The sequence below is a fragment of the Mobula birostris genome, chromosome 10, assembly GCF_030028105.1.
Source record: "Mobula birostris isolate sMobBir1 chromosome 10, sMobBir1.hap1, whole genome shotgun sequence".
NCBI classification, from domain to species: Eukaryota; Metazoa; Chordata; class Chondrichthyes; order Myliobatiformes; family Myliobatidae; genus Mobula; species Mobula birostris.
In genome coordinates, this window is record NC_092379.1 from 92,881,243 (window position 1) to 93,025,421 (window position 144,179).

General features: G+C 42.1%; 1 long non-coding RNA gene across 2 annotated transcripts; it reads left to right on the forward strand.

The window, feature by feature from the left end:
• Positions 1–17,388: 17,388 nt before the first annotated feature.
• On the forward strand, positions 17,389–113,023 carry LOC140204163 (uncharacterized). Of its 2 annotated transcripts, none has more exons than XR_011887542.1 (3): positions 17,389–17,465; positions 110,380–110,529; positions 112,538–113,023. It is a non-coding gene; the product is annotated as an uncharacterized lncRNA (long non-coding RNA). The 2 variants fall into 2 exon arrangements; XR_011887541.1 differs by lacking the exon at positions 17,389–17,465 and adding an exon at positions 110,132–110,254.
• The last annotated feature ends 31,156 nt before the right edge of the window (positions 113,024–144,179 follow it).

The window sequence follows — 144,179 nt, forward strand, 5'->3', positions numbered from 1 at the left end:
GAAAGAATGCACATTCCCACTATGGCATTCTGTTTTCAATCTTTACATGTTCTTGCTGTAACTTTACTAAATGCAGTTCCAGCCATGCTCTTTTACGTTCCTTATTGAACCAGAATTGTTCTCACGAATTGGAATGGTTCCTGTTACCTCCATTTAGACGTTACCTTAAGAAAACTCAGCATTTCAATGAAATGGTATCTGTACATTACATGGAACTTGCAGGTTACCTGGCACAGCAGGACCATGCTCCATATAAATTCTCTCCCACCCTTTTCAACTAACGCCAGGAACATATCCTATTCTGTTCTCTCTCCTGCACTGTAGCTCCCCCTTCAATGTATTGCGACAACTTGGCTGAACTACTCCTTGTGGTGATGAGTTTCACCACTCTCTGGGTAATGAAGTTTTTGCTGAATTCCCTTTTGGATTTGATGCTGACCGTTAAATATTTATGGTCATGAACCGTTGACAGATCTATCTAACCGCAGTATGGGAGTAACTTCACCACATAGTCTGCAGTGGTTCAAGAAGGCCACTCACCGCCACCTTGCCAGCAACAATTGAGGACAGGCAGATTTTGCCAGAGACGCCTACATCCCCTGAATGATTAAATGAAAATATTAGTGTGGTCTAACCAAAATGCTGCACAAGATTCACATAGATTTTCTGCTTTTCAATTCTATCTCACTAGAAATAAACCCAAATCTTATTAGTTTGTATCATTGCATTTTACAATCTGAGTTGAGTACACCCAGATGCCAATTAAACCTCATTTTTAATAAATATGTGGGCATTATATCCTTCCTACTTAAATGTACCATCTATGCTGAAGATCATGTTCCAATGACACTCCCATTCTGCAAACTTATAATATTTTCTTGAACTCTCTTGCAGTCAGTCGGTCTATATTTTGATTCCAGGTGTCCTTTTCAATTTTATATCCATTCTGGTATTCAGTCTGTTATGAGTGTGGTGAAAAGGATAGACTAATGGCAAATATAAACAAGGGCAAAAGGCAATGATGCAGAAAAAATGATGAGACACAGTAAAGGCTACTTGATACAGTTCTAAAAGGGAGTGCAAGTGTGTTTGAGCATAACATTGTAGGGCTGAACGGTGGAATTAGCAAGACGTGGGATTCTAATCTTTAGAAGTTGAGGCATAGAGTATAAAATATTATAATTATGGTGAGCCTTTATAAAACATTAGTGAGTACTGCAGCCACATTTGTCATCAGTTTGGAAAGTGCATTGGGATCTTAAGCAGTATCTTATCAAAGAATTCAAAAAACTTAGTTACAATTTATTAATCTACTGACAAGTAGTTAATTGTCCTTGTCTATTCTTCTTGTTACTTTCTTAAGGAATTCAATAAGATGTGTTAATCCTGACCTTTTTTTAATGTTAATGTTGACCATGTCTGCAGCTCGCTAACTTTCAGTAAAAAGCTAAAAAACATGACTTTCAGGGTAATAATCTCCGGATTACTGCCTGAGTCATGCACCATTGAGGGTAAGAAGAGGATGGTTTGTCAGATGAATGTGTGGCTGAGGAACTGGGGCAGTGGGCAGGGCTTTAGACTTGTGGATCACCGGGATCTCTTCTGGGGAAGGTATGACATGTTCAAAAGGGCTGGGTTACACTTGAACCCAAGGGGACCAACATCCTTGTGGCAGGTTTGCTTGAGGTATTGTGGAGGGTTTAATCTAAACTGGCAGGGGGATGGGCAGCAGACTGATAGGGCTGAGAATGGTGCAGTTGTTATACAAGTAGATGCAGAGTGCAATGAGACGATCAGGACATGGAGATGATAGGGCAAAATTGCAGTCAGTGCGATGAGTTCAGTGTAACATGGAGACAAAAACTAAAAGAGTAATGAATACAGGACTGAAGGTGTCATATTTGAATGCATGCAGTTTACAGAATCTTGTAGCACAGTTAGAGATTGGTAGGTATAATATTGTGGGCATCACTGAGTCGTGGCTGAAAGAAGATAATAGTTGAGAGCTTAACATCTAAGTTTACACATTGTACGGAAAGCACAGGCAGGCAGGCAGAGAAGGTGGGGTGACCCTGTTGGTAAAAAATGAAATCGAATCCTTAAAAAGAAGTGACATATGATCTGAAGATGTAGAATCTTGTGGGTAGAATTTAGAAATTGCAAGGGTAAAAAGACCCCTTTGGAAGCTATATCATCATCATCAATCAAGTATGATTCTTTTCCTGGTGGTTGATCTGGTCACTTGTGGGTCTGGAGATGACTGAAGAGGCTGATCTGTGATCCACAAGTGCTATTGCAGTGTTGGCAGGTGTAGGTCATTGAAGTGGTGGTGGGTGTAGCTGGTTGGGCCTTTCCCAGTCTCTCCTTACGTTGAAGCTACTTAGTCTCAGCGGCACAGTGGAGGTATTCTTCCAGCTGTGTGGTCCCCTCGTAGACAGTCTTTCTCCAACTTTTCTTATCTTGTGTTAATTTCTCCCATCCATTCAGGTTGATGTGGCGTGTGGCCAAGTGGTTAAGGTGTTGGACTAGTGATCTGAAGGTCATGAGTTCAAGCCCCAGCTGAGACAGCATGCTATGTCCTTGAGCAAGGCACTTAACCACACACTGCTCCAGTCCACGCAGCTGAAAATGGGTACCGGCAAAATGCTGGGGGTTAACCTCGCGATAGACTGGTGTCCTATCCCCGTGGGGAGGTGAAGTCTCATACTCTCAGTCGCTTCACGCCACGGAAACCGGCATAAGCACCAGCCTGATGAGCCTATAAGGCTCGGGATGGACTTTAACTTTAACTTTTATTCAGGGTGATGTGGCACTTCCTTAGGTGGGTCTTGATATTGTCCTTGAACAGCTTTTTCTGCTCTCCAGGAGTGTGGTTTGCTTCCTTGAGTTGGCCGAACAGGAGTTGTCTAGGGAGATGAGAATCAGGGATACAGGTGTTGAGGCTGACCCACTGCAACTGGTGTTGAGTCATGATTGTAGCTGTGGAGATAGTGTTAGTTGCCTCCAGGATGCTGGAGTTAGTGCGCAAACACGAGGAAATCTGCTGGAACTTCAAGCAACACACATAAAAATTGCTGGTGAACACAGCAGGCCAGGCAGCATCTCTAGGAAGAGGCACAGTCGACGTTTCGGGCCGAGACTCTTTGTCAGGACTAACTGAAAGAAGAGATAGTAAGAGATTTGAAAGTGGGAGGGGGAGGGGGAGATCTGAAATCAGTGGAGAGGGGAGTGTTGGGGTGAGAGGAAGATGGAGCCTCTGAGGGCCCAGGAGCTGACGGTGGGATCTGAGGGAGACGGGGTTGCAGAGTGGTGGTGGGGGAAGGGGAGACGGGAGTCACGATAGCAGCACGTGAAGACCCGGCCTGGAGTTCAAGGCTGGAGTCGCAGTTGTTGGTTGCGCAATCGCTTTGAAGGTGTCCATAGTCGTTGCTGGAGTCCGGGTTTTGAATATGCCCTGGGGTGCTGGAGCCAGCGAGATCAATGGCAGGGACTGCAATCTGAAGTTCATGCCTGTTAGCGTTGGGGCCAGCAGGCTCTGGGGTCTGCAGATGGAAGACCTTGCGATCCTTGCCTAACATGACAAAGTCAAATAAATGGCGATTGCAGGAATGGATCTGATGGAGGATGAAATAACTGGCAGGTCCATTACAAACGGCGAAGAAAGTGTCCCGAAGGTGTGGAAGGGTCTGGGATAGGGACATCAAATACCTCCTCATGGCGGAGAGGGTCGCCTTCCGATCTCCCCCTCCCCTTCCCACTTTCAAATCTCTTACTATCTCTTCTTTCAGTTAGTCCTGACAAAGGGTCTTAGCCTGAAACATCAACTGTACCTCTTCCAATAGATGCTGCCTGGCCTGCTGCGTTCACCAGCAACTTTTATGTGTGTTGCTGGAGTTAGTGCACTTGTTTTTCTCAGAATCTCTCTGAGGCATCTTTGATGGTAATTTTCTAGGGATTTTACGTGCCTGCTCTATGTTGTCCATGACTCTGCTCCATATAGCAAGGAGGGAGGGACTATAGCTTTACAGAGCAGAACCTTACAGTTGGTTTGATATCCCCATCTTCAAAAACCCTCTTTCTCAGCCTGTCAAAAGTTCCACTGGCACAGTCAATTCTGCGATTTATTTCAAGGTCAGTGTTGGCTCTTGAGGACAGACGACTGCCAAGATATGGGAAATGATCAGTGTTCTCCAGATGGATGTTGTCAACTTGGATGGCTGGAGTTTTAGGAGCTTGATCTTGAGCAGGTTGGTGCAGGACTTAAGTTTTCTTGATGTTTAGATCAAGTCCCAGGAGCCTGTACACTCAGGCAGAAGCATCCATTCTGCACTGCAGATCCTTCTCAGAGTGAGCCACCATGGTATTTTTGTCTGCACATTGGAGCTCCATGATGGAAGTAGTTGATACCTTGCTCTTTGCCTTGAACCTGTTAAGGTCAAAGAGCCCCCTCCCCCATCTGTCCTATAGAGAATCTGGACTCCTTGTGGGAGGTCTTGGCCTGTGAGGTGAAGAATGGTTGCAATGAAAATGGCAAACAGAGTTGGGGCAATAACGCACTCCTGTTTGACTCCAGTCTCAACCTTAAAAGGAGCTGTTTCATAGCTGCTGTTGCTGATGACTGTTGCACTGATATCATTGTGTAAGAGCTGCAGGATCTTGAGGAATTTCTCTGGGCACCCGATTTTGGACAATACCTGCCAAACGGCAGGCCAATTTACAGAGTCAAACACTTTTGTAGGGTCTGTGAAGGCCATATAAAGTGGGAGATTCTGTTCCCAGGCTTCCTCCTGCAATTGATGTGCTGTAAAAATCATGTCAGATGTCCATCTGGCTGGGCGGAAGCCACACTGAGTCTCAGGCAGGAGACCTGCCAGAGGTAACAGCTGGGCACATAAAATTTGGGTGAGTACCTTTCCTGTCGTAGAGAGGTGGGAGGTGCCTCTATAGTTTCTGCAGCCAGCTTTGTTACCCTTTTTGACGAGTGTGACAATCAGGGCTTCCAAGTGTTCAGCAGGAATCTTCCCTGGTCTCAAATCTTGACAAGCAGGTCATGAACATGATTCAAAGGTTCTGTGGAGTTATATACAGGCCTCAGACATGATGTGGACTATAAATTACAGTGGGAGATGGGTAAGGCATATCAACAAGGCAATGTTATTATAGTCATTTGGGATTTCAATAATCAGGTAGATTGGGCAAACTATTGGTGCTTGATCCCAAGAGAGAGAGAATTTGTAGAATGCCTACGAGATGAATTTTTAGAGCCCACTATGGGAAACACTATTCTGGATTGTTTGAGCCCACTATGGGAAACACTATTATGGATTGGGTGTTGTGTAATGAACCTGATTTGATTGGGGAACTTAAGGTAAAGGAACCCTTCAGAGGAAGCGATCATGATATGGTAGAATTTATCCTGCATTTTGAGAGGGAGAAGCTAAAGTCAGCTGTATCAGTATTACAGTAGGGTGAAGAGAATTATAGAGGCATGAGAGGGGAGCTGGCCAAAGTTGATTGGAAAGGGACACTAGCAGGAATGACAGCAGAGCCACAGTGGCTGTAGTTTCTAGCAAGTCGAAAGGCATAGGATAAATACGTCCTAAAGAAGAAGTATTCTAAAGGCAGGATGAGGCAACCATGGCTGACAAAGGAAGTTAAAGCTAACATAAAAGCAAAAGAGAGGACATATAATAGAGCAAGCATTAGTGGGAAGTTAAAGGATTGGGAATTCTTTAAAAAACAACTGAAGGCAACTAGAATATGAAGATAAGCTGGCTGATAATATCAACGAGGATACCAAAAGTATTTTCAGATATATAAAGAGTAAAAGAGAGGCAAGAGTAGATATCGGACCATGGAAAATGATGCTGCAGAGGTAGTAATGGGGGAGAAGGAAATGGCACATAAACTAAGTAAGTACAGTATTTTGTATCCGTCTTTACCGCGGAAGGCACTAGCAGAGTGTGGAAAGTTTGAGAGTGTCAGGGCAGAAGAGAGTGCAATTGCTATTACTTGGGAGAAGGCACCTGGGAAGCTGAAAGGTCTGAAGGTGGTTAAGTCACCAGGACCAGATGGACTACACCACAGGGTTCTGAAAAAGGTAGCTGAAGAGATTGTGGAGGCATAAGCAATGAACTTTCAAGACTCACTACATTCTGGCATGGTTCCAGAGGACTGGAAAGTTACAAATGTCACTTCACTCTTCAAGAAGAGAGGAAGCAGAAGAAAGGAAATTATGGGCCAGTTGGCCTGAACTCAGTCATTGTTAAGGTGTTGATTGTTGGAGAGGCCGAAGTCAGCATGGTTTCCTTAAAGCAAAATCTAGCCTGATAAATCTGTTGAAATTCTTTGAGGAAATAACAGGCAGGATAGTCAAAGGAGAACCAGTTGATGTTCTGCACTTGGATTCTTAGAAGACCTTTGACTAGGTGCCACACATGAGGCTGTTTAACAAGCTTAGGGCCCATTGTATTACAGGAAAGATACTAGCATGGATAGAAGATTGGCTGATTGGCAGGAGGCAAAGAGTGGGAATAAAGGGAGCCTTTTTGGGTTGGATGCTGGTGACTATTGGTGTTCTCCAGGGTCCGTTGTTGGGTCTGCTTCTTTTTCCATTACATTTCAATTATCTGGATGATGGAATTGATGGCTTTGTGGCCAAGTTTGCAGAAGATACGAAGATAGGTTGAGGGACAGCTAGTGTTGAGGAAGCAGGGAGTCTGCAGAAGGACTTAGATGGATTAGGAAAATGGACAAGGAGGTGGCAGTGTCGGGAAGTGCATGGTCATGCACTTTGGTAGAAGGAACAAGAGTGTAGGCTGTTTTCTAAACGTGCAGACAAATCAAAAATCCGAGGTGCAAAGGGACTTGGGCGGTTCTCTTAGTTTCCCTAAAGGTTGAATCAGTGGTGAGCAAGGCAAATGCAATGTTAGCATTCATTTTGAGAGGACTAGAATAAAAAGGTAAGGATATAATGTTGAGGCTTTATACGATACAGGTGAGTCCTCACCTGGAGTATTCTGAGCAGTTTTGGGCTCCTATCTAAAAAAGGATGTGCTGACATTGGAGAGGGTTCAAAGGAAGATCACACAAATGATTCTGGGAATGAATGGATTATTCTATGAGGAACGTTTGACAACTCTGGGCCTGTATTTGCTGGAGTTAATAAGAATGAAGGACAATCTCTATCGAATGCTGAGAGACCTTGATAGAAAAGATATGGAAAAATCGTTTCATATGATGACGGACTCTAGGACCAGAGGGAACAGCCTCAAAATAGAGGGATATCCATTTAGAATGGTGATGAGGAGGAATTTCTTCAGCCAAAAGGTAGTGAATCTGTGGAATTCATTGCCACAGGCAGTTGTGGAGGCCAGGTTATTGGAAGTATTTAAGGTGGAAAGTGACAGGTTGTTGGTTAGTCAGGGCTTGTAAAGTTACAAGGAGAAGGCAGGAGAATATGCTTGAGAGGGAAAATAGACCAGCCATGATGAAATGGCAGAGTGGACTCGATGGGCTGAATGGCCCTATTCTGCTCCTATATTTTATTGTCTTATGGTCTGATGGACTATTCTTAATCCTATTCCAATCTTCATTTTTCAGATTCCCTCTAATACCTCTGACAAGTGATTCTGTTTATGGTCCCCATCTTCTGAAATGAACTGATTGTACATTAGTCCCCTGGATTGGTCCAGCTTCTTTTTAAATATAGAACTCAATCTCTTTTCCGACTCTATTTCTTTTTGAAATGAATCTATATATATAATGCCTTTGCTATCACCTCCTTCATTTATTTTAGTATATACAGATAAATTCCTTCTCGACTGGGAGTTCTATCTTCTCTGTTAATTTGTTTAACAGTTATCCTTCCCTTTTGATACTGAGCTAGAACAATTATTTAATCTCTACTATTTTGCTCATGATTTGATGTTATCTTCTTACCTTTTGACCCACATAGAAACATAGAAAACCTACAGCACAATACAGGCCCTTTGCTGTGCCGAATATATCCCTACCTTAGAACTACCTAGGCATTACCCATAGCCCTCTATTTTTCTAAGCTCCATGTACCCATCCAGAAGTCTCTTAAAAGACCCTATCGTTTCCGCCTCCACCACCGCCGCTGGCAGCCCATTCCATGCACTCACCACGCTCTGTGTAAAAAACTTACCCCTGACATCTCCTCTGTACCTACTTTCAATTACCTTAAAACTATGTCCTCTCATGCTAGCCATTTTAGCCCTGGGGAAAAGCCTCTAACTATCCACATGATCAATGTCTCTCATTATCTTGTACACCTCTATCAAGTCACCTCTCATCCTCCATCGCTCCAAGGAGAAAAGGCCGAGTTCACTCAACCTATTCTCATAAGGCATGCTCCCCAATCCAGGCAACATCCTTGTAAATCTCCTCTGCACCCTTTCTATGGCTTCTAGGTCCTTCCTATAGTGAGGTGACCAGAACTGAGCACAGTACTCCTAGTGGGGTCTGACCAGGGTCCTATATAGCTGCAACATTACCTCTCGGCTTTTAAGCTCAATCTCACGGTTGATGAAGGCCAATACACCGCATGCCTTCTTCACCACAGAGTCAACTTGCGTAGCAGCTTTGAGTGTCCTATGGACACGGACCCTAAGATCCCTTTGATCCTCCACACTGCCAAGAGTCTTACCATTAATGCTATTTTCTGCTATCATCCTTATTACAATTGTACAGTTAGAAGGCAGTGGTCATCGTGATGTTTGACCAGGGCATTGTGGACAGATGAAGTGAGTTGAGCATCATCTCAGGCATGTCTGTGTAGCAGCCTACCACCAACACCACAACTCACTGCCAGATTGGTGCCAACTTGCCAATGGCTTCAGAGTATGAGCTAAGGCAGAATTAGCTGCTTTAAGTCTTTTGTTTACTCTACTAGTCGGTGAGGAGACCTTATTTACAGACTGACTGCCAAGGTAAGCACCACCGTTTGGAAATATGTGAAGTATCTGCTGACCATGCTTCTTTAACTTTAAAGCTGTCACATTAGTTAAATATACAGTTTTAGGTTAGTGCTGAGACATAACAACATATACACATTTTAAAAGTGGGTCAATAATCTAACAATGAATGATGTAAGGTTGACAGGGTGAAGTGACCATGCTGACAAAAGAGGTAGAATATTTAGCTAAGAGAAAGAAAGAAGCATACCTAAGGTTTAAGGAGGAAAAAAATCAGGCAGGTGTCTTGAGAATTATGAGGTAGTTAGGAAAGAGACTAAGAAGAGACTTCGGAGAGATAGAAGAGACATGAACAGTCCTTGGTGAGTTGAATTAAGGGAGCCCAGGACATTCTACCATACGTGAAGAGCAGGAGGATAATTAAAATGAGAGTAGGACATATGACGGATAAAGGGGGAACACGTTCTTGGAGATGGAGGAGACAAGGAGGTCTTTAATGAATATTTTGCTTTAGTATTCACCAGGGAGATGGTCCTTGACAAATGTCAAGTCAGTGCAACACTCACAACACGCTGGAGGAACTCAGCAGGTCGGGCAGCATCCGTGGAAATGATGAGTTGACGTTTCGGGCCAGAACCCTTCGTCAGGACTGTAGAGGGAAGGGGCAGAGGCCCTATAAAGAAGGTGGGGGGAGGGTGGGAAGGAGAAGGCTGGTAGGTTCCGGGTGAAAAACCAGTAAGGGGAAAGATAAAGGGGTGGGGGAGGGGAGGCAGGGAGGTGATAGGCAGGAAAGGTGAAGAAGGAATACGGGAAAACACAATGGGCAGTAGAAGGAGGCAGAACCATTAGGGAGGTGATAGGCAGCTGGGGGAGGGGGCAGAGTGAAATAGGGGTAGGGGAAAGGAGGGGGAGAGAATTACTGGAAGTTGGAGAATTCTATGTTCATACCAAGGGTCTGGAGACTACCTAGACAGTATATGAGGTGTTACTCCTCCAACCTGAGCTTATCCTCATCATGGCAGTAGAGGAGGCTATGTATGGACATACCCGAATGGGAATGTGAAGCAGAGTTGAAGTGGGTGGCAACCAGGAGATCCTGTCTGTTTCGGCGGACGGAGCGGAGGTGCTCGACGAAGCGGTCCCCCAAGCTGCGTCAGGTTTCACCGATATAGAGGAGGCCTCACCAGGAGCACCGGATGCAATAGATGACCCCAACAGACTCACAAGTGAAGTGTTGCCTCACCTGGAAGGACTGTTTGGGGCCCCTGAATGGTGGTGAGAGAGGAGGTGTAGGGACAGGTGTAGCACTTAGGCTTACAGGGTTAAGTGCCGGGTGGGAGATCTGTGAGGAGGGACGTGTGGATCAGGGAGTCGCAGAGGTACCGATCCCTGCAGAAAGCGGAGAAGGGTGGAGAGGGAAAGATGTGTTTAGTGATGGGGTCCTGTTGAAGGTGGCGGAAGTTGCGGAGGATAATGTGCTGGATCCGGAGGCTGGTGGGGTGGTAGGTGAGGACAAGGGGAACTCAGTCCCTGTTGTGGTCAGTGTACAACTGTCTAATAAACTGGAACATGTCAAGATTAAAAAAGAGATTGTGTTGGATCTTCCGAAAAACGTTAGGATAGATAAGTCACCATGGTTGGGCAAGATATACCGCAGGTTAATTTGGCAAATAATGGAAATGGTTGCTAGGGCGCTGATGATGATTTTTGCATTTTCCCTGGCAGCAGGAATGGAACCAGAGGAAACCATTGTTTAAGAAATCTAATAGGAATAATCCTGGAAATTATAGACCAATTAGTCTTAATGTTGGTGGTGGACATTGTCTAGATGTCTGTGACTAGTGTTGTCGCAGAGGGGATCTGTTCTGAGGCCCCTGCTCTTTGTAGTTTTTATAAATGACTTGGATGAGGAAGTGGAAGGGTGGGTTAGTAAGCTTGCAGATGACACAAAGCTTGGAGATGTTGTGGATAGTGTAGATAGTTGCCGTAGGTAACAACAGGACATAAACAAAATACAGAATTGAGCAGAGAAGTAGAAGATGGTTTTCAATTTGGAAATGTGTGAGATGATAGATATACTTTGGAAGATTGAACTTGAAGGTGGAGTACAATGTCAATGGCAGGGTTCTTCATAGTGTGAAGGAGGAGAGGGATCTTAGGCTCCAAGTCTACAGATCCCTCAAAGTTTGCCGTGTAAGTTGATGAGAGTACTTAAAAATATGCATGGTATTAGTCAGGGGATTGAGTTTAAAAGCCATGGGTATTGCTGCAGCTCTATAAAACTCTGGTTGTATCACATTTGGAGTGCAGTCTTCAGTTCTGCTCACCTCATTATAGGAAAGATCTGGAAGCTTTAGAGAGGGTACGGAGGAGATTTACTAGGACGCTGTCTGGAATAGAGGATCTGATTTATGACGAAAGCCTGAGTGAGCTCTGGAGCAATGAGGGATGAAAGGAGACTTGATAGTCAAGTCACTTTTTATTGTCATTTCGACCATAACTGCTGGTACAGTACACTGTAAAAATGAGACAACGTTTTTCAGGACCATGGTGCTACATGAAACAATACAAAAACTACACTGAACTATGTAAAACAACACAAGACTACACTAGACTACTGACCTACCCAGGACTGCATAAAGTGCGCAAAACAGTGCAGGCATTACAATAAATAATAAACAAGACAATAGGCACAGTAGAGGGCAGTAAGTTGGTGTCAGTCTAGGCTCTGGGTATTGAGGAGTCTGATGGCTTGGGGGAAGAAACTGTTACATAGTCTGGTTGTGAGAGCCCGAACGCTTCAGTGCCTTTTACCAGATGGCAGGAGGGAGAAGAGTTTGTATGAGGGGTGCGTGGGGTCCTTCATAATGCTGTTTGCTTTACGGATGCAGCGTGTGGTGTAAATGTCTGTAATGGCGAGAAGAGAGACCCCAATAATCTTCTCAGCTGACCTCACTATCCGCTGCAGGGTCTTGCGATCCGAGATGGTGCAATTTCTGAACCAGGCAGTGATGCAGCTGCTCAGGAGGCTCTCAATACAACCTCTGTAGAATGTGGTGAGGATGGGGGGTGGGAGATAGACTTTTCTCAGCCTTCACAGAAAGTAGAGACGCTGCTGGGCTTTCTTTGCTATAGAGCTGGTGTTGAAGGACCAGGAATGGGGAATGGGGAAGGAGAGGGGAGCAATTACCAGAAGTTCGGGAGATTGATGCTCATGTCATCAGGTTGGAGGCTACCCAGAGAGAATATAAGGTGTTGCTCCTCCAAACTGAGTGTTGTCTCATCGTGGCACTAGGAGGCTGTGGACTGACATCTCGGGAATGGGATTGGGAAGTGGAATTGAAATGGATGGCTACCGGGAAATCCTGCTTTTTCTGGCAGACAGAGCGAAATGCAGAGGCCACTCTGGGAGCACCGGATACAGTAGATGACCCCAACAGACTCAAAGGTGATGTGTCGCCTTACCTGGAAGGACTGTTTGAACCCCTGAATGGTAGAGGGACAAATGGACAAGTGAGTGGGTTAGGAAAACCCCTTTCTTTGAAGAAGGAGGATGTCTCCTTTGTTCTGGAATGAAAAGCCTCATCCTGAGAGCAGACGCAGCAGAGATGGAGGAACTGAGAGAAGGAGATGGCATTTTCACAAGTGCAGGGTGGGAAGAGGTATAGTCCAGGTAGCTGTGAGAGTCAATGGGCTTAGAGGGAAGTTTTTTACACAAAAAATGGTGGGTCCCTGGAACACACTTCTGGAGGTGGTGATAAATGCTGATATAATAGGGGCATTTAAGAAACTCTTAGATTGGCACGTGGATGAAAGAAAATGGAGGGTTATGGACAGTTCAGCAGGGAAGGGCTAGACTGATTGTGGAGCACGTCTATATAGGTTAGCACTACAGTGTGAGCTGAAGGTCCCGTGCCGAGCTGTCTGTTCTATGCTCTATGCCATACCACAAAGAGGTAGCAAGTCTCCAGGTAACTAAAATTTCCTCTTATAACGAATTCTGAAAAGTTACCACATTAATATTCAGGGCAGAAAGGGAAGATATGTCCCCTGAAGCAGTTTTTTTCATCAGTTCCAGGCAGTCGTTCTATTGGAATGGCACTTTGGGACATAGCACTACTGCCTCGGTCAAAACGCAATAAATAACTGATTTCAGAATTGCAGTGGTATTTCAAAGCAGGAGTGGATTCGTCAAGGTTCATTGCAAGTTTACATTAATGATGGTCTGGAGTCGCACACTTAACAACTCAGCAGGTCAGGCAGCATCCATGGAAATGAATACACAGTTGACGTTTCAGGATGAAACCCTGCATTAGGACACCTAATGAATTGCCTGGGCCTGGGCCTGAAACATCGACTATTTATTCATTACTATAGATGCTGCCTGACCCACTGAATCCCTCCAGCATTTTATGCATGTTGCTGTCGATTTCCAGAGTCTGCAGAATCCCTTGTGGTTATTAATGATAATCTGCCAGCTTAACAGAAAAATATCGAGTGCCTTTAAATATTTTTTTTTTAAAAGGAGCAAATAAAAATCCACCCAAACTGAGTGAATAGTCGAAATTTCTCCATTCCAAGCTGAACATGTCTTTACGGATCAAAATGCTCACACATTATTGTGCGTAAGTATCACAATTAAAGTCCAGTAATATTGATTGACTTTATCAGGTTAGAAATGGGAGTCTGCAATATCTGGAAGCAGCGATCAATTGGCTTAATTTGAATTTAGGGTTCTGTTGGGAATCATTCCTATTAGGCATTCTACTTCCTGTCTGTTTGTTATGTTCTGGAACTGATACCCAGCATTCTCTTAGAATGCTGCTTCTTTCTGTAACCTCTCTAGGTGATCGGTTTCATGAAGTGCAATTACATAAAAAGCAGTTTCACTTTGAACTGTGCTGCAGAAGATGTCTCCTAGTTTCTCACAGCTTATTAAATATTGGTCAGACAGAGTGCAGATCTATCTGTGTACAAATGCATCATTACACTATGCCAGTCAATTAGTTAGCAATTCGCAGAATTCATTCTCGAAGTAGAGCTGAAATGTTGCCTGTCTCTCAAGCAAAATCTCAGTGTTTGGCAAGCTTTATAAGATTCAGGTCAAGCCAGCAATCTGATACTCTCCAGCACCCAAAAAAACCTGCATTAAATATATGCTTGCTCTCAGTCCCAAGTAGATTCAGTTGTATAAAAGCAAGAAGTATAATGATCATCATGAACTCAAGCTCCTTCTTCGATTCTCCTGTTTACTTTGTCGGCATGTCATGATTTTGGTCTCTTTTTATTTCTCTTTTTAGTTCTACAGCTACTGAGGCCTTGACATCTTGCTGGGACTGACAGTCCCCTGTACAAAGCAGGATGGCCTGTTTTCATAGTGCCAACGGGACTGGCCTTCTCATTCTCTTAGCTTTCACAGAAGGACATTGTGCGGACACAGCAATAATATGCAGCTCGGGGTTGAGGACCATGGGTCTCCAGCTTACCTCCAGGGGGCCTGACACTCTTCACCCACAGCTCCACCTATACCCCGTGCTTAATGGACAGGGGTCAGCGGCCTACCTCAATGGAAAGGCAAAGGTGACAAACAGAAAATAGCAACCCAATCAAGATGACAACCCAGCTGCACTCTTCTTAGTCTGCCTCAGTTAAATGAGTTGTTTTTAATCCTTCGCATGTTGATAATAGTAAGTGGTGTCATGCTAGAAGAATATGGCTGTCTTTCATATCAAAGGGTATTCACACTCCCCTCTCAAATCACCATTCTATGCCTGAATTAAAGAGGCCCCTCAAGACTTAAGCATCTCATAATGATGAGGTTTAAAACTATCTCACTTCACAAGCTTTCAGTGACTAATTGTGTGGTTGATGAAGATATCGAGAAACATTTCCCACTGTGCATGGGAGTGTGCTCGAATACACACACATGCATGGACGCAGCAGCGATTTTCCAGTGTGTGTTTACATTTACATCGATGCACTTTTCTGTCATTTGCAAATGGTTCTGGTTTGCATTTGATCTTTCTGATTGACAGTGCTGCTCTGCGTAAAAAAATCCCAGCACAACCAAGAGTGTGAGCATTTTATCCACTTCAATATCAACGCTGCGCCTCTAAGACAACTGTGAGTAAATTAGTCCCGAAACATCTGACTAGCACTGCTCACTGTAAAAATCCCCCATATTCCCCAAGATAGTTTCAAAAATGTGATAAACACCAAATCAAATTATTTCTGATTTTGCTGAATCCCTGAAACACCTATTTAATATCAAATTCTAACAATGATTTTATCTGGTTAATTGTACCTTTTTGAATTTACTCTCCTGACTAGGGTTTGGGGAAAACGATGAAAGCCCTTTTCTTCTCTGTTCTGACACCGCTCAGTGTTCAATATTAACTATGTCACTGGCTTTTTGACTCTGTGATAAGTTTTGGTTGAGCAGGAAAGTATACTTCACATGTGTGCTATTGAGATATAAGTGCAAAAATGTTAGCACCTCCATTCAGTAGGGTAGGAAATACCGATAAATATCTTTAGATATGGCCCCAGAAGCCTGCAGCAGAGAATTTTCAAGTTAAGTATTTCATTGTCATTTTTCCTACAGTAAAAATTCCCATTAAACACATAGGCTTCAATACTAATAGGGAGGCATGGAGAGCAAGTTTAGTGGAAAAATATACTTCCCTGGCATCCTGCTGAATTTAGCATCAGGATCTGATTACTAGTTTCAGACTCTATTTCCCATTTGCAGTCAAATAAATTGGGAGGCTATCTTGGAATTGGAATTGGAATTGGGTTTGGAATTGGTTTATTGGTGCCACATGTATCGAGATACAATGAAAAGCTTGTCTTGCTTACTGTCCTTACATATCAGATCATTACACAGTGTATTGAGATAGATGAAGGTAAAACTATAACAAAATGCAGAATGAAGAGTAATGCTACAGAGTAAGAGAAGTTCAGGTAAATAATATGATGCAAGGTTATAACAAAGTAGATTATGAGGTCAAGAGTCCACATTATTGTACTAGGGCACCATACATATTGTCTCCTTAAAATATTTTGTAGAGTGATTAACCCCTTGTGTGCAGTTTGATTATCATGACCCATACTTCCTGCGTTAAAATCACAAGTTTTTTTTAGTTGGTTTGATTCAGGTTAAAAACTTTTTCCATCATATTTCCCCTCATAATCTTTCTCTCCTACTATGACTCTAGTTGCTGAAAATATGCTCAGTCTTGAAGAGGAACAAAGACATAGATGCTTAAATGCTTTAAAACTCTGCCTGTGCATAAAATAGATGGCCTTTCACTGATTTTGGCCACATCTCTATAATTGGAGTTCCAGGGCAAGCAAGTTTAGGGCATTGGCAATCACTTCTGAATTTAGAGTGGCAAACTATTTCCCAGTAAACAGACACTATGGGAACGAGGGGGAAGCGAGACTGAGATAAATGCCAAATCTCGAAAGTCATGCCATCCTAATCTCAATGTTCCAGAGGCCAGCTGCATGGGTCAATGAGGTAGCAAGAACACAGTGCAAAGAACATCATTAACCCAACCGCTCAGTAACTAAAATGCATAATATTTGTGCAAGCAAGTAAGCTGATCAGTGTAAATTATGGAAATGATGGAGGCCAAAAGAATTTACAAAAAAATCACTTTTGGGAGAGTGTCTCACACATTGGAATTTGAAGTAAAGAGAAGCGATAAGTGTCATTTATAGTTAACTTTTATGGTGCTGTTGGCTGACTCCTGTTTCATTTTAATGAGGCCTTAGTGTGGGAACCACATCAAAATCCTTTACCCAAGTGCACGCGAGAGCATTTTATGTGCAAGTGGAGTTTTAAAGCATTTAAGTGTGTGTCTCTCTGGACACTGAACAAAAAACCAGGAAGGAGTCAAAGTGACTGCTGGCAGGGTGGGTTTCTTTGTTTTCAGCAGTGAGCTTCTTCCTGGAAATCCTGAACTGTGCTTCCTTAACTTAACCTTATGGCAGCTGCTGCCAGCAGCATGTCGTGGGTTTCAACTTTCTCGATCCGAAAATAGCTCAGCTCCAGCCAGCAGTAAACAGGAGAAGGCTGCTGATGGTAACTGGAAACACATTTAGTATTATGAGGCAGCACTGAGCATGTGTTTTGAAATTACTTGAAACATTAAAAAATCCACTTTTAATACACTTGAATCTTAACATTCACTTTTAAATAAAAGCATATCTGAGCATAATGTATTTACATGCTGCTCTTTCAAGAATCTGATTTTGAATCGAGCCCGAATTCTTCTCATGTTCCGAATGATAGCAGGACAGTAATGTGGAACAGTGAGTTCGAAACCCATTTCCTCATCTCACAATCCTGCATTTTATTATGATTGGAGGAAGACAGTCTCCTTCCGATCTTTGTGAATCTGAATAGATTCAAAACAGATAGCAACAGTCCTGTTCCATGTTCTCTCTAAGACTACTCCAGCTCTGAGTGCATGGACTTAAATGATTGATGCTCAGAGGGAAATTGCCATTATAGCTGAGGTACGTTATCACAGAATTGTATCTTCTTCATCCAGTAATTGGCATGTGATATCTTTATCAAAGATAGATTTGTTTCTGGAAAAGAGTTGTTTTACCGGCATTTCAAGTACACTGCATTACGCTTACGTATCTGAAGATGCACTGATTCACCATGAGGGGAAACATCTCCATGGGACATGTTGCCATTAGCAGGCACAAGTGCAAATAGTCCTGCTCAGATAACAGCATTGTAAACACAATAGTCTTCACAAAGAAGAAAGGTTTGCATTCAGTGATGATGCCTCATTTCAGAAAGTTGCAAGTGGCCCTCATTATACCCTTATGGTGGGATTCTCCACCATATCCAGATGAATCACAGAAGAAGGAAAACAGTGGGTTGCTCTAAGAAAGCTAGAGCTATCATCAATATTCAATGTTAATGATCCTCTTGCAAGAACCCCTTAGTGTCAGAGGAACACTTGAGCATGACCAGGTGTTCAGCACAGGAAGACAGTGGTAGTAAATGGAGTGATCCACTGCATTGCCTTTATGAGAAGTTTTTAAGTGGCAAAATGTTTTTATACTGGTGTTTGTAAACCTAAGACAGACTGTGGATCTTTGATGTTATCCAGCTCCAGATCAGGTAGGAAATTCAGACTGATAGGATTGCCTCTGTGTTTAGATTGTGTACTCAATTCTTCCTATCTTTGCAGAAAATCCATCATTGCTTTCCTACCACCTGCACTGAGACAGGGATTGGCCATATACTGCCTACCCCATTACTTCCTACCATTCCCTTTGATTAAAGTGTTACTTCCTTATGACAGAGAAGGAGGCCACTTGGCCCATTGAGTCTATGCTGGCTTTCAAGGCAAACCTATTAGTCTCACTTGCACCCAACCAATATCGTTTCAAATAATGACTAATTCCTCATTGAATTGTGGCTGAATAACCAACAAACTAACAAGTCATGGGATGTGGGAGGAAACTGGGAAAGCGGGGGAATATCACATGGAGAACATACAAACTCCACGCCAATTGCAGCTGCGGTCAGAATCTAACCGGGGTGCTGGAGCAGTGCTGTAACTGCATTACCTGCAGCACCACTGTTCCCTATAGATTCTGGACCATGGTGAGATCCCCCCTCAGCCTCTTTCTTATCTATGTTAGTGACATTCTGTGAAAGAACAGCAACTTTCTGATCACATATAGTCAGCCAGGGAGGTAAATTGCAAAGGGGACTTATGGGAACTGTAAAGGGATTGTAGATTGGTGAAGTGAATGGGCAAAGATTGTATAATGTAGAAAATGTGAAATCATTCATTCTAACTGGAAGAATGAAAAAGAAGTATCCTGTGTAAATGGGTAAATATTTCAGGGTTGTAAAACGCCTAGAGATTTGGGTGTCTTAGTGGATGACTTACAAAAGATCAGTAAGCAACTACAGAAATTAATTAGTAATAGCTAGAAAAATGTTACCATTAATTACTAGGGTGATTAAATATTAAAGTTGTGCTACAGTTAAATAGGACATCGGTGGGACCACATCCAAAGTACTGGTATGGTATTGGCATCCTTACTTAAGGAAGGAAGTTAGTGCAACAGATATAATTCACGGAAGGTTTTTTTCTGAGGGATGTGAACTTTTGGACTCTTTTCCTAAAAGGGCATTAGAAGCCCTGCCTGGAGTCATTTTCAAGGAGGAGGTAGATAGATTATAAGCAAGAAAAAGGGTAGAGGAGACTGCAGACTTGAGGTTACAATCAGATCAACAGAGGCAGAACTGTCTGCAAAGGCTGGTAAGCTTACTCTTGCTCCTAATTTTATATTCATCTGTTTCTACCCAGCTCAACCATTTACTGCCTCTCTCAGCATTCCACATTCACTTAAATTGGTCAAAATACTCCTCCAAAATTTTGAAATTCTTAATCATAAATGACGGAGTCAAATCCATTCTTTTTGGCATCCACCATAAAATCCATTCCCCAGCCACTGACTCATTCTACCTTGGATGACTGTCTGAGGCTAAACCACTGCTGGCAACATCAGTTGTCAGATGTGACACCACGATGCGCTTCTGTTGGGATATTCTTCTTCTGTATGACTAATTGCAGTCCTTGTGAACATAGACTTTTAAGGAGTCATGATTTTTTCTTGCATTGTTGGGTGTTTAAGAGACATATTCTAATAGACAATTCCTCTGCATGATACAAGCATGGCCAACAATAGGGACGAACTGAGAGTAGGATGAAGAGTCTATATATTGGGAGAAGGCACAAGAATGGAATGGCCCATGGTAAATTAAGCATAATTTCAGAGGCTTCTGAGACTAGTAAGAAGAAAGAGACCAAGTTTTACAATGATGGAGGTCTAAGCAAATATTTTTGTCTTAATGCAGTCTATTCAGAATTGGGATTCCTGGGAGTGCTTCCTACTGACTCTGATTCCATATTCATTTGAGGTCAAAGGCAAAGGTCAGCTGAAGTTGTGATTCCTGAGTGTAGCTCTGAGTGTCTCAGGATCAATTTAGTTCTTGGAATTCTGAATAGTAAGGTGAAGTCACAGAATTGAGCTATCTTTGAAGCTTAATGCTTCACACTGTATTCGTGTAGCTTTATCAATATTGCATTTGCAGTATTTTGTCTCGAGAAATAAACACCCAGCAGTTCTGAAATCCTCTAACGTTCTAGCCAAATTCCAGAAACACTTTCCAGTGTCCACTTTGGTCTGCTCTGGTTGAGAAAAGGTTAAAGGCTAGTCCAGCTGTGCTCAGACTGGTCTGCAATAGAAAGGGAACAGCAGCACCACATTATGTTCCAGGAAGTGTGTGGTCTCGTAGCTTCTGACAGGGAAGGACTTCCTGATCACTTGGCAGTATTCTGTTTGTGCCATGCAATCAACAGCTGCATTTATGATCATCTTCTTTCCAAATCTGACTGCTTATATTTTGGCAAAAAAAATGTGAAGCATTCATGCTTGGGAGCTGATTCTTGTTAACACGCACCAGCATACCAGAATGGCAGCTGGCTGCAACAGAAAAGTCTGCACTCAGATGAGGAGCTAAGGATTCTAGAGTGAACAAAGAAAAGAAAAACAGAAGGATGATCCGGTAACTTGACCCCTTGAATTCTTAAACCCCAGGCAAAAGAAATCAAGCTCAAATCCCAGAACCATTCAAGTTACGTGCGCCTGAGCCTGAAGTTTGGCTAAATAGGACATGGTTGAGTGCCAAACGACCTGAGTTTGGGCCCTGGTCTGTCTCAATTGGATGAACATCTGGGGCTATCTGAGTCAGATGAATTCAAGTTCTTCAGCTGCCTAGTTGAAGGAATCTGAGTACTGGGACTGTTTAGATGCTGATTATTATTTCATTTCCTTACTGTTTATCTATAAGGCTTGTTCACCTTGATGGATTAGGTTTAGATTCCTTTTCACTGAACCACTAAGCAGAACTGTGAGTCCTGTTATTGCTCATTGTGCTGCACACATCCAGATGTTCGAATTTAATGGGATAAGATTTTGTTTTAAATAGCTTGATTGCATCCTGGTGCAGAGTCACTTCGAAAAGGGAATTGCCTGGAAATGTGAATCAGGCATAGTGATGATTACAGAGCTGCAGCTGCAGGCCCACCGGATGCAGAGAAATTGCCAGAGCCTCCTTGGACTTTCTGATATAGTTGTGTGCAAGGTTTAAAGGCCAGTGCCTGGAACTTCATGTCTACAAAGGCACATTAAACAACTGCTGCATGGTGGGCCAACAAAGTTTCTTTTCCTTGTGGATCTGCTGCTAAGGAATTCAATAGTGCATGAGGTCCAAGGCTTCACAGAGGAGAGAGGCCAGGAGCTGGGGAGGGGAAACTTCCAAGGATCAGACCAATCACCAGAGGAAGCAGGGTAATGGATGCCCATTCCTGTTCAGTGGTGGTGGTGAGAATTGTTTGATATGAGTATCTGTTGGGAAGGGGAACTGGAACTTGCAAGTGTTGGGTTCATTGACAGAGTCAAGGTTGGACGAGGTGTCCTGATGAAGGATCTTGGCCCGAAGCATTGACTACTTGTTCATTTCTATAGATGTTGCCTGACCTGCAGAGTTCCTCCAGCGTTTTGTGTGTTTTGCCTTGGGGGAGGAGTTTTGCTTGTTATTGGGATCAATTGGATCAAGAGAGATCTGAGTTCATTGGGGGTGGTGGGGGCAGGGGGTATGGTTGGAGAAGGGCTGTGAGCTGGTGCAAAAGATGCTGCTTTCTATGGTACGGTAAAGGGTTCAGAGGAATTAAAGAAGAGTGGGCAAATGAATTGCTTTAAGAGAACCTTTGTGAACTGAGTACCCAGAATGCGTGATGTCTGCTCAAGTGATTCCCTTTAAGTGGCAGAGAAGCAGGCTTCACGGGCACAGTAAGAGCCTGTGGTTACTTGGGTGGCCTGTGGGTGGCATGAATCACCCAAAGACCATTGAGTGGTGTCCAGGCATGGGTTGGACTTGTTGGATGCCACTGCTCCTTTGTGTGTTTCATGTCAGATATAATGAGGATTCAGGAACAAAGTTTGCAGACTTCAAAAACTTTCATGAAATTTCTGATTCTCACTGACATTTTATTTTTCACAGAAGTTGGATTGCACAGAAACACGATTCCATTTCTAGGCATCATTTGGTGTGCTTCTAAAGTGTTCCTTTCAGTTAAATCCAGTAAAAGCTGAGGCTGAAGGAACAGGGGCACATTCTTGGGTATTGTTGACATTGCTTACCTTCACTTGTACTTGACTTAGAATCAGGAACGTCCAAAAAAAGCACACACACACAGGACAAGAGATTTCACAGAATCAGATTCCTGTTGAATTTTCTTCCTATAGCCACTTGAAATTCAGCATTGACAAGGTGTTATGAACAGGATCAGGGTGAAGAGAGGAAATAGAATTATATGGTTTCATTTCCTCTCTAAATAAAGCAGGTGTATGAGTCAAAGTATCTGCAAAATTGGATGCAACCTGGCATACTTTAACTTTGTGAGTTAGTGAACTGTGTGAATTTTGAGGAATGAAATTTAACTTGTATCGATTTATTCCACTACCCAGCCAATTCTAAAACTATCAAGTGCATTGGGACTAGAAAATGAGTGAATTTTTAAGGAAAAGAAGCAAGGATATGAACAGAATTGACTAGAATGGAAGTAAGTTTCAACTTACTCATGTTGTTGTTGTTGAGTGCTCTTGAGTCGTCACTATGGATAGTGTAATTGTCCATAGGGTTTTCATGGCAAGATACAGAAGTAAATTGCCAAGCCTTTCTTCCACGCAGATACTACTGTTGTGCAGGTTGGGAACCAGCCGGATTCGAACTCAGGACCATCCGCCTCGAAGTTCAGTGCTGATGCCACTACACCACCAGCCAGCCTAACTTACTCATATAAGGGATGAAAGGATGGACATCATCTGGACTGGATGTTATACTGTAAAGAGAATAGAAGATCTTAAGAGTAAGGCATTTACGGAACTCAGTGTCAGTTATAGTGTGATAGATGAGTGCAGCAAAAGTAGGAAGTTACAGTTTGGGGAAAGAAAGAGATCTGATGACTAATTATCAATTCATCAACTGAATGGCAGTATTTGCATCCTAAAAAACATGAGAACCTTTTATAATTAATTTCTCATGTTTGTATTCATTTAAAGAATGATTGAGGAAAGCAGTTAACCCATTTCATATGAGCTGTAGTCAATTAAGGTTCAGAGATTCATGAGTTGTCCATTGCACTATTCCCAGCATGGTTGGTTGCATGACTCAACTGTATGACTGGCTTCCTAAAATTAGCCATGGCTCACGATCCTCTGAATCTGCTTCATGTTGCTTCAAGTCCCAGTCAGAACTTGAGCCTAAATCTTGGGCTGATATTCCCTCAGGTTGGTCCAAAGAGTTCAGTAACCACTGGGGCACTTCAAATGCTATAACAAACCTACAATCCTCTAATTGCTAACATTGTTGACCCAAACCTCTGTGTGAGATTTGTTGAGTTGCTTAGTAATTTTACGGACTGGATGACCTGGTTGTTCTCCAGATATAGATGGCTGTTGGCTCATAGGGAGCTCATTATCTCCTCGACAGATTTTGCTTTTAGTTCTGCTATAGGTGGGGGAGGGGGGGAGGAGGTGGTCAGATATCCTGCTCACTCCCTCTAATCAAGGAAGGAGCATTGCTCAGTTGCCAGAATCCTGATGATGGAGCAGATCAAGTTGCTTTAAATGGTACCAGATAGCACAATAGAAAAGGCCTGGGCTCACCAGGACAATGGAAAATATTAGTTCTGAAATTAGATATAAAATCTCAGATAGTATTGTTTATCTCAATTGGCGTGAGAGATACACTAAATTATTCCCGCCTAGAGATCTGATCAGTATTTATTGTTTACCTGCCTACCAAACATGTTCTGTTGTCACTCTGCTGTTTGTGAAACCTTGTTGCTGTGTTTCCTCATTAGGAATGACCACTCTTCAAAAATACTTAATTGGAGTTGGAACATAAGGAAGTTTTAAAATGTACAATATAAAAACAAGTTAATTTAACATGAAATTCTTTGAAGATACTGTATATTTGTCTAATTTTAAATTATTAAAATAAAATTATCAAACAATGATGATTGTCAATCTAATATTGAAATTCAAATAGAAAGTTTCAATGCTTTGGGTATATGATAGCATGAATAATACAGCATCTCTTTTGCATATTTCATATTGGAACATTTTATGCTGAATGTACATGGCAGTCTTTAAGAGATTTTTTGGACAAGGTCTAACATCTTACACAGGGTGTAATGACCTGGATATCACAACACATATTGCACATAGCATGCAGCAACACTGGTACCACAGCATCTCGTGCACCTGATGTATAGAATATGGGACTTTCCATAGGCTACGTTGTAAACCTGACTTAAGTATGCCCAGAACACCAGGCCAAAACTTTGCACCATGCTTCCATATCATTTGGGTGAACTGCCAATATTTGTTGCGTGTCTACTTCAAAAATACTGATGTTGGCCTGCTTGCCTCATTGCAGGAGCCCAGCGGTAAGTACAAGGAGCTCAGTAGAGAGGTACTTGTGTCCATCAAGATTCTTATGTAATCGAGGAAGTATTCCTTCTCTACCTTCATTGAAATAATATTTGAAAACATTTAATAAAACAGTCACCCTCGTTGGCGGCCTGCTAAAGGAGTATATAACAGCAAATTACTTGTTGCACAACATATAGAAACAATGGTTGTACCTTTGATTTTAATAGAAAGCTAAAAACAGCACTAGTTTGCCCCAGAAATGTGGATAAACTTATTCAACAGAAATGCATGTTGGTATTGAAGATGGAAATTCAATACAGCAGTTACATTCTTCAAACTTTTTCTGCTGGTACACGAGGCCACTCTATTCCAATCACACTCACAAAGGCTCGGTTGACCTGACATTTGTGAAGCGTTATGAGTAAATAACTTTTGCGTCTGGAAGTAGGATGTCATGCAGGCGTCGGGATGCATGTGTTCCTTTGCTAATTCCCATCACTTTGAGTTCTTGGAGGAATGTAAGTGCTGCATTAGCACAGCCAGGCTTTAAATCTCAGGTCAAGAAGCAGCAAACAGCCCAAGGACTAATAGAAAGTGCTTCTATTTTAGGACTGATGATTACGTTTGAGTTTTTTCTCTTGTATTTCCTTCCTACTTTTCATTAAAAGATCTTTGTAAATTTGAAATTGCCTCATGTTCTTGCTGTACCACAGAACATAAATCTAGCAGTGTCAAATACGGGTCTGACATAGGTTAACTTTTTGAGTTTAATATCTTCATATTCAGATTCAGATTTATTATCTCTGATTTATATGATGTGTAATTTTCTGCTTTGTGACAACTGTACAGTGCATAGATATAACATAAATATAAATTACAAAATTAAATCAATAGCTCATAACAAGAGGCCTACCAGGGTAGTGTCCGTTGGCTCATGGATAAGAATCTGATAGCAGAGGGGAAGAAGCTGTTCCTGAATCACTGAGTATGTGTCTTCAGACTCCTGTACCTCCTCCCTGATGGTAGTAAGGAGGAGGGCATGTCCTGGATTGTGAGGTCCTTAGTGACGGATGCTACCTACCTGTGAGGCAATATCACTTAAAGACGTCCTCGATGGTAGGATGGTTGTGGCGATGATGGAGGTGGTTGAGTTTATAACCCTCTGCAGCCTTTTGTAATCCTGTGCATTGAAGCCTCCATTCCAGTTGGGATGCTCTCCACTATAGGTTTATGGAAATCAGTACAATCCCATTTAGGTGAGTTTTTTATGACAAATAACTCGCATAGCCTCCATCTTTTTCTGTGGTAGTGGGATGTGGGAGTCTTACAATGAGTACATCTCAATATCTAGTGAGTCTCTGTGTCATATTCATACTGCTTCCCCAGTCTTTCAAAGAGGGATTAGTTACCTCCGCAGACGAAGCAAGATTTGGTTCATATTTAATGTTATTTTATCCCAGAGTGGAACAAAACATAAATGTTACCAGGAATAGTGTGCCATTTAGTTTAGTTATACAACTTGTATGTGGGCGATGAATGAAAAGAAAGAATTCCACTTATTTAGCTTAAACAGTTAATCTGTCTGCATTCTACCTTGCAGTGCTAGAACTAAACTGCATTCCTTGACGGTGTTGTGCTGGCTGACTTTTTGACTCTAAACCTAGCCTTTTGTGGTCCAGCCCTTCTAAGGCTCTTACCCAGACCAACAGAAACCCGAGTGGATTCTGTTATGTTTTGTAACTCCAAAACATAAAGCTGACTGGAAGCAAAACAAGGAGCCAGGAATAAATTAGTTCTTTAAGCAAGGTGTCACATGGCGGCATGATGACCTATGCCATTTACATACTTTCACACGTAACCCATAATGCATTATGTAAGCAACACCCACAAAATGCTGGAGGAACTCAGCAGGCCAGGCAGCATCTATGGAAAAGAGTACAGTTGATATTTCAGGCTGACACCCTTCAGCAGGACTCAATATATTTACAATATCACTCAAATATTACTGCAATATTAAATACACAACAGATTCCAAAGCCATAGAGTGAGTGATCGTTCCAAGACCCAGGCAAGCCAATTAATTACTAATTGTTCACTCTTCAGCAAAAAAGAGCTTGCAATTAGCATACAACAGGAACTCTGCAGATGCTGGAAATTCAAGCAACACACATCAAAGTTGCTGGTGAATGCAGCAGGCCAGGCAGCATCTCTAGGAAGAGGTGCAGTCGATGTTTCAGGCTGAGACCCTTCGTCAGGACTAACTGAAGGACTCTTCCTTCAGTTAGTCCTGACGAAGGGTCTCAGCCTGAAACGTCGACTGCACCTCTTCCTAGAGATGCTGCCTGGCCTGCTGCATTCACCAGCAACTTTGATGTGTGTTGCAATTAGCATACTGGCCATCTTTTGTCTGGCTTTGGTTTCAAAGCTAGACATAGGACTGTCTTGAGGAATCCATCCATTTAGACTAAGATTCAGTACAAAAAACATTTTAAACTATCTCATGTTTAATAGCTTTCCATGAAAAAGAAACAAAGAATTTTGAAACATGAGGATTATATATGTCAACAGTGTGGGATGAAGTCAAGGGAGCTCCTTTGAGCTGGCAATGGAGGAGATGTTGAGGAGAAAGTTGATATGATAACAGTATCAAAGACTGCAGAGAGAACAATCAGTAAGTGGGGGAATATTATCTCCAATGTCTGGCTTCTTAATTGTAAGAGATGTTTGTTACTGCCTCTTCAGAGATAATATTGGTGGAGAAAAGAAACGAAGAAATATAGGAACGTACAGAATGTAATCCTGCATCATTGAAGTATTAAAATGTAGTCACACCTTTTCTTCCGGTGCCCAACCTCATCGGCCAACCGATACTGAACATTACCCAAGCTCTGAGGATCTCCACCAGAGATTTCTTTATACGTGCATAATGGAATCAGCTGCACTGGGAAAATATACTGCAGCCTGCTTTACACTACACAACTACGTTTGTAAATCTTATTTTAGAATTTTTTTTATTAAATTCTCCTAATTTTTTTTTGCTTTATGAAAGACTTCAGTACCTGGCATCAGCATGGACTGTGGACGTTAACTATCAGGTTCCCCGAGTCCCAGGATTAGGTTTAGGGTAAATTTCAGTTAGAGAGTTCTGAATAAGGTAGAGAATTGACAAACTACATACGTAAAAAGAACCATCACATTTATAAAGCACCTTATCACATCTTTCTGGTTCCCCAGTGCAATCCATGTGCAATTAATTACCTAAAGCACTCTCAGTGTACAATAAGAGTTAATGGCTGTGTCATTACATTTCAAGAATTCAGAATGCAGAACAGAATTGTTAGACTATACAAAGGTTACAACAGAAATTATAAATGGAAATTCCCAGGATGTGTGGTAAAGGAAGAATTGCAGGGTCAGTACTTATGTATGGAAGAGGGCTGGTAGATGATATCCATTTCCTTAGGGTATTGACAACCTGTCAGACCATGTAAAAGAGCCTTTTATTACTGATCAGTTCCTCTCTGCTGCAATTACAGCGCAATCACTGTTTGATTCAACAATGACAAGGAAATCTATAAAGCTGTACAGTTTTAAGCAGATCTATTAGAAAAAAGTATATTATTGGACATGTTTGGATGTTTAAGCCATCAGTAAAACTTTAACAACATATCAGAGAATTTGACAGGACTGGCACAATTCTTCTGTCAACACAAATTGTCAAATAACTAGGTGTTGTGAATGAATGCTGTCATGATATTAATATTTCCCTTTATTTTTATGGCGGTTGAAGGGAGTTTGAGAGGATGAACTAGTCAATGGTTAGTGGGACTTCAAGTTCTGAAAATGGTTACTGATATATGACAAAATACACAAAATAATGGAGGAACTCAGCAGGTCAGGCAGCATCTATAGAAATGAATAAACATTCGATGTTTTGGTCCGAGACCCTTCATCACGTCCTGATGAGGGGTCTCAGCCCAAAGCGTCGAATGTTTATTCATCTCCACAGTTGCTGCCTGACCTGTTGAGTTCCTCCAATTTTGTCTTGGATTTCCAGCATCTCAAAGTCAAAGTCAAAGTAAAATTTATTATCAGAGGACGTACATGTCACCATATACAACCCTGAGATTCTTTTTCTGCTGACATACTTAGCAAATCTATAGAACAGTAACTGTAAACAGGATCAATGAACAACAAACTGTGCAAATGCAGATATAAATAAATATCAATAAATAATGAGCACAAAATAAGGAGATAAAAGAGTCTTTAAATGAGTGTAGTTATCCCCTTTTGTTCAAAAGCCTGATGGTTGAGGGGTAGTAACTGTTCTTGAACCTGGTGGTGCGAGTCCTGAGGCACTTGTACCTGCTACCTGATGGCAGCAGTGAGAAAAGAGCATTGCCTGGTTGGTGAGGATCTTTGATGATGGATGCTGCTTTTCTACAGCAACATTTCATGTAGATGTGCTCAAGGGTGGGGAGGGTTTTACTTGTGATGTACTGGGCCGAATCCACTACCTTTTGTAGGGTTTTCTGCTCAACGGCATTGTTGTTCCCATACCAGGCCATACTGTAACCAGTCAGCACACTTTTCACCACACACCTATAGAAGTTTGCCAAGGTTTTTAATGACATGCCAGATCTCCGCAGACTCCTGAGGAAGCAGAGGCGATGTCGTGCTTTCTTTGCAATTTTATTTGCAGACTTTCTCATGTTTGTGACTGATATATGACACCTGGTCATTGGAAGAAGGAACATATGAACATCACTTCCTCTGAGAGAAAGCAAAAAAAATTACTCATGTTGAAAATCTGTTATCGGACATCATAGGAACAGTGCAGGAGGCCATGGACATAGGTTAGAATAGGGGTGCAGAGAAGTATTAAAGTGACAATAACTGGAAGCCCAGGGCTGCCCCTGTGGACTGAGTGAAAGTGCTCTGTGTGTGGCCCAATCTGCTTTTGGTTTTGCCAGTGTAGAGACCTCAGGAGTACTGAATTCAGTACACCCTAGATTCCAACATAATTCCGAGGGACATCTCATCTTAGTGACTCAATACTCAGATTCAAATATTTCAAGTTAAATATAATAATTATTTTCTTCTAATTGCCTTGGACCTGGTAAATTAGCTGTAAGGTTATCCAGCTGTAATAACAACTTTTCTCCCCGCAGACACTGCCTGACTTGCTGGGTATTTCCAGCACTGTCTTTTTGATTTGTATGCTGCACTTCCCAGCATGACATTTGTTTGTCCTTCCTTTCTCTAAATGCCCACAATCTAGCAAGAAGATGTCTTCATGAACAATATTACACTGTTGTGACTGACTAAAACTGAGCCACACAGATACTGTAACTAGAAAATGTAAAAGTCTTCATTTACACAGCAAACCTTTGAGAGAGAGGGAGAGAGAGAGAGAAGGAGAGGGAGAGGAAGAGGGAGAGGGAGAGGGTGGGGGGAGGGAGAGTGTGAGACAGACAGAGTGTGAGAGAGAGGGAGAGAAAGAGGGAGAGGGAGGGAGAAAGAGAGAGAGAAAGTGAGAGAGAGATCATGTGTGAGCTTGTATGTGTGTGTGAGTTTGTGAGAGTGAGAGTTTGTGTGTGTGTGAGTTTGTGGGTGTGAGAGTTTGTGTGTGTGTGAGTTTGTGGGTGTGTGAGTTTGTGTGCGTGTGTGTGAGTTTGTGGGTATGAGAGTTTGTGGATGTGAGAGTTTGTGTGTGTGTGTGGGTGTGTGTGTGAGTGAGTTTGTGGGTGTGTGAGTGTGTGTGCATGTGAGTTTGTGTGTGAGAGAGTTTGTCTATGTGTGTGTGAGTTTGTGTGTGTGGAACTGTCTAGGAGAATACAAAAAAATTCTCTCTCTTGACACAGTTTTATCTACTTCAATACAAAGATAACAATAAACTGTTAACTACAGTTTCAATTTCTATAATCAACTATAACACATTGAATATAGTTGGTGTGGTAAACCATGTATATATGTTGTAACTCGGTTGCCTGTCTGGACACACCCCTCTGCTGACTGCCCCTGTGGCTCCTCCCACAGAGTCCTGTATAAAGGTGTTCGCCTTGCCCCTCCCCCTCAGTCCGGGGGCAGACACTCACTGTGGAGGTCGTATTATACAGCGAATGAAAGCCTTTCAGTATTTTACCAAACCTCAGTCTTTTGGAGTAATTGAAGGTGCTTCAGTTGGATAAATTTACAGAATTACATATTTACAATACCAGTACATCCCAACCAGGGAACCACTGTGAATATTCAGTGCTGGCATCTGTTCCAAAAGCCAGCCACCCAAAATGCACTCCTGTTGTTGCAGTGAGGGATGTCGTCATGAATATACAAGTAGCCAGAAGGTTAAGCAACAAGTACCTCTGTCTTGAGCAACACACACGAAATGCTGTGGGAACTCAGTAGGTCAGGCAGCATCCGTGAAAGTGAACCAGCAGTCAACATTTCAGGCTGAGACCCTTCTTCAGGTTCTTTATTTCACCCTTTCAGAGTTGTGCCCTTTGACGTAGTCTTTCTTCTCTGGAAACTTAAAACTAACGTAGGTTTCATTTTTCTTGTTCTGCTGAAGTGAAGGGTCTTCAACCTAGAATGCAGAATATCTTTTTTTCCCTCCATAGATGCTATCTGACCTGCCAAATGTTTTCAGTGTGTTCTGTTTTCCCTCTGTGCAATTAGTCCTTCATGTACTGTACCATGATTCTGTCTTTGTCAATGCCTGCCTTCGTTTTGTGTATTGGGCTGATCAGGCTCCTTTGTCTAAATCCACACTGTGTGAGAGCTGTTGGGTAGGGTATAAACTAGTTTGCTAGGGGAATAGGAGCGTGAGTGACAGGACTGCAGGTGGGGCAGATGGTACACAAGCAGATGCAATGTGTAGGGAGACTGTCAGAATGATAGGACAAAATTGCATGCAGTGAGATAAGTTGCAGTCTATCATAAAATTGAAAATGGTGACAAATACATAACTGAAAGTGTTATATTTGAATGCACACTGCATATGGAATATGATAACTGATCTTGTACCACAGATAGAAATTAACAGGCGTCACTGAGTCGAGGCTGAAGGAAGATCCTAGTTGGGAGCCTAACATCCGAGGACACACGTTGTATTGAAAGGACAGGCAGGTAGGTAGCAGGAGCTGGTAGGGGCTTTGTTGATAAAAAATGATATTAAATACTTAGAAAGAGGTGACATAGGATCAGAAGATGTAGAACCCTTGTGGGTAGAGTTAAGAAACTGCAAGGGTAAAAAGATCCTGATGGGATTTATATACAGTTTCTGAACAATAGCTAGGATGTTCAGTATAAATTACAATGGGAGATAGAAAAGGCATGTCAAAAGGGCAATGCTACAATAGTTGTGGGGCATTTCAATATGTAAGTAGATTGGGAAAATCATAAGAACATAAGACATAAGAGCAGAATTAGGCCATTTGACCTATCAAGCATGCTCCACCATTCAATCATGGCTGATCCTTTATTTGCCCTCCTCAGCCCCACTCACTGGCCTTGTCTCCATAACCTTTGATGCCATGGCCATTCAAGAACCTAGCAATCTCTGCCTTAAATACACCCAATGACCAGGCTTCCACAGCTGCTCTCATAACAAATTCACAGCTCTCTGGCTAAAGAAATTTTTCTGCATCTCTGTTTTAAATGAATGCCCCTCTATCCTGAGGTTGTGCCCTCTTGTCCTAGACTCTCCACCATGGGAAACGTCCTTTCCACACCTATTCTGTCTAGACTCTTCAACATTCGAAAGGTTTCAATGAGATCCCCCCCACCATCCTTCTTAATTCCAGTGAGTACAGACCCAGAGCCATCAGATATTCCTCATATGATAACCCTTTCACTCCCAGAATCATTCTTATGAAACTCCTCTGAATCCTCTCCAATGCCAGCACATCTTTTCTTAGATAAGGAGCCCCAAACTGTTCCCAATACTCATGGTGAGGCCTCGCCAGTGCCTTATAAAGCCTTAGCATCACATCCCTGCTCTTATACTTTAGACATCTTGAAATGAATGCCAACATTGCATTTGCCTTCCTCATTACTGATTCAACCTGCAAGTAAATCTTTAGGGGGTTCTGCACAAGGACCCTCAAGGCCTGTGCATCTCAGATTTTTGGATTTTCTCCCTATTTAAAAAATAGGCTGCACATTTATCTCTTTTACCAAAGTGCATGACCATGCATTTTCCAACATTTTATTTAATTTGCCGCTCTCTTGCCCATTCTCCTAACTTGTCTAAGTCCTGTAGCCTTCCTGTTTCCTCAACACTACCTGCCCCTCCATCAATCTTTGAAACATCTGCAAACTTGGCAACAAAGACTTCTATTCCATCGTCTAAATCATTGATATACAGCATAAAAAGAAGCAGTCCCAACACCGACCCCTGCGGAACACCACTAGTCACTGGCAGCCAACCAGAAAAGAAGTCTTTTTTTCCCACTTGCTGCCTCCTACTAATTAGCCAATGCTCTAACCATGCAAATAACCTTCATGTAATACCATGGGCTCTTAACTTGGTAAGCAGCCTCATGTGTGGCGCCTTGTCAAAGGCCTTCTGAAAATCCAAATATACAACATCCACTGCATCCCCTTTATCTATCCTACTTGCAATCTACTCAACGAATTCCAGTGTTTTTCAGGCAAGATTTTCCCTTAAGGAAACCATGCTAACTTTGTTCTATCTTGTCCTGTGTCACCAAGTACTCCCTAACCTCATCCTTAACAACTGACTCTAACATTGTCCCAACCACTGAGGTTAGGCTAACTGGTCTATACTATCCTTTCTGCTGCCTCCCTTCTTTCCTAAAGAGTGGCGTGACAGTTGCAATTTTCCAGTCCTCTGGCACCATGCCAGAGTCTAATGATTCTTGAAAGATCATTTCTAATGTCTCCACAATCTCTACCGCTATCTCTTTCAGAACCCTAGGGTATAGTTTTTCTGGTCCGGGTGACTTAGGTACCTTTCGGTCTTTCAGCTTTTTTATCCTTCTCCTTTGTAATAATAACTGCACTCACTTCTCTTTCCTCACACTCTTCAACACCTGGCACACTGCTAGTGTCTTCCACAGTGATGACTGATGCAAAATATTTCCTTTTCCCCTGTTATTATTTCTATGGCCTTATTTTCTAGTGGTTCTATGTCCATTCTCATCTGTCTTTTATGTCTCATATACTTGAATTTTTTTTTCTCCACCTTGATATTGCTGCTTTCATATTTCATCTTTTCCCTCCTAATGATTCTTTTAGTTGCTTTCTGTAGGTTTTTTAAAGCTTCCCAACCCTCTATCTTCCCACTAATTTTTGCTTTGTTGTATATCCATTTTTTTGCTTTTACATTACCTTTGACTTCCCTTGTCAGCAACAGTTGTACTATTTTGTCATTAGAGTATTCCTTTGCATTCGGGATACAACTATTCTGCACCTTCCTCATTTTTCCCAGAAACTCAAACCATTGCTACTCTGCTGTCATTCCTGCCAGCATCTCCTTCCAGGTTACTTTGGCCAACTCCTCTCTCATATCACTGTAACTTCCTTTACTCCAGTGAAATACTGCCACATCAGACTTTACTTTCTTCCTATCACATTTCAAGTTGAACACAATCATATTATGATCACTCTCTCCTAAGGGTTCCTTTACCTTAAACTCCCTAATCCCCTCTGGTTCATTACATTAACCTCCAATCCAGTATAGCTGATCCCCTAGTAGGCTCAATGACGAACTGTTTTAAAAAGCAATATCACAGGCATTCAACAAATTCATTCTTTTGAGATCCATTACCAACCTGATTTTCCCAAATTACCTGTATGTTAAAATCTCCCATAACTATCATAACATTGCTGTTTTGACATTTTTTTTATATATTTCCTGTTGTAATCTGTAGTCCACATCCCAGTTACTGTTTGGTGCTGGATCCCAACAGACTCAGAGAATTTATAGAAGCCTATAAATGGCTTTTTAGAATAGCCTGTTGTTGAGCACACAAGAGGAGAGGCTATTTCAGATTGGGTGTTGTGTAACAAACTGGATTTGGTTACGGTGCTTTAAGGTAAAGTAAACCTTAGGAGGCAGTGTTCAGAATATGATAGACTTCACCCTGCATTTTGAGAGGAAGAAGCTAAAGTCAGATGTATCACTATTACAATGGAGTAAAGGGAATTACAGAGGCATGAGAGAGGAGAATGTCAAAGTTGATTGGAAAGAGACTAGCAAGGATGATAGCAGAATAACAATGGCTGGAGTTTCTGGGACCAATTCAAAGGAGCAAGATAGATACATCCCAAAGAACAAGTATTCCAAAGGCAGGATGAGGCAGCTGTGGCTGACAAGGGAAGTCAAAGAAAGCATGAAGTATAAGCAAAAGAGAGGGCATATAACAGAGCAAAAATTAATGGAGAATTAAAGGATTTGGAAGCTTATAAAAACCAACAGAGGGCAACTAAAAAGCCATAAGGAGGGAAAAGATGAAATATGAAAGTCAACCTGCCAATAATATCAAAGAGGATACCAAAAGTATTTTTCAGATATATAAAGAGTAAAAGCGAGGCAAGAGTGGATATTGGACTGATGGGAAATGACACTGGAGAATTAGCAATGGGAGACAAAGAAATGGCGGACCAATGGAATGAATATTTTCCATCAGTCTTCACTGTGCAAGACACTAGCAGTATGCCAGAGGTTCAAAAGTGTCAGGGACAAAAGTGAGTGCAGTTGCTATTACTAGTGAGAAGGTGCTTGGAAAGCTGAAAGGTCTGAAGGTAGCTAAGTTATCTAGACCAGATGGACTATACCCCAAGCTTCTGAAAGCAGTAGCTGAAGTGATTGTGGAAGCATTAGTAATTATCTTTCAATAATCACCAGATTCTGGCATGGTTCTGGAGGACTGGAAAATAACAAATGTCTCTCCACTCTTCAAGAAAGAGCGAGGCAGAATAAAAGAAATTATATAGTTCAATAGTTCCATTTAATATCAGAAAATGTATACAATATACAACCTAAAGTTCTTACTCTCCTAAGACATCCTCGAAACAGAAGAAACCCCCCCCCAAAGAATGAATGACAGAAAAAATGACAGAATGAATGACAGAAAAAAACAGGAAGAACCCCAAAACCGCCTGCCCCCTCCCATGCACAGGCATCGTCAACTCTCCCTCCCTCTCCTCCACCCACAAATTATTCGAGCATACTGCATCAGCATTCCCACCGTCCACCATGCGAGCAAAAGAAAAGCCCCCGAGCAGTGACCAAGGGTCTATAGTTCATCAGAAACTAACCGTTCACTCCAATATTTTGACATCACGCAGGCTATCTCTCTTACTAACAAGGGAGAAACAGATATCACTCCTTCCTCAGCAACAGGTGAGCCAACAGGCGCTATTTTGATGTTACAGTCAGTCTGAAGCATTCGAGTTCCCCGACTCAAGAATCGGCAAAGTGATTAGTGAGTGCGGAGCCCTCCACCTGTCACTCTCGCTGTCTTCGATGTTCCGGCTCTCACTTCGCTTCAGTACGCAACACCAGAGAGGATTGGTGTTCTGCAGGGTCAGTGCTGGGACCTCTTCTTTTTCTGTTTTATGTCAATGATTTGGGTGATGGAATCGATGGCTTTGTGGCCAAGTTTGGTGATGACACAAAGATAGGTGGAAGGGTAGGTAATGTTGAGGAAGCAGAAATACTGCAGGAGGACTTAGATTAGGAGAATGGACAAAGAAATGGCAAATGGAATATAGTGTTGGGAAGTTTATGGTCATGCACTTTGGTAGAAGGAATAAAAGCATAAACTATTTTCTAAACAGGTAGAAAACTCAAAAATCTGAGGTGCAAAGGGACTTGGGATTCCTTGTGCAGGATTCCCTGAAGGCTAATTTGCAGTTTGAGTCAGTGGTGAAAAAGGCAATTGCAATGTTAGCATTCATTTTGAGAGGACTAGAATATAAAGCAAGGATGTAATGCTGAGGCTTTATGAGGCACTGGTGAGGCCACACTTGGAGTATTGTGAGCAATTTTGGGCCCGTAATCTCAGAAGGAATGTGCTGACATTGGAGAAGGTCTGAAGGAGGTCCATGAGAATGATTCCAGGAATGAAAGGGTTATCGCATGAAGAGCATTTGCTGGCTCTGGGCCTATACACCCCGGAATTGAGAAGAATGAGGGAGGATCTCATTGAAACCTATCGAATGTTGAGAAGCCCCAGATAGAGTGGATGTGGAGAGGATGTTTCCTATAGTGGGGGAATCTAGGACCAGAGGACTCAGCCTCAGAATAGAGGGATGAGCATGTAGAACAGAGAGGAGGAGGAGGAGGACTTTATTTAGCTAGAGGATGGTGAATCTATGGAATTCATTGCCGCAGGCAGCTGTGGAGACCAGGTGATTGGGTGTGTTTAAGGTTGATTGGTTATTTATTAATCAGGGCTTGAAAGGTTACGGGGAGATGTCTAGAAAGTGGATCAGCCACAATGAAATGGCAGAGAAGCAGACTTGTTGGGTCAAATGGTCTAATACTACTCCTATGTCTTATGGTCTTACAAACGCTTGTATACTCTGTGAAACATCAGCATGTCCTGTTAGAATGTGATATTGCAACCATGTATCTCCATTTTTGCGACATTAAATTACCATTGATGCCTCCACTACCAGATTGATCAATATTCAAAAACACTGGAAGAATTTAGTGGGTTAAGAAGCAAAAGCTGTGACACAACATTTCCGGTTAAGACAGCAGGCCAGGCAGCATCTGTAGGAAGAGGTGCAGTCGACGTTTCAGGCCGAGACCCTTCGTCAGGACTAACTGAAGGAAGAGTTAGTAAGGGATTTGAAAATTGGAGGGGGAGGGGGAGGGGGAGATCCAAAATGATAGGAGAAGACAGGAGGGGGAGGGATGGAGCCAAGAGCTGGACAGGTGATTGGCAAAAGGGGATACGAGAGGATCATGGGACAGGAGGTCCGGGAAGAAAGACAAGGGGGGGGGGACCCAGAGGATGGGCAAGGGGTATAGTCAGAGGGACAGAGGGAGATGTGCTTAGTGGTGGGATCCTGTTGGAGGTGGCGGAAGTTATGGAGAATAATATGTTGGACTCGAAGGCTGGTGGGTGGTAGGTGAGGACCAGGGGAACCCTATTCCTAGTGGGGTGGCGGGAGAATGGAGTGAGAGCAGATGTACGTGAAATGGGGGAGATGCGTTTAAGAGCAGAGTTGATAGTGGAGGAAGGGAAGCCCCTTTCTTTAAAAAAGGAAGACATCTCCCTTGTCCTAGAATGAAAAGCCTCATCCTGAGAGCAGATGCGGCGGAGACGGAGGAATTGCGAGAAGGTGATGTCGTTTTTGCAAGAGACAGGGTGAGAAGAGGAATAGTCCAGATAGCTGTGAGAGTCAGTAGGCTTATAGTAGACATCAGTGGATAAGCTGTCTCCAAAGACAGCGACAGAAAGATCTAGAATAGGGTTCCTCTGGTCCTCACCTACCACCCCACCAGCCTCCGGGTCCAACATATTATTCTCCGTAACTTCCGCCACTTCCAATGGGATCCCACCACTAAGCACATCTTTCCCTCCACCCTCTCTCTGCATTCCGCAGGAATCGCTCCCTACACAACTCCCTTGTCCATTCGTCCCCCCCATCCCTCCCCACTGATCTCCCTCCTGGCACTTATCCGTGTAAGCGGAACAAGTGCTACACATGCCCTTACACTTCCTCCCTTACCACCATTCAGGACCCCAAACAGTCCTTCCAGGTGAGGCAACACTTCACCTGTGAGTCGGCTGGGGTGATATATTGCGTCAGGTGCTCCCGATGTGGCCTTTTATATATTGGCGAGACCCGACGCAGACTGGGAGACCGCTTTGCTGAACACCTACGCTCTGTCCGCCAGAGAAAGCAGGATCTCCCAGTGGCCACACATTTTAATTCCATATCCCATTCCCATTCTGACATGTCTATCCACGGCCTCCTCTACTGTAAAGATGAAGCCACACTCAGGTTGGAGGAACAACACCTTATATTCCGTCTGGGTAGCCTCCAACCTGATGGCATGAACATCGACTTCTCTAACTTCCGCTAATGCCCCACCTCCCCCTCATACCCCATCTGTTACTTATTTTTATACACACATTCTTTCTCTCACTCTCCTTTTTCTCCCTCTGACCCTCTGAATATACCCCTTGCCCATCCTCTGGGTCCCCCCCCCCCTGTCTTTCTTCCCGGACCTCCTGTCCCATGATCCTCTCGTATCCCTTTTACCTATCACCTGTCCAGCTCTTGGCTCCATCCCTCCCCCTCCTGTCTTCTCCTATCATTTTGGATCTCCCCCTCCCCCTCCAACTTTCAAATCCCTTACTCACTCTTCCTTCAGTTAGTCCTGACGAAGGGTCTCGGCCTGAAACGTCGACTGCACCTCTTCCTACAGATGCTGCCTGGCCTGCTGTGTTCACCAGCAACTTTTATGTGTGTTGCTTGAATTTCCAGCATCTGCAGAATCCCTGTTGTTTGCATTTCTGGTCAAGAGCCTGTTTTCGGGCTTAGTGAGGTGAGGAAAGATTCCCAGTATATAGCAGTTCAAGGGGGGCTGGGTAGCATAGAGGCTGGTAGGTGATAGGTGAGGGCATCTGGTGAGGGGATAATGGAAAGATGGAAACATGTGGGGGAAGGGGATGGGAACAGTGAATAAAGGGAGAAGAAAACTGGACTAGTGAGTGTATGTGAGGTGAGGGCACTGGGAATATGAGTTACCTAAAACTAGAAAATTTAATATTTATACTATTGGGTTGTAAGGTATCCAAGTGGAACATGAGATGGTGTTCTTCTGTGTATTTGGCCTCTCCATAGTAATAGAGAAGGCACAGACAGTGTGGGAGCGGGAAGAAGTTAAGAAGTCATGCATCACGAAGCTTGAGATGTCCATTGAGGACAGAGCACAGGTGCCCCGAGAAGTGGTTGCATCATTAACGCTTGGAAGGGTTTTAGATCGGGGATCTGAATACAATGGTGAGGGAAGGACAGGTATTACACTTTAATTTCAGGGGAAAGCGCTGGGGACAGGGAGAGGTGGCTGGGGAAGGATGATCAGGGAGTCATTCCTGCACACACTTGAGCACATCTAATGGTTGATAGCAGCATGCAGATCAGTTGGATTACAACATTGACTAGTAAATTATACTAATTTGATGTCAGCACACCCAATGTTAAATGCACATCAAACAGTGCCCTGTCTTAATCTTGCATGGCTGAACATGATAGTGTGTGGCTTGAAAAGCCCCTTCCAACACTAGTATGTATTGCACAATGGTGGGGGTGGGGGGTGATTCTTTTAGGCTTACAGGGCTGATTTACGTGAAAAACTATCCACTATACCAAAAACCAAGAGAGACTGCGGCTAATTGATGACAAATACATACATCATGCTTAACCATTGGGTCTCAAACTTAAAAAGAAGGGCAACCTTCTTTTGAGGTATATAAAGGGCTAAATGTGAATAGTCATGGAAAGTTAAAATCCTGGAACTAAATTATATCAGCTAATATATCAAAGTTGGTGTTTTCACATACATAACTACATGGGTAACAAATAGTTCACTCTACCCACATCCTTGTATTTTGGTCGACAATTTCTGCCATAGTCACATTTCATAGTCATTAAGAAACTTCTTCAGAACAGAATAAAATACAGAGAATAAATCCTGTGCTCTACATTTATTGTCATCATGGCAGGAACCAAAACTCTCTTCTGTGAAGTCTGGCTGTTCAGAGCTGAACCAGACATGTTGGTCGACATTCAACAATTGAGTCCAAGGCCATCTGGCCAGGATGTCTATGATCAGTGAGAGGATTTAGACTCAAGGTAGTCTATGTGGCCAAATAGGAATATAGCCAGATGCAGGATACCCAAAGAAATATCCCGGTAAAACAGCAGGACATATTTAATTTTTCTGTATGACACCATTTCCTGTGAGTAAACAAGGTCATGGATAACGTGACCACAGGCTAATTCTTATCCAATTGTTAGATGGTACTGTTGTCAGCTAGGAGGTATGACTCACTGTAGTCTATAAAGAGTAAGATAACCACAACCACTGAGTGGATTTACTCCAGCCAAGCAGTGGCAGGGTCACCATTCCAAAAGAATTATGGCTAAAGAGGTTAAAAGCTACCTGCAGATCATTTGATGAATTAGTTCCTCTATCTGCTGGAGCAAGTACACTTGGCTAAGATTTCAGTAGTTTGCAGAGAGCGGTTGGGTTGCAGCTGAAGTGATTTATTGTTCATTCAAAAACATTTACAGAAAGAAATTGCTTTCAAACATGGAAGGCCTGTTAAACATTTCCCTTGGCATTAGACATTAATATGATAAGAGAAGCCACATAGCACAGGACAAGCAGAATTGGGAGACGGAAGAATATAAGAAGGACCAACAGACCCTTGATGGATCAAACCAATAACTGACATATGAGACAGCCTTGTTACACAAAATTGCCATGAAGGATATCTATGAACTGCAGCCAAAGCTGCAACCATAAAACAGGTCAGAGACAGCAATGTTAGTGGCTGTTAAAGTTTCCATTATATTTAACTTTTATGCAGCTATCTCCTAGAGATATGAACAACCCGGTGCAGAGTGTATAGATCTATGACACATGAAAGTCCCTTGGGTTCTGTACACAGTGAAACAATTGCACAACATCAACTTTTGCTGGATACAAGCAGGAAGAATGAGCATAGACATTTAAACAGATTGCAGTTTTCCCCACGGTATGTGCACCGCACGCATCTCATGTGGATTTACCCATTTTCTTGAACCAATCAATGTACAGCTAGATTGCAATCACAAGCAATATTTTCCTGGGCGTGAATGTCCTTTATCCTTGCAGCAGATCTGAAACATTCAGCCTAAACATGAAACTCACTATTCTTAACTATCCACTTGACTGTGGAAGGAAGTCTGCTGTCGCCACCCAGTCATGCATCCACGCCAACTCACTACTCTTCACTATCCCCCTGTACAAGGCAGTCATGGACAGTAAATGTTGTCAATAATATCCACTTCCTATGAGTGAATAAAATAAACAATACAGACCTCATCTGAAAATTCTGCTGCTGGACTTTGTGCACATTCTGCTTCTCTTCTCCTCTCTGTGTTTGTGTCTAATGTGCCTGATGATCAATCATGCCAGATCTACCCTTAAATGCTTGCACAATCATTTTCCGAGCTTGTGCCTGTGGGCTTAAAGGTTTAGTGAAGGAATTCCTTTATCTTAACTTCAGTTCTCCTTTTCCTTCTCTGAACAGGAGGTTCCTGTTCTTGTGTACTGAAACAGTATAAGAGTTAGAGGTGTACCAGAGAAAGAGAAGAAAGCAAGACCCATGTGATTATACCATGTGCATCTTGGGAGTCACCTCCAAGAGGACCACAACCTTGTCAGTGGGTTTGGGGTCTTGCGTGCTCCCCAATGACCCAGAGAACTATGTTGGCTGGAGTCAGGGCTTTAGGTTTTGGTTCTTGGCAGGGTAACCCATGCCAAACAGGTCAAAGAGTAGAAGCCAGGTTAAGAGTGGTCCACTCATCCTCCAGGTCTGGGGGTTCAGCTCAGGGCTAACAACTCTGACTGGTAAAATAAAACTGTTACAGAAGCAACAATGGAGAATCCCTCAACATCTACATGTGATGGTATTCCTGAGATTCCACCCAGGACCTGCATGACTGACAGTAGTGAAAACCAAGGGAAAGCTGCTGACATGATGAAGGAAGTCCTGAACACCACCAGAGATGGAGGATCTTCATCGCTGTCCTAGACACCAGTGGCATAATGGGCAGTAAAAAAAAAGTCTTGGGAGTCAAGAGAGGGATGAGGGAGCAGGGGGATAAAGAAAGCAGTCTGATCAGAGTACTTGTCTCATCAATGATTATTCCATGACTTCACTCATGCCCTTTCCTATCATCAACACGTTTCCCCAGTATGGAAGTTAAAACATGCAGGAGTATTTACTAGAACATAGAGTACATCTCTGAACAGAACATTCACCCTATGATATTGTGCTGATCCTGATGCCAATGTATAATAAAAGTTCTCTTCCTGTGTATCATCCATATCCCTCCATTCCCTGCATATCCCTATCTAAATATATTTTAAACTCCATCAAGTTACCCATTTCCACCACCCCCCGGTAGCCTTTCACAGTCAACACGACACTTATCTGGATTAAACTCCACCATAGCAATTCACACTGTCCTTAACTCTAGAATCTTGGTGTGATCTCACAACTTGCTAATCCGTCCATCTACATTTTCATTAAAGTCATTGATATATCATGAGCACACAGACGTCCAGACAGAATAACAGCTTCAAAGTCAAAGTTAAGTCAAGAACCAAATGGTTGAAGGGAAGTAGCCGTTCTTGAACCTGTAACGTGGATCTTCAGGTTTCTGTACCTCAAGTTCCTATCCTTCTCTCTATCTTCTACAGGATACTCTCCTCAAGATTTTTCCAGCTGCCTCCTTCCATTATATTCCTCATTTTCTTCAATAATGAGCGAGATGTGTCCCTGAGCATTGTGCAAATGCTTACGGTTATGTGGTTGCCATAAATGAATTGTTTGTGCACTGTGAGCTGTGTTTCCAACTGTGTTAAGTGTGTGTAAGGTGAAGCATATCATTTGAAAAGTTTAGTAAAACTTGCAAAATGTTATTGGCAGGTGGATGATGGGTTAATCCTCCAACTAACATTACCGAAACACAGGTTACCTATTCTTATACCTTATTGTTATTTTCTTGGTATAAATTGTCTGTTTCTTTCCTTACATTTCAATGGTAACAACACTTTATTTATCCAATACACTTTATTGTTCCTGAAACCCATGGGATATCCTGCGTTTGTGGAAGTTTCCATAGGAATGCAAGTCTTCCCCCATTCTTCAGTCCTCTCCACCAACACAGATGATATTTGCCTGTAAATCCTTCCTCAACATGCACAATCATATATGTCCATGTACTTGTTTGTGTTTGTGTACTTCATGGATCAGCTTATCTATTTCTATAAATGTGCTCTGCCTAATTGTCTTTGAATTTTGTCATATCATGACGTAGACTATCAGCAACTAGTGTTGACAGTGTTCAGGTGACAGACATTATATGACATCTGGGTTTGAAGTTTGACTTTAGCACAAGTTACAATTGTCAGATCATAACAGTATAACTCTAATTGTTGTCTACCTTCACTGCAACTGTGACTATCTACCGTTTATTCAAGCTGTTGAAAAAATTTATCCTGATATTTTCTCCTCTTATAGTTGTTAATTGACACTGGACTGTGGTTCAAAGTTAGCTGTTATAGTGAGCATCCATTATCTTGCATGGTGTGTATTTTATGTTCATGCACATTCCCATAGGATAATTGAAATGAAGAGGATCTCTAGCTAGTAGTTGCTCTTCAGAACACAGAAATACTGGTGATAAACAGTGAGATAAATTAACCTGGAACAAGTCAAAAATCAAACCTTCTGAACTTTTTGGGGCATTTGCCCCACTATGTTTTAAAAAATTCCAAATTGCTTTGTTTGCCTATTGATCTTTGACCTTCTTTGACTGGGATAGGTTTTCAGAATAAACATTTTCAGTAACTTTTGAAGGTATTGTAGATGAGATATAGAGATTATTGTAGCACCAATTGTCTGACCTCTGATGCCTGAGTGAGGGAGTGTGGGATTGTGGTAACCTTCATAACTTAATGGCTGCAGGGTATGTCAGTATCGATATTTAGTTCCAACATAAATGTGGGGAATTAGACCCAGGTGACTAAATGTTCAGTTTTACCAAAGTAAACAGTAGTCATCCAGGATAAATATATTGTACAAACATGTGTAATTGCATGACTCAGTGACACCCATTATTTTATGATAGTTCAGCATCATGGAGCAGAGGAATTATCTAGGCTGGTCCCTCTTTCTGGAATAATTATAATGCAGCCACAAAGCAGATTTATTCCTTCCAAGTTGGACTTCATGATTTCTGGATTAGTCGTGCCAGCATGCAGGCAGCTAAATATAGGCTGTTGTGCATATGAGCAGTTGAAGTAAAATAAGGGTAGTTGGCAGTCGATGACGGAATCTCACAGTTTCCCAACATATGTAATGATCACAGGAAGGAAGTGATACAGCAAGGGGTGAGGGTTGGTGATGTGGAGAAACCAAGAACTTCTCAATGCTGTGGAATGTTGAAAACTAAAAGGACTGTTTCACAGCATTCTTCGTAGATGATCAATAATGTGTTTTAAATCACTTACTTTTTCAGCCTGACTATTTTTGACTAATTCTGACTGATTTTTAAATTGAGGTTGCTCATTTGAATGATATTTTTTCTTTATGACTTTTTTACCCAATATTTCTTCTTTTATGATTTCATTAAATCAGTTCTGATTTCATTAACCTCGGCTGTTGAGCCACTGACTATACTGAGACCAGAGTGAGCAATTGTGACGGTGAAACAATAGTTAGCATTGCTGCCCCACGGCTCCGGTGACCTGAGTTCAATCCAGTGCTGTCTGTGTGGAGTTTGCACGTTCTCCCTGTGTTTCCTCTGGGTGCTCCAGCTTCCTCCCACATGTGTGGTTGCTGGGTTAATTGCCCCTGTTGTGTAGATGAGTGGTAGCATATGGGGGGAGATAACAGCAATGTCTGGAGAATACATTGTGCTAGTGTAGGATTTGTGTAAAATTCGTGAGTTCTTCTCTAAGTGATTAAAAATGCTGCAACTGATTTCCTGACCATGAAGCACCTGAGGAAAAGGAAAAAGTGATGAAGGATTTGCATTTGAGTATCAACAGCAAATGTCTCTGGTTTTTATTAATCCTCTCTGCACGTGTAAACTCCTGAGTTAAAAGCTAAGGATGAGATCCTCCTGAAGATCATGTACAATAGTGCGGTGCAATCATAGAGTCATCGAGCCTTACACCATGGAAACAGGCCCTTTGGCCCAAATCATCCATGCTAAGCAAGATGCTGCATCCAACCTAGTCCTATTTGCCAGTGTTTGGCCCATAACCCCTGAACATTTCTAAACTTCTTCAATTAATGCACTTGTCCAACTGTCTTTTAAATGTTGTTATTCTAACTGGCTCAACCACTTCCTCCGGCAGCTCATTACACATAGATAACACCATTTATATAAAAAAGTCATCCCTTAAGTTCTAATTTAATCTTTCCCATTGCACTTTAAACCTATGCCCTCTTTTTCTTGTTTTCCCAGTTCTGGGAAAAAGACTGAGTGCATTCATCCTCCTAATTCTATACATTTCTATAAGAGGTAGCATCCTAGTCTGTCCAGCCTCTCCCTGTAGTTCGGTTCCTCAAGTCCTGGCAATATACTTGTAAATCTGTTCTGCACTCTTTCCAGTTCAATAAAATCTTTCCTATAGTAGGACAGCAAAAACTGAACGTAATACTCCAAGTGCATCCTGTACAACCATGACATGACCTCCCATGTTTTATACACAGGAGATTAGTGTGCAAACTTAAAGCACATGGTATTGGGGGTATGGTATTGATGTGGATAGAGAATTGATTGGCAGACAGGAAGCAAAGAGTGGGAATAAACGGGACCTTTTCAGAATGGCAGGCAGTGACTAGTGGGGTACCGCAAGGCTCAGTGCTGGGACCCCAGTTGTTTACAATATATATTAATGACTTGGATGAGGGAATTAAATGTAGCATCTCCAAGTTTGCAGATGACAGGAAGCTGGGTGGCAGTGTTAGCTGTGAGGAGGATTCTAAGAGGATGCAGGGTGACTTGGATAGGTTAGGTGAGTGGGCAAATTCATGGCAGGTGCAATTTAATGTGGATAAATGTGAAGTTATCCACTTTGGTGGCAAAAACAGGAAAACAGATTATTATTTGAATGGTGGCCGATTAGGAAAAGGGGAGGTGCAACGAGACCTGGGTGTCATTATACACCAGTCATTGAAAGTGGGCATGCAGGTACAGCAGGCGGTGAAAAAGGCGAATGGTATGCTGGCATTCATAGCAAGAGGATTTGAGTACAGGAGCAGGGAGGTACTACTGCAGTTGTAGGAGGCCTTGGTGAGACCACACCTGGAGTATTGTGTGCAGTTTTGGTCCCCTAATCTGAGGAAAGACATTCTTGCCATAGAAGGAGTACAAAGAAGGTTCACCAGATTGATTCCTGGGATGACAGGACTTTCATATGATGAAAGACTGGATTGACTAGGCTTATACTCACTGGAATTTAGAAGATTGAGGGGGGATCTTATTGAAATGTATAAAATTCTAAAGGGATTGGACAGGCTAGATGCAGGAAGATTGTTCCCGATGTTGGGGAAGTCCAGAATGAGGGGTCACAGTTTGAGGATAAAGGGGAAGCCTTTTAGGACTGAGATTAGGAAAAACTTCACACAGAGAGTGGTGAATCTGTGGAATTCTCTGCCACAGGAAACAGTTGAGGCCAGTTCATTGGCTATATTTAAGAGGGAGTTAGATATGGCCCTTGTGGCTAAAGGGATCAGGGGATATGGAGAAAGGCAGGTACAGGGTTCTGAGTTGGATGATCAGCCATGATCATACTGAATGGTGGTGCAGGCTCGAAAGGCCGAATGGCCTACCCCTGCACCTATTTTCTATGTTTCTATACTCATTGCCTGGACTTATGAAGGCCAGTGTGCCAAAAGCCTTCTTCTGCCTACCTGTGGCTCCACTTTCTTTGTGCCATATCCATGTACTCCAAGTTCCTCTGTCTGCAACACTCCCCAGGTCCCTGCCATTCACTATTAAAGCCCTGCCTGGATTTGACTTTCCAAAATGCAACACTTTGCACTAATGTAAATTAAACTCCACTTGCCATCCCTTGTCCCATTTACTCAGCTGAACAAGCTCCCTCTGTCATTTTTGATAACATTCTTGTCATTGTACCACTTGCTTTAGTACAATCTACAAGTTTACTAACCATGCCCTGTTGATATAGATAACAAACAACAAAGGGCCTCATACTAACCCAGAGGCACACCATTAGTGATAAACTTCTTGTCCAAAGAACAACCCCCTACCATTACTCTCTGCTTTCTATCATCAAGCTAGCCGAGAATCCAATTAGCCAGTTTTTGCTGGATCTCATGTGATCTAACCTTCCAGAGCAGCCTGCATGAGGAACCGTCTCAAAGACCTACTGAAGTTCATATAAACTATGCCTACCACCCTGTCCTCATCAGCTTTCTTGATCACATCATCAAAAAAGCATGTGTTTTTTATGTATCTGCTGTGTGACTTACATAATGGTCATATTGCAGATTATTGAAGCTTCAGAGCTGGTCGGTTTGACGTCCATAAAAAATTCTCCCATTAGGATGATCTGAGATGCTTCTCAGTGGAATTATGAGCATTGCGTCCAATAAATATGGACAATGACTGACTAATCTGTGAGGAACATTGAGCCACATTCAGACAGAATGAGGGATAGCACTGAGTGGAACTCAGGAACACATACACGTACACACGCACTCTCAGACGTCTCCAGGGAGCATGCATGGCAAAAGCACTGCAGATGGAAGAAAATCACCGCCCAAATGCAAAACTAAAATAAATTTGATCGGCCATCTGAGATTTGGTTCCTGACTGCTTTCAGTAAATGAAGCAGTAATTCAGTCAGAAACATCCTTTTACAAAGCAGGTGAAAATGTGCTGCAGCTGAAACCTCAAAGCCAATTGCATGCCTGTGCATTCAGTCAGCATTGTGTGGAGTCTGGAATGTCCCTTTAAATAAATTGACTACTCTTCAGTCTAAACAAGCCCATTCAAAAAAATCATTTCCATTGCAGAACCATATGCACAACATCTGTGGCCCACACTACCCCTGTTCTGTCTCACTAAATAACAATTACCAGCCATTCTATTTCACAGCTTTCTGTGAAAACTGTTCTTCACTGGCGTTATTATTTTGCAAGTGAGTGAAGATGCTTTCTGCTTCCTGCCTTCTTATGCCAATGAAAAGAGGTCAAACAAGGTTGCCTCTTAGTTCGAGTTTTTTTTTCTCTCTGTCTCTCTGTGTACCCATCATAAACTATCATGCTTTTCTTGCCACTTCTCATCACATGGCAATAATATGTGAAGCACTGCAATTTCCTTTCCATTGTTAGTTCATTGAAACTGTTCACACCAGGATGCTTGGCAGCCGCTGTTCAGCTGTGAACAACCAGCCCTATGCTGCCTTGTACAGAACCAGCTAAAGAAGAGCCACTCACCGAAAAGAAAACATAAGGGCTCTTCATTCAACACCTCTGTATATTTCCTGCTATTTCTCCAATATTGAGTGTATATGGCATGCTTTCAATTAGCTGTCTGTAATTAGTTCCTGTTTACATTCAGAGTGGACAGGAATTGCGTATTTTTCTTTCCCCCTCTCTGCTTGCTTTTCAGTTATTGCTGTTATTAATCTGGATTCAGGGAGGCTGCTCTTTGGTGTGGTTGTCCCGTGACCCCAATGTTTACATGACTAAACTCAGGCTCCCTTATGGGCAGGTTTGAATATCATGTGAAAAACTGGATGTAGGGTGTTGGCAGGATAAGAGGGTCAGGATGAACAAAATCAACACCAATAGCTGGATCATAAACAAAGGACCTGTATTAAAAGTAGGACAACATAAAATTAAAAAATCCTGCATCTATCAAGATACTTTCGTGATGTCCCAAAGCACTTCTCAACCAGTAGAACGCTTCGGGTGTCTATTTAGCAAGACAGTTAGCTGGAGTGCAGTAAGATCCCAGAAACTTCAATATGCCAATGAAGTTAGTTTTTGTGAGTGTGACTGAAAGGCACATACTAGCCAAATAATCCATTCATTCTTCAAAGTCATTCACATCCAGCTGAGAGGGTGGATCAGTTCTTTGAGTAACGCCCTACCTAGAAGACCTGATGGTACTCCGCTGGAGCATCAGCCTAAGTTTTTAAATTCAGGAGGAGATGTTGACTCAGACCACAGGGGGCCTGCGTCGGGCATTTTCATGCCTTACAAGGTGCAGATTGGAAGTCTGGGTAGGGCACCACTCCTCGCACAGACACTAGAGCAATGTGTGGTTAAGTGCCTTGCTCAAGGACACAAACATGCTGCCACAGATCACTAGATGACCTTCTAGATCACTAGATGAATGCCTTAACTACTTGGCCACATGCCACACTTTTGAATTCAAGTCATCAGCAGATAGCTCAAACCTGGAAACTTCTGAATCAGAGATACAACTGCTGCCCTCCCTCTGTCGCCTTTGTCTATCATTTATCTCACTCTACTTTTCTCCATCTCTCAATCAGCTCCTTTTGACATTATGTGAATGCCGTTCCTTTTTACCTTTCGTAACTTTTGTTCAAGTGAATGTATTAGATTTGATGAGGAAATGCTTTACGTAGTTTTACACCCACAAATGTGCTTTCATCCACTCATGCACTATGCAGTTGACCTCCCCTTCATGAAATAATTATTGATAACTAGGATTAAATTCAAGTGTTCCCACACAAGTGAATATGTTTGTCTCCAACAAAATAGGAACAAGTAGAGTTCAGACAGACACTGAAGATTGATCTATCAACACTGATACAATGTGGGCTTGGGGAATTTATCTGTCCATTGATTTCTGTGTACACAGCCCAGTGTCCAACATGACACATGTAGGTCTGGAGGGGCCTATCCTGTGGACAGTCATTCCCCTACCCTCACTCTTCCGGCACTGAGCTGTGACGTCTGTCAAGGTCATGTCTCAAACTTGGTTGTTCCTGTAAGTTTTGCACAGATAGTTTTTGGGGTGGCACAGGGTCAGGGGCAGAAACTGAAGAGTCTGAGGCAGGAGCCAGAGTCCAGGTCAGTTTGCTCCCTGGTGGTGATCCCCCCGTGATCCCCATGGACGGATGTCGTATTGGCAGGTCTGTAGTCAATGACCAAGGTCTGTGGTCTCCATGGATGAGGTCTGATGACCCCTAGACCCCCAGGTCAGTGTGAGTCCCATGACTGGAGATCCATGCAGGCAGGAGACAAGAGGGCTGATGACACCGCCTCCCACCAGGTTGATGAGTCCTGGGGCTGGAGGTCCTTGCTCTTGTATTCTAGACCTCTTGAAATGAATGCTAACATGGCATTTGCCTTCCATATGACCCATACATCCTGGGAATGTGGGAGGAAATCGGAGCACCCCGAGGAACTGAGCCCTGAAAGTTAGCTGCGCATCTGGAACTAGGTTCGTCCTTTTAAAAATCACGACTAGTCTTTGCAGCTTTTCATGTTTGCACATTGGTATAATGTGTTTTCATTGGCAATTATTTATTTTTCAAGTGTAGTCATTGGTATTGGTTAAGCAGACACGAAAGCCAACGAAAAAAATTGCTTGACCAGCTAATTTTGTTTTAGTGATGTCGCTTGAGAGAAGAAAATTGGCCAGAAATGGGGAAAAGCAAAAATCAACTGAAAGAGTAACAGAAAAGGACAGAAGCAAGAAAATGTGACAGAGAGAGAGAGAGCGGTGGGGGGGGGGAGAGAGAGAGTGAGAGAGAGTATAAAGAACAACAAAGTGTATAGTTATTCACTGATAAGCACCGTTTCTGCAGCTATCTTTGGGGTAACTCTCTTGTTATCCAGCAATATGTGGAAAGATCAAACACCTCCATCTCCAGCTATTTTAGGATAGAACCTTAGAGTCATAGAACACTACAACAAAGAAACAAGTCCTTCAGCCCATCTAGGCCGTGCCAAACTATTAATCTACCTAGTCCCATTGACCTGCACCTGGATCATAGAACTCCAATTCCCTCCCATCCATGTACCTATCCAAATGAAACTGAACCCGCATCCAACACTTCCATGCTCTCACCACCCTGAGTGAAGTTCTCCATCATGTTCCCCTTAAACATTTCACCTTTCACCCTTAACCCATGCTCTCTAGTTCTAGTCTGACTCAAGCTCAGATGGAAAAAGCTGCTTACATTTGCCCTATCTATGCCCCTCATAATTTTGTATGCCTCTCAAATCTTCCCTTATTCTTCTGTGCTCCAGGGAATAAAGTTCTAACCTATTCAATCTTTCCCTATAACTCAGGTCCTCAAGTCCTGCTAACTTCCAGGATTCGACTTGTGTGGGGAGATAGCCACACTCGCTGCCCAGAATAGAAGGACAGAGCTTGCCATCTCCGAAGGATAGCATAGCGTTGTCGCTGTTGAGAACTTGCCAACAGGATTGCCCTGCATCGTTGAATTAATTGGTTGGCTGACAGAACACCCACCTCAGATTGCTGCTCTAGAAATAATGGGGGATTATAGCCAAATTGGCATCAAAAGGCAACATTCCTATGGGTGAATGTTGGAGAGTGTTATGAGTGAACTCAGCCCATAATCGAATGGTCACGCCACAACGTAGGATTCCCTGTAACTGGACAGCTTAAGGTTTTTTTTTCCAAATCCTGGTTAATCCACTCAGTCTGTCCATTAGTCTGCGGGTGGAAGCTGGAGGAAACACTTGCAGAGGCTTCAATGAGATGATAGAAAGCCTTCCAGAATTTAAATGTGAACTGGGGGCCATGCTCTGAACGAAATCCTGGGGACAACCATGCATTCTATTAACATTCTATACTGTAAAATATTGCCATCTTGAATGCTGTTGGAAATTTAGAAAGGAGTACAAAGCAACAGGCTTTAGAAAAATGACCCACAACTACCATGATGACCGTATTTCCTCAAGACTGGTATTGAAATCCATGGAAGTGTGCGACCAAGGAGGAGAGATGGGGCAGGAGATGGGTTAGGAAGAGGCTGTAATAGTCCTTGAAGCTGTGACCTTGGTTCCCTGTTCCTGGCACACACATCACATGTCAGTACATAAGACTTGGTATCCTTGTTCATACCTGGTCACCAGAATAGTCTCTTAATAAACTCCATAGTGCAAGCCACACCCGGTGATCCAGCAAGATTAGAGGAATGTCCCTAATTAAGTACCTCTGATTAAACCACCTTGGTAAAAAGACAGGACCAGGAGGACTGTTGCCCAGGTCAGCCTCATGCTGCACTAATGGAGAAGATCTCTTATCTGATAGGAACAACCAGCCTTGAATTAGGTAACGTGGTCTCTGGCACATCTGCCTCATCAGGTGATTGAAATTTCCAGTGACAGCATCGGGCTTCTGGTTATTGAACCCAGGGTGATAGGTAATACTAAAATTGAACCGATTGAAAATCAGGGACCAACATGCCTACCAGGAGTTCAATCTCTTAGTATCCTGGATATATGCCAAATTCTTGTGGTCTGTCCAAATCACAGAAGGTTGCTTAGCCCCCTCTAACCATTACCTCCACTCATTGAGGGCTAGTTTGACAACAAGTAATTTTGCACTTGAAAGATGTCTTGGAAAAAAAAGCACACTGGTGTAATTTATGATCTGAGGTGGGTCATTGAGATAAATTGGTTCCAATGTTCGAGGCATCTATTTCAACAACAAGCGGTAAGTCTGGGTCTGATGGTATAAGAGCTGGTGCTGTTGTAAATCTTTGTTTCAACTCATCAAAAATTCTCTCGGCCTCCTGGGTCCAGTGGGAAGGTCCAGCGGATCCACCAGTTAAACTGGTGAGCAGGGCCGCCGCAGAGCTGAAATTACGAACAAATCAATGATAAAAAGTAGCAAAACCCAAAAAGCGTTGGAGCTGTTTCACAGAGGCTGGCTGCAGCCAATTCTACACGGCTAGGCCGGGTCCATCTGTAGATGGCCACTAGAGATAACAAAATGAGAAAAGTAATTTTGGAAATGTGGAATTCACTAGTTTTGAGTTTGACACGTAGTTAATTCTCTAGCAATCGTTGGAGGTGCTAGTCATGCTCTTGGAGGGACTGAGAGAAGATAAATATATCATCCAAATAAATAAAATGAAATTCTTTAGCATTTCCCAGAGCATGTTGCTAATAAAACTCTGGAATTTTACTGGAGTGTTAACCAAGCCAAAGGGCATCACCAGTATTCATTATGCTTGGCGGGAGTGTTAAAGGGGGAGGGAACGTTGACTCAGACCATGAGAGGCCTGTGTAGGACATTTTCATGCCTTACAAGGCGCAGATTGGAAGTCTGTGTGGGGTGCCACTCCTCGCACAGACACTAGAGCAATGTGTGATTAAGTGCCTTGCTCAAGGACACAAACACGCTGCCACAGCTGAGGCTTAAACTAGTGACCTTCAGATCACTGGACAAACACTTTAACCACTTGGCCACATGCCCACGTGTAAAAGGCTGTCTTACATTCATACCCCTCTGGAATAAGAATAAGATTGTAAGGATTCTGGAGGTCATGCTTTGTAAAAATGGGGGCTTCCTGTAACAGCTCAAAAGCAGTGTTCATGAATGGAAGCAGGTATCGGTTCTTGATGGTGAACTTGTTTAGACCCCTATAATCGATGTACGGCTTTAAATCACCATCCTTATTAGATTTTTAAAAAGCAGCAACAGCAGGGAACGTTGGTAGTTGAATAAATCCGGACACTAGGGCCTCTGAATGTACCCCTCTTAGCTTTCTCTTGGGCTGACAATAAATAAAGTCTTCCCTGAGGGGAACAAGTACCAGGGAGCAAATCGATAGCATAATCATCATCCACATGAGGTGTAATTGTGGTGGCCCTCTACTTGCTAAATACGTCCAGCAAAAGCTTTGAGGAATCTGGAGAGGATTCAGGAGAATGAAGTAGTGACTCGGAAGATCTCGCAGGCAATTCAGGAGACTTTGTAGGCATCTTGATAGATCTAGGAAGCAATTCAAAAAGTCCTAAAGGCAACTCGGAGGTAAGCGATTGGTCAGAATGTGGTTGACCAACCCCAGATGGAACCAGAGCACCAATTGATCAAAGGGTTGTGGAAAGCCATCTAGGGATGACCAAGAATGAGTGGAATCTCAGGGGAGTGGATAAGATAAAATTGAACAGATTCCACAAGTTGGCCAACAGTAAGTTTCAGAGAAGAGGTAAGAAAACAAATTTGCCCTGGGACCAATGGTGTCCTATTCAGAGCCCTGGAAAATGTCATCTGGCCAGCCCAAGGTCTAGGAAATTGCTCACAGAAATGAGGGCTTAAAGGACATTCCTTCCAAGATAAGGGAGAAGGTAGCGCCACTCAGGAAGTATCAGGGCTGGGAGAAAAATTAAACACTATCCCAGTCTTCCTCTTCCAGGATGCTTCTGAGAGTTTTTGCGATAATTCGGGTCAAGAAGGGTGATACTGGCCAGCCTCTCCACAATAAACACAGCACTTCTCTCTTCTTCATCTGTCCTGCTCAGGTGGAGAGAGTCTAATTTTGCTCACTTGCATTGGCTCCTCAGGAGGAGCAGTTGGTGGAGGTCTGGATAGAGTCCTTGAATGTGTGGTTGAAGAAAGTGTCAAATGGGTGTGAATGAAAGGTCTCTGGGAAAATTCACCATGTCTTTCTCGTTTTCTCTTGGTTAGTCGGTTATCATTCTGGATTGCCAGGTTTATGAGTCTCTCCGGATATTCAACTGGGCCCCTGGCCACTAAAGTCATTATTAAAGAGGACTCAGCCCGAAAGGAGTGAGATGATGTAGCGTATGCCAACTTACTTCGAACTGAATGGACCTTGGAAGGCTGTAACTCAAATGCTAAAGGAGCATTGTATCAAGAAGCCCCTGCCAAGACTCAGGATTACCATCAAACTGCTCAGGGGCTGGTAGGTTTAATGGTCTTCACAGGAGTTAAGGAAATCCACGGCAGGGTGCACAGGTGAGTGAGTGTTCAGAACTACACCCAATCTTAGAAGAAGAACATAAATTTTCTCCACCAGACTTAGAGAACTTCTGCAGCGAAATTAGTATCTTCTGGAGCAGATATTCATGTCTCCCACAGCTTCTCCTTAACAGCTGTTCACATTCCACTGGGTCAATGACGGCTCAGTCATGCTGTAATGATGAATTCAGGCTAGTGAACCCAGGCGCAGAGTAACTGGAGTCTTGAGTACAAAACACCCACGAGAGTTTATTCTCAGAAGAATCAACAAAGATACACAGATCACTCAGCACGATCGTCACTATGGAAAGGCTAGTTCAAGACTGAGCGATGAGTGCTCAGTGTACATAACTTATATAGTACAAGGTTGTACGAGAAACCTGCAGTTACTAATAAGCAGCACAAAAAACTTCATGGAGCAATTAATAGGTAAACAAGCAACAATTAAGTAAATTAATGATACGCAGGAGAAGTAAAGTACTGAGGTCTTGAGTGCTCGAGGGCCTCCTGCTCATCCAAAGGGTTTGTGACATTATGATCACGAGATGCAAAGTATTCTCTTCCAGGCAAGGTGGGACCTGTACAGAATTTTTGTCACTTGCACTGTCTCTTTTCCTAATAGGAGATCTAGTATTGCACTCTCTCTAGTTGGGACCACTATGTACTGATTAAGGAAACTTTCCTGAACACATTTGACAAACTCTATCCCATCCGGTCCTTTTACATTTTGGGAGTCTCAGTCAATATATGGAAAGTTAATATCACCTACTATCACAACCTTATGTTCCTTGTCACAGTCTGTGATCTCTTCACAAGTTTGCTCCTCTAAATCCTGCGGACTGTTAGGTGGTCTATAGTATAATTCCATTAATGTGACTATCACCTTTTTAATCCTGAGTTCCACCCATGTAGCCCCAGTAGATGAGCTCTCCAGTCGTCCTGTGTGAGCATTGATGTGGCGTTTTCTCTGACTAGAAGTGCTACCCCTCTCCCCTTAATCCCTCCTTCTCTATCATATCTAAAGCAACACAACCTTACAACATTGAGCTGCCTGTCCTGCCCCTCCTGCAATCAAATCTCACAATAGTCACAATGTCATAAATCCATGCTCTCCGCTCATTTGCCTTTTCTGCAATACTCCTTGCATTGAAATATGCACAATTCAGAACATTAGTCTCACTATGCTCAATACTTCCATGCCTGACTTTGTATGTAGGCTTAACAAATCCTTTCCCCACAACCATTCCACTATCATTGTTGATGCGCTGGTTCCTATCCCCCTGCAACTCTAGTTTTATCCCATTTACAGCACTAGCAAACATTCTGCAAGGAAATTAGTCACCCTCCAGTTCCAGTGCAAACCGTCCCTTCTGTACAGGCCCCACCTTCCCTAGAAGAGAGTTTAATGCAGACATCCCACCCTGCAAAAACTCATTTCAGGGAGGTAGCACCACCACCCCGCCCCCCACAACCCCATATCCCCCCCCCAATCGACCTCCAAGGGTGTATGTATACAGGACATTTGATTATGAAATAACACAACAATTTATTTGATCACATATTGAAACTAATTACACACATATATATATATATTCCTTGTTGAGTATTTTGTTGGCAATCTCAATGCTAATAGCTAAATGCTAATACAAATAGCTTTTCTATTTCTTTAACAAACTTTCCTTGTACTGTGATGTGGTTTGCTTAGCAGATTTGAGCATTTTGCCGGAAGTCTCAACCTCATAGCAGTCTGTGTCAATGAATTTGTTAATTTTGCAAGACATCAGATTCACAAGTGTTTTGTGAGGCAGCTGACTTCTGAATTCTGACTTAATGTGATGTACCATGCTGAATGCCCTTTCTACATCACATGTAGGACATCAATAGAGTAGCTCCTTAGCAGCTAGCCTGCTAGTTTAAATAACGTTAGCTATGCTAATGAATGAATGACACCTGTTAAACTCACCTCAACATGTCTTTTACAGTCATTTAACCCACCATGGGCAATAGAAAAGTCACTGTTGCAAACAGTGCAGCAGGCAACACTGTCATTATTTTTGACCCCTATTAGGCAGGGGTACACTTTAGTGTAGTCTGGGGTGAAGTATGTTTTATATTTTCTTTTTTTGGAACACTCTGCCATGGCTGCAGGACACTAAACTGAACTGATGGACAGTGAAAGAGAGAGAGAGAGAGAGAGAGAGAGAGAGAGAGAGATCGACTGTAAAGCCCGCCCGCAGAGAAAACTGATAAGTCTACGTAGCACAAAGAGAGACCAATCAGGATGCTCTCTCTGTCACTCTCACGCTACGTCTGTCACTCGCTCTCTCTGTCTCTCTCTCTCTCCCTCTCGCTCGCTCACTCTCAAATAGTCAATTTCCGAGATATTGTATATAATTTGTGGACGTCAGGGAGCTGCTATCAATATGTGGGAGACTCCCGGAACTTCCGGGAGAGGTGGGATGTCTGTTAATGATCCAAAAATCCGAGGCCCTCCGTCCTGCACCGTCTCCTTAACCACATATTAAACTATATGATTTTCCTATATCTCGCTTCACAAGCACGTGGCATGGATAGCAATCCTGAGACACAATCCTAGTGACCCTGTCCTTTAGCTTAGCACCTAACTCCCTGAACTCACTTTTCAGGACTTTGTCACCCTCCCTGCTCACATGAACCATGACTGCTGGCTGCTCACCTTCCCACTTAAGAATGCTGTGGACTCAGTCCGAGATGTTTCTGACCCTGGCACCCAGGAGGCAGCGTACAATCTCTGAAACTCAACCTTGTCCACAGAACCTACTGCCTGTACCCCTAACCAATGAATCTCCTATCACCAAGCTCGCCTCTTCTCTCCCTTCCCTTCTGAGCCACAGATTTTCCTCAGAAGTTGTTACTGTATTTTCATGTAATATTATTTATTGCCTAGTAATAATCAAAATGGATGGTGATCAAACTTTTAACTTGATTTTGAAATTTAAAAAATCTACAGATGCTAGAAATCTGAAATAAATGAAATAAAGCTGGAGATGCTGAACGGGTCTGACAGCATCAGTGGAGAGAGATCGTTAACCTTTCACTGGTGATCTTTTGTAAGCACTGATCTTTCATCTGTTTTTAGATTAGTATAAATTGTCTGGCTAGGAGCAAAGGAGAACAATGGATATTCAGCATTATAATCCTCAAATTGTTCCATTTTTAGAGGTGTAGAGTCCTATGGCACAGAAGCAGGCTGTCTGTGTCAGCTATCAGTTTTTATCTGCTCCCACATTCCTGTCAACTTCCTGTAAACTCTATCTCTCACCCTCATATTAGGGGGAATTTACAGAGGCTAATTAACTCTCCAATCTAGAAAGCTTTGTCCACTGAAACCCTTAGAAAGAATTGAGGACAAATATGCATGCAGCCTGGATTCATTAAGAAATCTAGAGAGCTCCACTTGTAACAGATTACATCTGGTCCATAATTATTTGACAGTAGTAACAGATTACATCTGGTCCATGATTATTTGACAAATAATCAGCTGGATCTTGGTCAGAAGGTCAGAGCTAGCCACTTCACTTCAGGAAAAGCCTTGATAGGACAGTTGGCATTCAGCCCCAGTGTTTCCATTCAGTATTTAACCCCACCCCTCCCCCACCCACTGCCTGCCCATTTATAGGACCCTGTCACTCAAATCCCTGGGATGCTGGTCATAAAAGACAGAAGGCATTACAGACAGCCAGTTGGAATCTCCAGCCGGGGTAAAGGAGGGCAGACTCCTGTGCTAAGGACACACATCCCAGAGGATTTTCTGCAAAGACTATGTATGCTCAGCTGCAAATAGTTCCAACAGCACCGTGCTACCACCACCACCATGAATACTGATCTGTAATCCACAGCTGTTCTCACTGAAAGGGAATCATCATTTCAGTCGGGTTGAATAACTGTGATGTCAGCTCAGAGTAAGAACTCCCACCACTGATGCCAGTTTCAAGTTGGCTGCTGTTAAAGCAGATTTCAGTCATATTGCACTGAATGGGCTGATTCAGATCCTGGCTGGTCCCATGCCAACTCCACACACTGGCCAAGGGAAGCGGGAACTGGAATAACAAACAAGGCCAAGTGAAAATAGTCAAACGTTTCTCATTGCTTAAAGACCTTGAACTGCACTGTGGTTGCTGACTGGCCCCTGAACCAGGGATGGTAAACATAGATAACTCTTGATCACCGTCTGATGTCACCTGCTCGAAAGCATGCAGCCTTGGCTATATATCCTGCTGGACTGCTGATACACAAAGAAAAGCCACTGAGGGGAGGTATCGAAGGGCTACTGAAGGCTATTAATTTGTATCCCAGCAAGAAGCAGGAGAGCAGAGTAAATTAGGGGGTGGGTTTGGAGGGGGCGGTGGGAATTCAAGTGAAGTAGAGTCGGAATGAATTTATTAGCGTAATACATATATTGGCCTTACTGTAAACTTGCACAGAGACTGCAGCTGTTCTATTTATAATAAGATCTCAATCCTACAATGAACTACCACTTCTCTGAAACTATAATTTGAAGAAAACCCCAGTCACTCACAGAAAAATTTTGTGAAGTGTGTCATACCATCAGAAGCTCAAAAGAGCTTCTAAATAGCCCCCTGGAGGATTCCAGGATCGGGAAATTTAAGTGATGAGGCAAAGCCATTAAAATGAACCTCTTTCACTTTAGGAAAAAAATAAAAAGTTGAAAATTGCCCTGGACTTTTAAATGTTAGGGAGCATAGATTATGTCAATTAAATTAAATTATTTAACTGAGCCCTTAAGTGCAATGTTGGAGGTCTGGAAACAGACTGAGAGTTTTGACTGAGCTTGGAGATGTGCCTGCCAGAAACAGTGGTAGATATTTGCACAGACATCTCATAAGAAAAAAGTTAATATAAATTACTTAATCCAAAAAATATCTGGTTGAGAATGGGTCTATTGTTTATCATGTACTTGGGCTGGAGACAAGTCGAGGCTGCAGGGAAGTGGCTTTGGATCAAGTGGTAGAGATTTTAGAATTAGTGGGCTAGTCTTGTACTTTGCTGGATACATTTTTATTTAATCTATGGAAGGACATTAAATTGATAGGATCAAGACTATAGCAGTATAGAATAGAAATTGCTTATCAGAAGGACAGGTTTAGTGGGTTGAGTTTGGTTCCTGGCAAACTTTGCAGACAGAAAAATATTCAAAACTCTGGAGATTGAGGAATTTCACTGGGTTAAGTAAGAGTGAAAAATAAAATATATAACATATTGTTGAGAGTATTTGGTTAGATGTAGGAGAGAAAACACACATGATCCACATTTGAACTTGTAATTTATGGACTTTCTACCTCTCCCTATATGTGAAAGCTCTTTGAATGACTCATTTCTCCTGTAATTCACAAATCACAATGTTTCTGGCCTGCTTTACAAAGGTGGGGAGAATGCATGGTGCTACTAAGCTAATAGTAAATGGCCTAAATAAAAAAGTTCAAATCTGATGATCACAAGCCCCAAGGATATGCTCTCACAAAGTTATCTATGTTTACCATCCCCGGTTCAACTCATAAGGGAGAATGAGGTGGTGATAGATGAGAGCTACAGGGAGGTAGTCACACCTAGGCTGTTGGAAGCAGGTCGTTGGGTGACAGTCAGAGGGGGGAAAGCGAAGGTGAGCAGACAGGTAGTGCAGAGCACCCCTGTAGTCATTCCCCTGAATAATAAGTTTACCGTCCTGGATACAGTTGGCGGGGACGACTGACCAGGTGTGAGCCATGCTGGCAGGGCCTTGGGCACTGAGTCTGACCCTGTGGTGCAGAAGGGTGGGACGGAGAAGAGGAGAGCTGTCATCATTGGAGACTCTATAGTCAGGGGAGCAGACAGGAGATTTTGTGGATGTGAGAAGGACAACCGCATGGTTTGTTGCCTCCCGTGTGCCAGGGTCCAGGATGTCTCTGACCGGGTGCACGACATCCTGGTACGAGAGGGAAAGCAACCAGAAGTCATGATACATGTTGGGACCAACGACATAGGCAGGAAGAGGGATGAGGTCCTGAAGTATGAGTTTCAGGAACTAGGCAGAAGGCTGAAGAACAGGACCTCAAGGGTGGCGTTCTCAGGATTGCTGCCAGTGCTACGTGACAGTAATGGTAAGAATTGGAGGAGATAGCAGTTGAATGCGTGGCTGTGGAGTTGGTGCAGGGAGCAGGATTTTAGATTTTTAGATCATTGGGATCTCTTCTGGGGAAGGTGGGACCTGTACAGATTGGATGGGTTGCACCTGAACTCGAGGGGGAGCAATATCCTTGCAGGTAGGTTTGCTAGCATGGTTCGGGAGGGTTTCAACTAATTTGCTAGGGGGATAGGACCCAGAGCGATAGAGCAGTGAAAGAAGTGCATGGAGTAAAGCCAGATCTAACATACAGAGAGGCTTTGAGGAAAGAGAAGCAGAATAAATGGTGTAAAGATAGTAAGGTAGAAGGGCTGAAATGTGTGTACCTCAATGCAAGAAGCATCAGGAACAAAGGTGATGAACTGAGAGCTTGGATACGTACATGGAATTATGATGTAGTGGCCATTACAGAGACTTGGCTGGCACCAGGGCAGGAATGGATTCTCAATATTCCTGGATTTCAGTGCTTTAAAAGGGATAGAGAGGGTGGAAAAAGGGGAAGAGGGGTGGCATTACTGGTCAGGGATACTATTACAGCTACAGAAAGTGTGGGTAATGTAGCAGGATCCTCTTTTGAGTCAATATGGGTGGAAGTCAGGAACAGGAAGGGAGCAGTTACTCTATTGGGGGTATTCTATGGCCCCCCTGGTAGCAGCAGAGATACAGAGGAGCAGATTGGGAGGCAGATTTTGGAAAGGTGCAAAAATAACAGGGTTGTTATCATGGGTGACTTTAACTTCCCTAATATTGATTGGCACCTGATTAGTTCCAAGAGTTTAGATGGGGCAGAGTTTGTTAAGTGTGTCCAGGACGGATTCCTGTCACAGTATGTGGACAGGCCGACCAGGGGGAATGCCATACTAGATCTAGTACTAGGTAATGAACTGGGTCAGGTCACAGATCTCTCAGTGGGTGAGCATCTGGGGGACAGTGACCACCGCTCCCTGGCCTTTAGCATTATCATGGAAAAGGATAGAATCAGAGAGGACAGGAAAATTTTTAATTGGGGAAAGGCAAATTATGAGGCTATAAGGCTAGAACTTGTGGGTGTGAATTGGGATGATGTTTTTGCAGGGAAATGTACTATGGATATGTGGTCGATGTTTAGAGATCTCTTGCGGGATGTTAGGGATAAATTTGTCCTGGTGAGGAAGATAAAGAATGGTAGGTTGAAGGAACCATGGGTGACAAGTGAGGTGGAAAATCTAGTCAGGTGGAAGAAGGCAGCGTACATGCGGTTTAGGAAGCAAGGATCAGATGGGTCAATTGAGGAATATAGGGAAGCAAGAAAGGAGCTTAAGAAGGGGCTGAGAAGAGCAAGAAAGGGGCATGAGAAGGCCTTGGCGAGTAGGGTAAAGGAAAACGCCAAGGCATTCTTCAATTATGTGAATAAAAAAAGATGACAGGAGTGAAGGTAGGACCAATTAGAGATAAAGATGTGCCTGGAGGCTGTGGAAGTGAGCAAGGTCCTCAATGAATACTTCTCTTCGGTATTCAGCAATGAGAGGGAACTTGATGATGGTGAGGACAATATGAGTGAGGTTGATGTTCTGGAGCATGTTGATATTAAGGGAGAGGAGGTGTTGGAGTTGTTAAAATACATTAGGACGGAATATTCCCCAGGCTGCTCCACAAGGCGAGAGAAGAGATTGCTGAGCCTCTGGCTAGGATCTCTATGTCCTCGTCGTCCACGGGAATGGTACCGGAGGATTGGAGGAGGGCGAATGTTGTCCCCTTGTTCAAAAAAGGTGGTAGGGATAGTCCGGGTAATTATAGACCAGTGAGCCTTACGTCTGTGGTGGGAAAGCTGTTGGAAAAGATTCTTAGAGATAGGATCTATAGGCATTTAGAGAATCATGGTCTGATCAGGGACAGTCAGCATGGCTTTGTGAAGGGCAGATTGTGTCTAACAAGCCTGATAGAGTTCTTTGAGGAGGTGACCAGGCATATAGATGAGGGTAGTGCAGTGGATGTGATCTATATGGATTTTAGTAAGGCATTTGACAAGGTTCCACACGGTAGGCTTATTCAGAAAGTTAGAAGGCATGGGATCCAGGGAAGTTTGGCCAGGTGGATTCAGAATTGGCTTGCCTGCAGAAGGCAAAGGGTGGTGGTGGAGGGAGTACATTCATATTGGAAGATGTGACTAGTGGTGTCCCACAAGGATCTGTTCTGGGACCTCTACTTTTCGTGATTTTTATTAACGACCTGAATGTGGGGGTAGAAGGGTGGGATGGCAAATTTGCAGATGACACAATGGTTGGTGGTGTTGTAGATAATGTAGAGAATTGTCAAAGATTGCAGAGAGACATTGATAGGATGCAAAAGTGGGCTGAGAAGTGGCAGATGGAGTTCAACCCGGAGAAGTGTGAGGTGGTACACTTTGGAAGGACAAACTCCAAGGCAGAGTACAAAGTAAATGGCAGGATACTTGGTAGTGTGGAGGAGCAGAGGGATCTCGGGGTACATATCCACAGATCCCTGAAAGTTGCCTTACAGGTGGATAGGGTAGTTAAGAAAGCTTATGGAGTGTTAGCTTTCGTAAGTCGAGGGATAGAGTTTAAGAGTTGTGATGTAATGATGCAGCTCTATAAAACTCTGGTTAGGCCACACTTGGAGTACTGTGTCCATTTCTGGTCACCTCACTATAGGAAGGATGTGGAAGCATTGGAAAGGGTACAGAGGAGATTTACCAGGATGCTGCCTGGTTTAGAAAGTATGCATTATGATCAGAGATTAAGGGAGCTAGGACTTTACTCTTTGGAGAGAAGGAGGATGAGAGGAGACATAATAGAGGTGTACAAGATAATAAGAGGAATAGATAGAGTGGATAGCCAGCGTCTCTTCCCCAGGGCACCACTGCTCAATACAAGAGGACATGGCTTTAAGGTAAGGGGTGGGAAGTTCAAGGGGGACATTAGAAGAAGGTTTTTTACTCAGAGAGTGGTTGTTGCATAGAATGCACTGCCTGAGTCAGTGGTGGAGGCAGATACACTAGTGAAGTTTAAGAGACTACTAGACAGGTATATGGAGGATTTTAAGGTGGGGGCTTATATGGGAGGCAGGGTTTGAGGATCAGCACAACATTGTGGGCCGAAGGGCCTGTACTGTGCTGTACTATTCTATGTTCTATGTTCTATGTTCTATGTTCTATATGATTGAAAAACCATTGGCTTAAATTTTGTTAACATTCTTCGGTCTGATATCAGGGCAAGTGGCATTTCATGTGATATGGCATAAGATGTAAGGGAGTTACAGGAAGGTCTTTTCACTTAAATCTTCTCCCTACCCTATTATGGAATCTCCAAATGGCTTTTTGTTACCTCCTCCTGCTTTACCACTGAGATTGGGAACTCAATAACCAGTGATTGGCTATTCACAGACTAAGTATGTTAATCTGCAGTATTAAATGTAGATTGCTACTTCAGATCTGTTTAACAATGAGATGACCCTTTAATAAACTGCAACGTTCCTCACAATAATACAAAAGATCCTGCAGATGTGGAAAACTTGAACAACACTAATTGCTGGAGGAACTCAGCAAGTCAGACAACATCTAAGGAGGAGATTAAACAGTTGACTTTTCAAGCCAAGTCCCTTCATGTGTCCTGATGAAGGGTCCCGGCCTGAAACATCGACTATTTATTCTCCTCCATAGATGTTGCCTGACATGCTGAGTTCCTTCAGCATTTTGTGCATGTTACTCAACATTTCTCACAAAATCTATGGACTATTCTACTTCATTTTAGCCATGAAGAGATGAATCCTCCTGTGTTTGTGTTCTCAGTAAATAAAAGCAGAAAGTTTCTTATCCTCAGACATTGTAACTAATCCTCTGCTGTATAAGCTGTGCACTGCACGATATATTGAGCAAGGAACAAATCAATGTGATTTAGTATAGTGTATGAAACAAAGTATGTGGAATCTTGGTTTCCTTAGAGAGCTGCCACATCAAGTTCTTTGAAGTTGTGGGCTTCTGATATAAAGGAGGAATAAGACACTGAAAAGCACAAATCGAAGGAGTTTCTCAGCTATCTGTGTACAGATGACACAGTTATACATAATGTTTACACAATGAGGAAAAAGTGTTTGATTTTGTCTCAAAATGACCCAGGCACTAAGACAACAGCAGAGAATCCAACCCTTACACTTGGAACTTTTCTTAATAATAGTTGTGAGGGTAATGACAATTCGTTGTTCTCAAAGGTGAATTATTTGCCTGTATATTAATACTTGCTAAATATTTGCAGTGATTCAGTGAGTTACTAACATCTGGTATGATTATGCTCAAGGCAGGTGAGGTTTTAGTCTAATGGCGATCGAATGCTCATACCTTTGCTTCGTTGAATCTCCAATGTGGAACAATTGAACAGATAGTGAGACATGATTTACTACAAATTATTGAGTTGTTCCATTTTGCAGTAAGTTGAACAAACATAGCAACAATTTGCAAGAGGAATCAATTATTTATAACCAATATCTTATGATACCCACATTATTTCAATGAATTACCTTAATAAATGTTATACCTAATGTAACACATCATTTATATTTCGTCCTTCAGTGAGGACATTGTCCTTCTTCATGTCTTTTGCTGTACAAGGACTTCAGCAGTTCTCCCTTTTTAAGGAAGCTTTCTCCAGTGTAACTAATAATAAATCTGTTTGGCCTTCTCAAGATTCCTTCACCTATTCTGGCAATGACTGCTCGTGAAATATAAACCTATCAAATATTGAAAGGCCTAGATAGAGTGGATGTGGAGAGGATGTTTCCAGTAGTGGGAGAAGTCTAGAACCAGCAGCACAGCCCCTGAGCAGAGGGATGTCCATTTAGAACACAGATAAGGAAGAATTTCTTTAGCCAGTGGGTAGTGAATCTGTGGAATTCAATACCACATACGTCTGTGGAGGCTAAGTCTTTTGGTATATTTAAAATGGAGCTTGATAGGTTCTTGATTAGACCATAAAATGTAGGAGAAAAAATAAGCCATTTAGCCCATTGAGTCTGCTCTGCCATTCCATTATGGCTGATTTATTCTCTCTCTCAACCCTATTCCCCTGTTTTCTTCTCAAAACTTTTGACATCCTGACCAATCAAGAACCTATCTATCTCCACGTTAAATATACCCAACGATTTGGCCTCCACAGCCATCTGTGGCAATGATTACCACAGATTCACTACTCTATGGCTAAAGAAATTCTTCTTTGTCTCTGTTCTAAATAGAGGTCCCTCTGTTCTGAGGCTGTGTCCTATTGTCCTAAACTCCCCCACTACAGAAAACAATTTCTCCACATCCACTCTATTAAGGCCTTTCAATGTTCAATAGGTTACAATGAGATCTCCCTTTTTTTTTACTAAACTCAAGTAGTGTGCCTCAGGGATCTGTTCTGGGACCCTTACTCTTCGTGATTTTTATAAATGACCTGGATGAGGAAGTGGAGGGATGAGTTAGTAAGTTTGCTGATGACACAAAAGTTGTGGGTGTTGTGGATAGTATGGAGGGCTGCCAGAGGTTACAGCGGGGCATTGATAGAATGCAAAACTGGGCTGAGAAGTGGCAGATGGAGTTCAACCCAGATAAGTGTGAAGTGGTTCATTTTGGTAGGTCAAATATGATTGCAGAATATGGTAAGACTCTTGGCAGTGTGGAGGATCAGGAGGATCAGAAGGATCTTCGGGTCCGAGTCCACAGGACGCTCAAAGCAGCTGCGCAGGTTGACTCTGTGGTTAAGAAGGCATACGGTGTATTGGCCTTCATTAATCGTGGAATTGAATTTAGGAGCCGAGAGGTAATGTTGCAGCTATATAGGACCCTGGTCAGACCCCACTTGGAGTATTGTGCTCAGTTCTGGTCACCTCACCACAGGAAGGATGTGGAAACCATAGAAAGAGTACAGATGAGATTTACAAGGACGTTGCCTGGATTGGGGAACATGCCTTATGAAAACAGGTTGAGTGAACTCGGCCTTTTCTCCTTGGACTGACGGAGGATGAGAGGTGACTTGACAGAGGTGTATAAGATGATGAGAGGCATTGATTGTGCAGATAGTCGGAGGCTTTTTCCCAGGGCTGAAATGGCTGCCACAAGAGGGCACAGGTTTAAGGTGCTTGGAAGTAGGTACAGAGGTGATGTCAGGGGTAAGTTTTTTACGTAGAGAGTGGTGAGTGCATGGAATGGGCTGCCGGCAACGGTGGTGGAGGTGAATACGATAGGGTCTTTTAAGAGACTTTTGGATAGGTACATGGAGCTTAGAAAAATAGAGGGCTATGGGTAACCCTAGTAATTTCTAACGTAGGGACATGTTTGGCACAACTTTGTGGGCCGAAGGGCCTGTATTGTGCTGTAGGTTTTCTATGTTTCTAAGTGAGGCCCGGAGCCATCAAATGCTCCTCGTATGTTAACCTTTTCACTTTGCAGACCCCCTGCTTCAGCGACATAACTTGCCCTTCCACCTATTTTGTACTATACACCGACTTGATCACAAAACCATGAATTCAGTCTTCCAAACCATTGACCCATACTGTAACATGAAAAGAAGTGGTCCCAATACAGACCTTTGTGGAACACCACTAGTCACAGCCAACCAGAAAAGACCCCCTTGCGGCACCGTGTCAAAGGCCTTCTGAAAATCCAAGTGAACAAAATCCACAGACCCTCCTTTGTCTATCTTGCCTGTTATTTTCTCAAAGAATTACAATAGATTTATCAAGCACGATCTCCCTTTAAGGAAAGTATGCTGACTAGGGCCTATTTTATCATGTACCTTCAAGTACCCTGAAAACACATCTTTAATAACAGACTCCAACATCTTCCCAACCACTAAAGTCAGGTTAACTGGCCTGCAGTTTCCTTTCTTCTTCCTCCCTCCCTTCTTAAAGAGTGGAATGGCACTTGCAATTTTCTGATTCTCCAGAACCATTCCAGAATCTAGTGATTCTTGAATGATTATTACCAATGTCTCCACAATCTCTTCAGCAACCTCTTTCAGAACCCTGGGGTGTAATCCATCTGGCCCAGTTGACTTATCTATCTTCAGACCTTTCTGCTTCCCAAGCACCTTCTTCTTAGAAATAGCAACTATGTTCACTTCTTCCCCATCACACTTTCAAATTTCTGGCATACTGCCAGTGTCTTCTACAGTGAAGACTGATGAAAAATTCTTATTAAGTTGATCTGCCATTTCCTTGTCCCACATTACTATCTCTCCAGTGTCATTTTCCAGTGGTCCAAAACCAAATCTTACCTCTCTTTTACTCTTTATGTCTCAGAAAAAAACTTTTGAACATAGAACATAGAAATTTTGCAGCACATTACAGGCCCTTCAGCCCACAATGTTGTGCCAACCATGTAACCTACTCTAGAGACTGCCCTAGAATTTCCCTAGAGCATGGCCGACTATTTTTGGTATCCTCTTTCTTACTATTACCTAGCTTACTTTCATATTTCATCTTTTTTCTCCTTATGGCTTTTCCAGTTGCCTTCTGTTGGCTTTTAAAAGCTTCCCAATCCTTTAAGCTCCCAATATTTTTTGCTATATTATATACCCTCACTCTTGCTTTTATGCTGTCTTTGACTTCCCTTGTCAGCCATGGTTGTGTCATCTTCCCTTTAGATTACTTCTTCATCTATCCTGCACCTTCCAAATTGCTCCCAGAAACTTCTGCCAATGCTGTCCTGGTGTTATCCTAGCTAGAATCCCCTTCCAATCAACTTTGGCCACCTCCTCTCTCATCCCTCTTTAATTCCCCATATTCCACAGTAATACTGATACACTTGATTTTATCTTCTCCCTTTCAAGCTACAGGATGAATGCTATCTTATGGTCATTGTCTCCTAAGGGTACCTTTACCTTAAGCTTCCAATTCAAATCTGGTTCATTACACAAGACTCAATCCAGAATAGCCTTTCCCCTACTGGGCTCAACCGCAAGCTGTTCCAAAATGCCATCTCATTGCCATTCTACAAATTCCCTCTCTTGGGTTCCAGCACAACCTGATTTTCCCAATCTACGTGAATATTGAAATCCCTCAGGATTATCTTAACATTATTCTTCTTACATGTCTTTTCTATCTCTCATTATAATTTGTATTCCACATCCTGACTTCTGTATATAACTCCCATCAGGGACTTTTTACCTTTGCGGTTTCTTAACTCTGCCCACAGGAATTCCACATCCTCCGATCTTATGTCACCTCTTTTAAAGATTTCATTTATATTTTTATCAAGAGCCACTCTGCACCCCCCCCCCCCGCCTGCCAGCCTGTCCTTCCAATAAAATGTGTATCCCTGAATGTTAAGCTCCCAACTATAATCTTCTTTCAGCCATGACTCAGTGATGCCCACAATGTCATACCAGCCATTCTTGACAAGATCATCTGCCCTATTCTGTATACTGCATGTATTCAAACATAACACTTTCAGTCCTGTATTCATCTTCCTTTTCGATTTTGCCCCCATGTTACACTTCAGCTCATCCCACTGAAGACAATTTTTCCCTGTCATTTGCCTGTCCTTCCTCACAGTCATTAGTAAGGGTGCCAAATATTACGGGAAGAATACAGGAGAATGGAGTTGACAGGGATAATAAATTAGCCATGGTGGAATGCTGGAGCAGACTCAATGGGCCAAATGGCCTAATTCTGCACCTTTATTTTACGGTCTTGTGGTCTTATTGTCTCCTTTGTCTGTGGTAGCCTAATCATCTTATCATCTTTTGCTGTTTTATATGTTTATCAGTAGCAAATTCTGCATTACTGATTAAGATTGGAAAGCTAAGAGTTAAGTACTGTTTCGCTGAAATGAATAGCAAATATCAGTGAACCAGTTGATTTCGTTATTACTTTTTTCCTGGTGAACATTTTTTTCCCAGTTGGGTGGGGGGAATGTTCTGGAATCGTTAATTTAAACACTTCTGACAGATTCCAGGTATGATTATGAGGAGGGTCAAAGTGACCATTGTCCACCTTTGGTGCCTGCAATAGTGGAATCGAGCTGCTATGTACAGTCAGCCAGTGGCCCCACAAAGTAAAAGAAAAGGTCCAAATGGACAGATGTCACATGCTGACTCCAGTGGGAAAAACGAAAAGAAGGAATTTGCATTTATCTTGTGCATTCCATCACCTCACAACTTATATAACTGCTTTGCGTTTGATTAAATTGTTTGGAAGTATAGCCATGGTAATCATGTTGGCAAGTTCAGTAATTGATCTGTGCACAGGCTAAAGATGGGAAACTGAATAATTTGTGTGTGTGACGTTGATACGCAGATAAATGCTGGCTACGGCACTGACAGAGCTCCTCTGTTATTATTCAAACAGTGTATGCAAAGCACCATAGGAACAATAAGCACCAACACATATATCAGATGCACCGAAACATCCCTGGTAGTGCGTCGGATGTGTTTTGCATCATACTTGAGCAGGTGCTGCGAATGGGAAATCTGTGCATTTTTAGAGTAATGTAGGTGAAGGAATATTTGTGGAGAAACATGTGGAGGATGTAAAAAAAAAGATTATTAATGCAGTGGGCAGGTTTCCAAAGGAGAACAAGGTCTCTTCTATGAGAGACTTTGCTGAATGTCTCTCGCATTTGGCAAGGGTTCTCTTCCGCAGCCTCTTCAAGCACCTCCTAATCCATTTGTTGGTCCTGCTACTGCAGCTGCACAGTTACTTATGCCAGGATCTTCATCATGATGCTCTGTGCAGGGTATAGTAGCTCCAAACTTTAGACATACTCTATAGGAAATCCAGATATATAGCACATGTACTAATTGAACACAGATTCTATATGGCTCATGAATTATTAAATGAAACATGGACCTCAGAATGCCCTAATTAATCTGACTTCCTCAAATAAATCAGTTATCAAACTAAAGTCAAGTGTGTGGTTTTGATCAGCAAGAATCCTCTTTACTTTTAGGCTCCATTATAGTTTGGGGCACTTGATAGGCTGAAATTGGAAGCATTATAACTGTTTACTATCAACCAGGGTTTAATCATCACCAACACTTTAATTTAAAGGGTGCACTAGATGGACAAGGCAATGGGGTGCCAGTAACCTTAGGTTTGGGTCATATTTATCAGAATCAGAATCAGGTTTATTATCACCGGTATGTAATGTGAAATTTGTTAATTTAGCAGCAGCAGTTCAATGCAATACATAATCTAGAAGAAAAAAACAAAATAAAATAATAATAATAATAATAAATAAGTAAATCAATTACAGCATACGTATATTGAATAGATTAAAAATCATGCAAAAAACAGAAATAATATATATTAGAAAAGTGAGATAGTGTCCAAGAGTTCAATGTCCATTTAGGAATCAGATGGCAGAGGGAAAGAAGCTGCTCCTGAATCGCTGAGTGTGTCTTCAGGTTTCAGTACCTCCTACCTGATGGTAACAGTGAGAAAAGGGCAGGCCCTTGGTGCTGGAGGTCCTTAATAATGGACGCTGCCTTTCTGAGACACCGCTCCTTGAAGATGTCCTGGGTACTTTGTAGGCTAGTGCCCAAGATGGAGCTGATTAAATTTACAACCCTCTGCAGCTTCCTTCGGTCCTGAGCAGTAGACCCTCCATACCAGACAGTGATGCAGCCTGTCAGAATGCTCTCTACGGTACACCTATAGAAGTTTTTGAGTGTATTTGTTGACGTACCAAATCTCTCCAAACTCCTAATGAAGTCCAGCTGCTGTCTTGCCTTCTTTATAACTGCATCAATATATTGGGACCAGGTTAGATCCTCAGAGATCTTGACACCCAGGAACTTGAAACTGCTCACTCTCTCCACTTCTGATCCCTCTAAGAGGATTGGTATGTGGTATGTGAGGATTGGTATTAGTTGCTTTTGAACCCTAAGGCTATGGGCACAAGTGAATTGACATCAAACATTTTATTAATCAAGTCATGCTGCCAGTGATTGAGCCAGAGACTGGATCCATAGGAATCATAGGAAGTGTTGAGGATGGGATAAATTGTGGAGATGGGATAGAAATTGGAATGAGGAAGTTGTGGGACAATCGGCTTCTGCTGCGGCCAAATTGGGAGGAAAAGTCAAAGGTGATGTGGTTTTGGAACAGGCAAGGAAAATGTCTGGCCTTGTGGTAAGGCTGTGAAAGAAGGATCCTGGCCATGATGGAGTGAGTGATTTGGAGAAGAGTTTGGATGCTCGTCCACCTAACTCAGCTGCGAGGCTGGATCACTCCAAGTTCTGAGGTGATTTAGTGAGATTGAGAAAGGCTCCGGGCTGTGCAGCCCAAGGGTACCGTGGCGCCGGGGTCTGGATCCGAAAGCAAGGCACTACTCGGTGTTGGAACGATTTAAACGCTGGCCCAGGTAGACTCGAAGCCCAAGTGTCGGGAACGGAGGCGAGGGTCAGGCCGATTACGCTTGCTCAGTTGTGAATGTTCATTCTTTCTTTCTCTGCGGCACTGAGACTGTGATCTGATCCAGTTGCTCTACGGTTTTGCCCTACTGGCGCAATGAATTGGGATCGAGGCTTGGGCCTACTCCAGCTGCTCCAGGAACCCAGTCCGGTTCAGAACGCTGTTGGCTTGCTTCAATTGTTTGCATGATTTGTGGGTCTTTTTGCTCTCTTTCTCTGTGCAGCGAATTTTGGACTTTTTTATTAAAAATTGAGTTATTTGGGTATCTTGCTTTGTAGCTACCTGTAGGCTGAGAAATCTCAAGGTGTGTAAGACCAAAAGACCATAAGACAAAGGAGCAGAAGTCGGCCATTCGGCCCATCGTGTCTGCTCCGCCATTTTATCATGAGCTGATCCAATCTCCCATTTAGTCCCACTCCCCCACCTTCTCACCATAACCTTTGATGCCCTGGCTACTCAGATACCTATCAATCTCTGCCTTAAATGCACCCAATGACTTGGTCTCCACTGCTGCCCGTGGCAACAAATTCCATAGATTCACCACCCTCTGGCTAAAAAAAATTCTTCGCATCTCTGTTCTGAATGGGCGCCCTTCAATCCTTAAGTCATGCCCTCTCGTACTAGACTCCCCCACCATGGGAAAGAATTTTGCCACAATCCACTCTGTCCATGCCTTTCAACATTCGAAATGTTTCTATGAGTTCATTGGCCATATCCAGTTCATTGACTATATTTAAGAGGGAGTTAGATATGGCCCTTGTGGCCTAAGGGATCGGGGGTATGAAGGCAGGTATAGGTTTCTGAGTTGGATGATCATCCATGATCGTACTGAATGGCAGTGCAGGCTCAGGGGGCCAAATGGCCTACTCCTGCACCTATTTTCTATGTTTCTATGAGGTCCCCCCCATTCTTCTAAACTCCAAGGAATACAGTCCAAGAGCGGACAAACGTTCCTCATATGTAAACCCTCTCATTCCCAGAATCATTCTAGTGAATCTTCTCTGAACCCTCTCCAACGTCAGCACATCCTTCCTTAGATAAGGAGCCCCAAACTTCCCACAGTACTCCAAGTGAGGTCTCACCAGCGCCTTATAGAGCCTCAACATCACATCCCTTCTCCTATACTCTATTCCTCTAGAAATGAATGCCAACATTGCATTCACCTTCTTCACCAGCGACTCAACCTGGAGGTTAACCTTAAGGGTATCCTGCATGAGGACTCCCAAGTCCCATTGCATCTCAGAACTTTGAATTCTCTCCCTATTTAAATAATAGTCTGCCCGTTTATTTCTTCTGCCAAAGTGCATAACCATACACTTTCCAACATTGTACTTCATTTGCCACTTCTTTGCCCATTCTCCCAATCTATCCAAGTCTCTCTGCAGGCTCTCTGTTTCCTCAGCACTACTGGCCCCTCCACCTATCTCTGTATCACCAGCAAACTTAGCCACAAAGCCATCTATTCCATAATCCAAATCGTTGATGTACAGCATAAAAAGAAGCGGCCCCAACACGGACTCCTATGGAACACCACTGGTTACCGGCAGCCATCCAGAATGGAATCCCTTTATCCCCACTCACTGTTTCCTGCCAATCAGCCAACGCTCTATCCACCTATCCACGTATGTAACTTTCCCATAATTCCATGGGCCCTTATCTTGTTTAGCAGCTTCATGTGCGGCACCTTGTCAAAGGCCTTCTGAAAATTCCAAATACACAACATTCACAGCATCTCCCTTGTCTAGCCTACTTGTAATTTCCTCAAAAAATTTCAATAGGTTTGTCAGGCAGGATTTTCCTTTAAGGAAACCATGCTGAGTTCTGCCTATCTTGTCATATGCCTCCAGGTACTCCGTAACCTCATCCTTGATAATCGACTCCAACAACTTCCCAACCTCCGATGTCAAGCTAACAGGTCTATAATTTCCTTTTTGCTTCCTTGCCCCCTTCTTAAATAGTGGAGAGATATTTGCAATCTTCCAGTCCTCCGGAGCCATGCCAGAATCTACTGACTTTTGAAAGACCATTGCTAATACCTCTGCAATCTCCATAGCTACTTACTTCAGAACACGAGGGTGCATTCCATCTGGTCCGGGAGATTTATCTACCCGTAGACTATTCAGCTTCCTGAGTGCTTTCTCTGTCGTAATTGTGACTGCGCACACTTCTCTTCCCTGCCACCCTTGAGTGTCCGGTATGCTGCTGATGTCTTCCTCAGTGAAGACTGATGCAAAATACTCGTTCAGTTCCTCGGCCATCTCCTTATCTCCCATTACAATTTCTCCAGCATCATTCTCTATCCATCCTATATCTACTCTCACCTGTCTTTTACCCTTTATATACTTGAAAAAGCTTTTAGTATCCTCTTGGATATTATTTGCTAGCTTCCTTTCATAGTTCATCTTTTCCCTCTTAATGAGCACCTTAGTTTCCTTTTGTAAGCTTTTAAAAATTTCCCAATCCTCTGTCTTCCCACTAATTTTTGCTTCCTTGTATGCCCTCTCCTTTGCTTTAACTTTGGCTTTGACTTGTCAGCCACGGTTGCATCCTTTTTCCACTCGAAAATTTCTTCTTTTTTGGAATACATCTGTCTTGCACCTTCCTCACCGTGCATAAACTCCAGCCACTGCTGCTCTGCAGTCCTTTCCGCTAGTGTCCCTTTCCAGTCAACTTTGGCCAGTTCCTCTATCATGCCACTGTAATTTCCTTTACTCCACTGAAATACTGACACATCGGATTTCGACTTCTCTTTTTCAAATGTCACAGTGGACTCAATCATGTTATGATCACTGCCTCCTAAGGGTTCCTTCACCTCAATCTCTCTAATCACCTCCAGTTCATTACACAATACCCAATCCAGTACAGCCGATCCTCTAGTGGGCTCAACAACTAACTGTTCTAAAAAGCCATCTCGCAGACATTCTACAAATTCTCTCTCTCGAGATCCAGTGCTGACCTGATTTTCCCAATCCAGTCACATGTTAAAATCCCCCACAATTATCATAACACTGCCCTTCTGAAAAGCCTTTTCTATTTCCTGTTGTAATTTGTAGTCCACATCACTGCAGCTGTTAGGAGGCCTGTATATAACTGCCGTCAGGGTCCTTTTACCCCTGCGATTTCTTAGCTCAACCCATAAAGATTCTGCACCTTCCAATCCTATGTCACCTCTTTCTAATGATTTAATATAATTTCTTACCAATAAAGCCACACCACCCTCTCCGGCTACCTGCCTATCCTTCTGATACACCGTGTATCCTTGGATGTTCAGCTCCCAGAGAGATGCATCCTTTAGCCACATCTCAGTGATGGCCACAGTACCATCCCTGCTAATCCACAGCTGTACAACAAGATCATCCACCTTATTCCTTATGCTGCGTGCATTTAAATATAACACCTTAAGACCAGTATATGGTACTTTTTGCTTTGATTGTACTGCAACTTTATTGCACTGCAACTCATCCCAATGGCTGCAAATTTGCCTGTCCTTCCTGACAACTTTACTGCTCACTATCTTAGATTTATTTCTCTTTTCCCCCTCCTCTGCTCTATCATTCCAGTTCCCATCCTCCTGCCAAATTAGTTTAAACTCTCCCTAACAGCTCTATTAAACCTTGCCACCAGGACATTGGCCCCCTTCGGGTTCAGGTGTAACCCGTCCTCTTTCCCCAGAAGAGATCCCAATGATCCAAGAATCTGAAGCCCTGCCCCCTGCACCAGTCTCTCAGCCATGCATTAATCTGCCTGATCCTACTATTCTTGCCCTCGCTAGCACGTGGCACAGGTAGCAATCCCGAGATTTCTACCCTGGAGGTCCTGCTTCTCAGCTTCCTTCCTAACTCCTGGAAATCTCTCTTCAGGACCTCCTCCCTTTTCCTATCTATGTCATTGGTACCAACATGTACCAAGATAACTGGCTGCTCGCCCTCTCCCTTCAGAATATTCTGGACCCAATCCGAGACATCCCATACCCTGCCATCTGGGAGGCAACACATCATGTGGGTATCTCTATCAGGCTCACAGAATCTCCTGTCTGTTCCCCTGACTACGGAATCCCCTATGACTACCGCATTCCTCTTCTCCCTCCTTCCCTCCTGCACAACAGTGCCAGGCTCAGTGCCAGAGACCCGGTCACTGAGGCTGTCCCCTGTCAGGTCATCCCCCTCAACAGCATCCAAAACGAGACACTTGTTGCTGAGGGGGGCAGCCACAGGGGTGCTCTCCACTATCCGGGCATTTTCCCTCCCTCTCCTGTTTTTTGACCTCCGTAGCTTAGGGATGACCACCACCCTGTAGCTCCTGTCTATCACCTCTTCACTTTCCCTAATAAGCAGTAGGTCATCAAACTGCAGCTCCAGATCCCTAACATGGTCTCTGAGGAGCTGCATCTCGGTGCACCTGACCCAGATGTGGCCATCAGGGAGGCTGGAAGTCTCCCAGGATTCCGACATCTGTCACCCTGAACAAAGCATTAACCCTGCAGGCATGCTACCTAATTCTACAGGAATGAAACGAGGAAAAATAAGTCTACTCACCCACTTACCTCGCCAAACACACAAACTTTTTAAACCGTTAACTCGTACTGTTAGCTGTGTGAGCCCTGCTATTCCTCTGACTGTCCAGGCTGATTCGCCAGGGGGAAAAAAGAGTTGGTGCCTTGCTCACACCTCTTCCCGTTACCTCCTAAGCCTGTTGAGCCAAAGCCCCTCACTTGATACATTCTTTAATAATAAACGTTCTTTGAGTCTTCGAAGATCGCAGGCAAAGATAATTTGTGAGCAGGGGTATTGAGTAACTAAGAGGGTGGAAAGGGTTACAGATCAATACCTCAATTAAGGGGCCTCAAATTCACCAGGTTGAGTGGTCATAGGTCAGGTGACCAGAATAGGATGTCACTTGAATAATGGAGCAAGGTGCTCAGAGGATTGGTGGTCTGAGAAATTTAATCCTGGTGATTGGGTGTTGGCATTGATACTGAGAAGTAGTTGTGGGATTTGGTGGGTGATAATCAGTGCAGTTCAGGGGCAGCCAGGAAGATCAGAGGTAAGTAAGTGACAATGACCCCAGAGTTGTGCGATAGAATGTCGATTCTAAATAATGTGGAATTCCTTTCATTTGTAAGACTGCCCAGTGTAAGGCCCCATGGGAGCAATCTGGAACTCCTAGATTTGGGAATGCTGCTGTTCTACTGGCCTCAAAGAATGTTGCCATTTGTCTATTCGGAACAAATCTGATATGTTTCCTCATGCTGGATTGGCTGGAAAATAGCTGGAATATTGGCTCTGGACGGTGAGCATCTCAGTGAAGATGGCAGCAACAGCAAAACTGCAACAATGTACAAAATTCAGTCAGTCAAATCAAAAACCGCTGTCAGCAGCTAAGTCTAAAGAATACAGTATCCATGCTTCTTGAATTTTATGATTATGGAATTGAAACACGTACTGATTTAATCAATGACATTTATGAGACTGGAATAATACCAGAAGAGATGAAAAAATCAGTACTTATCACTCTTCCTAAGAATCTGGAGCAATAGAATGTGAATTACATCAGACCATAAGTTTAATGAGTCATATCACCAAGATACTTCTAAGAATTTTGATGACAAGAGCTAAAAGTAAGATACAAGCTGAAGTAGGTAAAGAACAATGTGGTTTTGTGAAAGACAAAGGTACAAGAAACACAATATTGATGTTAAGGATACTATCAGAACGAGATATTCAAGTGCAAAAAGATTTGTTTGTTTGTTTTATCGACTACACAAAAGCATTTGATAAAGTGAAGCAGAATAAGTTATTTGAAATATTACAGAAAACTCTAGATCTAGATTGAAAAGACCTCTGCCTGATCAGAAATCTGTACTGGGAACAAACTGCCGCTGTAAGAATAGATGGAGAAGTGAGTCAGTTTACAAAAATCAAGAGAGGTGTAAGACAAGGGTGTGTTTTCTCCCCTGATTTATTTGTGTACAGTGAAACAATATTACAAACAATAACAGACATCTTGGGAATCAAAGTTGGCGGTGAAAACATCAATAATTTCAGATATGCAGATGACACTGTGTTAATTACAAGTATGGAGGAAGAACTACAAAACTTAATTGATATAATTGTTGAAGAAAGTGCAAAAATGGGTCTATCTATCAATTGCAAAAAGACAGAATGTATGGTGATATCCAAAAAGAAGGAGAATCTTATCTGCAGGCTGAGAATAAATGGGGAAGACATAAACAAGTACAGAACTTTTGCTACTTAGGAAGCTGGGTGACATCAGAAAGCAGGTGCGACTTGGACATCAAAAGAATAGGGATGGCAAGAGACACCTTTACGAGAATGAAGAGTATACTGACCAATACTAAACTAGGCATGACAACACCCGCCTCAGAGTACTGAAATGTTACGTTTATCCAGTTATGTTATATGGCTCAGAATGTTGGACAATATCTAGTAACATGTGGAAACGAACTGAAGCAGCAGATATGTGGTTTTTTGAGGAGGATGCAAAGAATATCATGGACGAAACGAATATCTAACGAGGATATCATGAATAGAGCAAACACAAAAAGAGGAATAATGTATGAGATCATGAAAAGGCAACGTAACTTCATTGGACATGTGATTAGGAAAGAAGAGTTAGAATGCATGGTAATTATGGGAAAAATTGAAGGGAAGAAAGCAAGAGGAAGATCAAGACAAATGATGATGGAGACAGCCAGAGAACTAGAAATGAATACCAATGAATTGATCCACTTGACCTGAAACAGGAGTGTGTGGGCCATGGCAGTCAAAGCTCAAACTGGGCACGGCACCTGATGATGATCCATGCTTCTAGAGACTGTAATTCCCAAAGAAAAGCAAGAAACCTTCCATCCCCTTTTTCTTTTCCATAGCTTCAGAAAAGCAACTTCAATCCTGATCCCTGGAGCTATCCATATGAAGTTTGTATGTGCTTCCTGTAAGTGTTTGGCTTTCATTCAGGTGCTTCAGTTTCTTTCCACGTTCTCGGGATGTGCACGTTGGTAGTTTAGTTGGCCACAGTAAATTGCTCCTTATACGTAGGTGTGCGGCAGAACTTGAATCAGAATCAGGTTTATTATCACTAACAAATGTCATAAAATCTCCAGTAAAAGCAGAAGATTGATATAATCTGAAGAGAAATAAGTGTATAATATCTATTGTTTTGCAACAGCAGTACAGTGCAATCCTGAAAAATTACTCTAAGTTACTACAAGAATATTTCAAAAATAATAAGTAAGCAAACAGATAAATAAATAGATAGATAAATTATCAAATGAAAAAATAATACAAAAATTGAGATAGTGTTTATAAGGTTATGGCACATTCTGAAAGCTGATGGTGGAAGGGAAGAAGCTGTTCCTAAAACATTGCATCTTTGGGCTCCTGTACCTCCTCCTTGATGGTAGCAATGAGAAAAGGTGGTGACTTGGATGGTGACTGTCCTTCATGTTGGATGCTGCCTTCTTGAGGCATCGCCTTTTGAAGATTTCCTCAATGGTGGGGAGTCTCATGCCGATAGAGCTGGCTGAGTTTCCAGCCCTCTGTAGATTTTTCCAGACCAGGTGGTGATACACACTGCCAGAATACCCTCGATAATACATCTGTAGACATTTGCTAGTGTCTTTGGAGACTTCCTTGAAACATGCCAGATCTCCTCAAACTTCTAATGAATTATAGCTGCTGTTGTGCCTTTTTGTAATTGCATCAATATGTTGGGCCCAGGATAGATCTTCAGAAGTGTTGACACCCAGGAACTTGAAGCTGCTAACAATTTCCATTGCTGACCCTCGAGGAGAGCTGCTGTGTGCATTCAGTGATTGAAGATGTATTAGAACAGTCCAGCCAGTTGGTTGGCATGGGTTTTCAGTGCCCTGTCAGGTAAGCAATCGGGGCTTTTCAGATGTTAATCCTCTTGAAAAGATGTTCTGACGTTGGCTTCTGAGATAGATATCACAGGGTTGACAGATGCTACAGGGATTCACACAGCTATAATTTTATTCTCCCTTTGAAAAAGTGCATGAAAGGCACTTAGTTCATTGTGGAGCGAAGAATAACAGCCATTTATGATGTTAGCTTTCTAACTCGTTGCATCATGGCCTGGTATGGGGAAGCCACTGCACAGGATCATAAAACAGCTATGGAAAGTTGTAAGCTCAGGCATCTTCATCATGGGAGCTAGCCTCCCCAGTGCAGAGGACAGCAAAAAGCAGTACCTCAGAAAGACAGCATCCATCATTAGGGACCCCCATCAACTAGGATAAGCCCTCTTCTCATTGTTTCCATCAAGGAGGAGGTACAGGAGCCCGAATACACACACACTGAATGCTTTTTCCTCTGCATCACTCTGAATAGACAATGAACCCATGTACACCACCGCACTCCTTTTCTTCTTTGATCACTTCTTGCATGACTTATTTAAACTTTAAAATACATATTTCCTATTGTAATTTATAGTTTTTAAATTATTATGTACAAATTATTATTAACAAATTTCATAACATTTGCCAGTGATATTAAACCTGATTCTGTTTCTGCGGTTTTGCTTTGTAGGAAGTAATGGCCTGCAAAACCTGCCATAGATGACATCCATCCCACTTTGTCTCTAACTTCACTCAGAATTGCATTTTCACTCTTAAGGTAGACTTCCTTCGGTTGTACTTGAACTTCTTGTAAAGTTCTGGATCACCGGTATTGAGCCCCACAGGTTAAGCCTTTCAGCAAAATACGTATTTCCTGGTTCATCAATGGCTTCTGATTGGGTATATCCAGTGTGTTCTCAAAGTCACGCAGGTCCTGATGAAGTCAGTGACAACTATGGCATATCCTTTCACATCTGAAGATGAGTCCCAGAATATTGTTCACTCCACTGATTCAGAGCAGTCCTGTAAGACTCCTCCGCCTCCCTTGAACATAGCTTTGTGGTCCTTACCACTGGTGCTTTGGTCCTCAGTCTCTGCCTGTATGTGGGGAGTACGAGTACAGCCAGGCGATCAGACTTGCTTGCCAAAATGCGGTGTGGGAACACGGTAAGTATTCTTGATGATGGTATAACAGTGGTCAAGTACGTTTGCTCCTCTGGTTCCGCAGGTGACATGTTAGTGGTAGTTGGTTAGAGACTTCTTCAAGGTAGCCTGGTTGAAGTCCCCAAATGATTGGGAAAAGCTGGTAACAGTGCGCAGCTCCTCCAGTGCCAGCCTGACATTGGCCAGGGGTGGAATGTACTCCGGAACCAGGAACATAGCGGAAAACTCCTTTGGCAGACAGAATGGATGCCACTTTACTGCCACATGTTCCAGATTGCGGCAGCGGGACTGAGACAGAATTTATTAATCTGTGCACCAAGAAGAGTTAATCCAGAGGAAACGCCGTTGCCTCTGCATTTTTCTGACACTGCTGTCCTGTCCATGTGATGGAAGGTGAAGCTCTCGGGTTGAAAACTCCACAGAGCTGGGGCCGAGCCATGTTTCTGTGAAGCAAAGTACACAGCAGACCCTGATGCTACACAGGTACTGTAATCTTGCTCTAAGGTCTTCAATATTATCTTTTAGGAAGTGTACGTTAGCCAGAATATGGTAAAGAGTGAGGGCCTCAGGGCTCTGGGGGAGAGATGATGAGAATAGGGTGCGGGTGGGAGAATAAAATGAATTTAGCGTGGCATAAATATAAATGGGCGCATGATTGCTGCTGTGTACTTTGTGGGATGAAAGGACAATTTTCATGCTGCATGGATTTAAATTACTCTGCAACAATTAACTTCATATACACTATCCTTCTTTAATTGAGGTAGTGCAGGAAAAGCAGCTTTGCTTGATGTTTTGAATTCAAAATGTATATGTGATGTCAAAATAGCAGAAGGCATACACCTGAAGATGTGTATACTCCGATTCCACATTAGTGCCTCTGTACCTTGCCCCAGTAAACACATGCAAACCTGGACCGTAAGTTCATGGTCAGTAGTAACATCCCCACAACCATCCTATCTGAAATCAGTAATGTAGCACAGCCTGGAATTTTCCTGCTTTGCATTCTGTAGAAAGCAAGGGGCGTACTTACTCAAAGAATTATCAGGGAGGCTTGACCCTGGTTATTAACAAAAATAAATGTCACATATTTGTATTAGAAATTCAGTCTTTAACAAGGGCTGTCATATTTGGTTCTTTTACTAATATGGCATTGACGAATAATTGTAGTTGCAATCATTTGTTGATGCCCTGATGAAAGGGTTAAGACCCCAGTGTGAGTCAGATTGTGCACTAGCTGCTATCAGCCAGGCTTGACCTTGTCAAGATGCAGGAAAACAGGAAGCTGGAGTGCATTCTTGCCATTTTTTGGCAGTGATACAAATTGCTAAGCACAACTAATTAGATGGATCTCTGTAACTGTACCACTGACAAAAGGTCAGAACATGATAGCAAAGAATGGATAATGGAGAAGAGAAAATGGAACAGAGACAGGAGAGAATGCTGGGAACAAGAAATACAAGCCTCTGTTTTAATACTAAGTCCAGATAAGTGGAGTTGGAGGAGTACAAGGAGGGGGGTGAGTGTGGGGTGCATTCCAGATCCCATGACAATACCATAATAACAGTATTGAGCCCCTGCAATTTAATACCCAGGACTTATTTCATTATGATTTACAGGTGGAACACATAACTGAATTTTTTAAATTATGTACTTCCTCTTTATAAGAACATAAGAACATAAACATAAGAAATAGGAGCAGGAGTAGGCCATCTGGCCCATCGAACCTGGTCTGCCGTTCAATAGGATCATGGCTGATCTGGCCATGGACCCACCTCCATCTACCTGCCTTTTAATTCCACTACTATGCAAAAATCAATCTAACTTTGTCTTAAATATATTAACTGAGGTAGCCTCCACTGCTTCATTGGCAGATAATTCCACAGATTCACCACTCTCTAGGAAAAGCTGTTCCTCCTGAATCTCCTAAATTTTGTTCTAAATCTACTCCGCCAAATCTTGAGGCTATGTCTCCTAGTTCTAGTCTCACCTACCAGTGGAAACAACTTTCCTGCCTCTATTTATCTATCCCTTTCATAATTTTATGTTCCAATAAGATCTCCTCTCATTCTTCTGATTTCCATCGAGTTCAGTCCCAGGTGACTCAGTCTCTCATCAAAGTCTAAACCCCTCATCTCTGGAATCAACCTGGTGAACCTCCTCTGCACTGCCTCCAAAGCCAGTATATCCTTCCTCAAGTAAGAGATCAAAATTACACACAGTACTCCAGATGTGGCCTCATTAGTACCCTGTACAGTTGCAGCATAACCTCCTTGCTTTTAAACTCAGTCCCTCTAGCAATGAAGGCCAACATTCCATTTGCCTTCTTGATAGCCTGCTGCACCTGCAAACCAACCTTTTGTGATTCCTGCACAAGCACTCCCAAGTCCTTCTGCACAGCAGCATGCTACAATTTTTTACCATTTAAATAATAATCTGCTCTTTCATTTTTTCTTCCAAAGTGGATGATCTCACATTTAGCAACATTGTACTTCATCTGCCAGACCCTTGCTCACTCACTTAACCTATCTATATCTCTCTGTAGACTCCCCATATCTTCTGCACAATTTGGTTTTCCACTCAATTTAGTATCATCAGCAAATTTAGATATACTACACTCGGTCCCCTTTTCCAGATCGTTAATGTATATTGTGAACAGTTGCGGGCACAGCACAGACCCCTGTGGCACACCGCTCACCACTGATTGCCAACCGGAGTAACATCCATGTATCCCAACTCTCTGCTTTCTATTAGTTATCCAATCCTCTCTCCTTGCTAATGCATCAATCACAACTCTATGCATCCTTTCTTATGGATAAGTCTTTTATGTGGCACCTTATTGAATGCCTTCTCGAAATACAAGTAAGTAACTTGCATCTGTTCTCCTCTATCCACTGTGCTCATTATATCCCCAAGGAACTCCAGTAAGTTTGTCAAACAGGACCTGCCTTTGCTGAATCCATGCTGCATCTGCCTGATGAATCCACTTCTTTCCAGATGCCTTGCTATTTCTTCTTTAATGATAGTTTCAAGCATTTTCCCAACTAGAGATGTTAAACTAACTGGCCTATAGTTACCTGCCTTTTGCTACATTTGGTCTTCCAGTCTGCCGGTACCTGCCCAGAGTCAAAAGAATTTTGGTAAATTATCACCAAAGCCTCTACTATAACTTCTACCATTTCTTTCAGTACCCTGGGACGCATTCCATTGGGACCTGGGTACTTGTCTATCTTCAGGCCCACAAGTTTGCTCAGCACTACCTCTTCAGTGATAGTTCTTTACCTCCTCTCTTTGGCATGTCAGATATGTCCTCCATCGTCAAGACTGACACAAAATAGACAGTCAAAGCCTTGGGCATTTCCTCCTTACTCAATATCAATTCCTCTTTCTCGAGCTCCAAGGAATCTACATTCACTTTAGCCACCCTCTTCCACTTTATATAATTATAAAAACTTTTACTATCCATTTTTATATTTTGTGGTAGTTTATTTTCATAATCTAACATCCCTTTCTTTATTGCTAGCTTGGTGGTACCTTGTTGGTCTTCAAGGTTTTCCCAATCTTCCAGTTTCCCACTACTCCTGGTGACTTTGTCCACACAAGCTTTTAGTTTGATGCTTTCTTTTATTTCCTTAGTTATCCTTAGCTGGCTTTCCCTGCCGTTACTGCCCTTGCTTTTAATTGGAGCACCCTGAAAAATCTCTTTGAAAGTCCTCCATTGTTTCTCAACTGTCTCACCATATAGCCTGTATTCCAGTCTAAACTAGCCAAATCCTCCCTCACTCCGTTGTAGTCTCCATTGTTTAGGCATAATACACTAGTTTTCGATCGAACTGATCACTCTTTCCAAGAGAATCCCTAACTACAAGATCACTAATGGTACCTGTCTCATTGTACAGGACCAGATCTAAGATAGCACGTTCCCTTGTAGGCTCAGTAACATGCTATTCAAGAAAGCCGTCACAGATGCATTTGATGGAGTCCTCCTTAAGACTGCCTCAACCAAATTGATTCATTCAATTTATGTGCAAGTTAAATTCCCCCATGATAACTGCTGTTCCATTCTTACATGCCTCAGATATTTCTGTTTATTGCCTGTGCCACTGTAATGTTATTATTCAGTGGCTGATAGACAACTCACAACAGTGATTTTCTCCCTTTACTAATCCTAATCTCTACCCAGATGGAGTCAACATTCTACTCCTTAGATCTTACATCGACTGTCACTATCACCCTGATCTCATCTTTAGTTAAGAGCACTACTTAACCTCACTTACCTTCTTGTCTATCCTTCCATATTACCTGATAATCCTTGGATATTTAATTCCCAGTCCTCTCCACCCTGCAGCCACATCTCTGTAATGGCTACTAAATCATACCTTGTTGCACTGATTTGTGCCACAAGTTCACTGACCTTGTTTCAAATATTATGGATGTTCAAATAAAGTGCCCATACACTCACTGTGCTTTTAGAACCTTGTACTTAATCTTTTACTCTTTTGCACTTGACTTTTCTTCGCTCCACTCTTACTTTTCTCTTTATCTTTTGCTTTTTCTTTATCTTTATCTACACTTTTCTTTTTTACTTTATGCATACTTCTCCAATCTGTTGAACGCACCCCCCTACTGTTTAGTTTAAAGCCCTATACCCAGCCCTCATTATGCGATTCACTAGGATTCAGGTCCCATGTCTGTTCAGGTGAACCCTGTCCCATTGGTACAGCTCCCTCCTTCCCCAATACTGGTGCCAATTTCCCATGAACTCAAACTCACTTCTCCCACACCAATCCTTGAGCCACACATTCAACTCTCTAATCTTCTTGGCCCTATGCCAATTTGCACGTGACTCAGGTTGTAATCTAGAGATTACTACCTTTTTGTTTCTGCTTTTTAATTTAGTCCCTAGCGGCTCAAATTCCCTCGGAAGAACCTCTTTCCTTGTTCTACCTATGTCGTTGGTACCCACATGGGCCACAACAGCTGGATTTTTCCCCTCCCACTGCGAGTTCCTCCGCGGGTTGGGCACCAGGCAGGCAACACAGTCTTTGGGATGCTCTATCATCATGACAGAGAACATTGTCTATTCCCCGACTATACTATCCCCAATTAATACTAAATTTCTCTTCTTTCCCCCCTCTTGAATGGCTTCTTGAAATAAGGTGCCACAGTTACGTTTCTCATCCTTCCTACAGTCCCCACTCTCATCCAGACAGGGAGCAAGAATGTCAGACCCGTTGGACAAGTTCAAGGCTCCTCCAGCACTGTCCCTTGGTTCCCACTACCTGCCTCATTCACAGGCACACCCTCTTGTCCATAACCCCAGACCGGATTTGTGGCAGCTAATCTAATGGGTGTGATAGCCTCCTGAAACATAGAATCCAGGTAACTCTCCCCCTCCCTGATATGCCACAGTGTTTGAAGCTCAGATTCCAGGTCATCAACTTTGAGCCGGAGCTCCTTGAGCAGCCAACACTTGCTGCAGATGTGGTCACCAGGAACCACAATGGGGTCCACCAGCTCCCACATCATGCAGCTACAGCACATCATCTGATCCTGCATCATCCCTACTTTATTTAATTAGCTGTAATTTAGTGACTTTTTTATTGAACCACCACAAAAGCCTCACCTGCTACTTGCCTGTGCCTCCTCGCCAAAGCCTCAAGTTCCCACTCCTACACTGGTCCTCTCACACAATGGCCGCTCTGCTTTCACCCTGCTTTCAAAAGTAAAGACTTTTATTTGCTCCTGCTAATGAATCAAGAATGAACGTGGGAGTCAAATTTATTAAGTAAAAGATGCACAGACTATTAATGAAGAAATAGGTACATTCTTATGTTCCTGTCTCCCAGCCTGCGTCGGGTCTTGCCAATATATAGAAGACCGCATTGGGAGCACCGGACACAGTATATCACCCCAGCCGACTCACAGACGAAGTGTCACCTCACCTGGAAGGACTGTCTGGGACCCTGAATGGTGGTGAAGGAGGAAGTGTAAGGGCAAGTGTAGCACTTGTTCCATGACCGTTTCGCTGAACACCTACACTCTGACCACCAGAGAAAGCAAGATCTCCCAGTGGCCACACATTTTAAGTCCACGTCCCATTGCCATTCTGATATGTCTATCCACGGCCTCCTCTACTGTCAAGATGAAGCCACACTCAGGTTGGAGGAACAACACCTTATATTCCGTCTGGGTAGCCTCCAACCTGGTGGCATGAATATTGACTTCTCTAGCTTCCATTAATGCCCCTCCTGCCCTTCACACCCCTTCCCTTATTTATTTATTTAATATATTTTTTATTTTTCCCCCTTTTTTTCCCTCTCTCTTTTTTCTCCCTCTGTCCTTCTCACTATAACTCCTTGCCTGCTCTCCACCCTCTGGGCTCCCCTACCCCCTTCTCTTTCTCACCAGGCTTCCCATCCCATGATCCTCTCCCTTCTCCAGCTGTTAGTTCCGCCCCTCCCTCTCCTGTCTTCTCCTATCATTTCGTATCTCCCCCTCCCCCTCCCACTTTCAAATCTCTTAATAGCTCTTCTTTCAGTTAGTCCTAACGAAGGGTCCCGGCCCGAAACGTTGACTGTACCTCTTCCTATAGATGCTGCCTGGCCTGCTGTGTTCCACCAGCATTTTGTGTGTGTGTTGCTTGAATTTCCAGCATCTGCAGATGTCTGACATTTCAGTTGTCAGTAGCTTTAGTTACTGTCCATTTTGGTATTTTCTGAATTGAAGACCATAAGAATTAGGAGCAGAAGTTGGCCATTTGGCCTGTTGAGTCTGCTCTTGTTCAATCATGATTGATTTATTTTTCCTCTCAGCCCCACTCTCCTGTCTTCTCCCTGTAACCTTTGACACCCTTACTATCAAGAATTATCAACTTCTGCTTTAAATATACCCAATGACTTGACTTCCACTGCCATCTGTGATAATAAATTCCATGCACTCACCATCCTGTGGCTAAAGAAATCCTTCCTCAACTCCATTCTAAATGGATGTCCCTCTATCCTGAGGCTGTGCCCTCCGATCATGGACTCCCCCAACATAGGAAACATGCTCTCCACCTCCACTCTATCCAGGCCTTTCAATATTCAGAAAGTTTCACTGAAATCCCCCTGTCATTTTGCTAAACTCTAGCAAGTACCAAGTCCAGAGCCATCAAATGCTCCTGATACCTTAACCTGTTCATTTCTGAGATCATTCCTGTAAACTTCCTCTGTACACTCTCCGATACCAGCATATCCTTCCTTAGATATGGGGCCCAGAACTGCTAACGAAACTTCAAATGTGGGTCTGACCAATGACTTATAAAGCCTTACTTTTCTATTCTAGTCCTCTCAAAGTGAATTCTAACATTGCATTTGCCTTCCTTACTACTGAAACAACCTGCAAGTTAACCTTTAGGGAATTCCAATTCCCTTTGAACCTGCAATTTCTGAACTTGCTCTCCATTTAGAAAATAATCTGCACCTTTATTCCTTCTACCAAAGTGCACGTGGCCAAGTGGTAAAGGTGTCGATTTAGTGATCTGAAGTTCGCTAGTTTGAGCCACATCTGAGGCGGCGTGTTGCGTCCTTGAGCAAGGCACTTAACCACACATTGCTCTGCGATGACACCAGTGCCAAGCTGTATCAGCCCTAGTGCCCTTCCCTTGGACAACATTGGTGACGTGGAGAGGGAAGATTTACAGCAAGGGCAACTGCTGGTCTTCCATACAACCTTGCCCAGGCCTGCACCCTGGAAACAAATCCATGGTCTCACGAGACTAACGGATGCCTATAAAAAGTGCATTACCATACACCTATCTACATTTAATCTGCCATTTCCTTTGCCTATTCTCCTAATCTGTCCAAGACTTGCTGCAGACCTCCTGTTTCCTCAATACAATCTACTCCTCTACCTATCTTTGTATCATTTTTAAATTTAGCCACAAAGCCATCAATTCTGTCATCCACAAACAAGAGATCTCAGCCCAAAACGCCAACTGTATTCTTTTCCACAGATGTTTCCTGGCCTGCTGAGTTCCTCCAGCATTTTGTGTCGTTAATTCTGTCATCCAGATCATTAACATAAGTAAAAAGTAGCGGCCTCAACACCAACCCCTGCAGAACTCCACTAGTCACGGGCAACCAACCTTTATTCCCACTCTTTGTCTACTGCTAATCAGCCAATCTTCTGTACGTGCTAGTGTCTTTCCTTTAATACCATAGGCTCCATCTTACTTAGCAGCCTCATCAAAGGCCTTTTGAAAATCCAAGTGAACAGCATTCACTGATTCTCCTTCGTCCATCCTGCCTGGTACTTTCTCAAATAATTTGAACAAATTTGTTAGGCAAGATTTTCCCTGAAGGAAATCATGCTGACTTCAGCCTATTCTATCATCTGCCTCCAAGTACTCCAAATCTCCATCCTTAATAATGGACTCTAACATCTTACTGAATTCAAGCTTAACCGACACATAATTTCCTGTCTTTTGCTTCCCTCCCTTCATAAAGGGTGGAATGACATTTACAGTTTTCCATTCCTCGGGATACATTCCAGAATCTAGTTTTTGCCTTTCCAGACCAATCAAGCAAATAGATCTAGAATTTCATTTCTCTTTAGTTTCATTATTCTTTCTGAAATTCACTGTAATTCATCCACCGATTGAATTTATGCCTTCTAGGAAGGTGATTATTTGATTCTGTCTAGAATTCTCATAATTTTATTCACGTAAATTAAGTCTTTCTTTAGTCCTTTTTGTTCCAAGGAAAACATTCGTAGCTAGCCAATCTAAAATTATCCAGTCCTGGAACTAATTCTAAATCTCTGCTGCACTTCCCTCATGTTATCTCATCATTCCTGTGAATATAGTGACTCAACTTTTACGTAAAGTGCACTAACGTTTCTTCATTCCTCTACATTTCTCAAAATCCTGCAATTTATTGCTTATTTTAACTTCCCTAAATGTAGCATCTCACAATTAAAATCACACCCATGATTTTAATGTCCAAATACTGTAAATGCTGACCTTACGGGCCTTAAAAAGTTCTTTTCTCATTCCATTATTTTTCTTTTGTTCATGATATACATAAAGCAGCTTTAGATTTTTTGAGGGGATTTTGATGCCAATGTGTTTCCATTACTCTTTCTGTATTTTCCAAGCTGATAATATCTAAATATGGGTAGGAATCTCAGAACCAGAATCATGTTTACTGTCACAGACATAAGCTGGGAAACTTGTTGATTTGGTGCAGCAGTACAGTGCAGGCATAGCAAGTTACGATAATATAGATTTAATAGTACAGAAGAGGAACAGTGAGGTAGTGTTCATGGATTCATCTGCCTTTCGGATATCTGATGGCAGAGAGGAAGAATCTGTTCCTAAAGCATTGAGCGTGGGTCTTTAGGCTCCTGCACCTCCTCTTTGATAGTAGTGAGAAGAGAGCATGTCCCAGTGGTAGTGGTCCCATTCCTTGATGATGGTTATCAGTTTCTTGAGGCACCACCTTTGGAAGATACATTCGATGGGGGGTGGGAGGGGAGGGTAGTGCCCATGATGGAACTGGATGAGTCTACATACCTCTCAAGTCTGTTATGATTGGTGCCTCCATACCTGGTGGTGATGGATTCAGACAGAATGCTCTCCACAGTACATCTGTAGAAATCTGTAGAGTGTTTGTTGGCATACCAAATCTACTCAAACTCCTATTGAATTATATCCACTGGCTTGCCTTCATCATGATTGCATTAACGTGATGGGCCCTGGATAGATGCTCTGTTGATGCCTGGGTACTTGAAACTGCTCCCCTTTTCCACTGCAATGAGGAACGCTGTGTGTCCTCCTGACTTCCCCTTTCTGAAGTCTAACATCAATTCCTTAGTCTTGCTAGTGTAGGGTGCAAGGTTATTGTTGCAACAAGACTGGACAAACCAATCTATTTCACTTTCTTTACCTCCTCATCGCCATCTGAGATTCTGTCAACAACAGTGGTGATAATCGCTCAAAATAATTGAATGCAGAAGTTTAAAAGAAATTAACTCTGAATTCCTCTAACTACGTGGTAACTGTGGAACTTATTGTTATCAGTTCTCACTTTTAACTCTTCTAAGTACTTTTGAAAGAGATTTTAATCCAAAGAATTGTAGAGAATGGGAGTGATTTTAATTCACATAAAGAAATATTCTTGTAAGATTAATATCAGGAATTGTGCTATAATTCTCCATCTTAGCCAATGCTGTTTCGACATAATGGTTGAAATGGATCAGGAATCCCTAATTAAATGTTGACTCCACAGGTGACTAAATCCAACAGCCAAGATTTTCCATGTCTGCACTTGCCAGCCTGTGGTTTTCCACCCACCTACTTTAATGGGTGGAGAATTGTGGGTGAGTGTGTACAGAAAGGAGAAACCCAAATCAATAAACACCCTGGCAAAGAGGAACAAAGTCTCATGTAACATAAAAGGTTTCCGTTTTGATCTCTGGTCTCTCCCCGAGTTAGCTTACCTCAGGTTGGTGACAAGTGGAATACCACCAACGTCTACAGAGTCTGGCTGAGATGGAGCAAAATTCACCAGGGCTTTTCTCGTGTTAACTATCTGGAGAGCACGTATATGTTGGATGGATAGAAGGGTAAATTGAGCTGTGGCATTTCCCAGCCCTGATCAACATTATCTAAAGCTTCTCATTGGAGAAGCTGTGATGATGCCTTCAGAAAGGAGGGGAAAGCATTAGAAAGAGAATAACTGTAAAATAAGACTAAATACACTGGAATGTAGGAAGACATTAATCAGTATAATGGTTTATAACATATATGAGGAAAAAAGGTGAAACCAAGAGGTGAACAAGTTCACTAGTGGGAGTTTAAGGCTCGTTTGAAACATTTGGAATTCTCTCCACTGGTATTTTTGAAGTATTTCTATTGGCATTAAAGTAGCTGAAATTTTAATATAAAGCATATCCAGATGGAATGATTTGTCAGAATTATGAATGATAAGTTTAGAATGGATCATATGCTCCAAAGGCATGAGCACTGACTGGAGAGGGTCAACTGGGATTTCATACAGTGGACGGCAGGTGAATCACATACGAATAACCAAGAGGATTTTGGAATAACTCAGAACAGAAAATCCTTGGAATGACTAACATCCTGGTCTAACACTTTGTGTAACCAAAAGGAGTTTCTTGATCCTGCAGGCATGTTTGATCTAGGCTGAGTATAACTGGTTGAGTAGTCATCTGCATTCAGCAATATGAATCAGGCTCCTGTGGGGGTGGTGGGAATGAATGTGGAGGTTCACAGGAAATGATACTGTGATGAACTCACTTGTGTGAGATCAACGGGCTAGACAGCATCGGGGCCAAAAACTGTCAGTAGCCGATAAACTCCTGGAATCAATATGCCGACTCTCAGTAAAAAGTTGAACTGTTTCCAGCATGAAACAAAAAAATCCTGAATGAAATAAGAATGCTTGGTACTGAGCCATATACCTAGATGAGACTGCATGTCTGATCTCTGATTCCAGAGCTGGGGCACCTCACAACCATTTCTATCACATATTTCTCTGATTTGATGTCTAATTTTGACTAATAACCTTTCATGAAGCAGTTTGGGATAGTTTATATGTGTCATATACATACAAGAAACTGTACCAGTTCCATTCTACCATGACCTCTCTTGATCCCTCTATTCAGAATTGAAAATAGTTTAAATTCCTTACCAGTAGATTAATGTAATGCTTGTACTGCAAACACAGTATTGACCATTTTCTTTGTACTTGCATAGTTCCACTTCTACCTTTACTTCTAAATTGATGTATTTTTTTGACATCCACTACTGGATTGACAGAAATTTCCTCCAAATAAATATTGAAAAGAACAAAACTTTTGCATTCTCAGTCTTTCCTCAAAGCTTAAAGTTTAGAAACCATCATCTGGAAACCTGGAAACCATTTTCTTTCCTAAATGAAAATACACCTTTAAATATTACTCAGTCACCATGTTTATGCTCATATTCTCCACCTTTTTGTGCTTTGATGTCAAATTTTATTTGATAATAATGCAATAAGCACCTTAGGACATTTCTTACAGTAAATGTTCTACTTAAATCTTAGTTGTTGTAGAGGGACTGCAACTAAGGTCAGAGTCTCTAGACTAGACAGAGGGAAAACCAAACCATATTTCTGCTTCTGATTTCTATTCAGTAATCACTGTTTTTATCTTAGTTGAATGAAATATTGGAAGGCATACAATCCTTGTGAGGCCATAGTCCTTGTGCCTCAAATCCTTTAGGAGAAAAGAAAAGGAAAATATTGTCTGATCCAACTGACAGGACTTAATAGGTATATGCTAACTGCTATTTTATATATTATATGTATATACATAAAGGCTTCTCAATTTACTTTTGGCTTAGATCCAATTAGTTGCATTTTTATTTAAGCAAACTCTGAATTTTTATACTGGTCCAATGAACAATTCCCACATTGAAGAAAGGGATATTTGCAGAACAATCTTCATCTATTTAGGCTAATAGAAAGTGATGGGAAACTTCAGCCATTCCAGGTTAGGTGTAAAAGGTTGGAAGTAATATAAGTCTCCCTTTGTTTTTCCAATCCAGTGCCATTAAATCATGTAAAATGTTGATTGGATGCTGATTAAAACTGTCTCTACAATGCCATAGAATGTTCTTAGAAGGAATGCAATGAAGCAGCTCAACTGTACAGTGATGACTTCCATTTTGCACATAGAGTCTCTTTAATAACGTTTGCCAATATGGTTAGAGTAGAAGTAAAAATATTACCAAGTCAAAATATTGTAGATATTAAAAACATTAAATAAAAACAACAAGCTCTGGAAATGAGTGTCAGGTTATGGAACAACTGTTGAGTGAGGAACACAGTTGATGGCCCAGATTTTGCTTGGATTATTTTACCTCTAAAAATGCTGACAAGTTTGGCAGTCCAACTTGAAGTGGAAGTTCCAAACCTACCAGTTCTCATTTGCACTCTACTGCTCAATTTTATATGGAGCCAACTAGAATTCCCCAGTGTGAATGGTGCAGAATCTACTCTGAGGTCCTGTGGAAGGATCTGTGAGCTCATTCATTCAAGTAAAACTGTCACGACTTCTCAATTTCTTTCTGTTCGCAGCAGTTGCCAATTATTAATTTATTAATTACTACATAAGAGTTTCCAGATTTTAAAATATTTTTTCAATTTTTATATTTCTTTGACATCTTCAATCATTTTAAAATCTTTCTGAATATCAGGTGCAGGAGGCAACTATGGGGTTGGTGAAGCTTCTTCATCAATAAAAAAAATCATTATTCTTCTAATGGGGACAAATGCTTAAGTTAGCCAGCTTTAGACCCTGTCATCTCTGGTCTCCCTACTTAGATGCAGGACGGACCCAGCCAGCAACGCTGCCTCTCCGGATGCAGATGTGGTAACTGTGTGATACCAATGTATTCTAGCAGCAAGTCCAGATGGTGGAATGCACTCAAATAGATCCAGGCCAATGTTTCACATCAATAATCCCCAATAGATTATTGACTTGGAACGTTAACTCCATTTCTGTCTTCACAGATGCTGCTTGAACTGCTCAGTAATTACAACATTTTCTTTATTTTATATATATGCCAGGCTCTTGAACCAAAAGGGAGAACTCCATTCCACTTCACTTGCCCTATCATTGAAATGTTCCTACAATTAATGAATACACTTTGAAGGACTCTTCATCTCATGTTCTCAATATTTATTGCTTATTTATTTATTATTGTTGTTACTTTTTTATTTGCACAGTTTGTTGCCTTCTGCACTCTGGTTGAATGTCCTGGTTGGGCAGTCTTTCATTGATTCTGGTATGGCTATTTTCTATAGATTTATTGAGTATGCCCACAGGAAAATGAATCTCAGAGATGTACAGTGGCATGCAAAAGTTAGGGCACCCCTCGTCAAAATTTCTGTTACTGTGAATAGTTAAGTGAGTAGAAGATGAACTGATCTCCAAAAGTCATAAAGTTAAAGATGAAACATTCTTTTCAACATTTTAAGCAAGATTAGTGTGTTATTTTTGTTTCGTACAATTTTAGAGTGAAATAAAGGAAAGGAGCACCATGCAAAAGTTTGGGTACCCCTAGAAATTTGAGCTCTCAGATAACTTTTACCAAGATCTCAGACCTTAATTAGCTTGTTAGGGCTATGGCTTGTTCACAGTCATCGTTAGAAAAGGCGAGGTGATGCAAATTTCAAAGCTTTATAAATACCCTGACTCCTCAAACCTTGTCCCAACAATCAACAGCCATGGGCTCCTCTAAGCAGCTGCCTAGCACTCTGAAAATTAAAATAATTGATGCCCACAAAGCAGGAGGAGGCTATAAAAGATAGCAAGGCATTTTCAGGTAAGTGTTTTCAGGTAGCCGTTTCCTCAGTTCATAATGTAATTAAGAAATGGCAGTTAACAGGAATGGTGGAGGTCAAGCTGAGGTCTGGAAGACCAAGCAAAACTTTCTGAGAGAACTGTTCGTAGGATTGCTAGAAAGACAAATCAAAACCCCCATGTGACTGCAAAAGACCTTCAGGAAGACTTAGCACACTCTGGAATGGTGATGCACTGTTCTACTGTGCAGTAACATCTGCACAAATATGACCTTCATGGAAGAATCATCAGAAGTAAACCTTTCCTGTGTCCTCACCACAAAATTCAGTGTCAGAAGTTTGCAAAGGAACATATAAACAAGCCTGATGCATTTTGGAAACAAGTCCTGTGGACTGATGAAATTAAAATTGAACCTTTTGGCCGCAATGAGCAAAAGGGTGCAGAATTTCATGAAAAGAACACCTCTCCAGCTGTTAAGCACGGGGATGGATCAATCATGCTTTGGACTTGTGTTGCAGCCAGTGGCACGGGGAACATTTCACTGGTAGAGGGAAGAATGAATTCAATTAAATACCAGCAAATTCTGGAAGCAAACATCACACCATCTGTAAAAAAGCTGAAGATGAAAAGAGGTTGGCTTCTACAACAGGATAATGATCCTAAACACACCTCAAAATCCACAATGGACTACCTCAAGAGGCGCAAGGTGAAGCTTTTGCCATGTCCCTCACAGTCCCTCCACCTAAACATCATCGAACATCTGTGGATAGACCTCAAAAGAGCAGTGCATGCAAGGCGGCCCAAGAATCTCATAGAACTAGAAGCCTTTTGCAAGGAAGAATGGGAGAAAATCCCCCAAACAAGAATTGGAAGACTCTTAGCTGGCTACAGAAAGTGTTTACAAGCTGTGATACTTGCCAAAGGGGGTGTTATTAAGTACTGACCATGCAGGGTACCCAAACTTTTGCTTCAGGCCCTTGTCCTTTTTTGTTATTTTGAAACTGTGAAAGATGGAAATAAAAAAGTAATCCTGCTTAAAATATTAAAGAAATGTGTCATCTTTAACCTTATGCCTTTTGGAAATCAGGTCATCTTTTACTCGCTAAGCTATGCACAGAAACAAAAATTTTGGCCAGGTATGCCCAAACTTTTGCATGCCACTGTATATGATGACATATGTACTTTGATAATAAAGTTTTACTTTGAACTTTAAAGAAATGTTTCAAGTTTATGTACTGAACAAGGAGAAAAAAGGAACAATGTCATAGGGTTTTCATTTTAGCGAAATATGTCTGGTATAATTTTTTATTTCTGATATGAATGCAGACAAGGTAAATGGATGAATAATTGTCTGTTTGAATTTTTAGTGGAATCACAGTGAAGTATACAAAGACATTGACCATGTTATCATCAATATAATGAAGAGGGAGCGTGAAAGGAGAAAGATTGAATTGTTGCGGTTAATACTTAAAAATAGCAAAAACTATCAAATGACATTTTACATTGAGGGAGCAGGAGAGTTTTTCAGGAATCTTGCTAATAGAGAATTAGTAAGTGGAAGAGAAGTAGTTTACAAGGAAGAGATAAGGAAGTCCTTTGTTGGTCAGGGTTGACCATGGATGATACATTCCAGTTGACTACATACACAAGCCAGGGCAATATAATTTGGAGAGCAGGCTGTTGACCGTGCTGCAGGCTCCCCCTCTCTATTCAGCTGATGACTCCAAAGGAACAGCAGAGATTGATACAGTTTGGCACTAGCGATGCCGCAGGAATTGCCTATCAACGTAGGACTGTCTTAGGGACTCCAGCTCCAGATTTTTCTTTGGATTTGCTCCCAAAGCCTTCCCCATGTATGGGTATAGCCGCAAGGCAGTGAAGGTTTGAACTCAGAGCTTGCCTTCTGCTAGATGAACTGCCAACCATGGTTGACAAGCCCCACCTTCCTGGGGCAACAAGTTTTAACATTGTCGCTCAACATTGCCCTTTCTGTCAATAGAAATGGTTCCACTGCGCTTAGCAGTTGAGCCACACGAGAAGGCCAGGAGCTGGACTTGGTTGTCAGAGGCTATTTGAGACGCACACCTTTGGGAGCTTTTAATAGGTAGTGGAAACTCATCCCCACTGCAACCCTCCTTCCCTCCCCACACCCCTCGGCCGTGACAACCTTAAGGACCAAGAAAGAGACAAGCAACTGTGATTATCCACCTGGCATGTTGATTTATCATTTAGAAATGGAATCAGGCTCATATATAGCTGTATTTTCAACAGCGAAGGATCTTCACAATAAAACCAGTTTTTTTCATTTATATGATTAATTTGCTGAATTTACTATTCAAAGATTGAATTATTCATTTTAGTTTGTTCTATGCTCTCTTTTGTGGTGATTTCAGCTATGCCCTTGACCCAGTCCTACAGTGTCAGATGAGTAAACTGTTCTTTCATCATTCAAACACTCAGAATTTGAATACTGGCTACTCAGTAACTGAGAAGGTGAGATCTCTATGTTAAAAAGAAACCTGTATTTTGAAACAAAATGAAGCTACTGTTAAATTGAAGATATGAAGCAAACATCAAGTCCATCGTGCCAGCCCTTCCATGCATACACTACTATGCATATTTTTCCTATCGTTAACCTTTAATTTATCCATTTAATCTAGAGATTGTATATGTGGATAGTCAGAAGTTATGAATGGATGGAGGAGGATTATTTTGTTTTCTTGGATGAATACAGCAAGTGCAGGAACATTATGTGTGTATGTGCTCCTGGCTCCTCTGTATATATCTGTCACACAAAACCCAGTTTTGCCTCCAATATGTGCATAACTCCAGATTAAATTTCAAGCCTCGCTGCACTGGGAATATTAAAATAAATTAATAAAAATGATCAAGAATTGCACTGGAGCCTTGCAGAAAGAACTTAACCCCTTCATCAAACATCTGAATAAGAATTATGTGTTTTCCCTTTGTTTAAATCCTCAAGGCACTGAACATAGTTTTAGGTTTCAAGCTTAATCAGCATCCAACCATACATGACTGCATCCAAACCAAACAGTGTTCTTTCAGGGCCAAGTTACAAAACACATTACCAGCAGCGCACTGCAGTCTGCACATAGCACAAAAGCACAGATGGTTAGAATTTCAGGAAAAACATACAGTCACAAAGAGAAGAAAAAATAATTTTAAAATTATAGGCCAAGTCCCTGAATTGTCCTGATCCAGCTTGATCTTCCACTGAGCAAACACTGGAGAGCAGTACTGAGTGAACACTGGAGGGCAGTACTGAGTGAACACTGGAGGGCAGTACTGAGTGAACACTGGGGGGCAGTACTGAGCAAACACTGGAGAGCAGTACTGAGTGAAAATTGGAGGGCAGCGCTGAGCAAACACTGGAGAGCAGCACTGAGCAAACACTGGAGAGCAGAACTGAGTGAACATTGGAGGGAGTACTGAGCAAACATTGGAGGGCAGTACTGAGTGAACACTGGAGGGCAGTATTGAGTGAATATTGGAGGGCAGTACTGAGCAAACACTGGAGAGCAGTACTGATGGAAGGGTATATACTTTTGCCATGTTAATATTGTGTCAGAAGTCTAGTCAACTATAGAAGCTACTAACATCAAGCTATATATTGGTTATCAGATAAAACAGTGCTAGTAGGGATTATTGTTGGAAATCAGCAATAACAGGATATGGGTAGGAATTATGATGGTGCTGAAAACAGTCATGAAGCCACGGTGATCATGGATTAGGCCTTAACTAGATTGAGATTCAAATGTTAAAATTTTGAGAAGTCTTTAGAAAACAAATATCAACAAATTAATGGTGTGAGCTGTATTTCTTGAAAACAATAGTGCCTCAAATAGGCTTTTCTTTCAATTAACTTTATAATATGGATAGAATCCTGAGCAAATAAAGTGTTTATTTCTGCCTATATATTTGATATGTGTGCACTGTTTAATATCCAAAGCTGAAACCTGAGGGATTATCTCTCTAAGGTCATGTCATCAGGGCAAAATTAATTATGACAAGTTTAAAACATCATTCATCCATTAAACTATCAATGAAGTATCTTACAGAATATAAGTGCAGAGAAGTTGTGCCAAGATGAATCAAAACCCTAGTTTATTCCTCTGCTGGATGACTTGTTCTGGTAGCTACACTGCAGGAGAAGATGCTGCCCTTTGTCAGACAGGGCATTGAATACAGAAGCTACAGTGTCTGGTACGGCCGTACAAGATGCTGCTGAGGCTGCACTTCAGAGCATTGTGTTCAGTTTTAGTCATCCTGCTCTAGGAAAAACGTTAATAAACAATAAACAGTGCAGAGAAGATTTACAGGTATGTTGCCCAGACTTTTGATACTGAGTTATAGGGAGAGGTTAGATAGACTAGGATCTTTTTCCTTGGCGTACAGGAGACCGAAAGGTGATCTTGGACAGTTATATAAAATCTTGAGGGTCTTAGATAGTGTAATTACACTCAGTCTCTTTTGCAGGGTTGGGGCATGAGAGGGCTCAAGTTTAAGGTGTGAGGGGAAGGATTTAGTTGAAAATTAAGAGGGATCCATTTCACACAGACGGCAGTACGTATCTTGAATGAGCTGCCAGAGGAAGTGGTTAAGGCAGGTACAATAACAACTTTTAAAAGACAGTTGAGCAGGTAGATGGATAGGAAAAGTTCAGAAGGTTAAGGGTCAAACATTGGCAAAAGAGTCTAACTTGGATGGGTATTTTGGTCAGCAAGGACCAATGAGCCAAATGGTCTGGCTCCATGCTGTTTGATTCCGGGGCGCCTTGGTGCGACTCGAGTAGCAGCAGTACTCTCAATGGATATTCCCGTTTCAGCCTGTTACAGCTAAAAAGCACAACCGCTTCCAAGGGCAGTACAGTCAACAAAGATGTCTTAATGCGTTTAAACGAACTATTGCTACTTAAAACCGATGGAAAAAACACAGTCTGTGGTCGGAAGGGCCCACAGAGAAAACCTCGGAGAAAGCGTGGGCAAAGATTAGGATTACAAATGCGTTTAAGGAAACAGGGTTTTAAACTCCCTATACCGACGATCTTGCTGGAGAAAGTGCAGTCTCTGGTAAATAACACTGATGATCTCAGAGCCAGGGTGCTGAATCAGAGGGATATTAGGACCGCGTGTGTCCTTTGTTTCACGGCACCCTGGTTAACCCCTTCCATACCGGATGCAGTGATTCAGATTGACGGGTTTAGTGCACACCGTCAGGATAGGTCTATAGAGTCTCTGAAAAGCAGAGGTGGAGGAGTATGCCTCATGATCAACTCTCCATGGTGCCCGAATATATCAGTGCTGTCCCAATTCTGCTCACCAGACCTGGAATATCTAGCAGTAAAGTGTCGTCCTTTTTACTTACCACGGGAGTTCTCTGGGGTTGTTCTGGTAGCAGTTTACATTCCATCTCAGGCCAATGTCAAACAGGCTTTAGATGATCTGAGCAATGGGATCAACATGCACAAAACAGCGCATCCTAACACCTTCACCATCGCCTTGGGAGATTTTACCAAGGCCATTCTGAAAAAAAATCACTAAGCAGTTACCATCAACAGATCCCTTGCAATACCAGAGGAAACAACACACTGGACCATTGTTACACCACCATCAAGAATGCCTACTGTGCGGTTCTGCGCCCTCGCTTCGGGAAGTCTGATCACTTGGCTGTACTTCTACTCGCTGAGTATAGGCAGAGTCTGAAGACTGCAGCACCAGTAGTGAGGACCAAGAAGGTTTGGACAAGGGAAGCACAAGAACGCCTACAGGACTACTTTAAATTGGTGGACTGGACTGTATTCAGGGATTCATCTTCGAATCTAGATGAATATGTCACAGTTGTTACTGACTTCATTAAAACCTGTGTGGATGAGTGTGTGACTACAAAGACTTACTGTATATTCTCAAACCAAAAGCCGTGGGTGAACCAGGAGGTACATCGTCTCTGAAGGCTAGATCTGTGGAATTCAAGTCTGGCAACCCAGGCCTGTACCAGAAAACCAGGTATGATTTGTGGAGGGCTATATCAAAGGTGAAGGGACAATTTCGAATGAGGTTGGAGGCGATATCAGATGCACGGCAACTCTGGCAGGGACTGCAAGACATTACTTCCTACGAAGCGAAACCCAATAGTATGAATGGCAGCGATGCTTCACTACCAGATGAACTCAACACCTTCTATGCGCGCTTCGAAAGGGAGAACACAACTACAGCTGTGAAGATCCCTGCTGCACCTGATGACCTTGTGACCTCTGTCTCAGAGGCTGATGTTAGACTGTCTTTAAAGAGAGTGAACCCTCGCAAGGCAGGAGGTCCTGATGGAGTACCTGGTAAGGCTCTGAAAACCTGTGCCAACCAACTAGTGGAAGTATTCAAGGACATTTTCAACCTCTCACTGCTATGGGCAGAATTCCCACTTGCTTCAAAAAGGCAACAATTATAACAGTGCCAAAGAAGAATAATGTGGGCTGCCTTAACAACTATCTCCTGATAGCACTCACATCGACAGTGATGAAATGCTTTGAGAGGTTGGTTATGACTAGACTGAACTCCTGCCTCAACAAGGACCTGGACACATTGCAATTTGCCTATCGCCACAATAGGTCAATAGCAGATGCAATCTCCATGGCTCTTCACATGGCTTTAGACACCTAGACAACACAAACACCTACATCAGGATGCTGTTCATTGACTACAGCTCAGCATTTAATACCATCATTCTCACAATCCTGATTGAGAAGTTGCAGAACCTGGGCCTCTGTACCTCCCTCTGTAATTGGATTCTCGACCTCCTAACCAGGAGACCACAGTCTGTGCGGATTGGAGATAACATATCCCCCGCGCTGACGATCAACACTGGCGCACCTCAGGGGTGTGTGCTTAGCCCACTGCTCTACTCTCTGTATACACATGACTGTGTGGCTAGGCATAGCTCAAATACTATCTATAAATTTGCTGATGATACAACCATTGTTGGTAGAATCTCAGCTGGTGACGAGAGGGCGTACAGGAGTGAGATATGCCAATTAGTGGAGTGGTGTTGCAGCAACAACCTGGCACTCAACGTCAGTAAGATGAAAGAGCTGACTGTGGACTTCAAGAAGGGTAAGACGAAGGAACACATACCAATCCTCATAGAGGGATCAGAAGTGGGGAGAGTGATCAGCTTCAAGTTCCTGGGTGTCAAGATCTTTGTGGATCTAACCTGGTCCCAACACGTTGATGTTGTCATAAAGAAGGCAAGACAGTGGCTATACTTTATTAGGAGTTGAAGAGATTTGGCATGTCAACAAGTACACTCAAAAACTTCTACAGTTGTACCACAGAGAGCATTCTGACAGGCTGCATCACTGTCTGGTATGGAGGGGCTACTGCACAGGACCAAAAGGAGCTGCAGAAGGTTGTACATCTAGTCAGCTCCATCTTGGGCACTAGTCTACAAAGTACCCAGGACAACTTTAGGGAGCAGTGTCTCAGAAAGGCAGCATCCATTATTAAGGACCTCCAGCAGCCAGGGCATGCCCTTTTCTCACTGTTACCATCAGGTAGGAGATACAGAAGCCTGAAGGCACACACTCAACAATTCAGGAACAGCTTCTTCCCCTCTGCCATCCGATTCCTGAATGGAATTTGAAGCTTTGGACACTACCACACTTTTTTTAATATACTGTATTATACTGCTGCTGCTAAGTTAACGAATTTCACGTCACATGCTGGTGATAATAAACCTGATTCTGATTCTGATTCCATGACTCTATGAAGAATATGATGCCATTAGAGAGAGCACAGTGGAGATTTATGAAGATATTGCCAGGTAGAAAAATATAGTTATAAGCAGAGATTTCTGTTGCTTTCTGTGGAACAATGGATACACAAGGAGATTTAATTAAGCCGTGCAGTGCTACAGAAGGCTGGAATTGGGTGAACAAGAAGGACCCTGGCAAAGAGTTAATAAGCAGAGCACATAAATTTAAGTTAATTTGTAAAAATAATAAAGAAGATTTTAGATTAGATTAGATTATGAGGACACACAGTCCTCTTTTATTGTCATTTAGTAATGCATGCATTAAGAAATGATACAATATTCCTCTGGTGTGATATCACAGAAACACAGGACGTACCAACACTAAAAAACTGACAAAAACCACATAATTATAACATATAATTACAACAGCGCAAGCAATACCGTAACTTGATGAAGAACAGGCCATGGGCACGGTAAAAAAAGTTCAAGGTCTCTTGAAAGTCCCACATCTCACGCAGACGGGAGAAGGAAGAAAACTCTCCCTGCCATGCCTGACCACAGTCTGACTCTGAGTCGTCCGAAAACTTCGAGCCTCCGACACCGAGCACCATCTCTGCCGAGTGCTTCGAACCCAGCCTCGGTCGCCAGCAGCGGGCAAAGCCGGGGATTTTGGGGCCTTCCCTCCGGAGATTCTCGATCGCACAGTAGCAGCGGCAGCGAACTGGGCATTTCAGAAGTTTCTCCAGATGTTCCTCCATGGTTCTCACGGCTGTCTCCATCAAATCAGAATTGCGCACGGTACCCTACTTAAGAAATATGATATCATTTCACCGGAGAGCTGCGTGCGCTGCGTCGCACCGCCATCTTCTCCTCCTGCCAACTATTTGAAAGATAGAAAATAATCTATCAAGGTTGTAATGGGGTCCTGGAATAAACCACCTTCACTAATAAAAGATCTTTGAATGAGTACTTAAAGAATCATATCTCATAAGACAAGGAACAATGAACCAAGAGCTCAGATGTGAGTGGAATAGTTCATTTTGACTCATATCTACAAGATAAGCTGAATGACCATATGGGTCAGATCTTCAAACTATAATCAGGTTTGGTCCTTCCCTGTTTAATGCTTCTATGAACTCTTCATAATATTTTTTGTAACTACTTCCCTAAGTTATTGGAAAATTGTTAGATTCCCTGATAAAAATAGTCAAAAATTGAAATGTTTACCTGCAAATACTATTAATAGTGCTTCATAGTTCTTTAAAATGTGTCCCCAAAGTGCAGTAGGATAACAACATTTGCCTGAGATCTTTTTGTTTCCTAATAGTATTACTCACCTTATTTTCCTATTGAGATTAAAAAGCAGAGAACACTTCAAAAGACACAATTTAAAAAAAATTGTGATATTACCTTAAGAGACAATTTCTCAGAAGCAGGAAGCTAGGTCTAAATATATATCTAATTGAATGTGGTTACTAAATGGAGTACATGGGCAAAGGGAAGTTATCAGCTTCACAGATAACGCCTGGCAAAATTGCAAGAACAATCAGAAAGGTTACTGGAAGAAAGCATGGGCTAAAAATAATTTCATACTTTAAATAGATGGAAGTGTGTTCAATTTAGAATTATCTTAAAACTGTCTGAAATAAAAAATGTCAAAGGAAAAGTGGTCAATTTTTGCATATCTCAAGAGCAGTACAAAATGCTCCTGCACAGCTAAAGGTTTGGTGACACATAAAAGAATTATATTGTATAATTCAATATATAACAATATACAATTATAGAATATACTCATATTGTAAAATTCAGAGTGAGCTGTTAGCAACTCCTTACGCAGCTCACAGACGTGTGAGAGTGACTTCCAGATTCCACTATGTAAAAATGACTTGTACCTCTTTAAGTTAAAGTGTAAACTTCAAATAGTGGACACTAGCAAAGATAATTCTGTATTCTGATGACAAATTGACAGGGGCCATATTAGGAGAGCAGTATTAATGTACAGTAATTCTGTACCTAGTTAGTAACAGGAAGGAGAGAGATTTTTTTCACCAGTCATGTTACAAGTGTACAGTATAGGCAACTTTCTCATCACCAGGAAAAAGTAGCAAAACTTTGCCAAGAACTAGAAGCAACGCAGGAAATAACACCCAATCTCACCAGATGTGTCAAGAGACAGAAACACAGAACTTGCTGTTTTAATAATTTCTCATGATTTATAGAACACCTAACAGTCCTGTCCATCCTCAAATCTCTGGAAAAACGTTAACCACCATTTTAAAATCCATTTGATTATTGTAGCACAAGGAATCAGAATCTTCAACATAGCAATATTTTATTTCAAGTGTGCAGTAGATAATGCATTCTGCTGTAAGCTGAAAGGACAGCGAGGAGAGCCCAGGCCACAGACATCAAGAACCCATCCACTGAAAGAAAGATACTATCAGTATATCAGCAATCACTAACGAGTTCTTACCAAATGTTCCTCCATTGAGGCCGCACTCAGTTTTAGCTGATTTTTAGTGTTTTTTTGGGATTCATGGGGATGATACTGGGGACAGTGAGAGGAGCTGGGTCATTTTAGGGGTTAAGGATGGGGATATGGGGGAATTAAAGGACAGGCCAGAGTCTTAAGACTGCTCCTTATATGAGCCCCAACAACACTGACATGGGATATCAGTGAACCAGGCTGGGATGGTTGGACAAAGGTTGTTGCAACCACCCCCATCAAGGTCAGCAAGTTGGAGTCAGGGTTCCATGTAGTCAGGAGGAATGAGGTCTAACTTGCTGGGTTTGCAAGTTAATGAGATGAGAGTTCGAGGCCTAGTGTTTGGGGTCCCATCACTGGTGAGTCTAGATTTTGAGGCCTGATGTTTGGTGATCACCAGGTCCTGGGGACAATGCTGAGGATTGGGGCCCAAGGGCTGTCTTGGAAGTCTGTGTGTCCAAGTCCATTGGAGGCTGAAGGCCAAAGAAGTCTAGGGGTTAGGGGGTAGTGTACCTGCAAGAATAGGAGGGAGGATTGCTTTGCTGTTGATTACTTGTGTGAAACCTCTAATATATAATATTAAGCTTTGTCAACCATCAAGCATATGGCTGCCTTAGTGGATACTGAGCACTCTATGTAGGAATATTTGGCACAAGCAAAAGCATTGCTTAGAGATGCCATACTGGGAATGTTTAGTCTCTGGGAACTGCATTAGAGAATAACTTGCCAAGAGCTTAATTTAGATTTCAGAATCCCTATTGTCTGTTCTCCCACTTTCTGATACCACAAATACCTGGCAAATTATTAGGGAAATAATTTAGAAATTAAAATGAATGTATTTCTCTCACATGATTCCAATACAGGTTTCCCCCACCATCTGAAGGTACAGCGTTCCTATGAAACGGTTCGTAAGCCGAAATGTTGTAAGTGAAGAAGCAATTACCATTTATTTATATGGGAAAATTTTGTGAGCATTCGCAGACCCAAAAATAACCTACCAAATCATGCCAAATAACACATAAAACCTAAAATAACAGTAACATATAGTAAAAGCAGGAATGATATGATAAATACACAGCCAATATAAAGTAGAAATACTTCTCTACAACGATTGCCTGCACAGATCTCCGTAGCGAAAATCTCACGCAAGCGCTCTCGGCAGAAAATCTCATGCAAGCGCTGTTGGCATAAACACATGCTCTCCAGTAACCTTTAAGCTATGAAGCTGCCAAATCTACCAAATAACACGAAAAAATACACAGCCTATATAAAGTAGAAATAATGTATGTACAGGGTAGTATCACTTACGGGAATCGGGAAGACAGCTTGCCGAGCACACGGATGATGGTGTGTTAGACTGAATCGTCGCAGGTTGGGGTGGTGCAGTAGCCCCCACCCTCCAGGCCGCTGAACCGATACATTGCCACGAAGAATGCATCGGTAGCCGGGAGGCACACAGCACATCTTTAAGAAAAAAGCTGAAATAAACATGCTAATTAATTAGGTGCCGCCCGGCATGTAATCGTTGGCCCAGATCAGTGCCGATTTCCGATTGTGTCATCTCTGATTTGGGCCGACAATTACGTGTCGGCGGCACCTAATTAATTAGCATGTTTATTTTGGCTTTTTTCTTAAAGATATGCTGCGTGCCTCCCGGCTACTGCTGCATTCTCCGTGAATCAGTACAGTATCTGTCCGGGGCCCGGGGGTTGGGGTGGTGGGACACAGGGGTGTCATCTCATCGTTGATCAGGGCAGGCAGCTCATTTTCTCCTATGACTACCCGCCTCGATGTCAAAGGTCGAGGTTCATCGTCTGCTGTGGCTGATGTGGAAGGCTTGCTTGACTGCCGAACCTCACGCATTTTTCTATCACCAGTTCTTTGTAAGCACTCAAACCATCCTGCAAATATCCCCTAAACCTATGTACCCTTTCAAAATTAAAGTCGTACTTTATCATTGCTGCGAAAGTCTCATGCAGTTGCTTCACTTTCGCTACTGCATTCGGTTTCGATTGTTATCCTTTCCTCTTCCAATTGCATCAGCTCTTCATCTATCAGATCTTGGTCATGGGATGCCAAACCCTTTCAACATCATCTTCGTCAGCTTTCACAAGCCAAACTCACTTTGTCCTTGCTTCTTTCACCACGATCAAAATGCTTGATTATGCTGTGTAACACCCTTACGAGCTCTTTCAGGCTTTTCCGACACCTTAGAACTCATCTTGCTAATGGCTGCTCAATGCAAGGTGGTTAGGCAATGCAGTTCCGAATCCGGGGGAGAGCGGCTGCTCGGGGCGCACGCTGCCTTTTATTGCATGCTGATTTTTCATCGTGCGCTGCTTTTCTTTGTAACAGTGAAAACACCTTCTGAAAGCGAAAACAGGGTACTAATATAGGTCTTTCGTAACAGTGAGGTTTCGTAAAGTGAACGTTCGAAAAGCGGGGGACACCTGTAATGCTATTTCCTTGCCTCTTCTATCTGCTTTCAACTCTATTCAGAGGATATTCCTATGATTCAGATCCACTAGAACTCAAAGTGATTATTCTTGACTTCCAACCCTTTAAGGACTATAATTTCTCACAGTCCCTTATTTCATCCACACCTGTTTTGATGAATGCACCCTTCCATACTATGCCTCTGCCTCTGAAAGTCTTCCTTTTCCCCCTACTGAGGCTTACCCTTCATATTGTCAATAGTGCACTCAACCATTTCATTTCCCGCACTTCTGTTCTTATCCCTTCTCACCTTCCAGAACAAGGGATTCCCTATTCCTCACTTTCCACCCCATTTCCCCCCATATTCAAAGCATCCCCAATGTAATGCCACATTTTGGACACGTGGTTCTCTCTCTTCCCCTCTCATTGTCCTGAAAGAATAATTTCCTTTGTGATGGGCTGGTTTACTCTTCCATTTCTGCCAATACCCTCTCTCCTTCCCAAGCAATCTCAGAAGCTGCAGCACATACCCTTTCAGTCTCTCCTTCCCTATCAGTCAAAGCCTCACATAAGGTTTCTATGTAAAGCAGAGATTTACATAATGTGATGTTTTGGCTGCTCAATGTGGCCTCTGCATTGGGAAGATGAATTACATAGTAACAGGGCACCCTGTTCAGGTTACAAGTATAACGATGAGCTTTTACTTCCCTGTCATTTAAATTTTTCACTCCGCTCCTGCTGTGGCTGTTTTTCCTAAACACTATCTCAATGAAGGGTAATGGAGGTCAAATAAGAGCACCCCATCCTCCATACTAGAGCCCCCTGTATACAGGTTGGTGGCTGGACAACCAGATGTTTGATAGTTTCCAATAGCTTTTGAAAAGGTAGAGGGTTATGAGTAAGAATTCTTTGTGACCTATATGAAACAACTTGCAACAAATAGCCAAGGCACATATCAGAATATTTCACAGCAGCACAGCAGTGTCAACAGCAGCTCAGAAATATGCATAAATTTTGAAGCTGGGCTCTTTAAATTTTTTTTTGCCTTCTTTCAAGTGTCTAATATTCTTGGGCTTTCAACAAGTAAGTAAAATAACCAGTTAAAACAAGACAGAAGCTGCACAAATTAGTCTGTCTGGTTTAAATAGCATACTGCTTTTATCTGATAAGTTTGTAATCGCTCCGGAAATAAGTTACCACCTCTTGTGGTCACCAGAGGTAACTATCTGGAAAATAATCAGCCGTATTAAAGTAAAGTTAATTGAGAAAGGCCTGACCAGAAAACGCAAAGCAGTGTCCAGAGGTTAATAGAGTAATATTAACATTTTCATCAGCAGGTGAAAGGTCACATCGGAGTATGATGCCTACGAGTTTATGCTATTTTATCAAGCAAATATGTAAGAATTGTATACTTTTCCTTTACTAATGCTGCCAATGAAAGAATTTGGAAGGAGTCTAGGACTCTGAGTAGAGGATGCCATTCATAATCTGAAGGTTACTTTTTTTATTTTATGTTCTGAAGGTTGCAGGAAATCCGAAGTTCTCCCCCAGACAGTGCCAGGAAAGAATTGTTTGATGCCTAGTTTCTTCAAAGAGTGTGGAAAGAACACGGATGATGTCACAGCGAGTAGAGGAGATGGAAGATAATCTCTGGACAGGAAATGATCGATTGGCAAGTACAATGAAGCAGCCAACTATCAAAGGGCTCTAATCAGTAAATATTTACCCTATTAATTTGTGAATTCCTGCCTGTCAAGTTGCTATATACAGACATGTAGGCCTGCTGTCTGTGTAAATACAGCTGAACGCTGACATGAGTATATTGTGCAGATGATTCCTTTGTGGAATAAGTAAAATATCCCATGTGTCTAACTGTGCTCCAGAGAATTCACTGCAATGCTGCTATATTGTCTAGGGGAGTCAATCTTTTTGACCATTTCACCTCTAAATTGCTTCCTGCTTTATTTATTATTCATTTAATTTCTTTCTGAATCATTTGCTGATCTCTGAGATTCTCAGTAAAATGTATCATTTAAGTGTAGGATTGCAGATACTGTGGAATAGATTCTTTATGACCAAATCATCCTGGCCTTCAGCATGCATTTTTGAAAAAGAAAGAAAATGTTTTTTTTTGGGTCAAGTCAGCAACATTTTTTTACCATTAACTTATGCAGCCACTTTTCTAAGAATATTGTTTTAATGATCAGAATTTGCACCACCACAAATTAGATAAAAACCAGTAAGTGCTGGTCAGGCAGCATGGTTTGGGTTTCAAAGACCTCACAGACACGGGAGACAGTGAGGACTGAGAGAGATAAAACCCAGTGCAGAGAAGAGGAGGCCGCAATTGCCTTCAACTCCCACTGTTGTCTGTAAGGAGTTTGTACATACTCTCCGTGACTGTGTGGGTTTCCTCCAGGTGCTCTGATTTCCTCCCACAGTCCAAAGACGTACTGGTTGATAGGTTAATCGGTCACTATAAATTGTCCTGTGACTCAGCTAGGGTTAAATTGGATGTTGCTGTTCACCGTGGCTCAAAGAGCTCGAAGGGCCAGAGGGGCCAATTCGGTGCTATATCTCAAAAAACAAAAATAAAATCAATGAAAAGGGCGTCATCGCGTAGCCTGTTCCTACCTGGCAATGGTCTGATTTACAAGTGTTATTGACATTTGTGTCCCAATGCTTGCTGGGTTGCTTTTGATGAGGAAACTCAATAGCTGCCATTAGCAGGCTGATGAAATGTTGGGTCAAAAACTTGTTGAAATGGTATAAAACTGCAGAAGGCATGAGCAGGCTTTCTGGTGTCTCCATGCTGGGAATGACTAAACAATAAGCACCTACAACACAAACCTTAGGTAGGCTTTAGCCTGTTGGTCAGCTCATTTAGGAAGAGTAACAAGTTTTGAGATTTCTCAGTAAAACACACCTTCCTCTTTCTCTTGCTCTACCCATGCCTCCACTTAATTCATTCTCCTGATTATTTTGCTGCCTCAACACTCAGTCTCTGTAATACATTAGTCCACTCAATCTAACGTTTATTTTCTCAACTGTGACGTTTCCATTTCACAGGCATAGCTGTCTCTGTCTTAGTGGATCTGTAATATCACTGGCTAACTAGAAAATGGAGCAAGATATGCCCACATCTTAGGCTTCAATTTCAACTTCACTCTGAGTAGGTCATACTGGAGATCATTTCCAGGTGAAGCTATACCAGATGGGAAATCCATCAGGTCCTGAATGAGAAACCCCCTATTTTGACAAATTCTGGGCTGCCAGATGAAGTAGCAATTCTTCATCTACTCTGTCAAGCACTGACGCATTTTGTAAATTTCAGTGAGATCATTTCTCATTGGCTCAAACCGTAGACAGTAAGGGTTCAGCCAACTCATTTCTTCAAATCATTGAAGAAATCACACAGTGAATCTTCTTTGCTAAGATAGGGAGACCAGATCTACATGCAATATAATCTCACTAGACCTCTACATTATTGCAGCAAAGCATACTTACATGACAGAATTCCTGCTAGAATTATCAGAGAATGTTTTTTTTTTGCATTTAGTTGGAGGGCTGTTAAGGAATGGCTACCTCTGTGGCGACACCACTGACAGCATTCTATTCCTCTTTCTGTTCTGACAGAAGGTCTTAGACCTGAAATATTAACTATGTTTCTCGTTGCACAGCCTCTGCCTGACCCTCTGATTGCTGCTGACATTTTCTTTTTCTGTGACTGGAGACGTCCTTCTGGCCCAGGCTGGCCACCTTGGCTGGCTCATGGAGTTTGGGACAGCAGTCTCTGAAGAAGAATGCCTTCATAAACTCAACCCTTCTGCTGCTGACACCATGGAAGTATGTAACTTTACAAAGAAGTTCGCTGTTCACCCTGTCATGCATGGATTGATCTCCCTGCTGACGTCAAGACCCAGTACCAGAACGGCACCATGCAGTCTCACAGAGCAGTGTTCTAGGCCCAGCCATCTTCAGCTGCTCCATCGAAGAATTTTCCTTCCACCATAACATCAGAAGCGGAGATGTTTACTAATGATTGCATGATGTACCTTTCCATAGTTAATTTCTCAGCAAATGAAGCAGGCATTGCTGGGAAGTAACAAGATTTAGGCAATATTCAGACATGGGCTTACAAGTAGCAAGTAACATTCAGAATCAGAATCAGGTTTGTTATTAGTGAAATATGTCTTTAAATCTGTTGTTTTGTAGTAGAAATACGGTGTAAGACATGAAATATATTATAAGTGACAAAAATCAATAAATAGTGTGAAAGATGAATAATGAGGTAGTGTTCACGGGCCGTTCAGAATTTTCATATGAGGGGAAGAAGCTATTCTCAACATGTTGAGTGTGGCTCTTCACACTATGAAGTACTATGGAAGTGCCAGCAATGACTCTCCCCATCAAAAGGATTTAAACGCCATACCGCTTATACTTGATGGACATTCAGAACATTATATGGCACAGTCATATAAGTACCTTGGCTACAAGAGCTGGTCAGGGGCTGGGTATCTTGCAGCAAATAACTTACTTCCTGGAACCCAACTCCTTCCCCCCATCTACAGGTTACAAGTCAGGACTGTAATGGAATACACTCTACTTGATAGGTATATTCAGTGGCTCCAGCAACTATATAAGACAAAAGAACCCGTCCAATTTAAGGATGATCAACTCTTGGAAGTGCTGTGTAATAGAGTGTTGGGGGGACAAACAGAACTGGGTAAGGTCTCATTGGGAATCACACAAGTTCTGCTTACTGCTTCTGTTGAGTGCAAACTACCCCTAAGATATTTCACCTGGATTGGAGCCAATTGCATGATTTTTTTTCTGGCTTCAGAGCACAAAACCCATCCTTGTTATAGTGATGCAAAAAATAGGTGAAATCCAGCTACTAGGTAACCCTTTCTGTATCCCTGAACCTCGCTTTCTTTCTGTATGGCTTTCACTCCCAGCATGCCTTGCTTACATTTAAAGCTGCCGAAGCGTTTCCTTTGTCTCTTAGCTTGTGGAGGGGGTGAGGCTGACATTTAACTGCTTTCTTTTGCCCTCGAACTTTGTTTGCAATGCATGCTCCGGGAATTCACAGGACACATCCAGCTGTCAAACGGAAGGCTGCTTCCAGAGAATAGTCCTGACTCCGTAGAATGCTTTTGCAAATAAATTCACCCTCCGCCTCCTCAAGAGGAACGAGAGCAGCTCTGAGGGACAGTGCGCATGAAAAGCTCCTGAAAGAGTCTCACTGTGATCTGAGAAGCGAATGTATAGTTCAGAACAATCAGGGTGATGCTACACAACTCGCTTTTGCTGAGATCCGCCTCTTGCCTTTCACGGATCCGATGGGGTGAATGAGAAGCTATCGTCTGGTCAGAGCAGAGTTCAAAAGTCATTGTTCAGGCAAAGAACTGAAGGCTGTGAGTGACAGGGTACTCCTGAGCAGTTCCCAAGCTGGCCAGGCAAAATGAAATGCCTGGTTACAATGAGCTGGAAAACTGAGGAGAGGAATTTTTCTAAGTACAAGCCTTTTTCCTGCTTTTTCTCCCTGATGTCCTCCCCATCTGTCCCTCTGCCCTTCAGTTTTTCTGTTGTAATTATTCACACTGTGTCTTCTAATTTTATCTGATGATAAAGAGGAAAGTAAAAGAGGCCATTCAGTGCCTTGGGACTAGGCTATCTCCTAGTCCATTCCCTCACACCTTGTTTCCCTGTGCCTCTCCAATTTACTGTATTCCCTCTAACACATCTATCAACTTGTTTATGATTACCCTACACTAAGGGATCCTGATGAAGGGTCTTGGCCCAAAACGTTGACTGTTGATTTCCTTCCGTAGATGCTGCCTGACTTGCTGAGTACCTCCAGCATTTTGTGTTAGTTACTAAGTCTAGACAGTTAGACTTACTTCAGTCTCTCAGGTACTGAGGAACAATATTTCACTTATATTTATTTAGAGATACAGCGCAGAATAGGCCCTTATGTGCCACCCAGCAACCCACCAATTTAACCCTCGCCTAATCACACAACAATTTATAGTGACCAATTAACCTGTAAGTCTTTAGAATGTGGGAGGAGGCCCACAGGGTCATGGGGAGAACGTATGAACACCTTACAGAGGATGCTGGGGTTGGACTCTGAGCTCCAACGCCCTGAGCTGTAAAAACGTTGCGCTAACCACTCCGCTACTGTGGCACCATGACATGATGTTACAGACGTTGTTAGTGCCATGACTCCATCAATCCCATTCCAGAAAAGTTGACAAATGGATATGATTGCCAATCAGATTGGATGTTGCTCCCTGCTTCTCTTCATAATGCTGTAAACTATTAGAATAGTAATGATCAAATGGTTTAAACCTGCTGGATCATATTACATACCATGGCCACATTAACAGCAACTCAGATTTTGCAAACGTAATGAAAACAAAGTTATCATTTTCTGTCATCACTAGATTGTGACACTGATTGCAACTTTAGGATTTCCATATATGCATGGTTAAACACAGAAATCCCGGATACTGTATGTGCGTATACCCCTTGGGTTTCTCCACCTCATACATAGGAAATCATTAAAAAAATTAAAATCTTAGATATTTATGAATAAGTCTTATGATAGACTATCCTGAAAATGTTGCTTGTGGGACTTTGAAAGCATATAAATCCACTATTCATCATCATCATTATGTGCCATGTTGTATGATGGGGGTAACCATGGCCTCCCTCTCTCTATCCATAACCATGATTGTTCTTGTCAAGTTTTTCTACAGAAGTGGTTTGCCATTGCCTTCGTCTGGGCAGCATCTTTACAAAATGGGTGACTCTAGCCATTATCAGTGGTCTTCAGACATTTTCTGCCTGGCACCAGGGATCGCATAACCAGGACTTATGATATGCACCAGCTGCTCGTACGACCTGCTCCGTAGTTTCACATGACCCTGATCGTGGGGCTAAGCAAGTACTACACATTGCCCAAAGGTGTCCTGTAGGCTAGCAGTGGGATCCTACACCTCCTTTGGTAGAGATGTATCTCCTCCCTGCCACCCATTATTACAGCTTACTAATGAATGTAATTATCCTAATACAAATATTCTTAAATTCAATGGATTTTAAAATAATATTTTTCAAAGATGTTTATTTGTAATATTTCAGCAATCAGCTCATTTTTAAATAAATGATTAATCTTTTGTAGATGCTGACATCAGCTAAAAATTTAGCTTTTTTTCCTTCCCTGTCTGCCATTGTGGTTTTCTTTACTGAGACTGGTTGCTCAGCTTGCTTGACATTGCACATCTGAGATCCCTAGATCTCAAGTGAAAATGGAAAAAGAGATGCTTTCAGCTGAGCATTCTTCAAGGTCAGTGGCAAACTCCATCCTCTCCTGCTGACACGAAATCCAAGTCTATGCAACTGTTATACATTTAAATTCTATTACACAGTTCAACTAACTTATGCTACCGAACTATGCAGAAAGAATTCCTGTGGTGTGTACATAATGTTTTCTTTAGATCAATGCATTGAGGAGCTAACTAAAGAACATGGATTTTATCAATGAGAAAGGGCTAGTTGGTCTTTTCCACCTGAATCGGTAGTTTGCTTACACTTTTCCAAACCAAGTGTACTGCTTTCGGTGGTCACAATGTGGCCTCCTCTAGACGGAAGAGTCTGAGTACAACGATGAGTCCTCTGCAATCAGAAACAGAGGACATGAGAAAAACAAAGAATTTACGGAAAAAAAGAGGGCTACAAATAACAAGTAATGGGATTGAATAAAATTGGTATGGGCTTATGAAAGGAAAACCTGCTTCACAAATCTACCGGCAATTTTTGAAGATGTAAAATCCTCAAAAACTGGTGTATGTGGCATACTTGGACGTTCAGATAGCATAAGGGAGAAGTGAGCAAAATTAAAACTAATTAGATTAGGGGTAATACACTGGCATTATAGTGAGAGGCAGATAACAGAGTGAGGAATTCAGGTGGCAGATGGAGATTAATGAAATGATAAAAGTTTCACTGCTTCGGGCCACAGCTATTTACAGTAGACATAATTCCTGAGATGACAATACTAATGTGTAAGGAGCGATTGGGTCAATTGAGGCCCATAGTAAGGGAATGTGGGGCAGTGAGAGGGGATTGCATACGACCTAATGTAATTCTAAGGGAAAGCTACCTGTCCACGCACCAGTGAGGGGAGAAACAGGATGTTTTGGCAGATAAAGGCGTGGCTGAGAAGCTGGTGCAGGGGACAGGGCTTCAGGTTCTTGGATAACTGGGGTCTCTTCTGGGAGAAGAATGACCTGTTCAAAAGTGATGGGTGGCACCTGAACCCAAGGGGGACCAATATTCTCACGAGCAGGTTTGTTAGAACTGTAGGGGAGGGTTTAAACTAACTTAGCAGGGGGTGGGACCGGAGTGAAGGGACTCAGGAAAGGACAGATGGTAAAAAGGTAAAGGTAGTGTGCAGTCAGACTGTCAGGAAGGGCGGGCAGGTGATGGGACTTAGTTGCAGTCAACAGGCTGAGTATCAAATCATTAGGGATATGGAATCAGAAAAGATAGCAAATACGGTACTCAAGGAGTTGTACCTAAATGCGTGCAGTATAAGAAATAAGGTGGGTGATCTTGTTGCAGTGTTACAGATTGCCAGGTATGATGTCGTGGCCATTACTGAATCGTGGCTGAAGGGTGGTTGTAGTTGGGAGCTGAATGTCCAAGGTTACACATTATATCGGAGGGATAGGAAGGTAGGCAGAGGAGCTGGTGTGGCTCTACTGGTAAAGAATGGCATCAGATCAGTAGAAAGATGTGACATAAGATCAGAAGATGTTGAATATTTGTGGGTTGGGTTGAGGAACTGCAAGGGTAAAAGGACGTTGATGGCAGTTATATACAGGCCTCCTAACAGTGACTGGGTGGTGGACTACAGATTACAATTGGAAATAGAAAATGCGTATCAAAAGGGAAATGTTATGATTGTCGCGGGAGATTTTAACATGCAGGTCGATTGGGAAAATCAGGTCGGTAATGGATCTTAAGAGAGTGAGTTTGTTGAATGCCTATGAGATAGCTTTTTAGAGCAGTCTGTCACTGAGCCTACTAGGGGATCAACTATACTGGATTGGGTGTTATGTAATGAACTGGAGGCAATTAGGGAGCTTAAGATAAAAGAACCCTTAGGAATCAGTGATCACAATATGATTGTGTTCAACTTGAAATTTGAAGGGAGAAAGTAAATCTGATGTAGCAGTATTTCAGTAGAGTAAGGGAAATTAAAGTGGTATGAGAGAGGAGTTGGCCAAGGTAAATTGGAAGTAGCTGCTGGCAGGGATATCAGCAGAGCAGCAATGGTGTGCATTTCTGGGAAAAATGAGGAAGGTGCAGGACATGTGTGTTCCAAAAATGAAGAAATACTCAAATGGTAAAAAAGTACAACTGTGGCTGACAAGGGAAGTCAAAGGTATTGTAAAAGCAAAAGAAAGGGCGTACAACAAAGCAAAAATTAGTGGGAAGCTAGAGGATTGGGAAGGTTTTAAAAACCTACAGAGAGCTACTAAAAATATCATTAGACAGGAAAAAATAAAATATGAAAGCAAGCTAGCAAATAATATCAAAGTGGATAGTAAAAGTTTTTCAAGTATGTTAAAAATAAAAGAGAAATGAGAGTGGATATAGGACCACTAGAAAATGAGGCAGGAGAAATAATTAGATTAGATTATGAGGACACGCAGTCTTCTTTTATTGTCATTTAGTAACGCATGCATTAAGAAATGATACAATATTCCTCCGGTGTGATATCACAGAAACACAGGACAGACCAAGACTGAAAAACTAACAAAAACCACATAATTATAACATATAGTTACAACAGTGCAACAAGACCATAACCTGATGAAGAACAGGCCATGGCACAGTAAAAAAGTTCAAAGTCTCTCGAAAGTCCCACATCTCATGCAGACGGGAGAAGGAAGAAAACTCTCCCTGCCATGCCCAACCACAGTCCAACTCTGAGTCGTCCGAAAACTTCGAGCTCTGATCAGCCCTCCGACACCGAGTACTGAGCATCATCTCTGCCGAACGCTTCGACCTCAGCCTCGGTTGCCAGCAGCAGGCAAAACCAGGGATTTTGGGGCCTTCCCTCCGGAGATTCTCGATCGCACAGTAGCAGCAGCAGCGAACCAGGCGTTTCAGAAATTTCTCCAGATGTTCCTCTGCTTCTCATGTCTGTCTCCATCAAATCAGAATTGTGCACGGCACCCTACTTACAAATACGATATCATTTCACCGGAGAGCTGCGCGCGCTGCGTCGCGCTGCCATCTTCTCCTCCCACCTTAATAACAGAGGACAAGGAGATGGCTGATGAACTAAATTAGTATTTTGTGTCAGCCTTCACTGTGGAAGACACTAGCAGTATGCCTGATGTTGTAGTGTGTGAAGGAAGAGAAGGGGGTGCAGTTACTGTTACAAGAGAGAGGTGCTCAAAAAGCTAAAAGACCTAAAGATACATAAGTCACCCAGACCAGAGGAACTGTGCATTAGGGTTCTGAAAGAGGTAGTGTTAGAGATTGTGGCAGCATTAGAAATGATCTTTCAAAAATCATTGGACTCTGGCATAGTGCCAGAGGACTGAAGAATTGTAAATGTCACTCCACTCTTTAAGAAAGGAAATTATAGACCAGTTAGCCTGACCTCGGTGGCTGGGAAGATGTTAGAGTCAATTGTTAAGGATGAGGTGATGGAGTACTTGGTGACACAGGACGAGATAGAACAAAGTCAGTATGGTTTCCTTCAGGGAAAATCCTGCCTGATGAACCTGTTGGAATTCTTTGAGGAGATGACAAGTAGGATAGATAAAGGGGATGCAGTGGATGTTGTATATTTGGACTTTCAGAAGACCTTTGACAAGGTGCCACACATGAGGCTGCTTACCAAATTAAGAGCCCATGGTATTACAGGGAAGTTACTAACATGGTTAGAGCATTGGCTGATTGGTAGGAGGCAGTGAGTGGGAATAAAAGGATCCTTTTCTGGCTGGCTGCCAGAGGCTAGTGGTGTTCCACAGGGGTTGGTGAGGGGACTACTTCTTTTTATGCTGTATATCAATGATTTAGATGATGGAATAGATAGGATTACTGCCAAGTTTGCAGATGGTACAAAGATTGATGGAGGGGCAGGTAGTGTTGAGGAAACAGGCAGGATGCAAAAGGACTTAGACAGATTAGGAGAATGGGCAAGTAAGTGGCAAATGAAATACAACATTGGAAAATTCATGGTCATATACTTTGATAGTAGAAATAAATGTGCAGACTATTTCTAAACGGGGAGAAAATCCAAGAACCTTACACAGAAAACCCTGAAAGTTAACTTGCAGGTTGAGTAGGTGGCAAGAAAGGCAAATGCCATGTTAACATTCATTTCAAGAGGTCTAGAATACAAGAGCAAGGATGTGATGCTGAGGCTTTATAAGGCACTGGTGAGGCCTCACCTTGAGTATTGTGAACAGTTTTGGGCTCCTCATCTTAAAAAAGATGTGCTGGCATTGGAGAGGGTCCAGAGGAGGTTTCACAAGGATGATTCCAGGAATGAAAGTGTTATCATACGAGGAACGTTTTATGGCTCTGGGTCTGTACTTGCTGGAATTCAGACGGATGGGGGGAGATCTCATTGAAACTTTTCGAATGTTGAAAGGCCGAGACAGAGTAGTTGTGGAAAGGATGTTTCCCATGGTGGGGAGTCTAGGACAAGAGGGCACAGCCTCAGGATAGAGGGGTGCCCATTCAAAACAGAGATGCGGAGAAATATTTTTAGCCAAAGGGTGGTGAATTTGTGAAATCTGTTGCCACATGCAGCTGTGGAGGCCAGGTCGTTGGATGTATATAAAGCAGAGATTGATAGGTTCTTGATTGGACATGGCATCAAAGGTTACGGGGAGAAGGCTGGGAACTGGGGTTGAGGAGGAGATAGAAAAAAAGAATCAGGCATGATTGAATGGCAGAGCAGACTAGATGGGCCAGATGGCATAATTCTACTCTTATGTCTTATGGTCTTATACAGGAACGATATTCCCAATGACTGGAGTCTGGAAACAAGGTTCATAGTGTCAGTATAATGAGGCATGCCATTTAAATCTGAGATCATGAGAAACTTCCTCACCTAGACAGTGCTGAACTATGAAATTCTCTAGCACTGTAGACAGTGAAGGCCATACCATTAAATATATTCAAGAAAGAAGTAGATATATTTCTGAATGCCAAAATGATAAAGAATAGGGAAGATGGGAAGAATAGGATAGTCAAGCGGATGAGAAGCCTTGTTCACAATGAATGGTGGAGCATGCACAAAGAACCAAGTTCCTCCAAAGCAACACAACACAACTCTCCAGCATTGTGTGTTTGTTGCTTTGGATTTCCAGCACCGGCAGACTTTCTGCTGTTTATGGACTAATCCAGCTGCTGTTTTGGAAATGGTCTATCATTGTCACATGTACGGAGATACAGTGGAACGCTTGTCTCGTATACTCCTGATACAGATCAGATCATTACACACTGCGTTGAGGTGGAACAATGTAAACAATAGAAATGCAGAATAAAGTGTAACAGCTACAGAGAAAATGCAGGCCAATAAAGTGTACATCTTTACAGTATCTTCTAAGTGACACTTTACAAAGTCTCTACAGAGAAGGATATGCTTACTTTTTAGCCAGGGCTTCTTCCTTGCTACTCTTCCATAAGTATCGTTTTTGTGCAAGGCCTTTGTGATTGTGGAGTCATGAACTTCATCTCCAGTTGCAGCTGTCGATTTCTGCAGCTCAATCAGAGTGACTGTTGGTGCCTTTGGACAAGTGCCATTCTTCTCTTGTGACTAAGTTTAGAGGGGCGACCTGACATAGGCAGTGTGGCTATGGTTTTATATTTGTTTCCACTTTTTCATGACGGACTGCATTAAGCTCTGAGGAGTGTTCAGTGCCTCTGAGATGGTGTTGTACCCTTCCCCAGGTTTGTATTCCTCTATTATCATTTCCCTGACTTGCCTTGAATGTTCCTTTGTCTTCATTTTGATTTGGTCTGTTGAAAATCTATGATACTGTTGAATCTTACAGAGAGAGGGGTTATTTATTCTTATGAATTCATTGAAAACAGGTGATCCTCCAATTTTCTACATAAACAAATTGGGTGAGTTGGTAAGGTAATATAGAGTATTGCACCTGAGGAAAGCTAGTGTAGTATTTACAAAGGGGATGAATACTTTTTCAGCCTCACAATTTTAGTTTTTAATTTTTAGTAAATTGTTGACTGTTTTTTTGAATTTTTCCTTTGATTTGACATGATGCACAATGTTTTGTAGATTAGCTCAAAAATCCTTCTTCAACATATTTTACATTTAGAAAATGAGATAGTAAAATGTGAAAACAGTTCTGTGAGTTGAATACTTTTTGAAGGCACTGTAGTTTACAACCAACGATGATATATTGTCAGATTATTTTGCTCTTTCTAGCAATTGTCAAAATGTTAATTTAACTTAACAACTTTATGGAAGTATATTCAATTTCAGAGTGATTATAGTTCCACAACAACACCCACACTTCTAAACACTAACAATGGGAATTTTAGGTTAAACATGGTACATCTAGTACAAAAGTAAATATAACAAGTTAGTGCTTTATATTTGCAGTCTGTACCTTAATGTTGCACAGTAGAAACTGACCTCTGATGAGGGAACTGTCAACAAGATGTAGGGTTAGTGGAAATGAGTGCTTGATAAATGCAAACTTGGTGGGCCAAAGGATCTGTTCCCTGCTTACGACTTGTGTCTATGCCTTCATAAAAAGGGAAGGCAAATCATCAGTTAGCTCCTTAAGCTAGGAACAAGAAAATCCATTGGCATGAAAACACAGGGAATAGTCCTCGCCAGACCAAGTCTCACTGCTCTCAAAATTTCGCTGGCCATCGGAGAGCATCATTAGTTACAAATTGTCCCTGAATTCAACTGTTGTGCAATGTCTCCACCTTGTCAGCAGTAGAGGAACAACAGAGAGAAAACCATTTCTAACTGACTGTCATTACATTGCTGCACTTAATAGTTATCTTATGTTTGATTTACTCAGCACAAGCTCCTAAGTCCCCTTCAAAGCATTTGCATTGATGATAAATTCATCATTTGTGCAATATTGTATTTTCATGGAACTATAAGCAATGCAGAGCTGTTGGGCACTTTGAACATTTCAGTTAAGCTGCCATTATCCCTGGGTATAAACTTATGTCTCTCATTTCCTGTACAAACAAGCTGATGCTTCACACCATGTCTTGCAATTGAAACTTTCTCAATGTGAATATATGGTGCTGTAATTACAGGGTAAATAAAACAAGCTATTATTGTTGGTTTAATGTTTCCTTCACTGACTTCTGCAATGCAACCATTGCAGCAAAAGATGGCAGCATTGCTTAGTTAGTGTAAATGGCTTGAGTGAAAACAGGAGTTCCTGGATAATTTAAAAAAAACATTGACCAGCTCTTCTCTCCATATAAATCTTGTTCCCATCTACCTGACATTCTGCCACATCTCCTGATGTCAAGACAGCATTTGATTGGTGGACATCAATGAATTCTGGCAAAATTGAAATAAGTGTGTGTATGGAGCGGGGTGGGGTGGTGGTGGGGATCTTCTCCATTGGATGGAATTATGCCTTGTGCTAAATAAGGTAGTTTTAGTTTTTAAAGGCTAATGATGATAGTTCCAAAACAATGCAGGATTTCCTCAGGGCTGTGTTTTTGGCCACAAACTCTGTAGTTCCTAAATACCTGCATTGTGAGAGCTCCTACATCGCAGGGACCTCAATGGTCCAGGAGTTTCTTCAGGATAGTTAGGGATGGGCAATAGATGTAACTTTGAAAGGAAAGCTAACCCTGGAGTATTTATATGTAAATATGTGGATGAGTCTTATGTGTTTCATCCCAAATTGTTAGTTGTACATTTCCCTCCACAGATATTGCCTGACTTTCTGAGTTCCTTCAGCAGCTCACTTATTTCTTGCTCCAGATTCCAGCAACTTCAGTCCAATTGTGTCTCCATGGCATAATGACATTATCATTTGTTATATAAACACATGTATTAGTGGTCTGCTTAAAGATATCGAGCCATGTTCAGAAGTTCCTCGTGTTTCCTGGAGACGGTGAATACCTTTAGATGTTAAAGGAATGAATGTTATGGAGTTGGAACAGGGAATTGAACTGAAGTGAAAGATCAGCCATGATAATGTTGAAGTCAAGAGCAACCAACTGGCCTACTGCTGCTTTTACTTTTCATGACTTTGATGTCGGAAAGTGACTGAACACTCTGCAGTCAGCACTGACCATCCAACTTCATATGGAATGTCAAAGTTTTCCTTGCTGTACTCTTAAAATTCAAAGTTCAAAGTCTAAAGTAAATTTATTATCAAAGTACATACTGTATATGTCCCCATATACTACCCTGAGATTAATTTTCTTGTGGGCATTCACAGTAAATACAAAGAAACACACAAAAAGACAAACAAGCAACCAATGTGCAAATACACAAAGAAAAATAACATTGAGAACATGAGTTGTAGAGACCTTGAAAGTGAGTCCATAGGTTGTGGAATCAGTTCAGTGCTGAGGTGAGTGAAGTTATCCACTCTGGCTGAGGAGTCTGATTGTTGAGGGGTAATTATTGTTCCTGAAACTGGTGGTATGAGACCTGAAACTTCTGTATCACCTTCCTGATGACAACTACGAGCAGAGATCTTGACTTGGATGGTTATGGTCCTTGATGATGAATGCTGCTTTCCTGTGATACAGCTCCTTGTAGATGTGCTCAGTGGTGGGGTTAGTTGGTCAACATACACAGACAGCAGCAAATTCCAGTAAAAGAGAAGAACAAAGATAGTCGAGTAGCACAAGGGAAAACAATGATTATGGAAGGTATCAATATAAGGCAGAGGAGGTATGTGTGGATCAATGCTACTATTCAGTTAGGAACAGGGACAAAATGGCTGTATGGACTACTTGGGATTGTAAAGTGGAGAATGTGAGTCCTTTACGGGGAACATGGCAGGAATGGAGATGTTCTTCAGAGCTAACAATATTCTTCAAGTAAGATGTTGCTAAAAAATGTGCCAGCACTTACTATTCTATGGGAGAATATATGAAATCTTAAATAGGTGTTAGTGTGGGCATGTGGCCAAGTGGTTAAGGCATTGGACTAGCGACCTGAAGGTTGTGAGTTCGAGCCCCAGCCGAGGCAACATGTGTTGTGTCCTTGAGCAAGGCACTTAATCACACATTGCTCTGCGACGACACTGGTGCCAAGCTGTATGGGTCCTACTGCCCTTCCCTTGGTCAACACTGGTGTCATGGAGAGGGGAGACTTGCAGTACGGGCAACTGCTGGTCTTCCATACAACCTTGCCCAGGCCTGCGCCCTGAAGAGTGAAGACTTTCCAGGCGCAGATCCATGGTCTCACAAGACTAACAGATGCTTAAATAGGTGTTGATAGAAATTAGCTCTGAGAACTACCACACTTTATCAAAGTAGGAGTCGCACAGAAAGACACTAATGCCCCATTCACAGAAAACATGCAGAAATGTGATGATTGTTTCAGTCAATGGCCATTAGAAATAGCAGAGAATTACAGGTTCAGCAGCTGACCCACCTTTGGTCCCCACCAGACACTCAGCTCTCAGCTGTTTGCATGCGACAGCGGCCACACCCCGGTACACCGCTTCGACAGGCGGACTAAACCAGGTGAGTTCAGCCGGAGAGCCTCCTGTCCCAGTGAGATCAGGGACATGCATGTCCTCCCACATGAAGTCAGCTCCAGCAGTGAGACTGAATGGCTAGGAAGGCGACTGTGCAACGTTTTATGGAGAGCGAAGGGCATGAGAAGGCATTGAGGAAGTCATGGTCATCCACTGCAACCAAGGAAAAGTCCGGTTGTGATGACAATTCGTAGCACTGGAATCAGACTTCTGAAGTCTAGCGTGTGGAACTGCCCCAGTGAAACGGCTTTTCCATTTTAAAAGCTCTCCCGCACAGGCTCCTGTCATCATTGGGTATGATGGACAACCACCACAGGTTCAGCATATAGGAGAGCAGAAGGAGAAACAGTCAGTGACTGTGCCATCGCATTAAAAGGGTATCAGACATTACAACCTTGGTGAATTCTGAAGCCAATCAACAAGGCATAGATTCATGTTTGGCTTAAAAGATATGAGGATTTATTCCATTTTTTTAACAGTTAGTCTTCCAGTTGACCCAACTCAGCCACTACAATCCTGATAAGAATGTAGTGAAAGCACAAAGGAATTTTATCTATCATCAGATTCAAATATGGAAGCAATCGCAGGTGAAAGCTCCATTCCAGAAACTATGTCAGCACCGTCTGAGGGTAAGAATTCTTCCTATTCTTGACAAGAGTCCTCTTTTTAAGGAAGCAAGTTGTTTTGCATGTCAGAAGACGGGGCATCTAATTCGTATCAACTAACCAAAGGAACACTACCAATGTGACCCCTTCACACAGAGAAATTTGTACAGCAGTGATATAGACAGAAGGTCTTTGCATAAGACTGAAGCTTGTTTAAAGAGAACAGAATTACAATTGTGCAGCAATAGAAATAGCAGGAGGCAACAATGTGGTAAGATAAAAGTACTCTGTAAGTGTGAGGCTTTGGAATGAATATTCATACTGTATAACTGCAAATCACTCTATCAGTGCTAGAGACACCTACAAAAGAAATTCAATCATCATCCTTTGACAGAGTATTCTTAGACTGGAAAGAAGTGTAGTGAAATATATAATGCTTTGTGTGTATGATTAAAATGTTATTAGTCATGGCTGACCACAAAGAGTGACTGATGTTACTGTCTAACATCTGATGGACTGATGGAATGGCTAAGAAACCCAAAGATCACAAGATCACAAGACAAAGGAGCAGAAGTAGACCATTCAGCCCATCGAGTCTGCTCCGCCACTCCACCATGAGCTATACTATTCTCCCATCTACTTCCAATTTCCGGCTTTTTCCCCATATCCCTTGATGCCCTGACTAATTAGATGCCTATCAATCTCCTCCTTAAACACCCTCAATGATCAGGCCTCCACAGCTATATGTGGCAATGAATTCCATAGATCCACGACCCTCTGGCTAAAAAAAATTCTCCTCATCTCTGTTTCAAATGGGTACCCTCTAATTCTAAGACTATGGCCTCTTGTCCTGGACTCACCCACCAAGGGAAGCAGCCTTTCCACATCTACTCTGTCTAACCCTTTCAACATTTGAAATGTTTCTATGAGATCCCCTCTCATTGTTCTATATTCTCATGAATACAGTCCAAGAGCCGACAAATGCTCCCCTGCCTCCTAGGTATCATCCTTGTAAATCTCCTCTGAACTCTCTCCAACATCAGTACATCCCTTCTAAGATAGGGGGCCCAAAACTGCACACAGTATTCCAAATGAGGTCTCACCAGTGCCCCATAGAGCCTCATCAACACCTCCTTACTCTTATACACTATTCCTCTTGAAATGAATGCCAACATAGCATTCGCTTTCCTTACCGCGGATCCAACTTGGTGGTTAGCCTTTAGGGTATCCTGCACGAGGACCCCCAAGTCCCTTTGCACTTCCGATTTTTTGAATTTTCTCCCTATCTGCCCGATTATTTCTTCTTCCAAAATATACAATTGTACATTTCTCAACATTGTATCTCATCTGCCATTTCTTTGCCCACTGTCCTAAACTGACCAAATCTCTCTGCAACCTTTCTGTTTCTTCAACACTTCCTGCTCCTCCACCTATCTTGGTGTCATCCGCAAACTTAGCCACAAAACCATTTAATCCATAATCCAAATAATCGATATACATTGTAAAAAGAAGCGGCCCCAACACTGACCCTTGCGGAACACCACTAGTAACCGGCAACTAATCAGAATAGGATCCCTTTATCCCCACTCTTTGCTTTCAGCCTATCAGCCAATGCTCCACCCATTCTAATATCTTTCCTGTACTTCCATGGGCTCTCATCTTATTAAGCAGCCTCTTATGCGGCACGTTATAGAAGGCCTTTTGAAAATCCAAATACACAACATCCACAGCCTCTCCCTCTTCAACCTTATTTGCGATTACCTCAAAAAATTCCAATAGGTTGGTGAGGCAGGATCTTCCCTTCATGAAACCATGCTGGCTTTGGCCTATCTTGCCATGCAACTTGAGGTATTTCATAACCTCGTCCTTGAGGATTGACTCCAATAACTTTCCAATTACTGATGTCAGACTAATAAGTCTGTAATTTTCTTTTTGTTGCCTCCCTCCTTTCTTAAACAGTGGAACTACATTTACGACCTTTCAGTCCTCCGGAACCATGCCAGAGTCTATTGATTCCTGGAAGATCATTTCCAATGCCTCCACAACCTCCAAAACCACCTCTTTCAGAACCCGTGGGTTCACCTCATCCGGTCCAGGAGTCCATTTAGCTTCCCAAGCACTTTCTCTCTAGTAATCTTGACTGTACCTAATTCTATTCCCTGAGACCTCTGGCTATCAGGTATGTTGCTAATGTCTTCCACTATGAAGACTGATGCAAAATACTAATTTAGTTCCTCTGCCATCTCTTTGTTACCCATTATAATTTCTCCAGCACCATTTTCAATCGGTCCTATATCTACCCATATCACTCTTTTACTCTTCATATATTAAAAAAAAACTCTTAGTATCCTTTTTTATGTTAATTGCCAACTTCCTTTCATAATTCATCTTTTCTTTCCTAATGACTTTCTTAGTTTCCTTCTATAAGTTTTTAATAGTCGTCCAGTCCTCAGTTTTCCCACTAATTTTTGCTTCCTTGTACGCCGTCTCTTTTGCTTTTATTTTAGCCTTTAGCCACATTTGTGCTATTTTTCCACTCATGATTTTCTTTTTTCTTGGAATATATTTTTCCTGTGCTTTCCTTATTTCTTGTAGGAATTTCATCCATTTCAGCTCTACCGTCCCTCTATCTAGCTTACTTTTTCAATCGACTTGGGCCAGTTCCTCTCTCATACCACTGTAATTTCCTTTGTTCCACTGAAATATCGATACACCAGATACCAGCTTCTCCTTTTCAAGTTTGAAACTGAACTCAATCATATTATGATCACTACTTCCAAGGGGTTTCATTACCTCCAGCTCCCCAATCGCCTCAGGTTCGTTACACAGCACCCAATCCAAAACAGCCGGTCCCCTGGTGGGCTTCTGGACAAGCTGCTCCAAAAAGCCATCCTGTAGGCATTCTACAAACTCCCTCTCCTGAGATCCATTACCTTCCTGACTTTCCCAATCCACTTTCATATTAAAATCCTCCATAATTATCATGACATTTTCCTTCTGACACGCTTTTTCTATTTCCAGCTGTAACTTATAGTCCACATCCCGGCTGCTGTCTGGAGGCCTGTATATAACTGCTATTAGTGTCTTTTTACCCTTGCCATTTCTTAACTCGACCCATAAGGATTCGACCTCTTCTGATTCTATGTCCCTTCTTTCTAGTGATTTGATATCATTGCTTACCATCAGGGCCATGCCACCCCCTTTACCTACTTTCCTAACTTTCCTATACACTGTGTATCCTTGGACATTCAGCTCCCAATCACATCCATCATTTAGCCATGACTCGGTGATGGCCACAATGTCATATCTTTTAACCTGTAGCTGTACAACAAGGTCATCCACTTTATTTCTAATGCTGCGTGCATTTAAGTACAGTACATTTAGATCAGTATCTGTTACCGATTTTACTATATTTCTATCTCACAGCAAATTATCCTATCTGTTCACCTGCCTGTCCTTCTTGCCAGCTTTGCTTCACAGTATCTTTGACTTATTTCTATTTTCCTCTTCCTCGACCCTAACACCCTGGTTTCCTTCCCCCTGCCAACTTAGTTTAAACCCTCCCTAACAGCTATATTAAACAATCCCGCCAGGATACTAGTACCCTTTGAGTTCAGGTGTAACCCATCGTTTTTGTATAAGTCATAACTCCCCCAAAATAGATCCCAATGATCCAAGAATTTGAAGCCCTGCCCCCTGCACCAGTTACTTAGCCACACATTTATCTGCTTCATTCTGCTATTCTTACCATCATTAGTGCGTGGCTCAGGCAGTAACCCTGAGATTATTACTCTGGAGGTCCGGCTTTTCAATTTTCTTCCTAGCTCCCAGTAATTTTCCTTCAGGAACTCTTCTCTTTTTCTGCCTATATCATTGGTATCAACATGTACCAAGACTTCTAGCTGCTCGCCCTCTCTCCTCAGAATATTCTGGACCCGATCTGAGACATCCCGTACCCCGGCACCAGGGAGGCAACACACCATCCGGGTATTCTTGTCCGGCTCGCAGTTTCTCTTGTCTGTTCCTCTCACTATGGAATCCCCTATAACTACTGCATTTCTCCTTGCTCTCTTGATCACGGCACTGGGCAGAGTGCCAGAGTCCCGTTTGCTGTGGTCTTTCTCTGTCAGGTCAATCTCTCCAACAGTATCTAAAACGATATATCGATTTCTGAGGGGGACTGTCACAGGGGTGCTGTCCACTATCCTCTATAGGTATCAATCACCTCCTCACCTTCCCTAACTAGCTGAAGGTCATCAAGTTTTAGCTCCAGATCCCTAACATGGTTCTTAAGGAGCCTCAGCTCGATGCACCTGGTGCAGATATAATCCTTGGGGAGGCTGGGAGTCTCCCAGGGTCCCCACGTCTGGCACTCCAAGCACAACACTAATCCTAGATGCATACCTCTAATGCTACTGTTTGTACTAAATACCAAAAAACTGTAATTTACTCTGTTACTATGAGACTCAACGGTCGCAGGAAACCACTTCCCATTTCTTCCTTTAGTGTCCATGCAAATACTGCAAAATCCTACTTGGAATTGGAATTGTACAAATTTGAGGGAACATTTAAAGATGATTAAACCAGCCTTATTTTCTTCAAAGCAGACACACACATCCACCCTGATGCTAAATCAAAACCAGCGACATACTTGCTAAAGTAAAATCAGGTAGAGAAAGATCTCGGCGCATTAAAGAAGGATGAACTCTCAGTAAAAACATTTCAAAATGAATGGACATCCTCAGTCATTGTGGTCCCCAAAGCCAGCAAGAAGGCAAGGTTATGCAGCAACTTTAAAGTGACCTTCAATAACATATACTAACTGCTGCTGGTGCAGCAAGGTCATTGAGGGGAATTGGTGGGGACCATTTTCTTCAAGTTGTTAATATGACACATGCATATGCTCAACTAATTGAAGAGGAAGAAGTAAGGCTTACCTCATAAGGACACAAAAGGAGCTCTGCTCTTATGCTAAACTGCCATGTCGAGGTAAGTGATCACCAGAAATTTTAAAATTAAGATTGAAGGAGAACCTGTACAGGGCATGACTTTATACCAAGATAATGTCCTCGTGACCATTACTCTTGAGAAAGACAAGTTTTGTATTTTAAAACAGATTCTCAAAGAGCTGTGTTCCTGCACCCCCCCAGATTGAAGGTTAAATCAATGAGACCAGGGTATGTGGGAGAGTTCATTTTGATGTTGGATATAGTGTAGGATTAGTCACATCTTGAATGACATCCATAAGTAGCTAACAGCATTTGCATCTCACACTCTAAGTAAATGTGAATAGAATTTTGCAATTTTGCATTGATAGAAATATAGATGCTAGCTTTATGAAGCTTTATCAATTTCCATTGGGAAGATTTTTCATTTTTGTTATGTATATTAAACTCTCGTTCGCCACTCTAGATCCAAATTCAACAGTTCCCAGAATGCAGCGGTAGGCAATTTCCATTACATTAGTGCAACTATACAACTGAATATCATTCTCCCAAACAAAACATAATGTTTCATCCAAGTTTCCACACAACGGTTCTTCTGTAGGAAATGAGAACATAATCTTTGGCTGACAATTGATTAATGATGGCTTTTTCAGTCAAAGCTGCTGAAATTCCTGAAACCACACAGTGAGATATGTTTTGGAACTCTGAAAGGTTGGACCAATTTAGGTAAGTCCATAAGGCATGGGGAGCAGAATTAGGCCATTCGGCTCATTGGATATGCTCCACCTTTCAATTTTTGCCAAATTATTAACCCTTTCAACCCCTTACTCTTGTCTTCTCCCATAACCTTTGATGCTCTTACTAATCAAGAAACTATCAACATCTGTTTTAAATATACCCAATGACTTGGCCTCCACAGGCATCTGTGATAATGAGTTCCACAGATTCACCATCCTCTGGCTAAAGAAGTTCCTTCTCATTTCTGTTCTAAAGAGACGTCCTTCTAATCTGAGTCTGTGCCCTCTGGTCCAAGACTCACCTACTATTGGAAACAACACCTCCACTTCCATTCTATCAAGTCCTTTTAATATTCAATAGGTTTCAATGAGGACCCCCCCCCCCCAAATTGTTCTAACCTTGAGCTTCATTCTTCTAAAGTCCTCAAATATAGACATACAATCATTTACAATTGAACATTTAAATAGTCCACTGATTAAGGATACCAGGAGCAAAGTCATAGAATATGCTTTGTTATAGGATGGATGTCAGGTAAGTTACATTATGATATCTTTATAACTTGGAGGAATTGTCCAAAAAGTGACAGACTAAATGAATGCACTGGGAGGTACAGCAGAATGTATTGTGACGATGAATTAATTTTAGCAAAGAATAGGGTCTCAGCCACTGGGAAACAGACATAAATCAACAGTGAATTGAGTCATGATGGTGCACATTCTTCAGATCAAGAAATAACTATGACTAGAGATTGGAAAATGAAAAAGCAAATTGTCTGACTAAGCTTATAATTGCTCTATATATGTACATGTTATTACGAAGAGAGAGAACTGTTTTACTTCTAAGTAAATATTTGAATTAGTTGAGCAAGCAACAATGTCACCTCAACATAAGCAACATGAATGCATGTTGTTAGTTGCTGTTTGTTAACAATAAGGTGCGCACATATTCTCAGGTTGCTGGTCTTTCCTGGAGATTATTGTAGACTAATTCAAAGACCACCTTCAAATAAACTACACCAACACTCCATGAGAAAATGTGTTCACCCTAAATTGTAGATGTGACCAGACAACCTGTTATATTGATGTTGCTTTAGTGATAAACATAGGACAAGCAGAGACACCTTTCCTCAACAAACTAAGGTCATGGATCTTTTGCATGCCTTTGAGGGGCAAATGTGACTTGCCTAAATGGCATAATCTCTGACAGTGTTACACTGAGGAGGCACTCTCCATGTTCTTTAAAATGCCCTAGGTTGAGAATTAAGCCCAGCCTCTCTGACTGAAAAGAGTGTGTTATCATTGAGGTACAGCAGACAAAGACAGCAAACCTAATTTCACTGATAATTTAAAGAATTATAGTTTCTCAGACCAATATTGTATGCCCTCTCAAGATTAGGAACACTTTTCCTGTCATTAACCAGAGGGTTGCCTTGTAGGTGCATTGCCCTGCAGGAAAATGAAAAAAACTGGAATATAGAGAAAAGAGATAAAGAAACAATGGGAGTGTTTTGCCGGGAAGGGTGCAGGAGATGGAGCTTAGTATTTAATGGAGAAACTAAAAGCAAAACGCTGCAAGTGATGGAAAGTTGAAACAAAAAATATAAAACACTACACTTCCTTACGATATATGCATAGAAAACTCAGATGTAATAGTTACATTTCATCTGGAAGATAATGAACTGAATTAGACTGGATAGCTGCTCACTGCTGGAGTCAGTATTGAACCCAATGTTAGAGCAATACCACGCTGGAGAATGGGTCTGGTTCCAGTGAACTTGGATCAGGAATGACTGATAAATGGATAATGATCTCACTCATTTGACTCTGTGTGTTGACCCTTTGGAAAAGGGCAAGTGTTTTGCAGGTACTTATTTTCTTTTGCATTTTATTTTGCTTTTTATTATTTGCTAATATTTTGTTTAATGGGCTTCAAATAAATTTACAATTTTTAATAATGTTCATTTTCAAAGAAATATTTCAAAGTATTTGAATAAAATATAACATCAACGTGTAGAATGACCGGAATATGTTGTTGGTACCAAAATAAGCTACTTCACATCAGCAGACATATTAGTAATTGGGAAGTTGGGATCTAAAGTTATATCATTCAGCAGAAAGTTGATCACCCATAAACCTGATGACATTTCCTGCCTTGCAATGTAAGTACAGAAAGGGAGAAGAGGCTAAAGTGCCATGTCGTGGAATTATTATAAATAGTGGAGAATTGTCCAGTGAGTCAGAATTTGTGAACCAATTAAAATCTTCATGCAGAGCACAGAATTATGTCACAATAAATTTTCAACCACAGGACACAGCTTTATATGCAGCTTCTACAACATGGTAAGCCTCACCACAGGAAGATACCGTGACAAACTAATGGACGCAGAATGTGCTGATGGTTACGGCAGCTCTATAAATGTGCACATGGGAACTAGGGAGAAGAGAACTTACGATTCTCATGAGTCCAAGTCATGTGATGAATCAGGCACAGATACAAATGCACCCAATATTACTCCACTTATTGTCATGTTTGAATAGTGGAATGCAGGAACGTGATAGGTAGGTGTTGTACTGAGTCTGAAACATCCTCATATCAGACTGTAAAGAGTTACAGAGTGTCTCATTTTATCATAGGTTCTGCAAACTGGAGGAAGATTTTTCTGGATTATTTATAAAACATGTCATGCGTACATTGGTTCTCAAGGCACCGATGTTTGATTAAATGCAGAGGAAATGTTACGTTCAAGTGGAAGTGCACTGGTTTTCATCTCATACTGTGAGATGAGCTGGGATTATTCATTTTATGTAAATATAAATTTAAATTATTGCTGATATTTGTTTCCGAGGAAAACCATGAACTGAATAGCCACAGTTGTAATATACAGCATTTTAAATGAAGAGCACAGATAGAAAGGTCAGTACCTAAAGACTGAATTCTTTCCTTATTTAAATTAAATCAGAACCAAGAACTCAAATTGGATTCTGTCTCTTTCTTTCAGAGCTGAAGATCTTTACTCATTGCTGCTTTTGTGATACATTCAACTACTTCTGTCGAAGTCCACTCTTCATACCACAAATGGAAATATCATATTAGTGAACTCAGTGACAATCATTGATTCTTGACTTCTGCTGGGGTGGTTAGTCTCCCCTGGCTTTGCCCTTGTGGACACAGGGGCAAACAGTGGGTGAAGTGGTTATCATTACCCAGTGGCCTTTGTCACTCTCCAGTGATGCAGTGCATGCAGTGAATGCTGGTAAAGGCAGAACTGGGCATTTTCACTCAGCAGCCTACAGGCAATGATGCGACTGATATCCATCGACAAGGCTCACACACACACAGTGGCCATTTACTGAATGATGAGATACCAGCTGCTGGACTGAAGCTCAGCAGAAGGGTGCAGATCACAAGGAAAACACAAAACCATTGACTCAGAATGTTAACAGAGGCTTCATCTGACACACAAGAAGATTCAGAGCTCAGTACAATTTCTCATTAATCTTCCTTAAGCTTCCCCTCAGAACGTCAGTGGAAGTGGCACTAATTCAGACACATTGACTCAGATTTTGAGTAAGAAAAATTAGCAGTGAAGCTGAGGTTGAACCTTTTGGGAGAGATTATTGATTCTACTCCCTCTCTGACAAGGATAAACACACACCAAGGGGCTGGAAAGAACACATTTACAGTTCCTGTGTGTCCTTGGGTAGTTTATAAGTTTGCAGCCCCACACCACTTCCTGGTGTAGATCTTTTTTGTACCACCATGTCCATTACATTTAATGGTAGAAATGCTAGCATACAGACCAGAAAATTAGGTCACAGCGAATTTTAAACCATAGGACACAACTTCACATGCAACAATATAAAATAAGTTACAATGCAGAATGCTAACCCTTAAGAGATGAGATCTAACAATAGTGATGTTCTGGAGATAGCATTTATTGTTTACAACATATTAGCTTACATCAAAAATGAAGGTGATTTGGAAGTGGAATTGGTTTATTATTGTTACATGTACTGACGAACAGTTAAAGGCTTAGTTTTGCATGTCATCCATACAGTTTATTTTAAAACAAAGGTTCATTAATGTAGCACAAAGAAACCGCAGAATATAGTGGTACCACTGGTAACCCTTTAACACTGCATAAACTGGTCATGTTAGAACTATGATTAAAAGGAATAACAAAGATTATGTACTGAAGGTGATTAGGCATTTTTCTGGAAAGACAAAGAGTTTTAAAGCAATGATGCAAATAGCAACTAATCTGATCATAGCAAACTCTCACAATGCGGTAATGAGCAGATCATCTGTTTGATGCAAACAAAGGGATTGACCGTTGATAGGTTGTTCAAATCTGATTTGCTTCACAAGTGAGGGCTGTGAACGTCTTAGCTGACAGCAACACTTTCTAATAGAGATCACCGTATAAGCAAAGAAACAGTGGCTATTTCTTTCCTCTGGCCTGGGGAAAAGTGCCACATCAATGCCTCAGATGACCGCAACTAATTCAGCACAGAGGCTGGAATGAATCCAGAGTCAAACTCCAACCACCCCGATTATTGTGTTCGAATACAGACTTATTTTCTTTACATTTCCTTTCCCCTCTCAAGAGATGGTAGCGATATTCACAAAATGCGAAGGAACTCAGCAGGCCAGGCAGTATCAATGGAAAAGAGAGTCGACGTTTCTGGCCAAGACCCTTCAGCAGGACTGGAGAAAATAAGATGAGGAGCCAAAGCAACTGCATAAATTCCATTTTTTCATGGCACAGTACATGCAAACAATTATCATGATTAATATACAGTAGATATTGGGTATAAAGATCCAGCTTATTTTAAATGTGTTCTTCTCAGATGGGCTCTGACCTTTAACGATCAAATCAAAACAATTGATCAATTCAGAATCTATTTGACAACCAGGCTGAAGAGTGAGAGGGTGGGCTTAGAGATGGAGCAGGAAAGGGGAGTGCGGAAGGTGCTAAACATTCAGCTACTCTAGTAATGATCTTAAAGGAAACATTTTGGATATATAAACAAAAACAAGAGGTAATACAATGGATATGCAATCAATAAAAGATGGCCACTGAGTATCTGAGAGAAACAAGATCTTGTTCTTGAAAATTCTCCTTCTATGCATTGACCAAAGAAATGGAATTGAGGTTTTATTGAGAAGAAACTATTGAACATTCATATCATTTGAGAGAAGGATGAAAACTTGAGAGAGAAGTAAAAAATGTTACAATGATTTATGTTTCAAATTGACATACAAGTCTAGAGCTGCTGTCAACGTTTCTCCAAGTTGAGGCATTTTGGTGTCCTTTGGGTTTAACAATTTACGACTGGGAATTAATAATGGAAATCACAGAGATGGTAACTAATCTAAACAGGATTCTTCACTATAAAAGATTACATAATAGCTCAGAACTATCTCTAGAGCAGGAACTGTAAGGAAGGGAAGAACAGAGGAAAATTGCAGTCAACATGAAGTGGTGCTGAGCAAACTGTTGGACGTGTAGGCTGACAAGTCCCTGGGTCCTGATCAACTTCATTCAGGTTGTTAAATGAAGTGAATGGCCAGATGACTGTTGCATAGATTTTAACTTGCTAAAATTGCCTAGATTTGAGAAAAAGGTTCCACTAGATTGAAAATTAACAAATTCAAGTCAATTATTTAAAAAGGAAGGGGAACAAAAAGCAGGGAACTACAAGCCATTTTGCTTAACGTGTGTCATAGGAAAAATGTCAGGCTATTATTAAAGACATTTCAGCAGGGCACTCAAAAAATTCGAGGTAAAAATTTAAGATTCACCATTCACAGCACAGGTACGCAGAGAAAATTCAGGTAGTGGTAGACACCCCAAGGCTGAAGAATGTGTCACAATTGCAGATATTTTTAGAATTTGTCCATGACTACAACTGGTTCCTTCCAATCCCGGCTACTGTGGTCCACCTCTTGAACTCATTACTACAAGTCGGGAAGAAATGGCAATGGACAAAGCAGTGTGAGGTGGCTTTAAAAAAACGTCAAGGCAATGGCGATGTCGGACACTGCACTCACATATTATGATTCAGATCCTCCAATGAAGCTTGCTTGTGACGCCTCTGCTTCTGGTAAATGTGCAGTCATGTCACATATTATGAGTGATGGAAGTGAACGCCCCACAGCCTTTGCATCACGTTCCCTTACCACTGCAGAGAAAAAAAATATACACAGATTGACAGAGAGCCCTCGAGTCTGGTTTGTGGTGTAAAACATTTCAACAGTACTTATACAGGAGAGAGTTTACCCTCGTTACTGATCATCAACCACCGGTGTCCATTTTCAATCCACAGAAGCGTGTTCCACTGACAGCATCAGCATGAATGCAGAGATGGGCTCTGGTTCTTGGAGGACACAATTACATGTTCAAATTCAAGAGGACAACTCATCATGGAAGTGCTAATGGATTGTCCCATTGACCCTTGGAAAAGGAAATATCTGAAAATTTTACAAAAGGGGAAATTGCTCTGGACATATTCTCCCTAATGCAAATTGAAAATCTCCTTATTGAATTGAATTGAATTGAATTGAATTGTCTTTATTACTTACATCCTTCATATACATGAGGAGTAAAAATCTTTACATTATGTCTCTGTCTAAATGTGAAATTTATAGTAATTTATCATAAATAGTATGTACAACAGGCAATATAACATAGCAATACAATTGTATCAGCATGAATTAATCAGTCTGATAGCCTGGTGGAAGAAGCTGTCCTGGAGCCTGTTGGTCCTGGCTTTTATGCTGTGGTACCATTTCCCAGATGGTAGCAGCTGGAACTGTTTGTGGTTGGGGTGACTCGGGTCCCCAATAATTCTTCGGGCCCTTTTTACACACCTGTCTCTGTAAATGTCCTGAATGGTGGGAAGTTCACACCTACAGATGCTCTGGGCTGTCTGCACCACTCTCTGCAGAGTCTTGTGATTGAGGGAAGTATAGTTCCCTCACCAGGCAGTGATGCAACCCAGTCAGGATGCTCTCAATTGTGCCCCTGTAGAAATTTCTTAGGACTTGGGGGCCCATACCAAACTTCTTCAATCGTCTGAGGTGAAAGAAGCAGTTTTGTTCCTTTTTCACCACACAGCCGGTATGTACAGACCATGTGAGATCCTCGATAATGTTTATGCCGAGGAACTTAAAGCTGTTCACCCTCTCAACCCCAGATCCATTGATGTCAATAGGGGTTAGCCTGTCTCCATTCCTCCTGTAGTCCACAACCAGCTCCTTTGCTTTTGTGACATTGAGGGAGAGGTTGTTTTCTTGACACCACTGTGTCAGGGTGATGATTTCTTCGCTGTAGGCTGCCTCATTATTATTTGAGATTAGGCCAATCAGTGTAGTGTCATCAGCAAATTTAATTAGCAGATTGGAGCTGTGGATGGCGACAGTCATGGGTGTACAGAGAGCAAAGGAGGGGGCTTAGTATACAGCCCTGAGGGGCACCTGTGTTGAGGGTCAGAGGGGCAGAGGTGAGGGAGCCCACTCTTACCACCTGCCGGTGATCTGACAGGAAGTCCAGGATCCAGCTACACAAAGCATGGTGAAGGACGAGGTCTCTGAGTACCTTGTCTAGCATGGAGGGAATTATGGTGTTGAATGCTGAGCTGTAGACCTAGAACAGCATTCTCACATAAGCATCCTTCTTCTGCAGATGTGTAAGAAGTGTGGCTATTGTGTCATCTGTCGATGGGTTGTGTCCGTAGGTAAATTGTAGGGGGTCCAGTGTGAATGGCAGCATGCTGCAGATAATTACTATAGGTACAGTCCAAAGTGAATCCAGAAAAGACCCTACACAGTCTCAGGTCTACATGGCAACCCAAAAATGTCTGGAATGTTCAGCAGAAATTGCAGCTCCCCATTTTTATTAGCACCAGGATGAACTTGCCCTTTTTTGGTGTTGCCTTATCTTGGGATTGAGAGTTGAGCCATCTGAAGTGTTAGAGGAGCTAGGGATGATCTAAATGAAAGTGTTGGCTCAAAGCTTTGTCTGAGAGCCCAGGATACATAGCCTGGTTTAGCCTGAATGGCACGGTGGTGTAGTGGTTGGCACAACACTTTACAGTACCAGTACTGGGTTCAATTCCCACCTCTGCCTGTAAGGAGTTCGTGCATTCTCCCTGTGACCGCGAGTGTTTCCTCTGGGTGCTCCAGTTGTCTCCCATAGTCCAAAGATGTACCAGTTGGGAAGTTAATTGGTCATTGTAAATTGTCCCATGATTAGGCTTGGATTCAATCGGGGGGAATGCTGGGCGGTGAGGCTTGAAGGGCTGAAGGCCCTATTCTGCACTGTATCTTGGTTGTGTCCAGTTTCATCTTATATCCATTGCTCATCGAGGAGTCAACCTGGGCCAATGGCTGACAGCCAAAGGCGGGGGCAGTTCTGTCAGGCCTACACAGGCAGTCATTTCTCAATCCCCACCCTGGAATCACCTGCCCCTCGTTTCCAACTCACCACCTGCAGCCTTTTTAAACCCAGCTCTCACCCACAGCCCTTGTGTACTCATTGAACCAGCCAGTCTCAAATAGTTTATCTTAGTCTTCATGTACCTTGTTGCCTGTGGTGTTTAGTACTTGTTCTCTCTTGTTTCATGCCCCTCGTGGCTTATTATTTTGCAGTTATTATTAAAATTATTGCTCAGTACTAAATCATCTCCACTACTCTGCTTTTGGATTAAGCCTTCTCTACATTTCCTCACAGTACAGGCATTTGAAAATAGTTCCAAGGAGTTTTACTAGATTGATACTTGGAATAAGCAGATTATCATATGAGGAAAGGCTGGATATTACAAGCTTGTATCCATTGGTGAGAGATGATTTGAATGAAACTCCTAAGATCGCTGGGGTCTTAACAGGTGGATGTTTAGAAAATGTTTCCTCTTGTGGGGAAATTTTGAACTGAGGGCCACTGTTTGAAAATAAGCAGTCACCTATTTAAAGCATGATAACTTTTTCCTCTAAAGGTAATGAATGCAATATTATTGAATATTTCTAAGGCAGGGATAGTAGATAGATATTTGTTATGTAAGGGTGTGAAAGGTTACTGTTGGCATACATAATTGAACTATCATCTTTTTAAATTCTTTGAAAGCCCCATGTCACCTCGTCCTCATTCTAATTCATACCGTATGTGGATATGTTTACTTGTATATTGTTCCTATATCCACTATTAGAAGATAGGGTGTAAAAGGCAGGTATCACAGCTAATACTGTTGTCCTTCCTGTGCTTTTTAGCAGACTCTTTCAAATAATGTTTGAAACTTATCTCAAACTGAGGTTATCCACAAAACTGTAGATTTGTGCCAATGCATTGAAAATGCACAGCAGGTTTTCAGTTGGAATACTACATAGGCAATAGGAGCACATTTACATTTTGTTATATTTTTCTGAGACTATCACAATCTTTCATTTTATTCCCTTCTTCCTTCCTCACAGAGGCAATGAACCAATGAATGTTAACAGGATGAGCGATCTTTTCCCAGCCTCATCGGAAGCTGCTTCCATTCAGCCACAATAAGGAGTTTAGTAATAATTTGGACTGACTTCCTCAAAAGTTTTCTTTTTTTTTTCCAACGTTAGAAGCTGCTTATAAGTCTTTGTGGCTTAAGTCAGAACTTGGTGGTATGATTGTACATTTTCCTTTTCATCATGTCTTTTTTTGTACTCTTCCATGTTTTATCCACGCCAAGTTTTGAATACCTTCTTTGTGTCTACCTCCACCATGTAAGCTGAGTAGTCCTTAGAGGGTCAAAGCACGTGTGAAGGGTGTGATAGTTTCTGTTCATTTTTTTTTGCATGCCTCATTAGGTACAAAACTCCTCAAGCAAGTGATCTAGTAGTATCTGTGAGGTATTTCAGGATTTAATTATTGGCATTTTGCTGGAGAAACATTGCATTAATTGTAGGTTTTCCAAGCCACTAAGCTGTGAACTATAACAGCTAACTGCTTTAAATTACACTCCAATAGTGGCATATTGATTACGTGCCTTTGTTCTCTATTAGTTAGATAATTTAGAAAAATCTGCAATCCGTTTTTATTCAGTTTTGTATCAGTGGTTTAAATCCCTTTGAAGTTGTCTCATAGAAGCTCTTGGGGATGAGTCACTCAGTCTCACCTTTTGACTTCGTTTAGCTGCTCAAAATTAACATTGTCACATTAAAGTTGGGGATGTTAAATAAATCTGGATTGACTCGGACAGTAAGAAGAAATACATAAGTCATTTTGTTGCTTTTTAATAAAGCTTCTCAACACCCAGAAATTCAAGCATTTTAAGCACCTTCACAAATAGAGTTTGCCCGAGTATTAAGCAGTGGTTCTGAATGGAAAATGCTGATGCACTAACGCTCATTTTTGAATGTTTGACAGTGAGTATATGCATAAGGGATCAAAGAACATGCGCCATATTCCAAAGGGAAGAAGTCATGAACCACTGCTAATATATACACAGCAGGTAGAAAATGAGAACAGTAGGCATGAAGTAGACTCTAGATTGAAAGAGAACTACTGACATTGTAAATGGTACAGAGGAAAGAAGTGACAGTGGGAGATTTTCACCAAATTATGTATGCAGTATAGACATGTAGTAGAACAAGCCAGATCTGAAATATTTCCTTCATGGAAAGTAACATACAGACAAAGCCAGTCTAAAATGGAGCTAGGAAGTTCAGATAGGTGATTTACCTGTCTAAGGCAGGCATTTGGCTTTTAGGGAATATGAAACACTGCCCAGAGATGAGTCATTTCTAGCATGCTGAATTCTGACTTGCCCTGATATACACAGATTTTGCTATTGATAATTTAAGTTTCAGGATAATACTGACACTTGGAAGTGCAGTTAAGATATTATCGGGCTCAATTGTCCTCAATGTTACAAATATACTTAACTCTTTCTTGATATAAAATCATAGAATCATAGAATAATACAACACAGAAGCAGGCCATTCAGCCCATCTTGTCCATGCCAAACCATTCAAACTGTCTAGTCCCATCGACCTGCACCAGACTACAGCCCTTCATCGCCTGCCATCTATGTACCTATCTAAACTTCTCTAAAACATTGAAGCTGAGCTCAAATGCACCACGTGCTGGCAGCTTTTTCCACACTCTCACAATCCTCTGAGTGAAGAAGTTCCCCTTAAGTTCCTTCATGTCCCCCTTAAGCCTTTCATCTTTCACCCTTAACCCATGACCTCTAGTTGTAGCCCCATCCAACCACAGTGGAAAAAGCCGGTTTGCATGTACCCTATTAACACCCCTCAAAATTTTGTAAAGCTCTATCAAATCTCCTTTCAATCTTCTACTTTCCAAAGAATAGAGTCCTAACCTATTCAATTTTATACCTCAGGTCCTCCAGTCTCAGCAACATCCTGAAAATTTTTCTCTGAACTCCTTCAACCTTATTTACATCTTTCTGGTAGGTAGGTGACGTAAACTCCAAGTGAGGCCTCACCAGTGTCTTATACAAATTCAACATAATATCCCACATACGGTACTCAATACTTTGATGTATGAAGGTTAAAATGGCAAAAGCTTTCTTTATTTCCCTATCTACTTGTGACACCACTTTCAATGAACTATGGATCTGCATTCCCAGATCCCCTTGTTCTACCACACTCCCCAGTGCCCTACTGTTGACTGTGTAAGACCTACCTTAGTTGGTCCTACCTAAGTGTAACACCTCACACTTGTCTGCACTAAATTCCATCTGCCATTTTTCCAGCTGGTCCAGATCCTGCTGGAAGCTCTGATAGTCTTTCTCACTGCCCACTACACCCCCAATCTCGGTGTCATCTACAAATTTGCTGATCCAGTGAACCACATTATCATCCAGGTCATTGATATAGATGGCAAACAACAATGGACCCAGCACCAGTCCCTGCGGCACTCCACTAGTCACAGGCCTCCAGTCAGAGAGGTAACCATCTACTACCACCTCTGGCCTCTTCCTACAGATGCTGCCTGGCCTGCTGCGTTCACCAGCAACTTTGATGTGTGTTGCTCCAATTTACTACTGCATTTTGAATGCCAAGCAACTGGAAAACTCTGACCCATCTCCCAATGAATAAACTTAATTCATAGAAATCAGGCTTCAGAAATGATTGGAGATAAAGCTAGAGGCTGGGATGGATCACTTCTGGCTGAAGATAGTTGGCATTTCATTTGTCCTCCTGGTGAGTTCTACTTTTACTAGGATGGGGATGGTTGTGAAAAATATTTCCATTAATTATAAA